Source organism: Canis lupus, chromosome 23, assembly GCF_048164855.1.
Source record: "Canis lupus baileyi chromosome 23, mCanLup2.hap1, whole genome shotgun sequence".
NCBI classification, from domain to species: domain Eukaryota; kingdom Metazoa; phylum Chordata; class Mammalia; order Carnivora; family Canidae; genus Canis; species Canis lupus.
In genome coordinates, this window is record NC_132860.1 from 41,891,826 (window position 1) to 42,036,004 (window position 144,179).

At 36.1% G+C, this 144,179-nt stretch overlaps 2 long non-coding RNA genes and 1 other non-coding gene across 5 annotated transcripts; 2 read left to right on the forward strand and 1 right to left on the reverse strand.

Annotated features, from left to right (window-relative positions):
• Positions 1 to 721: 721 nt before the first annotated feature.
• LOC140615144 (uncharacterized) lies at positions 722 to 47,111 on the forward strand. 2 transcript variants are annotated; one of them, XR_012015824.1, is made up of 4 exons: positions 724 to 785; positions 34,665 to 34,758; positions 35,683 to 35,732; positions 46,852 to 47,111. It is a non-coding gene; the product is annotated as an uncharacterized lncRNA (long non-coding RNA). The 2 variants fall into 2 exon arrangements; XR_012015825.1 differs by lacking the exon at positions 34,665 to 34,758 and having other exon boundaries at positions 722 to 785.
• Positions 21,413 to 21,548, forward strand: LOC140615625 (small nucleolar RNA SNORA72). The gene has a single exon (XR_012016120.1). It is a non-coding gene; the product is annotated as a small nucleolar RNA SNORA72 (small nucleolar RNA).
• Positions 30,880 to 61,148, reverse strand: LOC140615146 (uncharacterized). Of its 2 annotated transcripts, none has more exons than XR_012015832.1 (2): positions 61,069 to 61,148; positions 30,880 to 31,131 (listed from the first exon to the last, which is right to left on the reverse strand). It is a non-coding gene; the product is annotated as an uncharacterized lncRNA (long non-coding RNA). The 2 variants fall into 2 exon arrangements; XR_012015833.1 differs by lacking the exon at positions 30,880 to 31,131 and adding an exon at positions 46,678 to 47,239 and having other exon boundaries at positions 61,069 to 61,124.
• Positions 61,149 to 144,179: the final 83,031 nt, after the last annotated feature.

Consider the following 144,179-nt stretch of genomic DNA (forward strand, 5'->3'; position numbering starts at 1 on the left):
TCATTATGTATCTTTATACTATTATTAAAAATTGAAGGAAGGTACTTTTTTTTATCAACTCAGATATCATTTTCCTCATTTATTTGTATATTTCCATCACCAGTTTAAGAAACATGTCAGACTCTGCCCAATGAGCCTGGAGATAGATAAAACATTATCCTTTCCCTAAGGAGATTTTTTTTGTTGTTTTTTGAAAAGATTATTTGTAAACGGACAAATTAGAGTAAAACATAATAGAATTTTCATATAGTATTTTTGGAATACAGAGGAAGTACAGAACTACAATACTTAGAAGAATCAGTGAATGCCTATTTAGTCATGCTTCATGTTAGTTGATAATATGGAGAGTAGTGGGGCATACTGTTATTCGTTTATCCATTAAGTATGTGTAGTTCCTATGTGTTAGAAACTGTTTAGACTTAAGAGATACAGAAAAAAATTAGAAAAAAAAATCTTGCCCTTAATAAGCTTTTATTGTAGGGGAAAGAGAGAGAGAGAGAGAGAGAGAGAGAGAGAGGGAGAAAGAGAGAGAAATTTCTAAATAGGTAAAATATAAATTATATCAGAGTTAAGTGCTGAACGGAAAATAAGTCAGGGAAGGATGAAAGGCAGTGTTCACCCTAAGGTGAGTTGCTTTCCTGCCCATGATGCCTTATGATTAGTCTGGGGAAGAGGGATGCTCTAGGCTTCCCTTGGTGACCACTGACTGTTCCAGAGATTGATGTCATAATGAAATTTTCCAGGCAGAATTAGCAGTGGTAAGAGGATACATTTTATGAAGGAAGGTAAGGTATAAGTCTTGACAGAATACAGGGTTCTAGGGCTCTCCCTTCATGCTACCAGTGGTAGTAGGAAAGAGAAAACTTTATTTGGGACATGTTGGGGACACTGAGTTTCTGCATGACCACTGTCCATGGAGACAAAGAGGGTAGGAGAGATAATCATATCTACATATTTTAAATTATGCTCCATAGTATACTTGGATTTGCATTGACATTCCACTGATGATCAATTCTGAATTCAATTGAGACCACATAAAATAATGGATTAATCAATAAATTTCTCTCTTGATTCTTTGACTTTAAGTGAAAAATTGCCCTTAGTACATAAAATTTTCTTTGAGTTGCTTTCGAAGCTTATTCCTTACCTGAGCCACTCTACCAATTTGTCATGACCTGACAAAGCTAACTTCTTCCTCCCTCATATTGATCCCATCATTCCTTCTGTTTTCTCAAATCCTGTGACAATTTTGCCATTCTAAAGAATAATTCTAACATCCTATTTGGAGAATCAGAGACCCTTACCAGGATGGCCCATATAACATCAATTCTTGCATTTTTCGGTTTATATCTGCCTTAGGTTTCCTGTGATATAGCTGTTTTTACTAATTATGCCATTTCTTGGCCTGAGATTTATCCAAAAATATATCAATGACACTCTAGGAGATGTAACATGTTTTATGGCCTCATGGAAACATTTAATGCACAACTGCATGTTAATGACCTAGGATAGTTATACTATAAATAAATGTATTTATACCATTGAACTAAAAGTTTTCTTAAATTATTTGACCTAGGGTCCATCACTTCCCATTTCCCAATACTTCTTATTAATAGTTCATAGCAAAAAAAAATAGTTCATAGCAAAAAAATAAGTGTCTACAAAAAGTCCACAGTATATATCTTATTTCATAGTGAAATACCAAAGGCTTTTACTCTGAAACTAGAAATAAGACAGTCTTCATTCACAGGTGATGTGATTGTTTATATAGAAAATCCAAATTAGAATAAGTGAATTCAGCAAGATCACATATATGTAAGATCAATATTCAAAAATAAAATTGTATTTCTATATTTAAAAAATAGTTCATGGTAGTATCACAGGGAACATTTATTAAAGAATTCTAATCTAAATAATTATATTTGCTCCTTAGAGGCCTCTTTCTGGCTTGTATAGTTTCTAGAACTGAAAATTATGATAAACTTGGCACAGCAGTTAAACATTCTATGTACTGTCTAATTAAAAAAAAAAAAAAAAGACCAATAACAGAGTCCAAAGTGTTTGGTCATACTTAAAGTAGCATTTCTCTGTGTAATGTATTAGAAAGGTGGGGTCACCATATACCTTAATATAATAGTTCTCAATCTGTAGTATGCATCAGAATTACCTAAAGGGCTTCTTAAATTATAGAATGTTGGGCCCCACTCTCAGAGTCTTTGATTTAGTAGGTCTGGGATGGAGCCCAAGAAATTACATTTCTAACAAGTTCCCAAGTATTATTGTTGCCATGGATGTAGAGGCCACATATTGATTATCATCATTTTAATACAACAGTGTATCAAATCATTTATTAGGTTTTGGTGAAATTCTTAAAATATGCCCAGGAGTCACTGAGAAGAAAATGAAGTCATAGACCATTCTGTATAACTTTTATCTTTCTAATTCTCAATTTCTCTGTCTTTTCCCTCTGAATATCTTAGGGGAATGTGGTAGAGGCCACATTCAAATAAAGGCCCAAAGAAAACAGAGGGAAGATTCAAAATAAAATAATTAAAGATTTGTTTATTAAAGAAGCAATTACAATGATGTGGGATTAGAACTACAACCTGGAGTTTCGTGATAGTCAAGCTGTTAACCTTTGGCATAAAGGAATGAAGCAATATAAAGGATATTGGAACCTGGAGACACAGAGTTGCTTAGAAGATCAGTAACTTTCAATCAAGGAAACACAACCTGCTCAAGGTGGCTTTACAGTAATCCAGGCATCCAATCCCTCCTTCTGACCTTTCATAGGGATTCCCAATGGCTAAACCCAAAAAGATATCATTCTTTATAGGAACCCCTGGATGTAGTTCATATCCTCTACCTCATCAATCAGTGTCTCAGTGCTACCTGCGAGAGGCTATGCTAAGTTTCTTTAACAAATATACCACACTCAGTACAGCAAATTCAATGGGACTACTTGGGAAAAACCTGTGGTAATCCAGTGTCATCTGCCACGATTCCTCCAGTTTTGGTAGGGGCCAGACTGCTGGATTATACAGTAATATGGAGACCACCACTCTTGTATCTTTCAATTATTTTAGGGTGACATCAATTACTGTTATTCCCATGAGAATGCAATATTATTTGTAATGCGCTATCTTGAAGGAAAGGGAAATTTTCAGAGCTTCTACTGGCCTTCATCCATCAAGGAACCAATATGAGGATTTTGCCAACTATAAAGATATCAATTCAAATTATTTGTTCAGTGACTGGGAAAATGAAGAGCAGGTGATCCACTATGAGCTAGATCTGAGCCAGGACTCCATTTATGACCTGCCCTGCATATATTCCTGTGTAACAGAGGCTGTGATGGTGCTTTGGGTTCTTTTTTTAAAAGATTTTATTTATTTATTAATGAGAGATACAGAGAGAGAGAGAATGCGCGGCAGAGACACAGGCAGAGGGAGAAGCAGGCTCCATGCAGGGAGCCCGACGCAGGACTCAATCCTGGGTCTTTAGGATCAGGCCCTGGGCCAAAGGCTAAACCGCCAAGCTACCTGGGCTGCCCTGGTTCTTGACCCCCTGTGTCTAACAGTCCTGGAATTGTTGGAAGTATTCATCTTTTCACATGGTATGAATACTGACTAACTGGCTAAATATCCCTTTGGGGAAGGTATGAGGGAAACATTACCAGATCTAATGGCACAGTGATCCCTTCTGAATAGCTGGCCTCTTTTCCAGTCCATGGGTTCCAAGTTTATGAACTGACTCAGATCGAGAAACTGGGCAAAACATCATTCTCAGTGTAGCTATCCTCAATCTCCATATTATCCATGCTTGATTTCTTTTTATTATATAAACTACACAGTCTATTTTTTGACTGTCCTTCTCTCCTAGGAACCTTTTGCTATTAACCATCCCACAGCACCCTTTGGGTCAGGAATCTCTGCCTGCCATCCAATCTTGTGCAGGTTTAATTCCTTGCTTGTTAAAGAACATTAAAAACACAAATAATCTGACTGCCACAAACTCATCTCGCGGTTTTGAAAATGAAACTACTCTATGAAAGTAAAAGTGTACTTGAGGGATAGATTTTTACCTCCCAGTAGTTTCAACCAAAATATGCCCAAGTATGCCCTACAAATATTAGAAATTCTCATATGAATTCTCATAGAAACAAACTTTGATATGGCATTCATATAATATACATAAATCTGTCCAAATATTTTCTGAGAATCCATCAGTATGGTTAGATGGGTAATTAAGTAAGTTGACAGAGTCCAACTTTTAAATTTAAATGTAGAAGCAGAACTCAGGTCTGAGAAGAAAATGAGCATTTCCTTCTGTCTCGTGTGTTTTTATTTTTTTCAGGTGATTAAAAAACAATATAGGTGAAAAATTGCTCCTCAGAAAAAAAATTTCTCTTCAAATACAAAATTATAATAATTACCATAAGTAGCACCATATAATTCTAAATTGAATATGTCTCGTAGTAGATGTAACCTAATGAGAAAAGGTCAGAGAGCATACTTTAAGAGAGGAAAGATCAGGGCACCTGGGAGGCACAGTCTTGGTTTCAGCTCAGGTTATAATCTCAGGGTTGTGAGATAGAGCCCCAAATTGGTCTCTGCACTCAGCATGGAGTCTGCTTGAGACTCTCTTATCCTCTCCCTCTGCCCTTTCTCCCACGATCTCTCTCTCTCTGTCTCCAAAATAAATAAATTCTTTAGAGAGAGAGAGAGAGAGAGAGAGAGAGAGAGATCACCTACTTGGATGATCTCTGGGTAAATTGAAAGATTTTGTCACTGCTTTGCAGTAAATAATTGCATGATCTTGAGTAAGTCCCTAATCCTTTTGAGCTTCAGTTTCTATGTGAACAAAGGAGCAAGATGAGGTATTTTCTTTCCTGGCACTTTGTGGTGCTGCTATATAGAGGCAATAGGGCAGAGTACACACACGCTTGGATAGAGACTGCAATGGATAAGCAAACAAATGCCAAACAAACATAGATTTCATCTGGGCTCCACTACTAACCAGCTGTGTCAAATGAATAATTCATTTCATTTCTCTAAGTTTCTGTTTCCTCATCAGGAAAATGAGAATGACCATAAATACAAGGAGAAAGTACAATAATGTGCTTAGCATTGTTCCTGACCCATAGGAAATGCTCTGGGAGAAGCAGCTGCTATTTAGGGCAGTAGGTAAGAGTTCAGACTCTGGATCCCAGCTTGTAGTTCATATCCTGGTTCTTTTCATTCCCATCTGTGTGACTGTAAGGTGAAAACTTAATGTACATACAACTCATTTTCCTTTCCTTCAAAATACTGTTTTCGTATGGTAGTCACATCAAATGTTAAACATGGTTCCTGGCAAATAGTAGCTGTCAGTAGATGTGAGTTACCATTATCATTAACTCTTAGATTTCTTAGTGATCTGGAACCCCTAGGTGACTCAGCGGTTGGGTTCCTGCCTTTGGTTCATGATCCCGGAATCTGGGGTTGAGTCCTGCATCGGGCTCCCTTCAAGGACCCTGTTTCTCCCTCTGCCTATGTCTCTGCCTCTCTCTCTGTGTCTCTCACGAATAAATAAATAAATCTTTAAAAAAAAGATTTCTTAGCGATAACTCACCAGATTTTATGAGGACTTCATGTGCATGTACAGGACAGTGATCTTGGCCGTCTTGCCATATTTTAACCCATTCTAAGAAACTAGAGATAATTACAGGTTGGATGAATGATTTAAAGAGGTAAGATGAAGATCAAATGCCAAGCGAGTTACCTAGGGAATGAGTGGAATGGATTCCTTCCCTCTGGCTCTGCTGCCCCTGTGTACACAGTCATGAGACACCTGAACTCTCAACATGTAGCATCATCATCAGCCTCATGGAGACTCAGCTGCTTGTCATCACCCAGGCACTGTCTTCCTGACCACAACATCTCTTTGAATAGGTTGCTTGCTCATCTTTTTTATTTTTGTTTTTATTTTAGAGACTATTAATCTTCAGCTTGACAAAATGTCCTGGATTCTTGCTTCAAAATAGTTATCAGATGATAGAAGAAATACCTAAAAATGTTTCCCAGATGCTTTTTCACTCCCAGCTTCTAGTTGAGATTCAACTCCATTTTCTTTCTTTAGGATGTCTATCATGAATTTGGAGGGATCTTCACTGGCTCGCATGTCTCACTGGGAAATGTTTTGTGGTGAGGCTATGCCTCACATACAATCACTTCAGGGTTTGCTGCAGCTGTTACTGCTGGGTGTAGAACTCAGCAAAGGCCATGGCCTGCAGAAAACCATGAAGTAAAAACTGATGAAGCACTGGGAAGAGAACTGGAAGGGAACCAGGAACCCTGGGGCTTTAGATTCAGCTCAGCTTAACTCCGTGTGCAGACCTCCTTCTACCACACTATCATCATCCCCTGACTCTGGAAAAGTTTATCTTTTCTCTATTGTATATATATTTTTTATGAAAAATGGGGGCAGAGACAGCTATTCTATCTGGTAAAAACATTTTTTTGGGGAAAATACACATGTGACATTGTTTTGGAAAAGTTAAAAGTACCATACCAGCCTGTTGTAATTTTTCTAAGCAGAAAATTTGTTGTAGGATGAGGGCTAAAATAGAATCCTTATAATGGATTGAAGCAGAGATGTGTGTTGCCTTGTTGCAAGGATGCAAGTCCTTTCAGTGGTACTAAGCAAGAGAAACTGCCACGAAGGGGAAGGATAGTATTCTGGCACATGAGACATGCCATGTATAATGAAGATTTTATTTATTTATTTGAGAAAGAGAGAGAGAGCATGAGAAGGGAGGAAGGAGGAATAAAAGAGGGAGAGGGAAAAGGGTGAGGGAGAAGCAGACTCCCTCTTGAGCAGGGAGCTGGGCGTGAGCCAATCTCAAGACCCTGGGATCATGACCTGAGCCCAAGGCAGACGCTTAACAGAATGAGCCACCCAGGCGTCCCAAGACACCCAAATTTAGATCAGTTTATTACTCAGAACATATGTAACCTTCAACACATTTCTTAATCCCTTTAATGTTCAGCTCCTCATCTGTGAAATGGGGAAGTTAATAGCAATCTCTCAACATTGTACTGAGGATTAATTGGTGCTTAATACAATGCTCAACATATTGTGAATCCTCAGCATGCTAGTTTTATTATAATTAAAATGATAGTATTTAATTCATTGGTTTTGCAGGTAAGAGGATGAAAAATAATTTAATTTTCTTTCATTTCTATGGGAGCATGAACATACTGAATCAGAGAATCATGAATCTCATCAGTGAAAGAACCCCGAGAGAACACCCCTTTCAATTTATATTCAGAGACAGAAGTTATTATTATTTCCAGTTCAATCTAGATGCAAGGACAGAAGTATTCTTGCTTCCAGTATCTGAAGCAACTGAGGCCTGAATGTGATGAGATTTGTTCACATAACTGTAGGTAGTATAAGAAAGACTTGATTTTAAGTCACCTTTTAATGTAATGTTTCATACATTTCTTGATGTCATTCATATTATGCAAACGAGGCACTACTTTGCTGATGGAAAATGTTGGCAGCCTGTATGATTAGATGTTGCAAAGTTACTGAAATGGCTTTTTAAATAGGACACAAGGTTCTAATGTGCCTGTCAAGTATCACTTGCTCTTAGTTCTGTTCTTCAAATGGAATAATTCTGTCTCTGAAGTCGAAATCAGAGAGATGCCATTTGATGATGCCATTCTGGCACTGCCAGTCTTCAGCTGTTGTCTCTTCCCTGCTGAATAGGAATCCTCTGTGTCGTTGCAAATGTTGGACCAGCTTTCCTCTTCTCACTCAGGAAATTTAAAGTATTGCATTAAGGTACAGAAAGTATGGTATCAGGGATCCATGGCTCTTACTCATTTGGATTTAAAAGCAATGTTTTAGCTATCCATGGTCTTAAACATTGGTAATTTTATGTGAAGTAAGGTTACTAATTCTTCTCCAGTGAGGATTCTGGGTTGAACAACATTCTCTGTCTCATTTTGCTGAATGTGCTTGATTGCTTGAGAAAAATGACTTTATGCTGTTGCAGTGAACTGTTAAACTACCTACATGAAGGAATTACTATATGCACATGAAGATTTGTAAAAATTAGTAGAATCTTTACCTGAAAGGAGTTTTCCTCCACAAGGTGATTGTATAACATTTCATCTACTGACAAGGGCCTTTATGTGCTGCTAGCAGACTGTATATTGTAATGCTAAACTCAGACAATAAGAGAACTACTAGTTCAGTAAATAGCAAGCTTTTAAGTATTATTATTGCTATTAAGATTATGTTATTTTGGATTACTAGTTAGCCTTTTTATGGAAAAATCAAGGGCTTGGCATGAGATTGAGTTAAAAAATATTTTCTTATTCATTCCTGAGTGGTCATTTAAAATCCTTTCCTTCTACTTGCCTGAAGAATTAATACATTTAAACATTTGCTTTGTTTTGTATTTGAAACATACCCTTTTCCCTTGTATAATCATCTGATAACTTTCACTTCTTGGAAAGGTTTCAGCATAATTAAACATTTTGTGATGATAATCATACACTGCTGACTTAACTGGACTCTCATGCAATTAGTCTGCCCATATGCTTAGTTGGATGGTCCATGTTTTGTCTGTTCACTTACTTTTTATCAAGATGAAAACATGTGATCCGGTCAGCCGTAGTATTCAGAAATGACATCTGCCCCATTCCCAAGCTTTTTTCATTGATTTACAATGAGTCATCTGAATTCCAGTAAAAAATGAGTATAATATACTGCAGATTTTTACAGAATATGGCTTTCCATGGCTAAAATAAAGATATGACAAAGAGAATAAGGCTTATCATCTACAACTGAATTTCCAGCTAACTCACCATTCACCAGTGGGTTTCCCTGCCTCTGATCCCACATTTGTTATCTCTCAGGTAAATTTTATCCTATTCTACTTCATACAGCCATTTTATTTTTGGAAATCCTTCCATTGTGGGAAGTGCTATTGTAAAGTGGTTACTGACAACAGTACTACAGCAAAATGATATCACTACTCTTTGGGTATTTATTTGCAAATAATCTTTGTCTTAAAAAGCACTCAGAATTTGAAATCAATAAACTAAAGCTTAATACATATTAAAAACAAAAATGTAACATTTTATAAAACAATCAATATTAGGTTAATAAAAGCTATATATTCTAACCAATATCTTTATTAAAAATTGTATTTATGAAAACATACATCAATTGATGAGTTCAAACTCTGAATAATAAAAAATATAAGATGAAATTATCTGATTTGAGCATTTAAAAAAGGTACAATCAAATGGCACAGTGTGTTAGTGTTAGATCATTGTTGAATCTGTGGCATGTCTTTTATAATAGTTTTCAGTTGGTCAGTAAGCTTTCTGATTCTACTCTAGTCAAGAAAATGGTGACAAGATAGGCTTTTACTCTCTTTAACAAGAAAATAAAACATTGTTTGAGAACATTAAGGACATTATTTTTTTTTAAAGATTTTTATTTATTTATTCATGAGAAACACCGAGAGAGAGAGAGAGAAAGAGACACAGGCAGAGGGAGAAGCAGGCTCCTCGCAGGGAGGCGGCTGTGGGACTCATCCCAGATCCCGGGATCACGCCCTGAGACAAAGGCAGATGCTCAACCGCTGAGCCACCCAGGCGTCCCAAGGGCATTGTTTTTGAACAACCATTTTCTTACTGATACTGAGCTTTAGTTTCACTTCAAAGATAACATTTCCAGTTCATCCTTGTCCATTAGTTTAATAATGGAAACACAGAGATTACACTGCAGAGGTACAGGTATAAATTTCAGTACTTCACTTTTATATTCTACATGTTCAAAAAATCTTTAAACTTGGATTACACATCATCATTTCAGAGGAACTACACATTGTGAATAGCAATTTTCTGCTTCTGCTGAGCATTATGTAGGCAATGAAGGATGCCTTCCAAATGAGTATTTTTTATTCAAAATATTAATGCCAAGTATATCTCTCTGGTTATGATTCAAAATGTAAATTATTCAAGGTTCATGTTTTAAAAAATATTGACAAGTCAGTTTTAAAAATTCAATATTTTAGTACATACAAATAGCATAATATTCCAGATTATGAATTACTAAAATTTGGTATCCAGATCACTAGAAGCAATATTCATTCTCTCACTTATGATATCACAGAGCAGGCTTTTCCTTTTCTCACTCCTTCACTTCCCAATTTCTGAGTCCAGACGGCTAGTCCATGACCTAAACTGGCTGTGTGGACACTTCCAGATTATCCCTGCCTAGGATATTGGCTCTGGTGAATGAGGTAAGGATTAAAAGGCATTTACAACTCACATTTTTGTTGTTGTTAATATGGTGACGAGTTAAAGGTAAAGCAGATGCTTCATGACTCCCTCTGGGGAGCCTGATGTGAGACTTGATCCCAGGACCCTGGGATCACAACCTGAGCCAAAGGCAGTTGCTCAACCACTGAGCCACCCAGGCATTCTCCTGGCTAGATTTTTCTTGCTGCCTAGCAAGATTCTTGCCAGTTTTCTAAATTGCTCTTTTTCTCCCCTGTTTTCTGATTTGAGTCCTTTCAGCCTCCTATTGATTCTCTCAGTTCCCAATAACTTTGCAATATATTTACTTCTTTGCCTAAAGCAACATGCTCAGCTAATATGTTTTTAATCATGAATCATGGCTCATATGCTTCTATCTCTCAAATACCTACTTACCCTTTAAGGTTCATAACAAAGGCCATTATCCTCCTCGAGTTCTTTCTTCATTTTCAAATTGAATGTGGATGATTGCTCTGAATTCTTCCTGATTCGGTTCTGCTTCTGTTTTACAATTTCAAATTATGCTTTGTTTTTACAGATGACCTTTTTTTTTTTTAAAACTGTGTTTTATAGCTCTTCTACTATACTGTAGTCTCTATCAAGGAAGGCATTTTTTTCTTTTATTTTTTTTTAAAAGATTTTATTTATTTATTCATGATAGACACAAAGACAGAGAGAGAGGCAAAGACACACGGGCAGAGGGAGAAGCAGGCTCCATGCCGGGAGCCCGACGCGGGACTCGATTCCGGGACTCCAGGATCGCACCCTGGGCCAAAGGCAGGCGCTAAACTGCTGAGCCACCCAGGGATCCTTGGCATTTTTTTCTTTTACCCATATTTTTCCCCAAATAAATATACAAGTTAGTCCTTTCTTTAACAACCTGGTTTTTAAACACAATCATTATTAAATTTTAAATTATATAATTTACAATTAAATACATTATATTAAAAATTAGGGTAATACTTAAAACTCATCACTTCCCAATTATTGCATCTTACTATATTCTATACTCTTGAATTTATTTACATCTATTGTATCTACTGTGGGAAGAATACCTAATGGTGTCTTACTACTGTTCATCTCCTCACAACTCCACATAGTAATTTCACCTCAGTGTTTATAATAGGTCATGGTGACACAATCAATACTGCAGTTACTGGCAAATACTTTAAATCACTAGGAGATGGGGAACAACCCCAACTGGTTGTCACACATTTAACAACACACTACTCTTTGGATTCTATTATGATATATTCTTAAACTCAGTATTTCCAGGGGCTCCTGGGTGGCTCAGTTGGTTAAGTGCCCAACTCTTGATTTTAGCTCAGGTCATGATCTCAGGGTCATGGAATAAGTCCCAAGTAGGGCTCTGTGCTCAGTAAGATGTCAGGTTGAGATTATCTCCTTCTGCTTCGCTACCTACCCACACCTCTGCTCATACACATTTTCTCACTCATTCACTCAATAAATAAACTCTTTAAAAAAGAAAAACTCAATATTTACAATTGTGGTTTTCCTGATTCTCCTTGGTTCTGAGGTAGTAACTTCACTGGAGCACAAGCTCTATGGTGTTCTTGATGTGCTTCCCATAATCTTTAGTTTTGAAGTTTCTCTGCTAGCCCCTCTGAAGCATTTATAAGCACTATTCTTTTGCGTTAAAAATCTGTGCTGCTTAACCCACCTAAAGTGGCACATCTCCTAAACTGAGCCTCTACTAACACTGCTTCCTTAGTTTTCACTTTGTTTTTCCTGTGCCTATTTGCTTTAGAGTCCTGTTAATGTCTTCTCTTCTCACATATGTTCTGACAGAAATGAGGAGTGCTGAAAGGAAAAATGTACATAACTTAGGATCTTCAAGCACAACATTAATTTTGTTGATAGTTCAATTTATCTTGAGATAAGTTTTGTAACAAGATTTTTTTAGAATTCTGTCAGTGACAGTAGGAAGAGGGGTAGATTACGAGACAACTATGGTGGAGGTACTGTAGCATTATTGAATTAAAACTGCCTTACCAAAAAGTTTCTTTTCTTTTTTTTTTTTTTTTAAAGATTTTATTCATTTATTCATGAGAGAGAGAGGCAGAGACAAAGGCAGAAGGAGAAGCAGGCTCCATGCAAGGAGCCCGATGTGGGACTTGATCCCGGGACTCCAGTATCATGCCCTGGGTGGAAGGCAGATGCTCAACTGCTGAGCCACCTAGGCATCCCATCTTTTCTTTTTTTCTTCTATTCTTTCTCCTCTTCTCTTCTCTTCTCTCTCTTCTCTTCTCTTCTCTTCTCTTCTCTTCTCTTCTCTTCTCTTCTCTTCTCTTCTCTTCTCCTCTTCCCTTCCCTCCCCTCCCCTCCCCTCCCCTCCCCTCCCCTCCTCTCCTCTCCTCTCCTCTCCTCTCCTCTCCTCTCCTCTCCTCTCCTCTCCTCTCTTCTCCTCTCCTCTCCTCTTCTTCTGTTTTCTTTTCTGTATGAAGTTTTGATTGGGACAATGTCTGATTGCAATGGGATAGCAAAAGGTTTGTGGTTTCAAAAATCTCCTAAGATTCCCAGGGACACCTGAGTGGTTCAGTTGATTAAGCACTGGACTCTTGGCTTTGGCTCAGGTCAAGATTTTGAGATTATGATCTGGGAATCATGAGATAGAGCCCTTCAAGGGGTTCCAGGCTCAGCGTGGAGTCTGCTGGAGTCTCTCCCTCCCTCTGCCCTCTCCCTACTGCCCCTGCTCTCTCTCTCTCAAATAAATAAATCTTTAAAAAATCTTCCAGGGCACCTTCGAGGCTCATTGGTTGAGCATCTACCTTTGGCTCAAGTCATAGTCCCGGGGTCCTGAGATCAAGTCCCTCATCGGGCTCCCCACAGGGAGCCTACTTCTCCCTCTGCCTGTGTCCCTGCCTCTCTCTTTCTGTGTCTCTCATCAATCAATCAATAAAATTATTTAAAAAAAATCTTCTAAGAATCTTAATGGCAAGTATTCTTTCCAAAGAGCTATAATACTAAACATATTCAGTCTTCTTTAAAAAATTACTAACTCAAAATGAGAATAACACATTCTGATAACAGTGATATTCTGGTTAATGACATTTTCTAGCTGGCAGGGAAGGTATGTTTTAAGACTATATTTCTAACTTCTTAAGTGGACTTCACTAAACATAATCTCTATTTTAAATAATAACTTATTTATGGACATATGGCCATTACAATTGTAATATTCTCAAAATTGCTGTAATTATAGTTATCATAGGAGTCAGAGCTTGAATACATTTTTTTTAAAGATTTTATTTATTTATTCATGAGAGACAAAGAGAGGCAGGCAGAGACCTAAGCAGAGGGAGAAGCAGGCCCCATGCAGGGAGCCTGACATGGGACTCGATTCCGGGATTCCAGGATCACACCCTGGGCCAAAGGCAGACGCTCAACCGCTGAACCACCCAGGCATCCCAGAGCTTGAATAAATATTAATCACAATTAGGATATAGGAAATTAAATTCATGAAATAAAAGTACCAAATTAATCAATTTATGGAAAAATTACTTAAATCTAAAAAATCAATAAATGTTGATTGATTATGTTTAGGCTTTGTTATTATAACTTGCTAATGAGGTCAATTTTTATATGTTAATTAATTGTCATCTGGTAAACATCCCATTATGATTTATAAATGCTTATGATTATTGAAGGAGAAGTTTAACAAATCTTTGTTGAACTCTTCTTATGTGCCACACATCTTTCTAGGCTTATGTCTTACAGCACTGAACAAAGTTTCTTCCTTCATGGAAGTTAACTCTGACATGGAAAATTAATAATGTCCAGACAAACAGAGGAAAACGTGCTTTTTCACAAGATACTATATAATATAAAAAATAGCACATGAAGATGGAATGTGACAAGGTATGCTCTCTTATATAAGAGGATTAGCAAAAGAGCCTTTCATAAAATATTATTTGAGCAGAAAGCCAAGGAATTTGCAATAGTTTGCCACGTAAATGTATGAGTCAAAAACTTTATGCCTTTATCTTCTATAAAGGGAGAGAGATTTGCAAGTGGATTTTGCTGGCATGCTTGGTAAACAGCAAGAGACCATCAAACCTGGAGCAAAAGAACAAGAGAGAGAGTGATGGAAAATCAGATGGTGATTGGGGAACTACATGGAGTCGGGTCTCCAGACAACAATGAATAACAGTTAACAGTTACATAACTCTTTGTGCCAGACATCATCCCAGGAGCTTTACCAGTTTTAAGTCAATTAACCCTCACAGTAATATTAAGAATCTGGTGCATTAATTATTAACATTTTACACGTGGGAAGTATGAGACAAAGAAGAGTTAAATAACTTATCCAAAACTGTAGGGGAAGACAGCAAATGCCACAATTAAGACCTACAAGTCTAGCTCTAGAATATATATATTTTAATCAGTGGATGTTTTATGAGAGACAGCAAATGTTTTACAGGCTTTTGAGCTGAGGAGAAATTGATCAGACTTCTCTTTATGAGGACTATTTCATTATGGTTGCTGAGTGGAGAACAGACTCCAAAAAGGCAAAGAAGCTGACAGTGTAATTTAGGGGCTATTGCAGTATAGCACTCCAGGCTACAAAAGAGGTTTGCATCATCTAGGACAGCACTGATGGAGTGGAGAAGAGTAGTCTAATTATAGATATAATCTAAAGGTTTGGTTGATGGATTAAATGCTGTGGTGAGAAAAAGAGAACAATTTAATATAACTCTAAGGATTCTGGCCTGAACAACTGGAAGGATAAGGATTCTTTTACTCAGATAAAGATGGGAGAAGGAGCAGGTTTGTGGGAGCAAAAAGACTTCAGTTTGGGGCAAGTTCAGTGGAAATTAAGGATTAATAACATTACTTAGAAAATTAATGGCATTAGAGATTAGGGTTAAAGGTATGAATTTGGGAATAATTAGCATATTAGGGAGTGAATGAGGGTCTTCAACATTTAGACTTTAGAAGGACAGGAAGGAACTGGCCTTTTTGAAGTAGGAGAATCAATCAGTAGTGTGGTTTGGAGGCTGTGAGCAAGGTGTTTTAGGAATGGGGTAATCACTGATTGAAAATGCTACTGATATATTGTTTAAGGTGAAGCTTGAAATTGGCATCAGAATTAGAAATGTGGAGGTCATTAGTGACATTGACAAGAGCAGTGTCCTGGGAGTTTTTTTTTTTTTTAATTTGATTTTTTAAAAAGATTTTATTTATTTATGAGAGACAGAGAGAGAGAGAGGCAGAGACACCGGCAGAGGGAGAAGCAGGCTCCATGCAGGGAGCCCGACGTGGGACTTGATCCTGGGTCTCCAGGATCATGCCCTGGGCAGAAGATGGCGCTAAACTGCTGAGCCACCTGGGCTGCCCTATTTGATTTTTTTTTTTTTTTACAAAAATCTGATTGATATAGATGTAAGAGAAAATAGGAGGACATAAAGCAGACATGAAATACAGGCAACCCTTTAAAAAAATTCTATTGTAAAGGAAAGCATAGAATAGGGTGCCAGCTAGAAATGAAGGCAGTGGTAAAGGAAGGATTTAAAATAATTTTGAGATGATATGTATCACAGCATGTTTGCATACTGATGGGGATTAGTTAGTCCTGACAGATCAAGAAAGTACAATACAATGCAATAAATCAAGGGGTTTTGATAGAACATAGAATGCTCTAGAGACACAGAGAAGCATGCAACCTGGTATAATGAGAGGGAAGAAAAAGTGACTAGAGATTTTTAGAAGTAATATCTGAATTCAATTGTGAGGAACAAGTGTGAGTTAATGATGCAAAGAAGAATGTAAAGAGCTTTCTAGGGAGAGGAAATCATTAAAGCATATATTAATTATACCTCTGATTTGCTTTGTAACCATTAATCTTTATTTTTCAGTTAAATAACAAATCCTTGTTCATGACCTTTTATAACTGGCCTTGATTATAGTGAAGAAGATAGCCAAAGCTTGCCTTTGTGGAGATTACATTCCAGGAACAATGAAATATGAACACACAGACTATGATAGCAACAATGGTGTGCAGAAACAACTTGCTGAGATTGGCTAGAGTGCTAAAGGAAACTGCTCTGAAGAGTGGACATTTGTGTTGAAACTTAAAAAATGGGACTAAGCCAAACCATCAAAGGGGTGGATAAGGAGCACTCAAGGCAGAGAAAATAGCAATTGCAAATTCATGAAGAAGGGCTTTTTCAAGGAACAGAAAAAGGATCAGTATGGCTGGAGCTCAGGGTGAGATTTGAGAGCAGCTTGCAGTTACTAGGAGCAAAGAAAAGCCATTCACCATTTTTATTCAGGCCTGTGGGCTTCCAGAAAGGAGAAGCATGCACATCCTCATTCCCCTCCCTCAACCTATGCCTCCACCATTCCAACATATGAAGGCTGTTTCAGGCAAAACCATGTCCCTTGGTTGAATTAAGTTGCCCTTGGCTCCAACCACCTCATTTCCTGAATTATTTATGACCATGAATTTCCTCTATACTTAATGATATAACTGATACTAAAATTACTTTATATAACTTAAATGAAGTTAATTTTCTTAGTACTATAGTATAATCCCTGAAAGAGTTATTCTTTTAACAACATGCCATATTTAGGACTCTTAAGAGTTCTATTTTACTTATTAGAGATACAAGATATATGAAAATATCACATTATTAATTATCTCCCCATGCCAAACATGTTGTTCACCATACTGCCTTTTCTCAGTAAAAAATACCACTATTCATCTGATGGCTAGGAATGATTTTTTGTTCCCATTTTTCCTTCATTTCCCAGCAAATAACCCATCACCCATTTACGCTATTTCTTCTTTCAAAAATATATCACAAATCCCTCCTAGTCTTTTTATTTCTTTTGCAAACATAGTCCAAATCACAATCTTCTTTTACCAGATTACTGCATATAGTCTCCATGTGGTTCTCTGCTTCCAACTTTGATTTGCTTACCAGTTCTCTATAAGCAGCCAAGGGAATTCTTTAGTAACACAAATCAGAAGACTTTGCAAGTCAGGAGTACAGTTAATATATGTTTTATTGGTGTCCTCTGCCTAGAAGGCTGTACTCTGCTGATTAACTCTTACTCATATTTTATAATTAAATTCAGATATTCCTTCCAGAATCCTCATCACTACTTTTTCTCCATTCTCACAGGACTGGGTTGCATATTTCTCTGTGTTCCTAAAGCATTTTATGCTTCCCTCCACCAAGACCACTTTATTTCCTTTACTATGTTATGTTTTGACTTACCTACATATCTGTTTTGCTCACCAGACCATAGGTTGCTTGAGGATAAGGTCTATAACTTTTATTTATAGGTGTATCTTATTACCTGGTAAATAATTAGAGCTTATTAACAATGTTCATTTGGGGCACTCATTAATGACTGAGTACACAAATGCATGTGGATTGAAATGATTAAGAAAGGCTTCATGAGGAAGGTGATACAAGACTTCCCACTACCATTTGTTGAAGAAACAGTCCTTTCCCCATTGTGTGTTCTTTAACTCTTTAGCCTTTGTCAAAAATTGATTGTATATGCACTGGTTTATGTCTGGGCTTTCTATCTGTGCCTCTGGTCTATGTATGATTTATGTCTGGGCTTCCATCTGTGCCTCTGGTCTATGATTCCACATGTGAAAGAATGAAACTGAATCACTATCTTAGACCAATCAGAAAAGAAAAAGAAAACACCTCAAAATGGATCAAAAACTTGAATGTAAGACCTGAAACTCTAAAACTCCTAGATGAAAAATAGGAAAAAAGATCCTTGATATTGGTCTTGGCAATGATTTCTTTGATAAGATATCAAAAGCACAGGCTACAAAAACTAAAATCAACAAATGGGACAACATTAAACTAAAGAACTTCTGCATAGCTAAGAAAACAATCAATAAATTGAAAAGGCAACCTACAGAATGGGAAAAAATATTCACAAACCATATATCTGACAAGAAGTTAATATCCAAAATATTTAAAGAACTCATACAACTCAATAGCAAAAATAAAAACAAAAACAGGGATCCCTGGGTGGTGCAGCGGTTTGGCGCCTGCCTTTGGCCCAGGGCGCGATTCTGGAGACCCAGGATCGAATCCCACATCGGGCTCCCGGTGCATGGAGCCTGCTTCTCCCTCTGCCTATGTCTCTGCCTCTCTCTCTTTCTCTCTCTCTGTGACTATCATAAATAAATAAAAATTAAAAAAAATTAAAAAAACACATATAATCCAAGGAAAATTGGTCAAAGGACCTGAATAGAGATTTTTCCAAATGGCAACAGGTATATGAAAAGATACTCAACATCACTAATCATCAGGGAAATGCAAATCAAAACCACAGTGACAACGTGCTTGGGTAGCTCAGTTGGTTAAGCATCTGCCTTTGGCTGAGATACTGGGGTCCTAGGATGGAGCCCCACATCAGGATCCCTGCTCAGCAGGGGAGCCTGCTTCTCCCTCTCTCTCTGCTCCTTGCCCCTCTCTTTCCTCTGCCTCTCTCTGCTTGTGGGTGTTCTCTCTCTCAAATAAATAAATAAAATCTTAAAAAAGAAAACACAATGAGATACTACCTCACTCCTCTCAGATGGCTAGTGTCAAAAAGACAAGAGAACAAATAACGGTGAGAATGTGGAGAAAAGGGAACTCTTACGCACTGTTAATGAGGATGTAAACTGGTAGAGCTATCATGGAAAACAGTACAGCAGTTCCTCAAAAAATTAAAAATTGAATTACCATATGATCTAGTAATCCCACTCCTGAGTCTATATCCAAAGGAATTAAAATTAGTATCTTGAAGAGATATCTGCATTCCCATGTTCACTGTAGCATTAAACACAATAGCTAAGATATGGAAACAACCTAAGTATCCTTCATTGGATGCCTGGATAAAGAAAATGTTTGTGTGTGTGTGTGATATAATGTATTGATATATTTAAATTTTATATACATATACATATAGAGAAAATGTTTTGTGTATGTGCATATATACATAAAATACTTATACATTTAAAAAATATAATGTATAACATATATATATATATATATATATATTATTTATCCAAGTTACCTTCTGGAAGAGTTTGGATGAGGCAAGGGATTATTCTGATCAAATATTCTAGCGGCACCGTTTTTCTGAACCATGTATGGATCATGATCTGGCCAAATTTCTGTGCTGTGGGATTTCAGCATCTTCAAGTAATTACTCTCAAAATGTGTTCTACAGAGTGAGTAATTAAAATATTCAGCAACTAGTGCACAAGAAAGCCTCTGGATGTGTAACAGTTCAGGTTCTTTCATGAGAAATTGTACATTTGAAGCCCTAATGATCAATAAGAAAATAATAAAGTCCATGGAACTGAATATACCATCCCATCTTTAAAGTACTGAGATTAACTTTGTGTATCTAATAGAGATTACAATTTATTATACCATATATATTTATTATCCCTGGAATTTGCTTCACCTTTAGGGAGAAATACTGGCAGTGGTTATGCAGGACTGCACAAGTAGAAAACATACACCTCTTAATTAAAGTCAGCATTAGGGGGATGCCTGTGTGGCTCAGCGGTCTAGTGCCTGCCTTTGGCCCAGGGCGTGATCCTGGAGTCCCAGGATCAAGTCCCATATCGGGCTCCCTGCATGGAGCCTGTTTCTCCCTCTGCCTGTGTCTCTGCCTCTCTCTCTCTCTCTGTCTCTCATGAACAAAGAAATAAAATCTTAAAAAAAAATTAAAAAAAAATAAATAAATAAAGTCAGCATTAGATGTCTGAAAATAGTACCTGTATGAGTCTTACAAACACTCTAAGAGGGAAAAGACCAGAAAGTATGGATGTGTATATACATATGCACATATATTTATGTGCATGCATGTATCTATGTATAAGCATATGTATGCGTATAGACAGACGTATGTGTGTCTATGGACACATGTTTTTAATCTTTTAATTTTTCTGTTATAGTAATAATATATGTTCCTAATTTATAATCTTAAACAGTAGAAAGGGGTATATACAATATTAAAGTGCTTTCTGATCTTCCCTCCACCCTACTTCATAGAGGGGCACACTACCCCAGTTTCTGATATACATTTTTACAAATTTTTTTTAAATTTTTATTTATTTATGATAGTCACACAGAAAGAGAGAGAGAGAGGCAGAGACACAGGCAGAGGGAGAAGCAGGCTCCATGTACCGGGAGCCCGACGTGGGATTCGATCCCGCGTCTCCAGGATCGTGCCCTGGGCCAAAGGCAGGCGCCAAACCGCTGCGCCACCCAGGGATCCCCTAAATTTTTAAAAATTAATGTTATAGTTACAACTATAAACCTAAATGTCATATACTTTTTTTTTTTTGTCAGTACCATTTCTTCAACTGGAAGAACTGCCTATTTCTAGGCATCTTATCATTATAGCTGAAATTTAGCAGTTACATTACCTACTACCTCTGTTTTCCTCTCCTTTCCAAGTCTTTTTAAATTTTTTTGCCCTTCTTATAGTTATCTTTACTGTAAAATCATACACATCTCTACTTTTAGTCCATAACTGTTAAACAGTATCTACTAATGCCTTGTTATGTAAGAGGAGGAAATTAACTAATATGCAACTTCTCTCTTCTGCTTCTTGTGTTTCTGACTTTTGTCACTTATGACATGAAGTAGATATTTTCAGGATTCCATGATTTATGACATTCATGGTCTATAACTAAACTTAACTCTCCTGAATATTTAGCCTCCTATTCATTCTAAAGATAGGTAACTAATGAAAACAATACTAAGAATAGGTAAAATATATCTCTAAATTAAGAAATACTGTGATTTGACAAAAGAAAAGAAATTCAATTCTATTTCATGAAATCTTGTCATTGAGATAAGAATTTTCTACATGCCTAACTAAAGAGAATTCTCTTCTCTTATACTCAAGTATTCGCTCAAACCTTTCAGCTTATTTCAAATTATGTACACGATTTTATTATTTTTTTAGGTTTTTAAAATTTTTTAAATGTTTCCAGAGTTATATTCTTTTGTTTGTTTCTCGTTGATAAAGGAAACAAATGAAGATCTTTATTTTCCAAATCACACAATCTATTGATTAAACCTACTTTCTGAAATATTCTTGCTGTTCTAATTTTGTAATAATCAGGGCAGGCTAAACATTCACAATATATTAAGACTATGCATACTTCTCCAGATCTACTTTTTTCCCTAGGTCTGTTTTTTTTAAATGCTGGTGATAAACCAAATCTGATTTATATGAGGCAATCTATGTGGGAAATGTCTGTGACTCTAGGTATCTGATCATTCTTGAGAAATGACAGCACAGCTACTGTAATATCTTTTGAAGATAATCATTGCTAATTTAATGATTACCAGTTGCCATTAAATGAATATGGAAAAAAACCCACTTTCTTCATGCAGACAATCTTATGAATTCACTCTTTGGTCTACTTTGGATCTACTGCTTTCTAGGCCTACTGCACATTGTCATCTCTGGTTTTAATTATTTGTCTCTTTAGTTCCTACTGGATTTGTTTTAAATACCTTTTTATATCGTGGATGTATTTACCATTTTGTTCAAATGTATTTTTAAGAAAACTTTTTGAAATATCTATAAGCACATACTGAATCTGTCTGGGTTTGTTTTTTGTTTTTTTTAACTGAAAATTGGATGGATTTTGGAATGATAAGTTAAAGATAATTCAACTTTCTACTTTGAAGGCAAGGCTCCATTATCATCAAACTTGTTGGGAATGGTGGTGAAATGTGATAACAAACTGAGTTCTTACTCCTTTGGAAGCAGCTTGTTTATGTTTTCCATTCTGAAAGCTCACATAATTTCTCTTCAAATCAGAAATTTTGCCATAATACTCTAAATCTTTTTATCCTATTCTATTTGGTGGTCAGCAAATTCTTTCATATAAAAATGTCTTAAGGGCAGCCCTGGTGGTGCAGCGGTTTAGTGCCGCCTGCGGCCCGGGGTGTGATCCTGGAGACCTGGGATCGAGTCCCACATCGGGCTCCCTGCATGGAGCCTGCTTCTTCCTCTGCCTGTGTCTCTGCCTCTCTCTCTCTCTCTCTCTCTAAATAAATAAATAAATAAATAAATAAATAAATAAATAGAATAAAAATGTCTTAAGATTGTTGAGATTATATTCTTTTGTAATTTTATAATTTTTTTCTTAAAATTTGTGTCTTTGTGATCCCAGAATTTCTATTTAATATATGTAGGATTACCTGTCTTAATCCTTTGTATTTCTCAATTTCTCTCTTCTTCTCCATATTCTGAGAAAGTTCATCATCCTGTCATTCAAAATGAACAATTCTTTTTTTTTCAAAAAGAACAATTCTGTTTAAATAAAATCTATTGTGCTATTTAATCATTCTATGGATTTTTATAAATTTTAGGAATCACATTTGAAATTTCTGAGAAAGTTTACTTTTATGTAATTATTTTTTCTTCCATTGAAGTATTTACTTTTTTATTGATCATAATATTTAAAGTTCTCTTTTGGGATCCCTGGGTGGCGCAGCGGTTTGGCGCCTGCCTTTGGCCCAGGGCGCGATCCTGGAGACCCGGGATCGAATCCCACATCGGGCTCCCTGTGCATGGAGCCTGCTTCTCCCTCTGCCTATGTCTCTGCCTCTCTCTATTTCTCTCTCTGTGACTATCATAAAAAAAAAAAAAAATTAAAGTTCTCTTTTGTTCCTTAAAATGTCTCTGGTTCTTTGTGTGTGTGTATGTGTCAGTTGTTCCATTTATTCATTTTCCCTTTTGCTAGCTGTTGTGTTTCCTCAAATGTTTGATGATGTTTGATGATTCTTGATTAGACAAATTCATATTTATTTATGAACTAGGGACTCAGCAGGTAAGTAAAGAGAGATGACATGGGTTTTCCCTGTATGTTTGTTGTTCTGTTTCTATGAAGTCCTGTCCTCTATGGGAAAGATGGGAAAGATGCTTATAGAATTTGTATGGCTCATTGAATGGCAGGCAATGCATCAGGGTGACCCAGGGCAATGGTAAAGTACAAAGGACTCTTGAACCAAACTCTGTTCACATCTCAGCTCTAATACTTTGTGTGTGAATTTAAGCAAATTACTTAATATTTTTGTTCGCCAGGTTCCTTATGTCTTAGATGAGGATAACGAGACCTACCACACAGGGCTATGGTGAGAATGAAATGAACTAATTTAATTTACTTAAATAATTCAGGAAAATATTGACAATATTATGAAGATGCACGGAATGCCAAGAGTAGGCAGGTAAGCTGGGGGCTCTAGCACAGATGAAAATAAGGAGGGCTATATCAGGAATAGAGCAGTTGGCAGCCTTGTCTAGTCTTTGATCCTCCACTGCCCGCACCATGTTAAGTTTACTTTAAGTTACTTTGATCTTTTTTGTTTCTCTCTTAAGCAAAAAGACTCACAGAAGTTTTCCCCCAGGCAAACAATGTAGTTTCTACAGAAAGCAGTTTTATGGGGTTTATCCTGGGACAAAAGCTAGCCACCTTTTCCTCTGTTTGTGGGAGCCTGAAGGAGGAGAGGAGGTGCCACCTGATAAAGCTAAATAGTCGCTAATTATCTTGATTTGGGGCAAATATTTTATTTTTCTGTAGCTGCAGTGTTGGCTTTGAACCTTTTTCAAGCCCAGGAGGGAGAAGAGTCCCTGCTTTTACTGATCATATTCTTTGCTTCAACCCCTTCTGCTTTGGTTTCTCAGTCAATATAATCGCATCCAATTATAGATTGCTCTAAAGAATCAACTTCTCTGATGTGCTAATGGGAGGCAGTTTTTGTTTTCTGGGAAGCTTATGATTATGTACGTCTATGCATCCTTACTATCATTTCATAGTTAAAGAGGAAAAACAACATATGTTCGGAACTCCTACACAGATGTAAACTTAGGCAAAAATACATTGCTTCTTAAGAACAAAAATAAAATTTTGATAATTATAAGACTTTTTTTCCAGTTCATAGTAACACCCCCAAATAAATGTATTTTTCCTTTGTAAGTTCCTTTCTCCCATAAAAGTATGATTTTAAGACTTATCTTTCTGTACTCATTAGAATATAGTATGAGAAATTATGCCCTTATAAAACAACTTATAATTATGAAAATGATGTCTAAAAATATCTTTGAATTTAACTGAAAAAATGTCTGATTGACAAAATCAGATGTTATCTGTAATCCATTTCATTCTCTAGAGAAGATACTATCATTGTGGAAAGGTCATACAGGAAGAATCCAGGAGAAAGATAAAAAACAAAACAAAAAGCCTAAAAAAACAAACAAACAAAAAACAACAGATTTTTTAAAAAGATTTGTTTATTCATGAAAGACAGAGAGAGAGAGAGAGAGGCAGAGACATAGGCAGAGGGAGAAGCAGGCTTCCCACAGGGAGCCCAATGCAGGACTGGGTGGCAGATCCCAGAATCATGACCTGAGCCGAAGGCAGGTGCCCAACCACTGCACCACCCAGGCATCCCCAACCCTGAGATGTCAACCCTGGAAGAGAGGCTCCATGATTCCATACAAGATAAAATAAATCTTTTATTTATTTATTTATTTTATTTATTTTCTTTAACGTAAATAAAGAATTAAGCTGACCACTGAAGATGGTAAAAATACAGAGGGTGGAGTGAAAGTGAGTGCTAGCAAAGTGAACTTTGCATTTCTGTTCTATGTATGTGGTGAGCAAATATTGTTACATCTGAATTTTATTAGTGTGTCAGTGATATCTGGGTAATGTCTCCTTGTCACTCTGCATCATGTTCTTACTTTAGGAATCAAAGGCAAAGATGGCATGCATTTCCAGAATCACTGGAAATTACCAAATGTTATATAAATAACAGTATACACACACACACACACACACCCATTATCACATACTTTTACTATAGTATATAATTATACGGAAGTTAGTTTGACGTATCACAAAGAAAGAGCTCTGCAATAATCAGGAGACATTCTCTTTCATGTACCCCTCCTTAGCACATACACCTTGACGCTTAAGAACAAAATCATTGTTCCCATGAAGAATTCGAATGAGATTAATTTTTTTTAAGATGAGTTAATTGACCATTCCTGGTTGAGAAGGGTTAATGGTGCTGGGCTAGCATAAAATAGATCCAGTCAGCTGTGACAGCTTTTTCAAACAGCCCTGCCAACACAAAGCATCAGCTACTGAAGCTTCTCCCCTCCTCCAGCCCTTTAAACAGACACTGACCTTTCTAGCAAAAACTAAATGGGGGTGGAGGGCTGATGCATTAAAAAAACAAAACAGGATGAATTCAACAAAAACATATACAGTTGTGCCAGAGGTGGAATTTTCATCTCTATTCCCTAATTATGGTCAAGTCATTTAAGTGAGCTTTATGAAAACAAACAAATACCAGTATCCCCACATTATCCAAATTGGGGGTGAAAGATCTCCAGGTGCGAAGAATTACGGTGGCATTTCAAGATATTAAGGCCTATACAGGATTATAGGAAGCAAAATGATCGAGTAAGCAAGTACATAAAATGGACAAAGATTTCCATGTTGTGTATGTACAGAATTAGCTTTACAAAACTTTGTAGTCTGTATGTTTAGTATCTAAAACGAAATACAAATAGTGCTGATTTTGAGACTGTACTTTCCCACCGTGCGAGGCAAATTAGGGATCTCTTAATTGTAGTGGTATTTGCTCTGCTTAAATAAAAGTTTTCATCCACTGATTCATTTGACATAAACACGCTTCAGCAAGCAAAGTGAGATAGAGAAGGAGTAATAATACAAGGAAGAAAGGAGCATTCAACAGAAGCACTTGGCAGTTTATCAAGGTGCAGGTAAAGGTACCTCATCACACACACACACACACACACACACACACTTAGACATCCTACCAAATGACTGTAAAGACTATATTACTTCTTTCTTTTCCTTTCCCTCCATCCTTCCTCCCTGCAAAATGAGATGATTATTCCTGAAAAAAAATTATTTAGGCCAACTAGTTAATCCTTTGTATACTATACTCAAGGAACTGCACAGGGAAGACAAGAAAATTAATTTTCTAAATGAACACTACTATAAAATATGTTATTTTGTGTATATGCACATGATTTTAAGGCCCCCTCTTTGTGAGTGCATAAGGTTTGTACAAAGAGCCAAGCAAGCATGTCATCTTCCTGCTTCTGCTGACAGTAGGAGTAACTCTTAACAAAGCAAATGTTCTGCTGATGTCTGAGAAATCTAAAAGAGATTGACATTCTGCTCTGAAAAAAGGAAGATGTGGATTATTTTTCTTATTTTGTGTCAGCATATCTGTGAGGAACCCACTTATATCGGGCTCATGCCTTTAATTGCTCGGAATAGAACATCTGTGGTTGTCTATCACATTTTATCATACACACTGCTATCAATCACACGGGAGGATTACACCTAGTGAAGGTTTATTTGTGGATAGACTGATAAAATCAATTTCTTGGTAGTCATTAAATCTGCACATACCAGAGGTACATCTTTAGACAGAATTACATTAGAGTTATCATCTGGTTTTGCAAATACTAATTAAAAAAATAGCAATAATAATGGCTGATGTGTAAAGTACTTTAAATGCCTCATGTCACTTTGTTTTCAAATCCACTCTATGGGGCAGATACTATTATATTTCTCATTCCTGATGATGAAACAGAACTAGAGTGGTTAGTCCTTTGCAGAAGTTCAGGCAGGCAGTAACTGGCAGGGCCTGGATGGGAACTTGGACCATTTCTTCCCAGTGCTTGCATTCTAATACACTGCATAATACTACATCCTAGTAAATTTTGGCCAAGTTATTTTATGTGGCTCTCTCAAAAATGTTATAATTTTTATAATTTGTCATAGAGGAGTTCTCTGCGCTGGGGATTTTGCTGTCTCAGTAAGACTTAAGGCTATGTTGAGTCATCACTACAGAGGGCAGCCCCAAGAAGTTCCAAGCATTGAATAATGTATGCAATTGTCAAATGACTATGAAATTAATTAATCACACCTGAAATTAATATATCATTGTATGTCAACTACACTTCAATAACAAATTTTTAAATATGCATTAAATAAAATGAGATTAATTGGTAGGTGGATAGAGAGATGGTTTGATGGAAAGCTGTGACAAAGAAAGTTTAGAAAAACATTAATTGTAGGATCTGGATGATGCATAAATCAGTATTCACCTACAAACTTTTTGATTTGAAAATGTTCTTAGTGAAATTTTGGGAGAAATGAAGTTATTGGGGATGAGAAAATTGAATAAGGAAGTCACCAAAAAGCCTCCCAAAATAATGGATTTTGAAGAACAATCTGAGATAAGGCCGAATGACTTACATGACATCAGTAACAGGAGGCAGAAATGTTTTCTTCAAGGGAAAATTATAGAGATAATACAGAGATCTTGTATGGAGAGTGAGGATAACTAAAAAGAAGCATCAGACAGCCATGTGACAAAGTGCAGTATCTCAAAGTGGTAACAAAACCAAAGTTCATTCTACCAAAGGAGCTTGTCATCTTTTTATGGCATTCCAGTTACATACATAGAGATTAAATATATGTTTGTATAAAGAGTTTTCTACAGGTTTATATAAAGAATCTATATTTTATATGCAGTTAATATGCCCTTGTATGTTATACCTATATTTGTATGTTGCTATACAGAGTGAATGTTGGTGAAACATAGTGTTAGTATATAAAATCCTCTTCACTTATATGTAGAATTTCTGCATTTCTGGGTCAAATTTTATAATTAAATAATTTGGTCTACTTTGTTTTGTTACATCTCTGCATAAACGTATACAGTATTCTTATATTTAAGATGTGTCCTTCTCTTGCTCCAAGACCATGTTGACAATTTAATCCTTTCTTTTGGCTTTAGTCTTTTCACACTGCATGTGTTTGCATGCAGGGTATTTCCACCTCCAACAAAGCTGGTAAATTATAATGCTAACCAGATCTTGGCATTTCTGACATTGTCTGCTTTTGCAGACGAGCTCAGAATAGCAGTAATTTGCTAACTCTCTGTGACTGTCTCACAAACAGTATTTGGCAGGGACCAGTGGAAGTGAGTAGGGGTGGGTGCCACTGCAGAGAAAGCCCAGAGGGAAGAGCTCTTCCTCCCATTACAGAATTCATGACGTGAGAAACTAGTCATTAAACTGTGTGCACACTGCATACCGAGGCACTTCTTTCCAACAGAATTTTCTTTGCTGTTTTAAGAGCAGGAGTTCACAGTGAATCTGCAGTCCTAGAGTAAGAACTGCTGGACAAATGGCTGCATTCTATCATGTGGGCAGAAGAGGTACCAACAGAATCCAAAGAATGGCCAGTGTCATCTGAGGAACTTGTGACTGAAGGGAAATAACCTGAAATAATAAACTCTAACATTCTAGAATGTGAATAGAAAGGCAAACTCAACATGCTGAAGTCACAGAATCACTCTTTGCATATTTGTCATTACAAAACCTAAAGTGATGGGACTCTGTGTTCCTTTTACTATCAATTTGAAATACATGAATCCCTAGTCTACCTTGTGATCACTATGTGCTATTTTATATTTTTCCGATTCCTTAGAATAATCCTGAGGTTTACTGATATTTTCCACATTTTATGTAGAAGTTAACTGATACTTAGGGTGGTGAAATAATTTGTTGAAGGTCATAGAGTTATTAGTGGTGGTGGGATCCTTACCTAAATGTGTCTGAAATAATTTGTTGAAGGTCATAGAGTTATTAGTGGTGGTGGGATCCTTACCTAAATGTGTCTGAAATAATTTGTTGAAGGTCATAGAGTTATTAGTGGTGGTGGGATCCTTACCTAAATGTGTCTGATGCCAAAACCTACAGTCTTTTCATTAAGCCATATTATTTCATTGGTAGAAAGAGAAGATTACTTATTACCTGGGCTAGCTGCTTGAGTTTCCTTTAAAAATCTTCCCTTTTCAAATATTCTGCCTCCACCTCACGAGTGCTCTTTCCATAAAAGCTTTGCATTTTTGAGTAAAACTTAACACAATTTAAAATGAATATTCTGACCTTATTTAAATGGTGCATGTGATGTTAGGAAGCCCAGTTCTCTTAGCCATGTTGAGCTATAGCTAACTTTATTTCCAACATTTCAAGAACTAAAACATTTGGGACAAATCAGTGATTTTTATATGTTAACCCAAAATTTTGAAATAATTGGTATTGCATGGGCATGATTTATGTTTCATTCTATGGACCTTGGCATATTTTAACAGCTTGTGTATTACGTACTTTTCTGCTTGCCAGCCCTAAGAAAGAAAGGACATACTAATTAAAAAAAAATAACAAAAAATAACAACCCTGCAAAATCAATCCTAGAATTATGTGGCCAAAAGAAACATTGAGCATAAATTCACCAATGAAAACATTTTCAAATGTCATCTTGATGGTGAAATTTACTTCTCATGAGATTTCACTGATGCTATTCCTTGTTCTTTAAGTATGATTTTTTTTTTCTTTTTACTAAGACTTGTTTTCAATGGGAGTTAAGGCAGTTGGCTTTGCTATCATTCTCCTAGCTCTTTCTAGGACAGGTCGCCTATTATGCAGATCTCTATGATCTTCAAAAGAAGAAAATGAAAACCAAGAAAAGAATGTGGGAAAGCATTAGGGACTCATCGTTCTCTGAACTAGGCAAATTGTGACTGAAACAAAATCACAGTCAAATGCTCAGGGTTATTCTATTCTTGTAAGATTACTTCTTCAGTTTTTGAAATGTGCATTTCTTATCTTGCAAACTGCGTGAGTACAAAAGAACTAGACACTTGTCTTTCAATGTGACAAGAATTTTGGAGAACATTACCTCTTGAAAATGCTAAGCAAAATTATCAATATTAAAATGCAACTTTTTCCTAATCTAAGTTTGTTGTTGTTGTTGTTTACTGAAATGCCATCTGCAACTCTTTTTGAAATTCATTTTATCTTGCAAAACCCAGCTACTATGCTACAACCTTCCAGGTGATGCTTCTAATTGGCCATCCACACTCCCAGTCAGCTTCCACCAGAAAGTATTAATTACAACTTCCTTTTTCTTTCTCCCAGTATGTAACTGGTCCTTCTATTTAGTACTATTTCACTCTACTTTGTATTATAGTCAGGGGTAGGTCTGTTTCCTGTATCAAGGTGTAGTCCCCAAAAGTCATCTTTTTTGCCCAAGTCCACCCACCCACAAACCTTAAGTGCCTGGCATATGGTGGCAGCACAATTTTTGCTACCTTTAAATTGAATTATAATTTCCAGCTAAATCTCAGGTCATTTTTACAATGCATAAAATGCAAAGCTGAAGTTATTTAGCAAATCTGAAAGTTAAAGTTCTGTGTTCGCACTTGAGCAAAACCATCCTGCAAATTAGTTATGAAACCACTTGAAAAGCTACCTGGGAAGCTTTTTAGCAATACACACTCATGGACCTCAAACTCCATTGTGCCTTCCGATGCCCATATTCTCAATAAGATCCCCTTTTACTATTGATATACATCCAAGTTTGTCAACCACTGGTTGTAGGTAAAGCAAAAAAAAAAAAAAAAATTAAAGTACATAAGATAAATTTATTTATTTAAATATGCACTTTCATCTTTACTTGCACATAGGGCACAAAATAGTTTATCATTGACTCTTCCATTAAGATGTAAGCTGCACAGGGGATCCCTGGGTGGCGCAGCGGTTTGGCGCCTGCCTTTGGCCCGGGGCGCGATCCTGGAGACCGGGGATCGAGTCCCACATCGGGCTCCCGGTGCATGGAGCCTGCTTCTCCCTCTGCCTGTGTCTCTGCCTCTCTTTCTCTCTGTAACTATCATAAATAAATTTAAAAAAAAAATTAAAAAAAAAAAAAAAAAGATGTAAGCTGCACAAAAGCAGGACACTTCTGTTTTGTTTCCCTCTAAAACTCAGTGGTCCGGCACAGGGATAATGGACCACGTCCTAATTTTTCTCTCTCGATTCCAATCAGTGGCAAGAATGATTCTCCCGAATATATCATATAATTTCCCACTTGCAAGCCTAGAACTCCCTTTCTCTTATACAATTGTTTTCAAACTTTAATATGCATCAAAATAACTTATGGAGCTGAAAAGTATTTTGTTTTATGGGTTTACCTACGGTGACTCCTTTCCATTTGATCTTGGTCAGGGACAGCAGGGCTGCTCTGGAAGTAATTCTTTTTTTTTTTTTTTTTCTGGAAGTAATTCTTAATCACAACTAGTGTTGAAAACACTCACTTCAATTAATATAAGATAGTCAAAATATCTTGATATGGCACTCAGGATACATCAAAATTGTACCCCAATTATTGGCTATGCATGAGTCTGATTAGGCTACTTATAATTTCTTAAATAAAGAATATTCTTCATTCTTCCCAGTAATTATATGTAATTCTCCTTGGGAAAGGAGAATTACAAATATTCTTGTATCTCATCACCTGTATTCAATGAAGTTGTAATTATGGCTCAAGATCTGGTGCTAAAGGATACTCAATGCTATAAAGCCATTTCCTTCCATTAGAATTAATTACTCCTTTTATTATGCTCTCAAAGAGAGTTTAAGCTTCTTGTAGCATCCATTTCCTGTTATCATAATGTTTTTGTTGGCCTCTCCCATTTAAAGACTGTGAACTTGTTGAAGCACATATACATACATATTCACACACATGTTTCGTCTTTATATCACTATCTTTTTGAATACTAATGGACACATGATAAATGCTCAATAAATATTGGTTGAATTTCATTAAAGATGTTTTACAATCTAGCACATGCACATATTTAACAAGATAGTTGACATTATAAATGCTAATTATGAGTCTATAATAATTGGCAGTAAGTGTGTACGTATCAAACAAATGAACTTAATTACAATAGTGTGCATATTTAAAAAATAATAGTTTGGTAATTTTTGCATCTACTTTTCCAAATAGCTATAATTCCCTAATTGATTATTTTAATTCCTCTTATCAGCTAAGAGAGAAAGAGCATCCATTTATAACTTAAGTCCTCTATGACATGTATTTCCATAAAAATCAATCAAATTAGAAAGGTGAGTCTAAGTGTTAAATGTTTTAATTGGCACTTTATAAATGTTTGTTAAATGAATGATTGAATAAATTATTATTCTAGAACTATGTCTAAACTGATAAGTTGGGAGGTTACAAAGAGAAAAGATCAGTGATATGGTTTAAGCTTTAAAGAATTTTAATGTAACTTTTTGCTGTTTGTGTTTTGCAAAAATGTGATTTAAGATGCCTCAAAATAATCCAACCTATATTTGGTCATTATTAAAGGATGGAGGAATTCTTATAGCATAGTTAATTAAAAGTAATGGAAATGGATTATGCAAATTACTTTGTAATATTAAAAATCTTTTGAGGTAATGTATCTTTAAATATTTTGGAGCCAATGACAAAGTCTTCGTTTTAGATAGAGACACCATTTATAATGCTAGTGAAATTGAATTTAAAATCTACATGGGGATCCCTGGGTGGCGCAGCGGTTTGGCACCTGCCTTTGGCCCGGGGCATGATCCTGGAGACCCAGGATCGAATCCCACATCAGGCTCCCTGCATGGAGCCTGCTTCTCCCTCTGCCTGTGTCTCTGCCTCTCTGTCTCTCTCTGTGTGACTATCATGAATAAATAAATAAAATCTTTAAAAAATAAAATAAAATAAAATAAAATCTACATGGTGGGGATCCCTGGGTGGCTCAGCAGTTTAGTACCTGCCTTTGGCCCAGGGTGTGATCCTGAAGTCCCAGGATCGAGTCCCACATTGGGCTCCCTGTGTGGAGCCTGCTTCTCCCTCTGCGTTTGTCTCTGCCTCTCTCTCTCTCTCTGTATCTTTCATGAAAAAATGAATAAAATTATAAATAAATAAATAAATAAATAAATAAATAAATAAATAAATAAATTCTACATGGTTGTGGTGTTTATTTCCTATGACTCATCCTTTAGGGCAAATATCATTAAATTGTTTATCATTCTAAGATCACTGCCTTTGAAAGCACTATTTCTAATCATCCTCAAACCTATGAAAGCTATAACCTAATTTATCAACTTGAAGGAATAAAATTTTTTAAATCTATCAATCATTAATGTTGAGTGACCATAATTATCACCTAGCAAATCGCACTCATTTTATAAAAAAGGAAATAGGGACCAAGGAGATCTGTGACTCACTGAAGGTCATACAGAAAATCAATGCAGAGCTGGGACTGGAATTCAGGATCCCAGTGATTTATGCAGTGCTCTTTCGTTAACTTAAGCTGTCTTTGGTTTCTATTCCATTTGCATGGGAAAAACCGTTGACCTGATTGGTACTCAAGTCTCATCCATAATCAGTGTCTTGCTATCCTGTAGCCTCAGAATTTTCCTGAAACTCATGATGCAAGGAACAAATCATGCTGACTTACATTATTTTTACTTCAAAGTTTATGTTTGGGAGGGGAGTTTGGAAACAAATATTAGCTTAAGTTAACTCTAAGAGTATGCCTGGAGGGGGAGGGTTTCCACATTTTACATTATGCATACCACTATTTGTTGCATATTTTGAAGCAGTAACTACTATGCCACTTTGGAATAAAAATATTTAAATTGAGATAAACAACAATAGAAAAAGTTTATACTTGCTTGGAATCCCTATCCCTGGGTTAATTTTTGTTAATATGTTAGATGGTTTGCTTCTTGTAGAAACTCATGGAAGAAATAAGAATTTAGGAAAAATCCCTCTGTTTTTGCACTGCATTTTATTGTATGATATCACAAATACTCCATTAACTATATAAATATTTATCCTAAGTCTTTAATATCTTTTTCTTTATTGGTTCTTTCCACTCATCCTGGAAATATAAGGTAGTCTCATTCTGGAGCAGTTAAAGGAAACCAAGCACCCATTCCATCTCTTATTTACCCCTCCCCCATCTCCTGAATCACTGGCTATTAAGGACCCTGGCACTACCTTATGTATTTATATATCCTTAGAGCATGGAATGATGCCTAGCAAATAGTGAGCAAACAAGAAACACTTCCTAAGTACTCTCCTATTAAACTTTAGAATGTTTGATTTCTCTGTGCTGTTCACTTCTGCTAGTTAATATGAACTTGCAAATAAACCAAGACAATGATGCAATTAAACAGAAGCACCTTATAAAATAAGCAGGGGTTTCGGATCACTTCTCTGAACTTGAAAGAGTTTTATATTTATTAAGATGGAGAAGAGCAATTTCAGATTTCCAATTAGGCACTCTCATAGAATCACTGACTTTCCCTTATCAGAAAGTATCAAACCAAAATTTAAAATGTTTTGTAAAATTCTTTGGTTAATATCAATCTCTCCAGTAGCATGAAAGCTTTATGAGGACTAGAAAACCACCCAACTTGTTTCATGTTGGACTGAAGTTTCCTTGGAGACAAGGACTCTGCCTGGCACAGCGTAAGAGCTCAACAATTAATCTATTGAATGAATGAATGAACTTAGAAGATTTCAGGAGCTCACAATTCTAAAATTAAAAATTAAATTTAGAAGGGGATATTCAGTATATCTGGCAATTAGACTAAATGTTGTACAGGGAATTTAGAGAACTTTCTGATGACTCTTGTGAATTGAATAGTATCTTACCCTTGAAATCGATTCATTTATAAATAAATTCATTAGCAAATAATTTCAAATATACAAAAGCTTTCATATGGATAGCTTTTCAAAGAGATTGTGTAAGCTTTCCCTTCTTTCCCTTTTTTCATTCTTTTAAGCTAAAAGCTGAGAGTGACAGAACCATTATTTCCTTATGTCTTAAAACCAAGTAAGTTATATCAAACTGTACTCTGTTCAGGGTAGAAAATAAATACTTTTGCTCTGTGCTGTGGATTTACATTAAAGCTATAAAACACCAAGATTTACTCTGAATCTATAAATTAGACCAAAAGCTCTTCCATCCTGTTTTTGGAACTAGTGTTTGCATTTGTCATGTTCTAGTCTATTTCATCTCCAACAGATCTGTGAGCCATGTAACAGTGAAAATACACACACACTCTTTTTGTTTTAAGACACTATTATTTTGCTGCAGTTCTGTCAGGATTTCTATAATATTCCTTTAAATACAAAAAAAATGCATACACATATTATTTCATGTTTCAAAAACTGAATTCCTCTCTTAATGCATAGGAATAGGAATTGTCTTAATATCTTTACCTTTGGTGTCTTAGTGCTTTATTTTCATCTTTAAAATACTTTTTTTCCGTTTTATTAACTTATTTTGAAGGGTATATACATTTACGTGGGTGTGGCTGAGAACTGTTCTTAATATTCAAATATGATTATTTGTAGTTGTGATACTAACTAGTCTTTTTGGTATCCTAGAATCTGACTAAGAAAATCCAGTACACAAACTGCATTGGTTTCCACCATCTGTAAGTGAGAAGAATATTCTTTTATTGGTACTTGTATCTATGATCTTCTGAGCCTTGAAATGTTTGCAAAAATCTTCAGAGTAATTATCTATGTCTTACATTCAGTTTTCATTCAAGTTCTCTTCTCGTAATGCCATAATACTGAACACTAGTCTATCTTTTCATGTAAAAGGCCCACATTTTATTAATTATGGCAAAGTTCTTTCATTGAGGGTTTTTCATCTGGGTAGTTGGTGGCATTCTGGGATTATTGAAGAAGATGGTTAACTTCACGAACATGGAGAAAAGATTTTAAAAATTCTTCTTGGAGCTAAATAACTGAAATAAATCTACACTAATTGGAGACAAAATTTATACTAGGCTGTCAAGAATATTTTCATGAGTTATAATTTCATTGATGATATTAACCCAGTTAAAGGACATACATGTCAAGGAGGGGTTACAGTCAGCCTAGGAAAACATGTTACAGAGAAGGCAATTTCTTTTAATGTATGTGCATCAGGGTTTAAGGATAGAGAAATATAGAATAAAGGCAATCCTCTACTTACCATCTTTTATAACAAGTCAATGAGTTGTATCCTGTCTGATATATCAGGCTTATGTGAATTAAAATATTATAAGCAGAACAAAAACTAATTGATCACTTTTAAATATACTAATAAATTTTAGATCCTAAATCTTTAAGACTTAAGCTACTCATTGTACTACTGAATGGTCATGTGGCTCTATTTAAAATAAAGTATAATTACAGGTCATTCAAGTCCCATTGGGTCTTTCATGTTTAAATATATCCAACTGCAGAATTTAGCATATGAATCATAGGATACCTGTTCTGCTTCCCCTGCAAGAAAAGTTTTTTTTTTTAAAGGTAAATCATAATGAGTTCTATCCCATTACAGCACTCTATATTAAATCTATAATTTGAATGTAATAAAGCTGATAAGGCTCTAAAAATAATCAATTGAAGTAAAGTAGACTTAAAATATTTTATCTCTCTTCTTATTTTACAAACTTTTAAATTTAGCAAGACCATTTGGCCTAGATTATTCAAATATGTATATAAATTATTGGTTATATTATACACAAAGTGTATAATACACAAGATGAATAGGGCCCTGCATTACACACAGGAAGTGTGAATAGAATAAAATAAACCTTGAAAACAAGGATGAGTGGTCACATTGCAAAGTGAAGATAGAAAACCCATGAGAAATATGGCTGAGGATCACCATAAGCTATACACCATAAGATATTGTTGATGCCAGGTTAGAGACACTTTTTATTGAAAGTAGCAAGTTGGGGGGGAGGGGTGCCTGGGTGACTCAGTCCATTAAGTGTCCATCTCTTGATTTCAGCTCAGGTCAGGATCTCAGGGTTGTGAGACTGAGCTCCTTGTCGGGGCTCCACACTTGGTGGGTAGTTTGCCTGAGATTCTCTCTCTGCTCCTCTCCCTGCTCATGCTCTCTCTCTCAAATAAATAAACAAATCTTTTTTTAAAAAGTAGAAAAATGGACAAAATAATTTTATAACTTCACTTTCTTACATCTTTTGATCTTAATGGTAGCTTTCTCTGAAGGATTCCACTTAAATATATACTAATTGTGTAATTTTTAGGAGCTCTTTAGTTATTTCTTGAAAAGTTTAGGTTCTTAAGAAAAAGTAGGGTAGTTTTAGCCATGGCAGAGTAACAGGTATTGATTTATTCCAGATTTAAACAAGTATAAAATTAAGTAAAATTCATAAGAATTTTCCATTCACTAGACAACAAATAGCAGAAAGTTATAATTTTTGATAGAAGGGAAACACAAAGTGAGTTTCAACCTGACCTTCTGCCTGAGGACACTTTCTAAACTACAGCACAAAACTGTGAACCAAAACAGGTGTCAGTAAGACTACTGATTTCAGTGAAGAGAAGTAGCTCAGGGCTACTGAGGTAGGTAGTATTCGTGGGGCAGGGTTTTAGAAAAGAAGAAGAGGCTCAGAGAAGCAGTACAGAGTCTGCATGGAGATTTTGTCAGAATATTAAATGCATATACTTAAATGAAAATGTTTAAGGCTCAGCAAACAACAGCTACCACGAATCTTTGAGAAAAGCATATATTCTGAAGGTTACACCATCCTTGGAGACAGTAGACTTCTCAGAAGCAGAAGGAAGGGATTTCACTAAAGACAGTTGATAGCTCAAAAAGTCCATATTAGCAATAGTACTATTCAACATATGCTTTAACAAAGCCTGAAAACAATCCTTGGGAGATCAAGCTGATCTATTACTAAATGTCCTGCCAGATCAAACATCAAACTAATTGCTATCAGAAAGAAACACAGATCTATGTGCATGGATAACTTGTGATGACTGGAATGTATATGTGAAAATATAAAATTATTTTTCCTGTCTCTTATTTGTTTTTATAAAAGACAAATGACCAAAGGAAAAAAAAATAAATGAAAATGTGCTGTGGCATTTTTTATGTATATTGAAGTAAAGTGCTTTTACTATAGAAGTAAAATACTATAGAAGTAAAGTGCCTTTACTTTACATCTACATACATAAAGAATATAGCATAAAGAATGGACAGAGTAAATGGAAGACCTCTGTTTTGAATTTCTAGTTTCTACATAGTGATATAATATTCATTCGAGATATATTTTAGTAAGTTAGATGCATATAGCAAATCTTAGAAAAACACTAAAAAATAAGAAAGTAAAATGAAAAAGCAAATAAATGACATAAAATAGAATGCTAAAAATGAAATAGGGCAGTTGAAAATGTTCTGTATGATATTTTAATGATGGGTACATCTCATTATACATTTGTCTAAACCTATGGAGTTTACAACTCCAATAATAAGCCCTAATGTAAACTATGGACTTTAGGTAATTATGATGAGTCAATAGATTTTATCAGTTGTTACAGATGTACTACTCTGATGGATGTTGATAATGGGGGAAGCTATAGAGACATGTGGGCATGGAGTATATGGGAAATCTCTGTACCTTCCCCTCAATTTTTCTGTGAACCTAAAAATTGATCTAGAAAAAAACAGTCTTAAAAATGAATAATCAAAAAGAAGGTAGAAAAAAACAAAATAATTAAGAGTTGGAATAAAGAATAAGTAAAAACAATAAAACAAACTTACACTCAACAATATCAAAGTAATCCCATTAAAAGCATAAAATAAACTAAGCACACAAGTTAAAAGGCAGATTTTAATATTAGTTAATAAGAAGCAAGATCTAACTACTTCTTAAAACTGACAAATTTTACTCGTCAAGATATAGATAGGTGAAAAGAAAAATGATAAAAATAATATATCATAAAAACTCTTATTCTGAGATACCTGGAGTGGCTACATTATGTTCAAAAAGGGATTTTAAAACATAAATTATTACCAGAGAAAAAGAGGGCATTATAATGAAGGGTTAATTACTCAAAAATACATAACAATCCTTTAAAAGTATGCACTTAATAAAAGAACATCTATATGAATAAAAATAAAACTAACCAAACTAAGGAGAAATTATTGGATCCTGAATTGCAAATTTTAATAGTCCTCCCTCAATAAATTAAAAGATAAAACAAGTAAGTAAAAAAGTAGTAAGAATACAGAAGATTTAAACAAAACACAATCTAATCAAGATAAACTTTTAACTTACAAGATAAAAACTGAAAAATACACATTACTTTTGAGCACAAATGGATAACTCACCAAAACAAACTATACTGGGCTATAAAATAAATCAGTATACTTTAAAGGATTGAATTCATACTAGCATATTTTCTGACCATAACAGTAGACAATGACAAAAACATGATGTAGAAAAATCACCACATATTTGAAATTAAGCAACATATTTTTGAACAATCCATGAGCCAATGAAGGAATGACAGATGTAGTTAGAAAATATTTTAAATAGAGTGATACTTTAAAGACAACATATCATAAAATTAAAATACACTTAAACAGTGCTCACAGGTCAATCCAAAGTCTTAAATGCTTATATTAGAAAAGAGGGAAGTTTGAAAATTGCAGTTACACTTCCATCTGTAAAAGTTAGAAATGAACACATTAACCCAAAGCACCTAGAATGAGTAAGCAAAGTAAAACATTAAAAAAAAAAAGCTGTTTTTTAAAGATCAACAATACTGATAAATTTTCTGATTGATAAAAAGGAGAGAAACAGAGGGGAAGGGAATGAACATTCTAAGTTACAAATCAGGAAAAAATGAAAGGATAACTCTCAGCAAATATTAAAAAAGGGTACATCACTAGAAATCATACAGGTATCAACTGAATAATGAAGAAATAATATGAACAAATTTCTGCCAAAAGTTTTTGACAATTTAATTAAATGGATATATTCCTTAAAAGACATATATTAGCAAAACAGACTCAAGAGGAGTCAATAGAACTAAATAACCAAAAATCTACTAAGGAAAGTAAATTCATTATAAAAAGCCTTTCCACATTCATTAAAAAAAAAAAAAAATCAAAGCTAGATTGCTTCACTGGTAAATTCAATAAAACCCCTAAGGAATAAATACTATCAGTCTTACAAAATACTTAAATAATAGTATAGAAGCTGATTTTACGATACCAGTGATACCCTAATACTAAAATCTGACAAAAATATTATAAGAGGAGAAAAATAGAGGCCATTATATATAACACATTGAATATAAACACAAAAATCATTTTAAAATATTAACTTTTTGAGTATAACAAGTGGGACATATCCCAGAACTGCAAATTTTATTCAACATTCAAATATTAATTTAACTAATCTTTTCAACAGAATAAAGGAGAGAAACACATTAAGAAAATTTAAGTTAATGCAGAAAACATATTTCACAAAATCTAACATTATCTAGATTAAGTAAAAGAAGAGAAATAAGAGAAATAAGACCAGGAAAACAAAACAAAACAAAACAGGAAAATAGAGTAAATAAATGAAATGATAAGGTATTCTTTAAGATGATCAATAAAACTAATAAATCTCTTAGAACGATGATCATAAGAGAAAAAGAAAAGTTATAAGTTACTAATATCAGGAATTACTGGGGTAGCATCATAACACCAAGCATATATTAAAATATATATGTATTATATATGTTATACATATATCATAAGGAATAGTATGGCAAGTTTTTGCCAATAATTTTAGCAATCTAGATAAAATAGACAAATCCCTTGAGAGATATAAATAAAATCCCTGGAGAAAAAATAGATAATCTTAACAACCCTATAATTACTAAAGCAATTAAAGTTCTAGAAGGCTTCACTATTAATTTCCACCAAATATTTAAAACTTCTCTGAAAATTCTACTAGAAAATTAAAGATAAGGTAATATTTCCTGTTGATTCTATACAGCCAGCATTTCAATATTGAAAACTAAGAAAAGAAACTAAATCATGAATATAGATACAAAAATTCTTAACATATTTAGTAAATCAAATTCAATATGTAAACAATAACTACACCATGATGAAATGATATTTTCCATAAGAATGTAAGAACATATGAAAACCAATCAATATAATTCACATATTCTTGAGTGAAAAAATGATTATCTCCTACGTAAGAAAAAAACATTCGAAAAAATTCCAACATCTAATTCTGATAAAAATACAACAAACTAGAAAGGTTAAGAAATGTACTGAACTTAGTAAAGGAAATCCATGAAAAATTTACAGCTGACAGCTTGTTTCCTCCAAAGATCAAGAAGATTACAAAGATATCCACTTTCAGTGTCTTAGAAGTTTTTATCAGTGTAATAAGGCAAGCAAGTGGAATAAAAGCACGTAGGTTGAAAAGGAAAAAAAAAACTATTTTTATTAGAATATGCCATTTTTATCTATGCAGAAAACCATTCGGAAATGAAATAGATAAGTGAATTTAGTTAGATTTCTTAATGCAAGCTTATTATATAAATTCAAAGATTTTTTTACATGTTGTAGCACTTAACAATTAGTAATTGAAATAAAAAAATCAGTACTATTTACAATAACATGAAAAATAGGAGATTCTTAGGTACATACCTGTCAAGAGACACATGACCTGTAGGCTGAGTGAAATAAGTCATTTTTAAGTGATATTAAAGAAAACCTAAGTAAATGTAGAGATACACCAAGTTTAGGGGTCAGAAGACTCAATATTTAGAGATGTCAATTCTTTCCAAACTGATCAATAGATGCAAAGTAATGCCAATGAAAATCCAAGTATAGGTGTTTTTATTTTTATTTACTTATTTATTGTTTGTTTGTTTTATTTAGTATAGGTGTTTTTAATATGAAAATGCAAAGGACTATAATTACCAAGAAAACACTGAAAATGAAGAATAATTCAATAATTTCAAACTTCTCACACAGTGCTAGTAAGAATGTAAAATGGTATTAAAACTTTCAAAAACTGTTTAGAAGTTTCTTTAAAAATTAAACATACATCTACTATATGACCCAGCCCAGCAATCCAACTCATTTCACAAGAAAAATGAAAGCATATGTCTAAGCAATGACTTGTATAATAGTGTACATTGCAGGTTTACTTATTACAGTCAAACATTATAAACACTGCAAATGTCTATCAGTTGGTGAGTTGATAAACTATGGCACATTCATACAATGGAATTGTCAGCAAGAAAGGTAAACTACTGGGCAGCCCTTGTGGCTCAGCGGTTTAGCCCTGCCTTCAGCCCAGGGTGTGATCGTGGAGACCAAGGATCAAGTCCCACGTCAGGCTCCCTGGGTGGAGCTTGCTTCTCCCTGTGTCTGTGCCTCTCTCTCTCTCTCTCTCTCACGAATAAATAAATAAGATATTTTTTAAAAATCCATAAAAAAAGAAAAGAAAACTGCTGATATGAATAACAAAATACATGAATCTCAAAATAATTGTGCTGAGTGGAATACACATTGATGAATACGTGTATAACAATTTCTAAAAATTATCAAATTAATCTATAGTGAAAGATCAACAGTTATCAGGAGGCACTGTGGTGGCATTAAGTGGGCAAAAAGAAAAGGACTCCAAATATGTGAGGAAAGTGAGTCTTAAAGACACATTAATTAACTTGATTGTGGTAATATTTTCAAAGGTGAGTATATGTATCAAAACTTATCAGATTTTACATATTAAATATATAGTTTTTATATCTCAATATATTTCTATAAAGCAATACAAATTATACAGTTAAAATAGGAGCAAAAGACAGAATTCTTAGAGATGAATTTAAATAATTTTTCACAATGATTTTATAAAATGCTCTAGAATGACATATATTTAATAACCTCAACTGCTATCACACATGTTTTATAAATATTAATATGAGGTGGGTCATAGACATAAGCCTAGAAGGCTAAAATTATGAAGTGTCTAGAAGAAATCATAGGATATTATCTTTTGGGTTTTGCAGTAGGCAAATATTTATTAAACAGAACAAAGAAAGCACTAACCATAAAAAATAATATATTAGACATCATAGAAATAAACACTGTCATAAAAGACATGTTTAAAAGATGAATAGGCAAACCACAGATTGAAAGAAATGTTCTCAATATATATGACACTGGACTAGGGCTGAGAAAAAAGAAAAACCCTCTTACATGTCAAAAATAAAAACTATTTTAAAAAATGGGTAAATGTTTGACCAGATACCTCACAATGTACTTTATATGAATGGCAATAAAGCCATGAAAAAGTGTTCAATAGTAATTGAAGAGATACAAATTAAATCAATGAGATACCATACATTTATTGCTAAGATAAAATAAAACTAAACCCTGACATCACCAAATATTACAAGGACATATTTGATACAACTGAGTTTTTTTTTTTTTTTTTTTTTTTAAGATTTACTTATTTTGGGGAGAGAGAGAGAGAGAGAGAGAGAGAGAGAAGGAACCAAAGGAGAGGGATAAAGAGAATCTTAAGCAGACTCCACACTGAGCACAGAGTCCATGGTAGGGCTTGATCTCACAACACCAAGATCATGACCTGAGCTGAAATCAAGAATTAGTTGCTGAACCAACCAAGCCACCCAGGTACCCCTAAAACTGAGATTCTTATATACTGGTGGGTAGGAGTAAACCAAAAGTAAACCAATTTGGAAAAACATTGGAAGTTTCTTATAAAGTCATACATATATCTATCTCTCAATCCAGGAATTCTTTTCATGTGTATTTTCTTTTTTTTCCTTAAAATTTTTATTTATTTATTTGAGGGAGAGAATAAGCCACAGAGAGAGGCAGAGTGAAAGAGAGAGAGAGAGAGAGAGAGAGAATGAAGCAGATTCCCTGCTCAGCAGGAAGCCTGATGCAGGGCTCAATCCCAGGACCCAGAGATAGTGACCTGAGCTGAATGCCGACACTTAACCAACTGAGCCACCCAGGCACCCCTCCATGTGTATTTTCTTTTAACAAATGAAAATGTATGTCTTAAAAAAAAATGGACACAAATTTTCATAGAAATTTTATTCCAGAAGTCAGAAACTGGAAATATTCCAAATGCCAACAGAGAATGGATAAGATTGAGGTGTCATACAAAAAAGTAGAATTCATCAACAAAAAGATATGAACTACCATTATGTATAATAATATAGGTGACTATGTCAAATTATAATGAGCAAAATAATTCATATACAAAAGAGTACATAAATTATGATTTCATCCTTCTAAAATTCTAGAACAGATAAAATTAAACCATGGTGAAGATATCTTAATGGTGTTTGTCCCTGAAAGGGTGTATGATTGACTTGGCAGGGACACAAAGGATGTTTCTCTTGTGATTTAAATGTTCTATAACTTGATATGAATGTATGTATTTTTAAAACTTATCAAATGTCAATTATGGTCTGTGCATTTGGCTAAGTATAATTTATACTCCAGGAAAACAGATTTTTGAAATATTACATATTTTTCCTCATATTTAAAAAATTCTAAAAATTCTAAATGGAGTTTTAAAGCTTTTAATTATGAATAAGGAACTAACATATTGGTCCCTAGCTTCAATTTATATACAACAATAAGCCTTATTTTTACATAACTTCGTACTTCCTGATTAGAGAGTACAAGTTATTGGAAGTATAAAAAAATCATTAGAAAATTGACTTAAAAGTCTGTAATCCTGGCATGTGCCATCACAAGAAACATCTTTTTCTTCAAATTTATTTGAAATGTAATTGACCAAAATTCTTCAATTATTTCCTTCATTGTTTTTGTCTTTTTATTAATAATATATATACATATTTAAATAAATCAAATAATTTAAAAAGCTTCTAAGAAAAAAACAATGGTCTCTTGCCTACTCTTTTCATCTCCCAAAATATGTGTATTGCTACTTCTTGAATTACTTACTATAGATAGATTCTATTGTCTATTATCTTTTTAAAATGCTGAGAGGCTCTCTTTCTTGCTTACATAAGCCATCTATACTTCTGCTACTCATACCTTCCTACTATTCTTTTTAAAGTTTTATTTAATAAAGTGATAGTTAGGACTTAGGGTATTATAATTGTTCATCTATTTATAACTATTGAATGATTTCTTTCTTGAATTATTTAGTTTATTCTGCAATTATTTATTTCGTTTAATTTTTGTACATATCAGCTAAAACTCCCCTCAATATACTTCAAAATATTTTTCAACAGTTAACAATGCTTTCTTTTCAATATCTAAACCCACAGTTTTTAAAAGTTTCATTCTCCAACCAACTTTTGCCCCCCTCTCCTTCCTGTAGTTAGCTGTCCTCTAGCAGCAAGTTTGAAAAGATGGCTCTAAATGTCCAGAGGACACATGATATCCTGGAAAGTTGCTGTTACTCTCCTATGCTGGCTCCCATTTCATGATTCCAGATCTTACTCTTTCATTCTCTAGCATCATCTTTCCATTCTCTTTGTTTTTGTAAGTTAACAATTTCTTTATTGCCTCCTGTAATTTCAAATCTGCTTGGGGGAGGATAAAAAGGTAAGCACATATGGTCACTAAACAATGTTTTGACAAACTTCCTGAATATGTGTTTTGTATCATTCGCTATCATCGTTCTCTTAATGAGTAAAATACCATCTCTAAGAACAAATGCATAAATTATTTTGATAGGTTTTGATGCATGAAAAATAGCAGTCAATCAAGGTTATGGAGTCAAAGGACACAGAACTACTCATTATCTCCCAAGCCAACCTAAAAAGTGTCCTGAATCCATTTTTACGCATGCTCATTGTTACACTATTTGTACTTTATTTTAAAGGCAATTAATCCTTAGTAGAAATATCTGGAAACAGTGATCTATCATGATATTTTTATAGAGAAATACATATGATTAAAAGTAATTAGGCAATTACAGGCGACGTGAATGTTGTGCCCAAGATTACATATCCGAGAAACCACAGAGGAGCCGACACCGATGCAAACACATGAGGGTTTATTTACAAGCTGGAGCTTGGGTCCAAGTGTACCCGACACACTTGGACCCCGAGGTGGGTTCCAGCTTAGTATTAAGGGCTGGTCTAGGGGACCTCCAGAAGGGGTGGAGCAATTCCTCAAGTTCTGTTTACATTTTGATATGGGGCCTTCAAGGGCATTGAGCTCTGTTCTCATTCTGATATGGGGCTTCCTAGGGTGTTAAGCTGTAAACTTTTTTTTTCCCCCTGTAACTGAAGTAATGTAAATTTCAGCTCTTATTCACAGGGGCCTGAGACTGTACTTGTGCTAACGCTGAACCTAAGGTGGAATGGCCTTAATTTTCTTGGCCTCCACAGTGAACATAAGCACTTTCTGTTTGTTATATCCAAAATTGAATTAAAAGTTTCTATATTGTTGTTTAGAAAGGAGGCAAAGTTTTGTAGGTAAAATGATTTTGAATTACAAAGTATCACTCAAAAATGGAAGCTTGTCTATGTTCAACACTGAACAAAAATATTAATGTCATTAGCTGGAGTGATCTGTCTACGCAAATGGAAAATAACATGCTAAAACTTTATTTTTTCCTTTTTTGGCAAAGAGATGGGTATAACAGATAAGGCTTGAAAGGCAGATAAAACTGAGTCACTGCATGAAAAAGTAGTAGAACATCTCAACTACCTCCATTTTGACTTCAGTCTGTACTGTGTATGCGATTATATTCTTTTCAGCAGGTAAAAGACCTGGTGGGCCAACCATCCCATAAGAGAACCCAAACTAAACCTTCAAGCTACAGGTACTATGCTGGCACCAGCAAGAACCCCTGTGATTGACCTCAAGACAACGATGGACCTGACCTGCATGTACCCACCTATCTTGGCCCCACATTCCCCTTATCTAAATCCAGAAGTAGTCTCATCATTTTGGAGACAGTCTTTGAGATGTTAGTCCCAGTGTTGACCTCATTGCAAATAAATTCCTTTTTGCTTCATCACCAGTATTTTCTTTCTCTTTGGATGATATATATCGCAGAGAGTGGCCAAACTTGGCCAGATGCTCTTGTTCCCTTGGGCCCCGGTTACAAAAGGGGTAGGCAGAGATAAATAGGAGCTTGATAACCTAGAAAGAAATAAGAGGGTACCAGTACCAAGACCTCAGGAAGTTCTGGAGGGAGGAGTGGCTGCAACTTGACAGAAAATAGACTATTGATAACAACTATAATTTCAAACGAATTTCAAATGCATTTCCATTTTATTATAAATACAATTAATTGATTTACCGACCAAAGGTGGTTTTGAGATATGTGACTTTATCTGAAATACATGAATTTGTAATCATTAGTCCTTTCACGATTGCGTGCAAAGCCTTGTGCTATTTAGAAGTTAAAGAGCTAAATAATAAAAATCCATATATGGAAATGTTATAATATCCATGTAATTTAATTTTTTAGAAGAATTAATTCTCAACTCAGACCATTGAAAAAGGAGTGTAGGTGTTGTGCCCAAGATACATATCCGAGAAACCACCAAGGAGCCGACACCGATGCAAACACAGGAGGGTTTATTTACAAGCTCGAGCTTGGGTCCAAGTGTACCCGACACAGTGGAGCAGGGACTTGAAGTGGGTTTCAGCTTAGTTTTATGGGCTGGTCTAGGGGAAGGGCTGGAGGAATTTCTCAAGCTCTGTTTACATTCTGATATGAGGCTTTCAAGGGCATTGAGCTCTGTTCTCATTCTAATATGGGGCTTTCTAGGGCGTTAAGCTGTAAACTTTTTTCTTTTTCCTGTAACTGAAGTAATGTAAACTTCAGCTCTTTTTTTTTTTTTTTTTTAAGATTTTATTTATTTATTCATGATAGTCACACAGAGAGAGACAGAGAGGCAGAGACACAGGCACAGGGAGAAGCAGGCTCCATGCACCGGGAGCCCGACGTGGGATTCGATCCCAGGTCTCCAGGATAGCGCCCCGGGCCAAAGGCAGGCGCCAAACCGCTGCGCCACCCAGGGATCCCTGTAAATTTCAGCTCTTATTACAGGGGCCTGAGATGGCTGTACTTATGCAAACGCTGAACTTAAAGCGGAATGGCTTTAATTTTCTCGGCCTCCACATAGGGACCAAGAACAGGTTGCCTCAAGACCCCTTGGCCACTTGGGCTTGCAGATTATGCTTGAGCTGAAAACAATCCAGGCCTGAAAGACTCTGGAAGAAATTTTGACCACTCCTCTCTCTCACTGACAGGCCTAAAAGAATTTAGGTAGAGAACCCACTCCGGAAGAGAGCTATTTCCATAGGTAACTATATTTTAATATGAACTAGGGGACATCGGGAGGAATTTAGCAGAGTCTGTTTGTCAAAATTGCCCTCCCTACACCATTGTTTCCGTATGGCCCAGAAAACATTTGCTTACCAAACACTGACTCTTTTTCATTTTCCTGTGAATTGCATTTTTCCCCTTAAGTCCTCAGACCCATACTGTAAGCAGAGTTGAGTCAGGGGAAGTATTTTAACCCCCAGCTATTTTTCCTGATCTTAGCCTTACAGGCTATACTTATTGCAGAACTTCCTAAGAGATGTGGGATTATAAAGAAATGCAAAAAACTCAGTAGTTAAGGATTTTAAGGGAACAAAGGGAATGCAAAAACTAACAGTCTCTCCCAAGTCAGGAAATAGTCTCACTGTGTCAAAGACAATAAATCAATGGTAAAAACTCCCAGTGCTGGTGCAAAAGTGCTCTTTCCTTACCTGAGATAACCAGCCAAGACCCCATTCCAATTTATATCGGCCCTTGGAGCATGCTCTTAGTCTCTTCTTGCAGAGAGTTACCTCTGCTTCATTAGAATGTTAAAGGCTCCGCCCTAGGAGGAACACAGGCTTCATCAACATAACACAGGATGCATGTTTTTAAAGTATTCCTGTGCAAACTGATGCCCGCCTTTATGGCCTTTATGTGCAGTGACAAGGTTGTCCTTTCTGAATATTTATCCTAATCCTAAATAATAGAAACTCACTTGGGCTGCCTGGGTAGCTCAGTGGTTGAGCATCTGCCTTTGGCTCAGGGCATGATCCCAGGATCTGGGATCAAGTCCTACATCAAGCTCCTCTCACAGAGCCTGCTTCTCCCTCTGCCTGTGTCTGCCTCTGTGTTGCTCATGAATAAATAAATAAAATCTTAAAAAAGAAAAAAAAAAAAAAAAGAAAGAAAGAAACCACTCACCCTTGTCCAGGAGCCACAGCTTTGGCAGTTATTTCCCGTGATCTCTTTATTTGCTGTAAATAAAGTTTCTTTTATGTGACAACTCCACCTGATGTAGTCAGTCTCTCTAACTCATGGAGGAACAGTCATGTTAGTTGGATTATACTACCCTCCTCTTAGTTCGGTATGACATATATATACCTTGTTTTGCCTGTCTTTGGAATTTTATGTCTCTGTGGATTCTCTTTACTTGTGAAATTTGATTTTTCTCCTGGTAATCTGTTTGATGTCCATTTAATTTTTAGTCCAGCTAGAGCTTGGAAGGGCAGAGAGTGTTCTTCCTGCCACATAAAAATATTGCTCCCTGTTCTGCAAATTTAAAGCAGAGATAGAAGAGAGAAGCAGCTGCCCAGAGTACTCAACAGGAAGACAAGCTGACCAACTTTCAATGGGCAGTAAGGCCATTTCCAGGAACATATAACAAGTAACTAGTGACAGCATTTTGTGCAGTATATTGGCAGGATCAAATATATCTGATAAAAGCTCTAAATTAAAAATAGAAAAATTAAGCAACTGCAAATAGTGAATTAAAAAAAATAGCGTAGGCACCATTATGAGAGGCATATCTAACACAGAATTTTGGTAGAACAGATATACCAAAAACTCATGAAACACAAAGAATATAGTCAATAACAGTGGGTAATATAAAGAGAAGGTAAAACTGGACCAAATAAAATGCAAACATTCTTTTATTCTAACAGTTTCATAGATTTATTGGAGGAAGAAGAGAAATTCCTTTTATACATATATTATTGCCTTGTATAATTTTGTATAAGTTAATTATATAGAAAACTAGATATAATCATCAATTTGCAGAGAACAGACATCTTCAATTAGTCCTTAAGTCCATGTTCATATATTTCTGAGATCCTGTTATAGTCAGATATCTGTACTAGATAGATGGAATATGTCTATTGGCATATGTAGATTCATGCGCCAAAAGTGTGCAAAACTAGATGAACAATCTAATATATGAGAAATTGCTCCGATGAGATGTACTTCTGACGAGATGTTCTATGTTGCACATAACAAAAGCTGTATTTATTTTTAGAGTCACAATCATCCTACAAGTCAGAAAGCAAGGGTGATAGGCAAAAATCTCAGGCTTGGTGACATCCCATAGGTGGTGGTTATTGTCTATGTCTTTCTTTTATAGGCAGGGTTACTGAACTACACAAGAGTAGTGAATTCACAGTTGAGCCACAAAAATTGCTGGAGTCAGAGAGACAGACAAAGTCAGATTATAGGAAAGAATGCTAAGGGTAGGTTCCCAAATTGAAAAACTGCACACTGAAATTGAATACAATCTATATCTGGAGGATTTAGATGTGAGTCTAAAAGTCACGGAGTCAAGAAATTGGATAGGTAGAGGGAAACTATGCAAAACTGGGGCAAGCACAAAAGGCATATTTTCTTAAACAGATGTCTCAAATCTTGGCTGGCAAATCACAGTTTTCTTACATGCCTGGCAAATACATGTTAAAGGATGTTTTGTAAAAAAATAAAAATAAAAAAATAAAGGAGGTTTTGTTTTATTTTTATTATTTTGAAAAAGATTTTATTTATTTATTCACGAGAGACACAGGCAGAGGGAGGAGAAGCAGGCTCCATGCAGGGATCCCAATACAGGACACCATCCCAGGACTCAATCCCAGGACTCAATCTTGGGACTTCAGGATCTCACCCTGAGGCCAAGGCAGATGCTGAATCCTTGAGCCACTCAGGAGTCCCTTAAGCTAGCTTTAAGAGATGTCACTTAGCACCTATTAGGGTGGGTATTTTTACAAAAAAAAAAAAAAAAAAAAAGATGCAGAAAATAATAAATGTTGGTGAAAATGTGGGCAAATTAGAACCTTTATGCATTGCTGATGGTAATGGAAAATGGTGCCATTGCTATAAAAATAGTATGATGTTTTCTCAAAAAAATTAAAAATGGAATTACCATAGAACCTAGCGATTACACTTCTGGGTAGTATACATACAAAAGAAATGAAAACCGGGATCAAAAGATATTTGTACAGCCAGTCACAAAAGGACAAATATTTTATGAGTCCACTTACATGAGGTACCTAGAGCAGTCAAATTCATGGATATATAGAGTAGAATGGTGGTTGCTGGGGATGGTGGGCGGGGAGAAATGGAAAATTAGTGTTTAATGGATACAGTTTCAGTGTGAGAAGAGGAAAGTTATAGATATGAATGGTGGTGGTGACTGTACAACAATGTGAATGTTCTTGATGCTATAGAACTCTACACTTAAAAATGGTTAGAAATAGTAAATTTTATGTTTGTATATATAAAATTACAATATGAAAAAAGAAATAAAATATCACTAACATTAAAAAACCCACCTAGCAAACATTAGGTAGATCTAAGTTTATGGACATGAGGATTTAAAATATATAGTTTAATATTTTAAATTGTAATACATCATGCTATGATCTTATTTATGAAGGCCCGTGCTATATATGCTTGTATGATGTTGCTTACCACTTGTTCTATTCAGTGCATTTGAGATCTGTTGATGTCTTGGTTCAGAAAGAACTACCTTGTTTTGCTTTTAAGGGGTCAGTGTCTGTTACTGCCTGACCAATTAGGTGTCCCTAAGCAAAATATAAAGCATGTCCATTTTAGCACACAATCTGATGCCATCCAAATGACTATCCCAGTCTTTTTTCCTTACAAAAGTCTTTGTTCTAAGCAGTCATTACCCACAAAGTAAAAGCAGTATGCAGAATACAGTAGAGGATTTTGAACAATTTTTTAGAACAAAAAAAAGACCTAGTCCATATTTAGAATTCTGGAACCTCTTGGGGGTCGTGTGTGTGTATGTCTGTGCATCTGTGTGGTGAAGAGAAGGGAAAGAGATGTATATAGTTACTATTCGGGATTCTTGCCAGCCTTTCTCAAGAGCTCTGCTCCAGGTGGATGTGGTACTTCTACATCCTTCTGTAACTTCTATCTAGTCAATTCTCTTTATTATTTGATGCATAAAAAGCAACGAAATTATACTGGTGGAACTACTTAGAAAGCGGACATGGTAGGTACAGTGCTCAAAGCCATATTGAAATTCATTTTATCATGGATGCATTTAAATAGCATTTTACTTTGTGCAGGAGAGGCTTAAGTTATCAATGTTTCATTCATTTTTAAAAATAAATAGGTCAGGTTTTATTTATTTAAAAAATATTTACAATATCGAGTGGCATTTTAAGAATTTTCAATGATAATAGTCAATAAAGAATAATTATATCAATTGGCTTGCACATATACCCTCCTAGATATATTGGATAGAGTCCTTTTCCATATGCTACGAAATTAATAAGTAGTTATTGAGTACTTAATAGTCAGCAAAAGTTCTCCTGGTCAATTCTGTTCGTCAGTTAAAATACAAAAGTAGACACAAGACAAAGAAGTTGTGTTATGCACAGCAAGGAACAAAGATTTAAGGTCCTGACTACCTAAAGTATATAGTCTACTGGAAAGCATGATATTGAATAATAATTTACAGAAGTAATTTAATCTCATGAAAGATAAAGAATAGCACTTGAGAAGACTATCTGATGAAACCACCTATTTAATACAGGGAGTGAGAAGTGAGTATACATGAGAAAAATTATATCTTCCACTCTCAAAAATGGAGCAAACATAGGAGGAGTTAGCCAAGTACACATATCATGGTGGGAGACAGGGAATGTCACAGACTGACAGATTGGCAAGAACATGCATAGAAGCACATTGGAAATGTTTTTCACATGGATCAAATATAATTAACAATATTACCTATTGAGATAGAAAGTAATAATATGCCATAGAAAACTTCACAGGAGTCTAAGTGCCAGGTATACCTCTTTACTCCTTCTGATGAAAGAAAGCATCCTGAGGGTTTCTTCCTTGTTTCACTTAGTGTCTTATACCACTGCAGTTTGAGTGACTAGTACTGTGATCAGTGCTAAGAAGCACCCTAAGGGACAAGAGAGAGACCAGGCAGCTGAATAGTGGTCTAGCATCCTTCCCAATAGAAAGATGACATTTTTAGAAGCAATCTGAAGGCACTACTTGAAATGGTTCTTGGCTGGAAGGCTCAGAAATGCCTAAAACTCTTTTCAAGTAACAGTGACTACCCCAAAAGATTTCTCAGAGCAATATAAGAAAACAATGCATGCTTTCATTCACTGATATAAAATATGTATGGAATTTTCACTGTATACTAGGCACTATTCCAGATACTGGGGATAGAGGGCTGAATGCATTAGATAATCACAAAGAATAAGTAAGGTGTCTCATTATTGTTGGGCACACTTACATTTATAACCCAAAAAGTGGAGCTCTCTGATAGTCTGATGAAAAATTTGATAATTAAGGTTATTTGGTTGCATGTAGCAGAACATTATTCTGATTAACCTAAGGAGGTGCTGAAGGGGACTCATCTGCATAGCTTTCAAAAATAAAGAGATGGACCATCACACTTTGGGAAAATGACAAATTGGAGACACCCCAAGGATCATATTAGCACAAGCTTCTGAATTATGTCTCTAAGAGACTACTACCAAATAACTCAGTTCAAACTATGTTCTGCCTCTTTATACCTATATTTAAAATTAAATTTTCCAGAAAAAAATATAATTGGTTCAGATTGAGTGAACTCAGTTCAGAAAGACACATCTCTGGGCTTGACAATTGCTTTAGAACCACATAGAATTGCTAAAGAGCTCTTACCCACATAAAGGGGTATGTAGAAGGAAGGGGAAGAAAAGAGGACAGCTAAACACATCAAACAACTGATGTTCACTGCAAAACAGCTTAGCCTAGAGGCCTACAGAGTGCTACACAGTGTGGCTTTCCTACTTCACCTCCTTTTGCTGCCAAGACACAAATATGTAGTGGAATCCAGCATATGGATGAAATATTAAGAAGAGTCAAAGCAGATATCATGCTGAACAGACCTGCTCAGAGAAAGTACTCAGGGCTGCACTGCATATCTAGCTGTGTGGAGAGAAGCATAAGTCATGAGCATTAAGTCATACATTCATTTACTCTTTCAGTGAATTTATGGAGTGATTAGTCATTGGCATTGGGGTTGTTATCTGTAAACAGAATGAACAAGATGCTTAATGTCAGGGAGCTTCACAGGGAGCAAAGAGAAGATTCTTGGGCCATCTGCAAAGCTTACCAAGCCATATGCTCTTATCCTTTCTTATGGTAAAAGGGTAGAGAAAACAGAAGAGGATGATTAAGAATGATGACATGTTCTAACCTTTGCCTTGGCATCAGAGTGAGATGGAAGACTCTAAGAAGGAAATAAAAACAGTGTTCAAATATATGTGCCTTTAGTAGTTACCTCACCTAGTAGTAAATATGACCAAACCAGCAGAGGGGGAGAAGTGGATATGGATAATGATGGATATTGATATGCTTAAATAAGCTTTGTGAAGGGTGAGGGATAGGATTATGAGTATAAACTATACACAGAAGAGTGGGTCATTATCACATGTAGGTTGTATCCTGAAAGCTAAATTCATTTCTGTTCTCCAAGAGTCTAACTGTACACAGATCCAGTGTCTGTAAGGCTCTAGAACTATCTCTAAGGTAATTTTGCTTCTTTACTTATTCACATGTAACTCAAATTGTCACCAGCTTCTCCAGTCTAACCCTGCCAAATACCTCCCAAGCAATTTCTGAGTTTTTGAAATATTGCCTGAAGACAATCCTAATCAAATCCCAAAGCATCCTCTGGTCAGAAACTCATCTTGCCCCTGCATGGCTATCTCTGCCATAACCACAAGTGATTCCGGATAGACTACTTTTTATTTGGACAGCAGTGACTTTCACTGGTCTCCTCGGCTCCTAGCCCACTGCAGCTCTGGGAAACAATCATGCCTGTGTTTTCCCACAGAACTGAAAAGACAACATTTTACCTTGTGAAAAGACTTACTTGTGGTTTAGAAATAATAGAAATATAGACAAAGGACTACTCAAAGTCACCACAGTTGAAGGCCATGAGCTCAAACTGATCTCAGAGTCCTACATCAGGTTGGCTGCTTTTCTAGCTTCTGAAATATCTTCAGATGAAATATGGCAGAAATCAAGTCACTACCATGAATACTCTGCCACCTTTACTCCTCAGATCCCAAGCTCAACTGGACCAGAAGAAAGAGGGGATCTTTATACCCTTCAGTCTAAGATCCAACGCTTCTATGGATTGAGAATTCACTACTTTCTAGAATGATGATGGTTGTAGCCAATAGAAGGCATTATCCCTCATAAATGTGAAATCAGGCTTCACAAACTCCAGAAATGATAGTCTGATACCACATTTATCATCCTTGAACTTATTAATTGCAAATAATACCAAATATGAGATCTCATGGTATTTAAAAAAAAAGACCTCACAGTATAAATTTCATAATGCTATAGCCAGTTTTGGGAAGCAATATTAGATAAGGTTAAAAGACTATGAAGTCAAGTTCCTTAGTTTTGAGTCCTGGCTCTATGGCTTACTAGATATGTGACAACACACACCTCACTTCTCAGTTTTCTCATTGTAAATTAGGGATACGATACCTGTTTTATAGAGTTATTGAGGGAATTAAAAAGATTAATGTATGAACTTAGTCAAATTGTACTTAGTACTATAGTGTGGCTGTATAATAAGCATTATGGGAGTGATAAGTATTATTATTATTGTTATAACTGTTTTCTTCTCTTGCATGAATTGATAAGAAGTTTAGGATTTACACATTTCCTATTCCTTCTGTAGTCTAGTTTTTTTTTTTTTTTTTAAGATTTATTTATTTATTTGGGGGGGGGGGGTAAGGACAGAGGGAAAGAGAGAGAATCCTGAAGTGGATTCCCCACTGAGCCCAAACCTGACATGGGGCTCAATCCCAGGACCCAGAAATCATGATGAGCCCAAATCAAGAGTTGGCCGATTAATGGACACACTCCTGCTGTAGTCTAGTTTTGGCTCTGACAGCTCCTGTGCAAAAGTTTGGACATAAATCCATATGTATAACCCAGAAACAAATAATAATTTTCAGGCATGACAAATTTTAAGTCCATGGGGCACCTGTATGGCTCAGTGGTTGGTTGAGCGTCTGGCTTTGGCTTTGGGCAAGGCATGCTTCTTGGGGTCAGGGCATGATCCTGGGGTCCTGGGATTGAGTCCCACATCAGGCTCCTGGTGGGGAGCCTGCTGTTCCCTCTGCCAATGTCTTTGCCTCTCTCTCTGCATCTCTCATGAATAAAATAAATAAAATTGTCAAAAATTAATACATTTTATGTCCACATTTTGGAAAAGAAAAATGATTATTATACAGAAATATAGTCTGGCTAATATACCCAAGTTACTTTATCAAACTACATTTAAACCTAAGTTATAGCATCAATATTGGGTGGCTGCACAGCCTACAAATTTTTCTTATAGAAAATTTTGCAAGAAGTATTTGTCTCACATCTTCATAAATAAGGAAGCTCAACAATTCAATACTTTTAAGAATCAAAGAAAGCTCTCTCCCAAAATAAATCCCATTCTACGGAAACTGCTTTACAAACATCCACATCAATAGAATTATCCTCATCCCAAAGCCTTAGCAGTCTCCTCAGATCTGAGAAAACTTTAATGTGAGTCCCTCTCTGGGCACCCAGTGCAAATTATACAATTTCCTCATTCCATCACCTTCTGTGTATGTTCCTTCCTTGTAACAGAGAAGGCCCTCAAACTTTTAAAGCCTTTATTTGCACATAAGGAAACTAAGGCACAGAGTGGCTAAAGTGAGTTGCTCAAGATCTCACAGGTAGTAAATGATAGCATCATTATTTGATTCTTTGGATTCCAAATTCAGTGATCTTTGTCCAGGTGACTCTCCTTAGGAAGGTTTGTATTATTTTAAATTGTAACGCAGATTTTTTTAAATTAATTTATTTGGGGGGGGTAGAGGCAGAGGGAGAGTGAGAAAGAATCTCCTGAGTGTAGAGCCTGCTGCAGCACTCAACATGGGGCTAGATCCCACAATACCAAGATCTTGACCTGAGCGGAAATCAAGAGTCAGTCACTTAACTGACTGGGCCACCCAGGTGCCCCCAAAACTAGTTGTTTTTTATCTCAGTTCTACACATAAGAAAAGTGAACCTCATGGAAGTAAAGTAACCTGCCTAAATTCACATGGTTGTTAAGCCTTCAAATGAAGTATATTCACAAATATTCCCTTTCAATGTCCCTAAATATACGTGAAAGTTCGCCTTGTTAGGAGAAAATTATTTGATCTTGGAATAGATTTACTCTTCCATGTTATATGGGTAAGACACATGGTTTTGACCCCATGAGTGCAGCCCTTTAATTGAATGACATACTCAGTGAAATTCTTCATTGATCATTACTGGTGTGAATCTGGTATCATTTTATATTGAGCCCAAACCACTCACAGAGACTGCTTATTAGTTGGGTGACCATATAATTTATCATCTAAATCGATGCTTTCACGAGTAAAAGTGATGCCATTAATAAAGATATCGGGACTGCAGAATTAACTGGGACTATCCCAAGCAAACAAGAATGCATGGCTAACTTTTAAGTAGCCTATGAACAAACCATTGGCTTGCAATAATGACATTGTTTCTGGTAAGGAAAAGGCATGGTCATTCCAGGACCAAAAAATGAAAAGAATCTTATATTATGGAGGCAGATACCCCCTGGCAAGTTTCATCAAACATGCTTTGTTTACCAAAAGAGCAGGCTTCATAATTTAATCATAAGTACTTCCATTCATCACTAATCCCCTGAAGAACAGAAAGCTCCTGAAATGTGTTTTAATAATAAATATTTTCATGTAGCTTCAATCTCCTCACTTCTCCATTTATCTGGTCAGTGGAATCATAATGCTTGCCTTGTTAGACTGTGAATAGATTCTTCTAGCCTGTCTCCAGCCATGTGTTTACTAATTTCTTCTTGCTAGATGGCCTGCAGAGCAGAGTCCTGATTTCAAACACTATCTCCAAACAGAATGGCAGTGGGGGGCCAAAGGAATCTACCAAGGAAAGCATATCTGCAGGATGTTTAAAAAAAATTATAATGGTCTGTCTTGATTTTGATGCTAATCTCATGTTAAACCCTACAGTGTTTCTTGAAAATAATGGCATGGAGATGAATTAAAGGAATTTTACTCTCCCTAGGACCTTCTCTTCCTTGTTAATGTATTTATTAGTACTACACATTTAGGATTTATTAAACTGTTTTTAAATATTAAGCTGAAAAGATTGGTCTGTCAATTAACTGAAAACTTGAACAGCAGGCAACTTTTATTCCAGTTTGTATCACTATTTCTTTCATACGAGTTTAGCTGAAGGCAAAATTGTGGATTCAGCAAGACTTTTTTTTTTATATTCATCTAGCCTCTTTCAGTGCCTGTTTCTTCCACTTTATGTCTTCTAGGGCTCTTACTGTTACCTATGGTTGCAAGATCTTGGTCCCTCTGCACTGTCACGTGATAATTTCATTAGTTCTAACTAATATAAGTCGAAGGTACTCCTCCTTCTTCACATTTTTAGAGTAGGCTCTTCAAGTGTCCAACTTCCACCAGTGAAACAAATCCCTGAGAGTGAAATTTCAGACACTTGTAGTAAGTACTGCCAGTAACCTCTGGAAAGCTCTGTTACAAACCATCATTTTTATACAACGGAGGTGATACTTGCTCGTTAAACAGATTTGTGTAATTGGCAAGCACTGATGATTTGCAGATCAGAGGAGGAGTCATACAGGGGACTGAGACGGCTTTCCACCCAGAGACAGATATTAATCAAGAGCAGTTATGAGAGACACAAACCAGAGATAAACCACTATACTGTGAGGCTTCTTGAGAGCAGAGGGTATGTTTTACATGTGCTTTCTATCTGTCTTTGCAACTGGCTCAATGGTGAGCACACCTAATTCACTCAGGATTTATTTGTACGCGTGGTTTTGTTGTGTTTTTGTGGGAAAAGGAAAAAAGGAAAAGTAAATGGCAGAGCTGGGATTTGAACCAAAGCCTGTGATTTTTGCCATGAAATCTCCATATAAATTGACTATCGTGAATGGATTGCTTTTGTTGTTTCCCTCCTTTTGTCACCTCCTTATGTACTTATGAAAGAAACCAAGATCAAAACTCATCACTCTAAAAAGGTGATCTGTAAAAACATTGTTTCCTTTTTACAAAGAAATTTTCAAGTAGATGGCCTAAGGAGTTTCTATATTGAATATCAGCTTGAATCTTGAGCTTTTGAGCTTTTGAGCATCACTTGTCCAGTGAGAGAGGTCTGTAGCATATAAAGAATTGGTGAATGAGTTTCTGATACACAAACTTTCCAGTTTCATCAAGAATAACTGTAGTTGGTTCTTCACTGTTGGCTGATGGTTGAATGAATAAATATATAACAGAGGCTGTTATAAAAAATGTGATAGTCATTCATTCTGTTCACTGGTATTTGCACTTTTACTATCTGCAGGTATATTTTAGGATTATCTTTCCCCACTTCCTTACAGATATGGCACTTAGCCAATGAAATGTGACCTAAAATATGTTCCCTGGTGACACAGTCACCTTTAAGATTCACTTTCTGGAGCACCTGAGTGGCTCAGTATTTAAGCATCTGACTCTTAATTTTGGCTTAGGTCATGATTTCAAGGTGGTAAGATTGAGTCCTGTGTCAGGCTCCATCCTTGGTGTGGAGCCGCTTAACATTCTCCTTCTCCCTCTGCCACCCCCTTCCCCACCATTCTCTCTCTCTCTCTCTCAAAAAAAAAAAAAAAAAAAAAAGAGAGAGAGAGAGAGAGAGAGAGATAGATTCACTGTTTCTTCATATTATCACAGTATTAGAGAAAGATGCCAGTTGGTGGGGAACCTGTCATTTCATGTTCCTGAGTGAGGATGATGTGAAACAGTCAAACTGTAATGAAAATGTATTGTGAATCTGAAAGAAGCTTTTGCCAGTTGAAGCTATTTGTTGTCTAGTCAATTCTGATATCCAGTATAGATTCATCAGAAACCAAAGTTAACACTACCTTTAATTGAACTACCAAGTCATTTCTATCTAAACATAATAGGAAGAGAAGTTCTTGCTATGAAGAGAAGACCCAGCAATTTAATTCCAATTTCCTTCCAAGTGCTATCTACTCGAGCCCCTTGAACTACAAAGTCATTTCTAGCTAAACATAAGAGGAAGAGAAGTTCTTGCTATGATGAGATGACCCAGCAATTTAATTCCAATTTCCTTCCAAGTGCTACCTACTCTATCTCCTTGTACGGCAATTAAAAAAAAAAAAAAAAGAAAAAAAGAAAAAATGCCAAATTGGATTTAAATATATATATATATATATTTATTTATTTAAATATATATATTTATTTATTTAAATATATATATAAAATATATTTATTTATATTTTATTTATTTAAAATATTTATTTATTTATTTATTTATTTATTTATTTATTTATTTATCTCACTTGAATTTTACAGCAATCCTATAGATTATACCTGATAGGTATTTTTTAAATTAACATCTTATAGAAGAGTTTTAGATTTATAGAAAGCATATGGAACATAGAATTTATAGAAAACGTATAGAACATATGGTTTATAGAAACTCCTTTCATAGCCCAGTACATTTTTTAGAATTAATGAAGCAATACTAATACATTATTATTATATTTTATTCAGATTACCTTAGTTTTTCCCTAGGGCTATTTTTCTTTTCTAGGATCCCATCCAGGATATTCTATTTCAATTAGTTGTGATGTCTCCTAGGTTCCTTTCAGATGTCATAGTTGCTCAGAATTCCCTTGTTTTCGATACTCTTGGCAGTTTAGGGGAGTTAGATATCTTGTGGGATATTCCCTGGTTTTCTGTCCCTGATGACCTGAAGTTTTTCTCATGACTAGACTGGAGTTACACATTTTGGGGAGGAAGGTTATAGAAGTAAAGTGACACAATCGTCACATTGTAACAAGGGCACATTCTACAACACAGCTTATCAGTGTTGACATTGATTTTGATTAACTAGCTGGGGTGATGCTTGTCAGATTTCTTTCCTTTCTATATTGGGAATAATTCGAATGTATAGTCCATAGTTAAGAGGTTAAACATACCTCACATTCTTAAAAACAGTTTCTACATAAATTTGAAACTATTTTGCATGGGAAATCTATTCTCTATCCATTTTTTATTTATTAAATGCTTTATTTATACCAGTACAATACACTTGAGTAATAATCCAATAATACATGGTTCTGTTAGTGAAATCATTCCAGCTTTGGCCATTAGTAGCTCTTTCAGTTGGCTCCTGTGTCCTTTTACACACATATATCATTGTGCGTTGTGGATTTTATTTATTTTTTTAAGCATTTTATGGCATCTGTAGAATAATCTACACTTATCTTGAACATTTTTTGTTCTAGGTCCTATAATAAGTTATTTCTCCAAGAAATCTTGGTTACTTTTATTGGAGAACGGTATTAGACATTAGAAACTATGTCCGAGGTGTGTTTATTGCTACTGGGTGCCATTGATTTTAAGTCATCTCAAGGAAATATATACTTGTATACAAGCTCATATATTCGTACATATCTATAAATATTTCCGTTACTGGTTCTATAAATATTAAGCTAAAATGAGTTCGTATTAATGTTCCCAACTTTCATCCATTACTAAATGGATACTTCTAGTCCTTTTTACTTGCCTGTAACATCTCACTCCAAAAGTGAGAAACCTGATTTTCAACCTAATGGTGTTATTAATCTCATATTATAGATATGGACACTGAAGATTAGAGAAATATTATGACTCACATAAGATCTATAACCAATTGGCATTAGCACCCAAACCCAAATGCAGTCAAATTTTTTATTCTAAATCCAGTGCCCTGAATCTCTTCATCCTACATCATGCTTTATAGGATTTGTGGATATCATGTGTGAATTGAGAGGTGTCTTTGATATCACCTCTAAATACTTAAAGTGAAAAAAAATTAAATACTTTAAGAAATATGTAAAAGATCACATAAATGTTTATAATGAAGGTATTCAATCATACAAAAAGTATGAATTGTGGGATACAATATTCCAGCTGCTCTTTTAGACACTTGGGTGCAACTGACAAAATATGAAAAACCCATGCCTTCACAGTCAGTTATATATGTCCTGAGTTGAAATGTGAAAAAGAACAAACAAATCAGAATGGATTAGCATGAATTTTCTTAGTCTGCCTTCTGTTTTTTAAAGCTAGCTAAAAAATAATGCTACCTGGTTAGCTTTATTTTTCTCTTTTAGTTGCCAGTTACTAATAATATTCATGAGATCATACCTTCACTTAATTTTCTATACATTGGCAATTTTTCGAAACCACATGTTTTCAAAGTCTGACATATGCTATTTACACCTTTCTATCTGTATGATAAACAGTTATTTTAGCTTTATTTTCTCTAGAAAACTACAGTTAAGATTTCCTACGATTATAATCTCCTTCTCATTCTAGTGGCATCTTTGCATCAATTTCAGGGCATCTTTAGACTATTATTAACACAGTCATCTATCTGGCATGACTTGAAAGCAATTCTGCCAAGAGGCAGGGAGACTAACCTTTGGAAATCCCTTCAAACTTCAGGTTAATGCTCAGAAAAAAAAAATGTCCTGGTAGATTATATGTAAGGGGTAGTAAATCTCCTTTCTTAAAGTTTATCAAGACCAGTCTATGGATTTAAGCATCAGCTCTGATTGAATGATACCTGAAGATGAAGAAATGTTCCACTAATCTCTGATTGCTCTACTTTCAGTTAGCCTGCAAGCATGCTCAAGTGCAAATATCCTTTGAGTCCTGACTTGTTCTCACACTGCCATTGTCAGGTTATTCCTGTAGTCACCTTGCTGGTCTCCTAGTCTCTCATTTTGTTACATCCACACGCCAGATTAGTCTTTAAAAAAATGACTTTCATTATATTGCATTGAAAACCCCTCTTGTTCTTCATTTCCAGAATCTTGACCTTTTTCAGAGTAGGATTTCTTTTTTCTATAATTTTCATCTGACTTTTTGAAGGCATTTAAGTAGTTCCCAAACTTCCCATCTTCTTATATTTGAATCTTCCTATGCTCTTCCCAACCATATTGTATATTTGCTGCAAGCCATATGCCTTCTGATTCTTGATCTTTACACACTGCCTTGTGAAGAGCTGAGAACAGGGCAAGTACTCAACCCAGAGAAGCCCCTATTTAAAATCCTTGACATTTGTCTTTACTTGCAATAGCCTATCCATTTGCTTCTATGCTTGAGAAAGCTATTGTGGAAAAATTAATTCAGAGTTTCAGAGAATATGTGGATCACAAATTTAGGAAATAAAGAAATGCTTCCAAGTTATGGCATCATTTATAAATGGCTGGACTACTTACGCAGTGTGTCACATTTCTTCTTTTTTTTCATTGTACTTCATGTAAAGTATATGAGTTTCAGAATCTAAAAGACTTAGGGATAAATTGCAAGCCCAATTTACAGTTGTATGGTTTTACACTACACAAGGGAAAATACTGTGAGTACCAAAACACAGGCTATTAATGTGTAAGTACTGTTTCTAGTTATCATATATAATATCTTTCATTCCTACTTTTAGTCTTTATGTCAATATGGAAACTAAAACATTCTGAAAAATATTGAAAAATCAATGATTATTTAATTTATCCTCTGTATTTTACAAGTGAGAGTCTGAAACAAGAGAGGTCAATTGACCTGTTCACATTCATAAAAGGAGTTAGCCATTCAGAATGCAAGCCAGGTCTCTTGAGCCCTGGATCACACTTTTCCTGCTGCTGTTTCTTTCCCAATTTACCACTTATTATTGTTCTCTCAGTTACTGTCCACGCTGCTTCCTCTATTCAACCCTCACATAGTGTTGCTGATCAATCTTTTCCCTTGCTTTGGTAGTGTTGAGGGAAAGAATCCTCATCACTATTGCTTTTCTCTGCTATATACTGGCTTTGATGGTTTTTTAAGAGCAACTTCTAAAACTAAAAGCAGGAATTTCACTTATATAACAGAATTAATAATGGACTGCACTGACAACAAGATAAAAGCATTTGAGCAATAAAAGGGCCATTGATACAATTACACCCCAGGACCCCATTTTACAGATAATGTTTAGAAAAAGAACACATAGTTACAAAAGACACTTCCATGATTTTGTTTTCTCTAGTTGATAATATCCAGGATTAAATTGTGTTTGAAACAAATCTAAGTCATAAGAACTGTTTTCAATCCGATCTTTTCTGCAAATGTATTTAAGGAAAAATTTTCAGTTTCTTGATAGAAAAGTAAATAATTTCAAAGGAGTAGCAGAAATATAAACTAAATCATAGAGAGGAAATTGAGGGGAAAAAAGGCACACCTAGGATTAGTATAATAGAAGCCATCGAACCACCAGCACCAGGTTTTCCTTAGATGATACTTAGATCCCTTGGCTTTGGAGACCTTCTCTATATGATGGGTATGATGATAAAAGTGGAGTCCATGCTTTCATAGTCATAGTCATAGTTCATAGTCATTGGTATTCTAACTTTTCTCATTAGTGCCTCCTCAGCTCCTATAGCACCTTTCTTGGTGAATTTCTTGCTCTTTGCAGTCCTATCTTGTTGCATACTTCACCATGCCAAAAATTTTTCTCTTCTTCTGTTCTGATATTTGAGATTTCTCATATTTGCTAATACATTCATGAATAAGACTAAGAAAATGCAACATAGATTTATAGCTTATCTTTGCTTTTACAGCGGTCATTTTCATGCTAAAGAATAGGCCACTCACAGGTCACAGCAAACCAATGTATAATGTCTTTTTTTTCCTCTTAGATGTGAATGAAGTTAGTATACATGTGTTAGTGTAATCCTCAGGTTTCCATTTATTTCATAGGAAGCATATGACATCCAAGACTTTAGAGAGGTAAAGGCCAAATAAAATGACTTCTCATTATCAAACTATAATTTAAGACTCCCTTTTATGTTGCTATTAGCCCTTTTCTTACACCATAGTGTTCTCAAAAATGTTCAAGCAATAAAAATCTTTAAGGGAAGAAATGCAATGGGAAGGGAAGTAAAGAACAGACGACACTAAGGAGGTATCATGGAAAGCATGGTAGATATAGGCTAACAGCATCTGACTATGAATCCTAGCTCATCATTTACTACCTGTGGGAATTTACACAAACCACTTCACATTTCTGAACTCCCATTTTTCTGCCCTCTGGTAAAATGGAAGTGCTAATACCTCCTTTGATGACTGAATGAGGTCAAGCACAGGACTCACTAGTGCAGGCCTACAATTTATTATAGTTCACTGCCTTTATGCCCCAATTATTAGGCCACTGATTAAATAAATACAAAGTCACAGTGCTCATGTAGCCCTTGTGTTCCCTTTCACCAAATGTCTAGGCCCATTTTACTTACTCCTATTTTCCAAAACATATTTTTAACTCTTAATATATTGAATTAAAACTCATATATGAGGGATGTCTGGGTGGCTTAGCGGTTAAGCACCTGCCTTTGGCCCAGGGAGTGATCCTGGAGTCCTGGGATCGAGTCCCACATCAGGCTCCCTGCATGGAACCTGCTTCTCTCTCTGCCTATATCTCTACCTCTCTCTCTGAGTTTCTCATGAATAAACAAATAAAAAAATTAAAAAAAAAAACATGTATATGGAAATGTAATAAAAACAAATATGTACAGTTTAATGAATTGTAAAGTGGACAGTAGGTTTGTCCCTCAGTTCAAAAAAGAATAGAACTAGCATCTCAAGTGTTCCTGCATCTCTGCTAAATCCCAGCCCCTCCTTCCCCATCAGTAACCACCATCTTGACTCAACGATATTCAATTTCTTACCTTCCTTTATAGTTCCATTGTCCACTTATGCATGCACACATGTGCACATACATGATAAATATTATTTTGGAATGATACAGACTGTACTCTACTGATTGTATTGAGCTTTGCTTTTTCTCCTTGAGTCTTCTTAAGATTTGACTATATTGTTAGTGTAGATTGTTTTCATTACTATACATAACATTTCCTCAAATATGTAGAATACATACATTTTATGTCTATACAGTTGCATTTGGGTTACTTAGTTTGGGATTATTATAATGTTTTTATGAACATTTATATATACATATACATATTTATACCATATATTTCTGTGCAAAGTCATACTTTTCATAGGTTACAACCTAAGAATGGATAAATATACATAGTGTATGCAAATATTTGTGTCTATTCAATACTGCCAAGTGTTTTTTCTAAAGTCTTAGTACGAATCTATACTCTTACCAGCAGTAGATACTTATTCCCACTGTTCAAAATTCTTCTCAATATTTAGAATTGACATGCTTCTTAGTTTTATCATGATAATTTTTTTGTTTTGGCATTGTAATATCTTTAAATCTCTTTTCTAATCTCTTTATGGTTTTAATATATTTATATTTCTTTGGTTATAAATGTGCTTGAACATTTTTTCACATCTTTTTGGATATTTGGATTTTCTCTTCTGTGACCTGCTAATTCTTTTCCTACTGATCTGTAGGGGATACTTATATATTCTGGAGAGGAGTCTTCCATATATTTTTTATGTTGCAAATAACTATCCCATTCTGGGGCTTCCATATTTACTAGTTAAATGGTATATTTTGATGGAAAAAAGTCTTAATTACAGTGTAATCCATTTATAAATTTATTTTCTTTAGAGTTATTGCTTTTTGTGTCTGGTTTAATAATCATGTTCTACCTCAAAGTTAGAGAGTTTTTCTTCTTTGCACTTTTCTAAAATATTTGTTATTTTCTTTGCATAATTAAGGCTAATGTCAATCTAGTTTTTATTTTTACATGAAGAAAGGTCCAAAAGTATTTTTACCATTTGGCTTCTAGTTGTCCAAGGTTCTTTCTCACCTTCTATAGTGACAATTTTGTCATAAAGTAAATGTCCATACATGTGTGTCCCATTTCTGGGGTTGCTACTCAGTTTCTTTGGTATGTCTGTCTACTTTTCTTCAGTACTATTGTGTCTTACTATAATTTTCTAATAAATTATTATGTTTTATAAAGCTAGTACTTCCCTTTTGTTTTTCTTTAAACCTTTGCTGGTTTTGACTTTGCATAAAAGTATGACTTTTAACTTTATATGCACATTTAAGAGTAATTTTTCATTTCCACTGTAAAATCTCTGCTGGGATTTGCATTGAGTTCATATTGAATCTCCAGATAAAGTTAGAGACAATTGTTATTTTATAGTATTGAGTCCTCTACTATTCATAAGTATATCATTTAATTTTTCTCATTTAATTTTTATACATTAAAAAAATAATTTTTATACATTAGTCCACAGAAGACTTTACATATTTTTTGTTAGATTTAGTTCTCAGAAGGTGATATCATTGATGTATTATATATAACGTCTATTTAAAACTACATTTTAAACATTTTTTATATATAGAAATAAAATGGGTTTATGTATTTAATCTACCAAATTAATAAACTTTAATTTAGTTGATTTTTGGACTTTAGAATGCATAATCATATTATCTATGAATATTGTCTGTTTTAATTATTTCCCTTTTTTTTAGGATTTTATTTATTTATTCATGAGAGACAAAGAGAGAGGCAGAGACACAGGCAGAGGGAGAAGCAGGCTCCATGCAGGGAGCCTGATGTGAGACTCAATCCCAAATCCCTGGGATCATGCCCTGAGCCAAAGGCAGACACTCAACTCCTGAGCCACCCAGGTGTCCTGTGTTATACTTATTCCCAATTCTTAATAATATTGTCCTTACTGTGCTGGTTAGGATTGTGACAATGTTGAGAAGAGCTATGGTGTTAGCTAGTTTTATTTCTCATCTCTGAGAGAAAGCTTTTGTTATTTCAACATTGTGTGATATTTCTGTATATGTGTGTTTACATACACAGTTGGTCCTCATTATTTGCAGATTTTTGTATTTGCAAATCTGCTTAAGCACTGCAATTTATTTATAACCCCTAGATCTATACTCACTGCACTCTGACAGTCATTCCCAGAGATGTACAGAGTAGTGAAAAACTTGTCACCCAGCATGCCTGTTCCCAGCTGAGGCTGAACAAGGTGATTTTTACCTACCTTTAGCCTTCCTATTATAAATAGTGTCCTTTCCACAGTCAATTTGGTATCATGGGTTTTTTTTTGCATTTCTGTGATTTTTGTTGGTAATTTTACTATTTAATATGGCCCCCCAAAACAGTGCTCAAGTGCTGTTTAGTGTTCTTTAAAAATGTATTACAGAGAAAATACATAGGTTAGGTAAACATTCAGGCATGAGTTGATGATTCAACAATATATATTTATAAGGTTGTATTTAAGCTGAAACACACAATGGGCTGATGAAAATGTTATGAACAGAAGCTTACAGAACTAAATCTTGCATTTCCCTCAGGAGCAATGATTCAGTATTCACTAGCACAGTGTTTGCAATAACTTTATAAAACATGACTACTACAGATAATGAAAATTAACTGCATGTCTGTGTGTGTATACTCGTCCATGTGTGTTTGTGTGTGTGTTTAGTAAAAACCAATAAACAGAATAAAAAGGTCTCTTTCTATTCCTAGTTGGTTAAGAATTTTTTTTCATCTTGCTTGTCTTTGTTTTATTTATTTTTATAAAGATTTTATTTTTATTTATTCATGAGAGACACAGAGAGAGAGAGAGAGAGAGAGAGAGACAGACAGACAGAGAGACAGAGACATAGGCAGAGGGAGAAGGAGACTCCATGCAAGGAGCCTGATGTGGGACTCAATCCAGGACTCCTGGATTAGCCCTGGGCTGAAGGCAGACACTTAACTGCTGAGCCACTCAGGAGTCCCTTGTCTTTGTTTTAGTAATGAATGGTTGTCACTTTTGTCAAACCTTCTCCATATATTAAAATAATAATTTAATTTTTCCCTTTGCTATTAATATGGCCAATTATACCAGCTTTTTAATGTTAAACCAATTTTATATTCCTGATATAGACTCATTGTGGTTATAATATACCCTATTTATATTGTGCTAATGCTGAGCACAGATTGTACATAGTCAGGTATTGGTTCGTTATGTGTTTTTCTAATTTTATTAATTTCTGTTCTTATTTTTAATATTTACTTCCTTGTATTCTCTTTGAGATTATGGTGTTTATTTTTCTAATATCTTACACTGGAAGCTTGGTTTATTCATTTTTAACTTATCTTCTTTCTTACTATATGACTTGACATTATTAAGTTTTCCTTAAATAAAAGTTCTAGTTACTTTTCATATTATTTGATAATGCAGTGTTTGAGTATTTACTCAAATGTTCTCTAAATCCCACTATCTTTCTTTTTTGCTCATTTATTACTTAGAAATAGGCTTACTAATTTCTGAGTATATGTGGATCTCCTCTTTCTATTTTTGTTATTGATTTACAGTATAATTACACTATTATCTTAGAATATAGTCTTATGAGTTCTATCTAAGAAATTTTCCTGAGGGTTTCACTTTTTCTTAATCAATACATTATCTTTAAAATAAAAGCTGGGAGAAGCTGTGAATTTAAACTAGTAATCTAGGAACACTTGGAGAATCAAACTCTGAATCTAATTGTTAGTTCTCTCAGACTTTAGCTACAAGGGGTGCAAGATTTACTTTGTCAGTCATAAAGAAAATGACCATTCCCTGGTGAAAACCCTGAGGTTTCATGGCATTTGGAACTGTTTTGCCTACACTGCAGAATTTAAGGATGACTTCAAGGGGCTATCAGTTATCCATAGCCTCACTCCAAATAGCCCTCAGTGCCTCCAGATCCATAAATGGAGTTAGATTCCAACAGGCTCAGGGGAAAGCATATTGAAAAGTCAGTACAGGATGAGTGTGCTTTTTATTTGTCCGAAGATATGCTAATTATATGAAGACAAAACATGCTAGTGTGCCAGTATTCCTATTCTCTCTCACTTTTTATCCTTATAAACATATAGAAATGCAATTATTTATCTCATCCTTATATTCTACTCCTCTCCCACCTCACTTTGACTACTGCTTATTGCAAAACCCTTGGAAGAGTTGTGTATACTCAGAATTTCTAATTCTTTTCTTCTCTATTCTCTTTTAAGCGCACCTAGTCAGGTGTATGCTCCAGCTCCTGCTCACCATACGAAATCACCCTGTTGGGGATGCAAAAACCCCTATGTGGCTATTTTTAGTGACAAAATCTAAATCTCAGTCCTCATCAATTTTGAACTATCGGTATCATTTGGCAAGATTTGTCATTCCCACCTTCTTAAACACTTTTTTACTTGGTGTCTGTGTTGGATAGTGTCATTCAAAAGTTTCTGACCCCCTGGAACCTCAGAATGTGGCCTTGTTTGGAAAGAAAGTATTTGCAGATATAATTAGTTAAAAGGACGCCATACTAGACTGGAGGGGGCCTTAAAATAATAACTGGTGTCCTTATTCAAAGAGAAAACAGACACAGAGATGCACACAAAGGTAAGATGGCCATATGAATATTGAAGTTATTGGAGGAACTGTGGAGTAATACAAGCTAAAGAAGCCAAGGATTGCTGGCAACCACCAGAAGCTGAAAGATGCATGTTAGGATCCTCCCCCAGAGCTTCCAAAGCAAACATCTTCCTGCAATACCACCTTGATTTCAGACTTGTGGTCTCCAGAACTGTGAGAATAGATTTCTATTGTTTGAAGCCACTCAGTTTGTGACACTTTGTTAGATAAGTCTAAGACCCTCATACATTTGGGCCTCTAGAACCTCATACACCCCTGGGTTTCTTGGCATCCCATTGGCCTTTATTTCATTTCCTTGTCTGGTCTTTCCTCTCAACCCTGGTCTCTTACGACTGCTGTGCTCCAGGCCTGCTCCATGACTTCTATTACTGTCTATCTACACTCACTTCCTTAGTGATTTTATCTCGACCCATGACTTTCTGTGTTCACTGAAAACTGCTGAGTGCACATTTCCAGCACAGATCACACTCTGGACCTCAAAGCTACCTATTTGACATCTCTACTTGTATTCCCAGATAATGGAATACATTCTAGCTAATTTAAGGAAGTATATATTTAATATGGATACTCCACACTGCACCTCTCACCCATTTGCTTCAGGTCTAAATCAAAGTCCTCTATAAGTATATCTGACTGGTAAAATCTGAACTTATTGAATTATTTCTTCATTAATTCATCTGTCATATATTTATTATATGCCAATTATATGTTAAGGTTTTTTGTTTTGTTTTGTTTTGTTTTTAGCAACTTCTGAACTTTATTTTCTGGTATTTCAATCTATTGATCCTATGTATTTCCTTATATCTTCCTATTGAATTATTATTTTACTTAAATTAGTCAAACCCTTACACATTTGGAAATGAGAATCCATGTACAAAATTCCTTGAAAGTTATCCAGATCTTACATAGATTTCCTACAAATGAACTTGTGGCAGCAATACTTAGGATAAAAATTATATCCATAAAACAGAAAATAATTTTTCTAAAACTGCTACAGACATGAATGATTTTGTTGATTTTTCGTTCTCAGTTTCCATAAGCTACCACTAAGAATATAAGATAATTTTCTTTAGGTAAGAGTGGACAATGATTTAAGGCCTGTGACATTAAATATTAATAGTTCACAAATTTATTCTACTTCTGAGCAAGCTTCTTTATTGATCATAAGCATTACAATAAGAGTTAGCATATAAAAAATGCATGTAGTCAGAGAAATGGTGTGCTTAGGGACACTTAAATTATTGTAGACTTTTTCAGCAGTCATATGGCTTTGTATTAAATGGAAATGCAGTGATAAAATATTGTGATGAAAAGTTTAACCCAGCAGTGCTATGGAAGTATACAAATAAAGAAGTAAACAAAATTGGCTGTAAAATCTTTTAAGAATAAAAGTGCAGATTGGAAACAGCTATTTAACCAGAGAACTCTGATTTTTAAAAGAACATAGCATGCTGAATGAGAAGGATTTAACTATTATTTCTATGGACTAGAAGCCTATCCTGAGTTTTTGTTCTCATTCATATTCTAAGGGCATACATTCTTTGTGGTTTTGTTCTTTTTTTTTTTTTTTTTTTTTTTTTTTGAAACCTATAAACATTGCTGCATCTCTGGTTAGCATGCTGACTCAGGTCTACTTTTGTGGTAAGACCAAATAACCTTGATGTTTGCAGAGCAGATATTAAAAAAAATAATTTTTATGGTTCATATCAACCCAAATAACCTAATTTTACTGACCTGTGATACTCAGTTCTAATTTTTCTTTCTGCTGGTAAGGGAGTTAGCAATGTGTTTATTGTTCTGCTGTACTGTCAACAACCTAATGTAATTTAAAAAGAAAATTCAATAATTAATGTTTGTATGCACATATAGATTGGTTATTGGATAGACTATACAAGAAGGACAAAATCAAGAAACTAATTCTTTTTGTGTTCCATTCTGTGTCTCAGATGTATGAACAACATCAGCTGCTATACATTGTATTCCAGTTTAAATATTTTTTTATTTATTCATTTGAGGCAGACCAAGTAGGAGAGAGAGCAGTAGTGGGAGGATGTGGGGAAGGGCAGAGGCAGAGGGAGAAGCAGACTCCCTGCTGAGCATGGAGCCCAACATAGGACTTGATCTCAGGACCCTGGGATCCTGACCTGAGCCAAAGGGAGACGCTTAACTGGTTGATCCACCCAGGGCCCCCAGTGGACTCCAGTTTAAGCCAAAATTTTAAACTTTTTTTCTTTCTCTCTAATTTCTGATCTGAAGTTCAGGGGCAACAAATACATTGATTTGTTATTTTATTTCCATTTCCACTTCCTCTTAGGTCTTTCCCTTTGGTCTCAAGTCCAATATGGATTTGTGACAGAAAGATGAGAGAAAAACAAGAAAAAGTAGCCCACTTCCTCAGCTGTGGCTGATTTTGGCTGTTGAATGGCTCTGTCATTATATCAAAATAGGCATCAAGATGGAGGCTTGGTGATTTGTTTGGAAATCCTCCTTGTGAGGACTATCTCAGGGTTTGGCTCCCTGATGAGTTTCATGAATATTTCTCTAGCTGCACTCATGTTCCTTGTTAAATCCTCTTCCTCTAGCCACGCCCTATGGCTTCTTTCTGTTGGGCAAGAGGCCAGAACTTTGGTGCAGCTTGGAGCCCTGCTACAGTCCCATTTTGCCTGCAGAAACCACCTACACCTGAGGTGCAGCTGACCCATGAATTGTCAGGGAAGTCTTTTCCACTGAAAAGGCCTTAGGGGGATCCCTGGGTGGCGCAGCGGTTTGGCGCCTGCCTTTGGCCCAGGGCGCAATCCTGGAGACCCGGGATCAAATCCCACATCAGGCTCCCGGTGCATGGAGCCTGTTCCTCCCTCTGCCTGTGTCTCTGCCACGCTCTCTCTCTCTCTCTGTGACTATCATAAATAAATTAAAAAAAAAAAACCTTAGGGACACATGTCAGATTCTCCCAAAAGATTTCTCATGCTTCATCAGATGAGATGCATACAGCTGGTATGCACATTTCTGCATCTCAGCAAGTAACTAGCAGAAGGTGAAATGCCCATTTTCCTTCCTGCAAGCTTTAATATTTATAATTTGATCCCTAAGAACCTTTATTATTTGGCTAGACTTAGGAGGAAACACTACCCTTTTCCTTATAGGAACTGCTTACTATTTTCTAAGAATAGTTTTAAGTGTATTTTATATATGTTTCAATCTCAATGATACCAAATAAGAATTATTTCTTTACTGAGTGAGCTATGAATCAATTGAGAAATATGTCAGAGAACCAGGAAAATCAAGGTCTCAATTAAACCTTTATTAATGACAGACAAAGGTCAAAGGATATGACTTAATGTGAGGGCCCAATGGTTCCTCCTAATACCTAACACAAACTTAGAACCAAACAGATGTACTAGGTTAATCATAGACCTCAGGATTGGTCCTCTCCACATGTGATGATGTTTCCCAGAGGAAGCAGAGGGCATTTATATCTCCAGGAGGAACAAACTAGGAACTGAGATGAGTATCTTGAGTTCAGTAAAATGGTAGAGAGAGGCCAGAATTGAGGTGGCAACTGAATGTCCTCTCGGAAAGGATTATCAGAGGAAGGAAGAAACATTCTCCTTAATGATGACTTAATTCCTTTGTGCCAGATAATGACAAGGAAAGCTGAACCATTTATACACAGCATAGTAAATAGTATTATAGGAGTAGATACAAGATATCAGGAAAGTGCAGGGCATCTATTCTAAATATTCTAAAGTTCAGACAAGATAACTTTCCCAAGTCTCAAACATGTAGTAAGTGCTAGAATCAAGACTCAACTTCACATTGGTCTGGTTCTAAAACCAATGCCTTTAGGTTTTCTGAAATGATGCTTCTATTAGATTCTAAAGATCAAGTAAAAGCAGTTAACTATACTGAGAAGATGGGAAAGAAGATCATAATAAAATCAGTGTATATTTTAGCTTTTGCTAGTAACAATCCACCCTAAAACTTACTGGCTTGAAAAAGGGGTCAGGAAACTATGGCAATAATACTTTTACTAGAATTGTAAATGAAGTTTAAATAAAATTTTATTGTCACACAGTCCTATCCATTTATATATCTAGTGTCTATTGTTGTTCTCTTGCTATAGCTATAGAGCTGAATACTGGAAACAGAGATTGAACACTCATAAAATCAAAAATATTTTCTATATGGCCCTTTACAGAAAAAGTTCCTTGAAAGTAACACACAACTTTAACACAAGTTAAAGTAACACATCTTTATTAATTATCACAATTCCTTGGGTTGGTTGGGTGGTTCTTCTAGTCTGGTTTAGCTCATCTAGGGCTACATGGAAAAAGCTTGTCTCACACATAGAGTTCAACAGTTGAAAAGACTTCGACTGGGCAGGCTGGCCTCTGTTCAGTGTGGTCTGATCTCTAGTAGGTGTGTGAATTTTTCCATATGGCAATCTCAGGGCTGCAATGAGTAGCAAAAGAGGGTAAGTCCCAGAGCACAAGAACATTTCAAGCCTTATCTCACATTCTGTCTGCTAATGCCCATTAACTGAAGCAAGGCACATGATTTTATATTGGCTCCATCTGGCTTGCTCTCTGTTAAGCCTAAAGGGTTCTGAAAGAGACTTAATCTCTTGGTGGAAGTTGGCACAGATGTATATTGCATAGAGACATTCATAGAGGGATGGAACGAATTTATGGACATGTTTGCTATTTACCACAGTGGCATTTGGGAAAACAGTAAGAGGTATTCAGAAATGGAGCTTGCTGTGCCTGGGTTATATGTGTTTGATGGGACAAAAATGTTAGGCGATATGTCTAAAAACCATGAAAAGTTTCTAAAGTAAGATATTTATGAAGAAGAAATAAGAAATGAAATACTTCTTTGTAGAATGGGAAATTGACAAAATGCTTTACAGTTACCCACTGGCCTTTGTAAAACAGCATGCCAAGGACTATTACACACCTGACAGGATGATTTATGAGGAAGCAGCCTCCCATCGGAGCAGAGGAGCTCCACCATGTTCCTGTGGTCACAGTGGGCACTGAGCAACGCTGTAGAGAAAGTGGCTTCTATGCTGCACTGGCTTGCTGGGTGGGGAAGTACACAGTTTTCCAGGTGGGAGGACAGGAATAAACTCATGTTTGCTATCCAGGGAGGTAAGGTATGGGAGTTCTGACGAGGGCCCCCAAGACTGCACAGGAACAGTCAGTATGGCCCACCAGGGTCCAACCTCAGCTCTTGTGGTCTGAGAGCAGTTCTGGTGCCTCAAGAACAGTGATTAACAAGAGGTGCCTTAGGATAAGGACCGGTTATTCCCTTCTCAAGAAAATATGTTATGTTCTTAACTTTGCTCTTTTCGGGTTCTTTTCTACTTAGTTGTGTTCCTATTCAGCTTTTGATATATTTTTCCTTTTTCTTTCTCATGGCTCTCTTTACCATGTTTTCTGATCCCTCATAAATTGTACTGATTTTCCTCTTATAGACCCTTCAGGTTTTAAAAATTTCCTTTTAATAACATTCTCTAGAAGTCTCGCTGCAAACTCCTTAAGAGGAGGTGTGGTTTAGTTAGCCAGACACAGTGTAGTGTAACATTATCTCTTTTTGTTCAGGGCTCACACCCCTTTGTAGCTGTGATTCTGCCTCTCGATTGCTGCCTCCTGGTCCTATGATGTAATCCCACATTAAAAAACAACAAACAAACAAACAAAAAAACACCAAAAAGCAGTGATGTCTTTGAAAAAAATGCCTCAGAAAGGTCTTGTTTTATATATCAGCAGTTTCCAACATATATGTCGCAAATAGGTTTAATTGTGCCTAGACTGAAACCTTCTGGCTGGGGTGCACCCTGGCAGGGCCTGGGAAAATGCGATGCCTTGGTTGGTTACCTCTGGCCCTTGAACACTTACTCAGTTTGCACCAGGAAGTTTCCAGATATCCCATGTCTGCTGAATCAGGAAGAAGAGTGGAACACTGTGTATGCTAACTTGATGGTTTGTTTCCCTGCTATACCTGCTGGTGAGAGTGTTTGCCAGCACCCCAGATTCTAGACCCGGTTCTTCAGTGGATGATTTTCACAACATTTTTAATATTTAGTATTTTATCTAAAACTTTTTTTAGTGTGTTCCTTAATTGTCTCACTTAGTTATATATTTCACTGCTGTATTTCCACCAAAATATGTTTTCTTTCCTCAAGGAAAATGCAGGGATTGAGAAAACAAGAACATTTCTTCCTACTTTCTCTGTATCCCCAGAGCTCTTAGTGTGGTATTAGATTTAGGCCAACCATTTATGAATTGCTTTTTGAATAGAATTAAAAGCTTGAAAATAGGATGGGGAAGGACTCTAAATTTTGCAGACTATATGGGAGTATCAGTAAAGAAAACAGTATAGACCTGCTTTAGGAATTTGAGTAAATAATTTGTCAACAATTGTGTTATTATGTAAATAAAACATGTATCAGTATTAAAACAAACTTTTGCAAGTCCTCATTTTAGGACACAGTGGCTATCCAAACCTCCTGAGACTTCTCAGATTTCAATATAAGTAGATGATGCTCAAAGAGAAAATTCTTCAAGCAGAAAATTTCTTCACATGGTCAGTCTGACTTCCAGCTCATTTTGGAAAGGCTCCTTATTCAGAGGTGACATGATGACATAGGAGATATTGCATCTAGTCACACTCAGATTAACATCAGCTCATTTGCTGCTGATAATCTTATTTTTTCTACCACTATCAATCAAGCTTCTCCAGGGTCTTCTCATGTTTTAAGAATTCATATTTCACAGTTATGATGTTATGGCTATGAAATACAATCCACAGATTCCTGGACAATGTGATCTTGAAATTAGACGAGATGCAAAATTGCTCAGATCTGTGGTCAGGGCTACCTTATTTCGCTTAAAAAATATCATGCATGCACATAGTTTTTAAAGAATGAAGAAGACAAAGAAAATCTTTATCCTCAGAAATCCCATTTTAAATTAGGTAGATACTATCATTACAAAGAACATTCTTCTAATCTGAACAAATACTGAGGAGGAAAAAAATTCTGAAAAAGCCAAGAAAAGATTAATTTGGAAAATATTGGCATGTTGAAATCCCTTGCTTCTCTGTCCCTATTTCTGTCTTGGCCCAGAAGCCTGCTGAAAATCTCAGGGCAAAAGTTCTCTATTTTTCATACTCCCAAATAGCATGGCTATCGTGATGATGATTAGCATTCTGTGATAACACATTCTTAACTTGGGCCCATAAATAGTTTCAATATGGCAGGGAAAAATTTAGAGCTATATTTATACTTTGTGGGTGCAGCTTTGTCACCTTATTGAGAAAGAATCCATACTTCACACCAGAGTTTTTGAAAGAAGCATATGAAGAATAATACTCTAGGGATGCCCAGGTGGCTCAGGGGGTTAAGCATCTGCCTTTAGCTTCAGATCATGATCCCAGAGTCCTGGGATTAAGCACCACATTGGGGCTGCTCCCACAGTGGGGAGACTGCTTCTCCCTCTCCCATTCCCCCTCCTTGCTATCTCTGTGTCAAATAAATAGAATCTTAAAAAAAAGAATAACATTCTATAAAAGTGCTAACCAATACAAAATATAATGTGAGCCAGAGTCACGAGTGACATGCATGATTTTATGTTTTATAGTAGCTGCACTATAGAAGTAATAAAAGCTGATAAAATTAATTTCCATAATCATTTTACTTTGTCCAAGTATGGACAAAATATCATTTCTATATCTAATCAATACATAATTATTAACAGATATTTTTTCACATACTAGGCCACAAAACAAATCTCAAGAAATTAAAAAAAAAATAGTCATAGCATGTATTTTCTCTGACCACAATGCTATGAAACTAGAAGTCAATCACAAGAAAAAAATCTGGAAAGAGCACAAATACATGGAGGTTAAGTAATATGGTACTAAATAATGAATGGATAACCAAGGAATCAAAGAAGAAATAAATTACATGGAAACAAAGGAAAATGAAAACAGAACAATCCAAACTTATGGGGATGTAGCAAAAGTGGTTCTAGGTGGGGGAGTTTATAGCTAACCAGGCCTATCTCAAGAAGAAGAAAAAACTCCCGCAAACAACCTACCTAGCCCTTCACCTAAAAGAGCTAGAAAAAGAACAATAAAATCTAAACCTAGCAAATGGAAGAAAATAATAAAGATTAGAGCAGAAATAAATGATATAGAAACCAACGAACAAAAAAACAGTACAATGAAACAGTCAATGAAACCAGTAGCTGGTTTTTGAAAAGGTCAATATTGATAAACCTGTAGTCAGACTCATCAAAACAAAACAAACATCCCCACCAGAGAAATAAAGATTGTAAGAGAATGTTATGAAAAATTATATGCAAACCAATTGGATGACCTAGAAGAAATGTATGCATTCTTAGAAACCTAACAAAGCTAAAGCAAGGGGCACCTGAGTGGCTCAGTCAGTTAAGTGGCTGCCTTAGGCTCAGGTCATGATCCCATGGTCCTGGAATTGAGCCCCACATTAGACTCTCTGTTTATTGGGGAGCCTATTTCTCCCTCTCTCTCTGCTGCTGCTCCCCTGCATATGCTCTGTCTGTCTCTCTGCCAAATAAATTTGAGTTTCATTAGATTATTTTATTCTGAGTTGTAATTTCCCCCCCCCAAAATCTGATACTTTGTCTCAAAACTAAAAATCTAATGTCTAAACCATGACTTTGTTTCTGGCCTCAAAATTTCTTGCAGGTTGTCTCAGGCATCCATTTTTTGGAGACTAGTTCTTTTTTAATAATTCAGATAGGACATTTTAAAGTAAGTCACTTGGTAGACTATATTTCTCTTAGTTTTCTCAATTACTATGTACATTTGAGGAGTTTCTTTTGAGTTTTTTAAAAAAACAAACATAAAAAAACACAGTGACAAAATGCAGACCTATGAGGATAATTGGGTTAATTGAAAGTGTATGAAAATTTTGATGGCTTAGAAGACTATGTCTGTGAGATGGGCTTATTTTTCAAACACTACCATTTGTTAACTTTTATAAAGAGGCAAATGCTCACCTTTCTGATTGATCCCTGGTCCTCAGACACTACAAACAACTTTAATCATTTTTGGAAAACATTTATTTCAAAAAATCTTAAACATTTCTGTCTAAAAGTCATAAACTCTATACATTTCTCCAAAGAGAAATATTATTGTAAACACCTATAAAATATGGTTTTCTGACAAAATATTTTATAAATGAAGTTTAAATTTTGATAATTCTTATTTTCAGTCATTCCCAGATTCTAAGTATTAAAATCAGACAAGTACACATATTTTATGATTGTGCATAACATTTGACTAGCAATTTACAATTTACAAATCACTTTCTTTGGTTTGTTGGCCATAGAGCTTCTATGACATGAATGAAAATATAATTAGAAATCTTAAATTACTTTAGCAAACAATTTAGTCAATAGCAACACTCTAATTTAGAGTGGATTAAATAGATGTTTCATCTAAAGAGGTTAAGTGAAATGGTGACCTTGCTACAGAACAAAAAAATAATCAACAAAATACCTACTATTTATAATGTTGCTAATTAACTTCCTTTGATGCCTAAAGAAAACCAAATATCAAGAGGAAACTTTACTTTCACTGCAGTAAATGAGATTGTTCAAACTCAAAACAATTATTCAACAGAAAATTACTGCACAGCATCAAAGATTTGTATGATATAATAAAATGATAGTAAGAAACATAAAAACATACAAAAGTAATAAAATATCTGAAACAAGATCAGAGAAAAAATAAAATATAATTAAAATAGATAACATATTTTAAAATATGTATTTCATTGGAGATACAGTTGAATCTAATAGAGATTCTCAGAATCTTGTATAGATTTAAAGGTCATTAAATACAACAGTATGATGTAATTAGAACCAAAGATTTTTCATAAAATTATAAGGGCTTCATATATGAAGTGTAAACTGTATCTTGTCTCTCACTAGGATTACCTGATTTGTAAGACAACTCTGACCATTGCCTTAATTTTTTAAGTAAAGAATAAAACTGTTTTTGTGGTATACAGAATAATGGGCCCCCACAGGTCTATACCAATCTCTAGTACATGTAAATAGGTTAGGTTAAAAGGCAAAGGGGGAATTAAGCTCCTAATCAGATAGCCTAGAAAAGGAGAGATTCTCCTGGATTATCTGAGTGGTCCCAGTAGAATCATAAACATCCTTATCACTAATAAGGAGACAAAAAAGAACTCCAGAGATGCCAACATGAGAAGGGCTTGGCTGGCTTTGTTAGCTTAAAGAGGAAGGAACAGGGCCACAATCCAAGGAGTGTGGGCACCCCTACAAACTAGAAAAGTCAAGGAAATTGATTATTTTCCAGAACCAGAAAAAGGCTGCAGCCCTGTCTACTGTCATCTTAAACCCAGTGAGATTATTTCTGACCTTCAAATCTATAAGATAATAAATCTATTTTTTTCCAAATCACTTAGTTTGTTGTAATTTGTTATGCAGTCATAGGAAATTATTAACTGAATTTAAACTATATCTTGTCTTTGATGAGGGTAAGCTGAATTGTAAGCAGATCCCAAATGATGCCCCAAATTTTTAAACAAATGAAAAAATGATGCAGTAACTATGAATTTAGCTCTAATTTAGTAATTAATTCAGCAATTAAGTTTCAATGCTTCCATAAGCCTATTAAAATTTCAAAATATCAAGAAGATGAATATAAGCAATAAATTACCAATTTCTCTGATCAATTGTTTCTAAAATGGTGTTTTGTCCTTTCTACAACCTAGGAACTCAGACACAGATGGAAAGAAATGACAGTGCTTCAGTATTTAAAAAGATAATACGTTTGCTTTACTTATTTATTTATTTAGTATACATGAGTGCAGGGGTAGGGGCAGAAGTAAAGAGTGAGAAAGAGAATCTTAAGCAGGGTCCACTCAGCACAGAGCCCCATGCAAAGCTCAAACCAAGAGTCAAATGCTTAACTGGGCCACCCAGGCACCCCTGTTTTGCTTTATTTTAAAGGAAATTTATATTTATATTTTTAGTGGCATTTCAGCATTTTATATATGCATTCTTGCTTTAATTCATGTTTTTAATAAATTATTCTATAAGAATATGCTTTTTTCTTGACAGTCTTTTCAACAAATGGTGTGGGGAAAACTGGACAGTTACATGCAAAAGAAGGAAACAAGACCACTTTTCTTATGCTGTAAACAAAAATAAGTTCAAAATGAACTAAAGACTTAAACGGGAGACTTGAAACCATAAAACTTGAGGAAAAAATAAGCAGTGATTTCTTAGATATCAGCTTTAGCAACATTTTTCTAGATATGTCTCTCAGGCAGAGGAAACAAAAGCAAAACTAAACTATTGGCCTGGTATTAAAATAAAAAGCTTTTGCCCAGTGAAGGAAACCATCAATAAAAGAGGAAGGCAACCTACCGAATGGGAGAAGAGCAAATGATACATCTGATAAAGGGGTTAATACTCAAAATATATAAAGAACCTATATAATTTGACACCAAAAAATAAATAATCCAATTAAAATGGGCAGAATACCTGAATAGACATTTTTTCAAAGAAGACATACAGATGTCCAACAGACACATGAAAAGATACTCAACATTACTCATCATCAGGGAAATGCAAACCAAAGTCACAATGAAGTATCACGTTAAACCTATAGGAGTGGCTAGTATCAAAAAGACAAAAAATAGTAAGTGTTGGCAAGGATATGGAGAAAAAGGAATTCTAGTGCTCTGCTGTTGGGAATGCAAATTGGTATAGCCACCTGTGAAAGAGAGCTATGGAGGTTCCTCAAAAAATTAAAAATGGAAATACCATATGATCCAATAATTCTATTACTGGGTTAAATACTGAAGAAAATGAAACCACTGATCTAAAAAGATATTTGCACTCTCATATTATTAGAACATTATTTACAATAGCCAAGATAGGGAAGCAATTCAAGAGTCCACTGATAAATAAATGGACAAAGAAGATGTGGTATACATACACAATAGAATATTACTCAGCCATAAAAAACAATGAGATCTTGCCATCTGTGACAAAATGGATGAACAGAGAGAATATTATGCTAAATAAAATTAGTCAGACAAATACCAAATGACTTCACTTATATATGGACTCTAAAAAACATAAAAAATGAATAAACAAAAAGCACAAACAAACCCATAAATTCAGAGAACAAACAGATGGTTGCCAGAGGGGTGGGCACAGGGCAAAATGGAAAGGGAGAGGAAGAGAATTTCTGCAATGCTAACTTCCTCTTTCTTCCTCACCTAGAACAGAGCTCTCCAAACAGACATTGGGCAGGGATAGAAATGTCCCATATTCTTCATTTCCCAATACAGTAGACAATATACACACAGGCAACTCTTGAGCACTTGAAAAGTGTCTAATGTGACTGAGGAAATTATTCTAAATTTAAATTGATTTTAATTCAGCCATTAATTTTAATTAATTCATATTTAAAAAGGCACATGTGCCTAATGGCTACAATATTGGACAGCAGAAACTTGAAATTCAATTTCTTCCCAGCAGAGCACTCCAGGAAGCTACTGTAAATCACTCGTGTTTGTCCATGAGATAAAATCTAGCTGCTATGCTTAAGCTACACTGCATCTCTCTTAAGAATGAAAATATTATCTTATTTTTTGGTGCTCTTTTATCTGTATGTGCTGCTTATGTGCATTCCATCTTGCAAGAACTTCAGAGATAGTTTTTAGATGAATGAATCCACATGTCATAGGCAACAGAAATTTTAATACAGAAGCTCATAAAAAGCCTTTTCAAAAAAACTGCCTTTTATCACAAAGGAGCATACTTCAACCTGGATTGCTTGTCAGTTTTCAAAATTGTTGGATTCTATCTTTTTCTTTTCTCTCCTCTTCCTCAGATTTCTTCCTCCACCTGACTCCATGGACGGAGAGGATACAGGGGACTTATTGAAGACATAAGCCAATAGTTCTCTAAGTGTCCTCTCAGACCAGCAGCATCAGTGAGACTTAGTTGTCACTTCAAGTTCTCAAGCCAGACACCTCAGACTGCTGACTCATAAGGGGCTAGAGGCCAGCAATCTTTCCTTTAACGAGTCTTCCTAGTGATTCACAGATACATACATAATACTAACCCGACTACTGCTCTGAACAACAGTAGCAAAAGTATATGAAAAACTGAAGCAAATGCAAGCAAGCTAGGGCAAGGTGTTTTATGAAAAATAGCCTCTTGTTTTTTTATTACTTTAGCAAATAGGTACTAAAGGCTAATTATGTCCTAGGAGGCCCTGGGCTCAGTGGTTACCTAGCTCCTCTTAAGTGGCTAATGGAAACCTGTTTTGCTTCAGAGCACATGCTCTCAGTCTGGTAGCATGGTGCAAGTAGTAATACATTGCTTAATTAATCTTATATTATTCTCCTTATTAAAAGGGTGGAAATGTATAATATGTCCAAGTTTCTCTTCTTTACATAATAATAATGTGATCATACTTTGCATCCCAATTTTAACTGGTGGTCAAATTCCTATGCTTCTCAAACTGCTTTCCTTAGTAACATAAACATTATACATTCAGCTGTCATGGTGCTCACCTACTGGTTTGCCTTGAGGCCAAAATAAATTTTGCTTCAAACCCCTCACATAATCATATCTTTGCTCCTACATTTTATTTTCTTTCATCCTTAATCTTCTCACTTTCTCTTTGTCTCTCTCCCCATCTAAAACAAGAAAATACTGCATGAGTTCTCTTATATCTGCTTTTCTTAAACTAGGGTCTATTAGACTCAAATATATGTATATATTTACATATATAAAATGTTCTTCAGTTCCTAGAAATCCATTCCTCGTTTTCCCTTATTATTTCACTGAGACCTACATGGTTGATTTTCTCTGTCCTTTCTAATCACTTCAGTCCTAAAACACCATTCTGCAAATCAAATGGTTTCAAGCAATGGAAGAAAGTGGTAAGAAAGAAAAAAAAAAAGATTCCTATATTGAGATAAATATGTAAGGCATTGCATATAGTCCTTGGCACACAGTCAATATTCAATAAATGTTCTTCCTTTCCTTGACCTTAAACAGAAAGCATTTTGTAGAGTGCATCAGTGGAATGCATTTATATTCATGGAGAGCCATGCCTCCTCAATTTCCTGCATTAGTAAAGATTTGTTCAATAGCAATTAGCCTCAGAAATTGGTCAGGCAATATAAATACAGTTGATGAGCTGCTGTGGTTAAGTGAGAATATTTAGTACTTTATGCAGTAAAGTGTGTGTAGTTGTAGACAGTAAGACTCGGACCTTGCCATAAAAGAGATGAAAGTGAGACATATTTTGTATAGTGGCAAAGGATTCCAAAGAAGGAAAGAGAACTGAAAGAGATAAAGGAATCTCCCTGTGAGCAGGCAATGGTCCATATTACCCATCTAAAATGAAGCAGTGGGATGCCTGGGTAGCTCAGCAGTTGAACATCTGCCTTCAGCTCAGGATGTGATCCCAAGGTCGTGGGATCAAGTTCCACATTGTGCTCCCTGCATGGAGCCTGCTTCTCCCTCTGCCTCTGCCTCTCTCTCTGTGTATTTCATAAATAAATAAATAAATAAATAAATAAATAAATAAATAAAATCTTTATAAAAAATAAAATGAAGCACCATATTCAAAGGAACCAAATTAAGAACAAAGGTACACAATAGCAGGATTTTTACATGGCAGTGTTTCTCAACAGTATTTGGGTAGTATAGTTGTAGGTCAAGAAGATGCATAGCAGTGAATTCCAGGGACTCTAAACATGAGAAGGTTTCAGGGGAGGGATCTGACATGAGCTACTCTTGGTTTAACTGCAAACTAGTCTAGAAGTCAGGAATCAGAAACAGAGGCAAAATATCAAGAGGTCAGACTTGTCCCTTACACCAGGAATCACAAGTAGAAAACCTAAAACCCAGTGGAGCCTATATCTAGCATGACAAGTCATTTCAGATTCCTTTTCATTCCAGATTTCTTTTCTAATGTAAGAATTGCATTAATTTTTACCACCAGGTATGTTTCTCATTAATGCAGGTGCTTGACAAGAATGAGCCTACTGGTAGTTTGTGAAAGATGGGCCAGATTAGGAGTAGCACTAAGATTTCTGGCTAAGAGATTCATAATAGTCTGGAGCAATGGTTTTCAAACTTCAGCACACATAGAGATACAGAGCTTTCTAAAACAGAAACTTCTGAAATCCAGTCCTAGAATATGTGATTCCGTAGGGTTGGGAAATGACCTAGATCTACATGTCTAACAAGTTTTCAAGCAATGTTACCAGAATTAGTGAATAAAAATGAAGTTAAGTTGAATTTTAGATGAATAAAAAAAATAACTTTTTTTATGGTTCTTGCAGTATTTAGGACACAATCACACTAAAATTTTTTAATAATTGTTTATCTGAATGCATATTTAATTGGGTACCCCTCATTTTATTTGGCAACCCTATTCCCATGTCAAATTATTGCCTTTGCTCTTGGATCACACTTTGAGAAACACTTATCTACTGTAAGAGCTTGCTGTTTAGTCTAGAATCCACTACAGATATGTTCTTGTAACTTATTTATAGGGTAATACATACATATGCATAACAGGATCTTAAAATGGAAGTTTTCGTTGGCACATCAAAAGAAAATTAGTATCACATTTTCAAAGAGGCATTGGACCATATGTAGTAACTACAAAGAAAATTCTAGAAATGTATTTCTTTACTATTTACTACTCTTTCATACCCAAGTGCATAGAGTCTACAAAAAGACTCAGTATTGAAAAGCCCAGTGACAATTTTTATTAAAGTTTTTTTTTTTTATTAAAGTTTTCTTCAGAGACAGCTTTTCATGAATCCAACTAACCACTCTAAAAGGGAATGTTGAAGTATTATACCTCAAATCCAAAGGCATAAGAGGACTTTTAAGAAAAAGGATTCAAGAGCACATAGGGTAGAGCTTTGGATGTGCCCAAGTAAATTTGGATTATTACATGCAAAATATAGGTAATGAATTGAAACTATGACTTGAAATGACCATACGTGTTTTATTTCATAAGATGAACTAGACAAGTCATAGGGTTGCCAAAATTTGTATCTGGAGTCTATAAAAGAAATAGTTATCTGAAGTAATTAAACTTAAGTAAGAGTGGATAAAAAAATTAAGTTGATTTTAGTATTAAGTTTCAAGTATTATTATTGTTCAAAGCAATGGTTCTATATATTACTGGATCAGTTTTGTTTATTCTTTAACACACACACACACACACACAGAGGCCTACCCAACCTATGTACCCATTTGATATAGTTTATTCTATAATGTATACCTGGGTATTCTCAAATAATTATTTTCTTTTGGCAATATAAAATCTGGAGCTGAATTTTCTTAGTTAAGCATTGGGAGGAAGATAAAACTTTCTAGCCCTACCTGTGCTCTAGAACTCATCAGATTCATCTTCCACACATGCCATTTGTGTTTAGTCAGCATCTTCCTCCTGTTTATATTTGAGGGCACTGTCTGATATTTTAAAAAAAGTGACTGTAGTGTTTAGAAGAGTTTTAGATTTACAGAAAATTTGCAAAAATACTAGAGTTCTCATAGATCCAGCATCCAGTTTCCTCTATCATTGATATCACATATTAGTATGGTATATTTGTCACAATTAATGTACTAATTTTAAGTATTATTATTATTAACAAAAGTCCATGAGTTATTCAAAGTTTCTTAGCTTTTATCTAATGTCCTTTTTATCTGTTCCAGAATCCCACCAGGATCCCACATTATATTTAGTTGCTATGTCTTCTTAGTTTGCTCTTAGATGTCATGGTGCCTTAGACTTACCTTGTTTTTGATGATTTTGACAATTTTGAGGATTATTAGGTAGGTATTTTTTTTAAATGTCTTGGTTAGGACTTATGCTGTCATGATTATACTGAGGTTATGTGTTTTGGGGAGGAAGACCACAGAAGCAAAGTGCCATTATGATCACATTACGTCAAGGATACCTACTATAAATGTGAGCTATGACTGTTAGCATTGATCTTCATCACCTGTCTGAGAAAGTGTTTGTCAGTTTCTCTACTGTGAAGTTACTTCCCCCCCCCACCTTCCATGATATATATTCTTGTCTTCTCCAGTCATTTTGCATAAGGTTTCTGTTGAATACAGATTAAAGTGTGTGGTGGCTGAATACTTTTTTACAAACCCAGTTGCGTGTGAAAGTGACTGAGCCTGGCACAATTTTTCAATGATTCATTAACTTAAATCCACCATGGCTTCAAAGCATCCTTTTAAAACTCTGGTGTACTCAGGGTGGGATCTTACAAAGTAAAAGAATCCTTCTCTACAGTGTGAGAGCAGCATTTTCATATTCTGTGAAAATATGCTCTAGACTACATCCTATGACACAATCCATAATACTCAAACTGAGAACTTTCACAGTGATTTTACTTATATAGTAGTTTGCCAACAGTTTTCTGTATTTAATAGTAAAATTGATCTTCTGATATTGCTACCCTAGAGAGTGTTTAATAATTAGCCTTGCTTTCAGCAACTCATGCTTCTGGCCTATTTTCACATGTTCCTAATTCTTACTTCTAAATCATTTAAACACCAACCTGAATGTTGAGCCTATTCGCTGCTATTATTGATAATGAGCAACCGTAATGTCTTTTGTACTACCAAAAATGCTTCCTTACACTTCTTTAGTTACCAGTACATTTGCTTTATTTCATTTTGTTAAAGGTTCCAATATTTTTCATATGCTATCTCACCCTGAAAACAGACAGCAACCTTATAACTTATTAGAGTTGTCAATAGGCTTCATGGATAAAACACTAGCAGCAGGTAATGAAAAAAAATCAAAGTTTAATTGTTAAAAATGAATGAGTATTTAAAGCCTGAACACAAATCCAAAAGATAGCAACCCACAAAATTAAAGCAGATCGATTTTTGAGTGGACTGAATCACATTCCAAGACTGTTAATTGTCTAGAAATTTATTAGTGATTATTACACTTAACAGCACTTGTATCAAATAATCTTATGAATTTAAGAATTAGACTGTCTAGATTCTTTATTAAGGTAATTTAACATTGAGAAAGTTATTCTATTGATTGCCTACAAAGCAAGTGCTTATTGAGTTTGTCTGCCAATTTTCTTAAAATTTGAGATTTGGGGGTTATCTTCCAGATAGAAAAACAAGCCATTTAACAATATTAGATTTATCCATATCTGCCTAAGGCCAAACTGTTTTATAATCACCTCTAATTAGGAGTGAGAAGGATGCTATAATAGATTAGAATTTAAAGATGTGAAATGGAGTTCCTCTCTTTTTTCTCACACCACTCTAAATCCTGTAATTTCTTTTTCTTTAGAAAAAAAAGAAAGGAAAGGAGAATGGGGGAGAGGTGCAAAATGTGGTATAAGTAATGACTGTAATATATGAGTCAAATTACAACAGGATAAAGTGTGGATCTTCACTAAATGGTTTTCTCTAATAAGTAATTCATAGAAATTACAATTTATTGCTCATCTCCTTTTAGTTGCCTTCTAGATGATGCCAATTGCACATCTGCACATTACTGAGGGTTGCAATGATGATCTATCCTCAAATATATACTCTTAGTACTTTTCTCTGTGTAATATGTATATGGGTGTTCATGGGTGTGTTTGTGTGGGAGAGAGTGAGAGAGAGAGACAGAAAGAGAGACAGTGAGAGAGAGAAAAACACTTCTCTTGGTCAAAAATATCCTGAGAATGTGTATTTAATCTCTGAGTACTTAACTTGGAATAAATTATGATTCTAATTGTACTTAGATTATTTTACATAGACCCTTTAACTATTATCAGACACTAGATAACTATCAGTGTTAAATACCCTAAAATAACCTGATGATCCTAGGATTCTGTTTTATATGTTTGAAATATTCAACATCCATAAACACTCAATAAATATTTATTGAAATCTCTTATGTAGCAAGCACTATATTAGATGTTGAGGTATAATAAGGGGAGTATTCTAAATAGCCTTTCCAGGAGTATTCAATGACTGGGAGGTGACATTAACCAAGAAATTACAAGCATAATCATAGTAAATGCCCAGTACATATGGATGAATGAGTGAAGAAACTATAAATAGAGAAGATAAAATACAGGTTATTATCAGACTTGTGGCTGAGAAATTAAATTTATCTAGATAGTGAGGTGTGCCAATGGGAAAAGAATCCTTGAAGAGGTAACCTTTACATTGAGAAAGCAAAAATAAAAACAATTAGCCAAGAGAGGAGATAAATGGAACAGGGTGGTGGTTAGATCCTGATAGAAGCAATAGTTCCCTGGAGCAAGAAACACAGATGGTCCAAACAAAAGTAATGGTTTGGAAATTAGGAATATAGTCAGAGGGGTGATTCTAAAAGTTGGAGTTTCTTCTAAAATGATTGCAATCTCTATAACAAAAATGGGCTGAACAAAACAAAGATAACTGGTTTGGTTTATATGAGTACTCTAACATGGTTGTGCTGTTCAAGTTTTAGTCCTCAAGAACATCCTTAATAGGTTGATGTCAGGTACATTTTTTGGAGGGGGAATCAGAAGCTTGAAATTTGTTTCCAGGATTATCCAGCTAGCAGGTGGCAGGATGGGCATTTATATGCCCTGATCCCACTATTTTCTCCCCACTCTTTCACACTTCAATTCTGTAAACTATTTTCTGCTTTTTCTCTCATGAATTCAACAGTCTGGACCCTCTGTGTTGGTGAGTCAGTATCTCTCTCCTTCCTGTTTGCAACTCACCTTCCCCTCATAATGAAGAAAGGATGTTAGCAGAAGTCTCCTATCTGATTCATTTTAACTGAAATGCTTTACAACTGATTAATGACATATGATTATGGAGAAGCAGAATGAGTATTAAAATAGTTTAGTAAATGAAGGTAGAAGACTTTTTCCAGAGTTCCACCTGCTGCAATCATTTGATTTGTTCTAACCTGGAGGAGAGCTTTGTACTAGATGACCTTAAGGGTCAAGGATTTATCTCATTCTTTGGATTTGCTCCATATTCACCCTAGTTTTTTTAGGAGAAAAAAATATATAATCAAAATTTTCAGATAAGGTAATACATAATTGCTTGTGTGTGTTTCTAGTTTACTGGAGTGCTGAAGGATAAGTTGTTTGGTTGAGGAAAGACAGGAATCGCATTTATCTCCATGAGACTTCACCAAAACATGGTGTTATTGATGTAATTGCTACCTGTTCATTAAATGAGTTTTATTGTCACATTTGTCAATCAAAATGAGCTCTACTAAGAATGACTGGATAATTATGTCTTTTTATGGGAAAAAATGTAAAAAAAAATCGTGTCTTATACTTGATTTAGAAGCAATGGATGTTCTATAGACTCCAAGTTGACCAGCATATGAGTAAAAATACTAACTAACTAACATTTATTTAGATTCCCTGTGAGGTTACCCAGATTGCTTGCAAGAATATAGGAATATTTTATACCTGCTCTAAAAAGGAAAACCTGCCATTCACAACAACATGGACAAACTGTGAGAACATTACATTAAGAGAAATAAGCCAGTCACAGAAGAACACTGCATGATTGCATTTACATGAGATATCTAAAAATAGTCAAAGTCATGGAATAGAATGGTCTTTGCCAGGGGGTGTAGGAGGGGGAAGTGGAGAGTAGTTCTATTGAGTATAAAGTTTCAGTATACAATAGTGGATGAATGAATGGAGAATCAACTCTAGAGATCTGCTGTACAACACAGTGCCTATAGTTAGCAATACTGTACTGTACACTTATAAATTTGTTGTAGGGGTATATCTCATTTTAAGTGTATTTACCACAAGGAAATATATTTTATATGCTCAATTTGTTTTGAGTTTTTTTTATTCAAAACTGTAAAAAATCAAATTATGTAGGGTTTAGAAACTAAAATAATGAAGATGAGTTCTTGTTAAAATATTTTTCAACCTATACATATAACAAAAGCTCTGGGTTCAGGCTGGGTTGGGCAGTACATGGCATTCTAGAGTTGTGATTTAATGCTTTTAAGAAAATTTCCATACTGAAGTGGAAATAGAAAAACGTTTCTGTACAGCTTAATTTCAGTTTCTACATTTGAGACATGAAGCTAATTCTGAGTTGGTTTAATAGTCTATGACAATTAACCAATAAACGACTTTACCAAACACAAATGTAAATTATAAAGGCAAGTGCATGTAAGTTTCCAAGCAGTATAAACGACATATATTTTGAATGCTTCTCACTGGACTTATCATACAGGACTAATTATAAACATTATTTCCTTTCTGTTTGTTTAACCAAAATCAAAATCAAAATCAAATAACTATGTATGGAAACGTTATTTCATGGTACTAGTTTTCTGTATGTGTTGACAATATTATAATCTTAAAATCGGGAAAGGTGATCCAATAATTTTTAATTTATAAACTAATTTGTCTATAGAGCCTTTAAAAGTATGTATAAATTAAACCTCTTTAGTCATGCATTTACCAGACAGGTTTAATTGAAAAGAATGAAATTCTAGGAAACAAGACTATCCCATAAAGCCCAGTTCCTATGACTACCATCACTTTTATAGAATGATTTGAAGAGTAAGTTGCAGCCCTTTCTTTGCTAAATCTTATTTTAATTTTGTTAAGCAATGGGCCTTATGCCCCTTCCCTTGGAGGACACCGTTTAAATAGATTCTTATGATTAAAAGGTTTTCTTTAATGTGATTCCTGCTGGCAAGTGGGCTCCCACTGTATTCTGAATCTGGGTCTCACTGATACCTAGTAGTTGGAGGTGTGATTTTTAGAAGAAATAATTCAGTTGTGGTTAGAGGGCAAGAGAAAAAAAAAACCTGCCAAATAGCACATTCAAGAGTAGTTCTCATGAAATTTTTAGAACAGGTAATTCCAGCCACCACACACTTCAATGGAGGTGAGACCCTAATGCATTGAGTAATGTTTTGAAATATGCACGATGGAAATACTTAAAACCTTTTCTTCAGCTACGATATTAGGTCCAGTTACATTGTTATTTATGTAATACAGCTGACTGACATTCTATATTTTTTCTCTATGTAAGTCTTGCCTTTTTTAATAGCTATTAATGGGTACCATTTCTCTTAGACTAATCTCTGCCTATGAAACTAGCCAGCCCGTCTGTCTGAAGCCTTCAGATTCTTCCTGGAAGCTTTTTATTATTTTTCAGGGATGTCCCATAAGTTAGAGCCATCCTTAGAACAAAAGCACAGATAAATAAACTGCTTAAAAATTGAAACTAGCTTCCATTTACTGAGCACTTACTATTGGATAGGCACATTTTAGAAGCGATCTTGAATTTTTATTGCAATGATATGAGAAATATAGCAATCTTTCCAATTTTCTTGTTAAGGAAACTTAGTTTCAACAAGATTAGCCAACCCACCCAGGAGTATGCAGCCTGGGCATGGGGAAGCTAAGATACTCTTTTGCAATCTCTATTCTCCCTATTAGTCACAGGATCTCTTTTTAATAATATATTGTAATTTGGAAGCAGCAGGAAACACATAGGTGGCAATCAGTTCTTTAATTATAGTTCTTTATCAGAAACAAAACATCATGAAATAACACTCTTGTTTCTTTAATAATGCAATAGAAAGAAAATAAGCCACTGAAATTCTGTTAAGTCACTGCAAATTTGGGCTTTTTGGTCAAAGCCTCAGTTTTTCTCTTACAGAGATAAACACCTTCCAGATATGTGTTCCTGTTTACCTCAGTGCTTGACACACACAAAATAACCCGTACTTTTGAGATGTGTTATAGTCTAGTGGTTAACAGTATAGTACTATTTGGATATCAATTCAGCTATTACTTATTAGCTGAATATCTATATGGAGTTTACTGACCTCTGTAGCTCGGTGTTCTTACCTGTAAGATGGATGTAATAATAGCCCCCATCTGATGGGGTTGTGACAAGGAGAAAATGAGTTTGGAAATGTAACATTCATAAAAGAGTTTATAGCCCATTTAAGGGCTCAAAATGTTAGCTATTAACAAATCTCCATTATTAAATCTAGATGTATTTGTTCTGCTCTCTCTCAGTGCTGAGCATTTCTTCTTCCTCTTCTTCTCCTTCTTTCTCCTCCTCTCCTTTTTATAATATAGCTTATGTACTATGTATTTGTTTATCTGTTTTCTTTCACGTATCAGCATCCCCCTCCATTCCCTTTCAGATACTATTTGTCCCCCTGCCCCCAGGGTATTCTGTTATGTTTCCCACGTGTGTGGATAGGTTTTGAAGAGAGGCCCAATAGATTAAGGTAAAGGGTCAGCTTTGCTGGGTTGGCAGTCTTGCTCCACAGATAGTGTAAATCCTTAAGACCTGTTTATGGAATCTGGAATCAGTCTCATTTACTCCTTTTCTTCTCAGTTAATTTGAAATAAGCTTTTCCTCTCAAAAAATAGATTCTCAGCATTTGAAACATTTACAGAAAGAAAACCCCACTGCTATGTAAATCTTCATATGGATTTGCTACTGTTCAATTTTTTTAAAAAAAAGAGAGACAAGGAGAGACTTTCTTTTAATTTCCCCTAGACTTTAAAAATAGTATTATTTTAAATTGGGATGCTTTTGCTTGATATGCTTATGCTTTCCCTTTCATTCCTTTGTATTGGCAGCTTCATCCATTATACTTTGGTGAATTTTTGCAGAACAAACCATATTTTGCTATCTCTATGGGGTATTGACAAACAGAAAGTTTAATGCTTGCTGCCACACAGGAAAAATGGTTTTATTCCATTTTTTCCCCTCAGTATGGGGGAAATAACAGAAATAATTAGAAAATGTTTTAATGTATTACATAAACCTGTCAGCAATGTCTGATTTTCTACACAAAAGTGTTGAGATCATAACAGAAGCCAGTGGCACAGGTGTAGGAATCCCCTTCAAACTTTACTTTCTCTATTTGGAGAAAAGGCAACTTGGACTTAAATTCTTTCACTAATCAAAAGGAATAACTGTAGTTATGCAAAATCAAAACCAAGTAAACTGCTCAGATGGTGGGCGTTTTATATGGCTCAAATTCTAGTTCTAGTTGAAAAAAAAATAGCCTTGCTATATTTATGCTATGGAATAAAATTCTCAGATTGGCTTTAAATACTTGCCAATAGTCAGGAAATGCTTTTTCTACTTAAAATTATCCTACATTTAAATTTGTGTTTTCCATTTCATCATATTTCTCTAAAGTAGATATCAAACTTGTTTATTTCCAAGCCATGAGAGTGAAATAAATTACATTTTAGAAGCAGCTAGTTAACTATGCTAGCAGAGAGGCAGCTTTTATTTTTTTAAGATGCACCAAGTTAAAACTAATCTGCAATGCATATAGATTCAATCATACAACAGCATCTGTTATAAAAATGCATCTTAAAATCAAAGTCATTTGTGGCACTCTTACATGAACACTTAAAACGAGTTGTAGTTTGAGAGGCAGAAATCAAATGTGATTTGTTTTGGTTACTTTATGAAAGTCATTTATTTGAGGGGGTATTTGATAAACAATAATTGTACTTGTCACCTTGAATAAAGGCTGGCAGCTCTGAATTAATTACATTTTGGTGGGCTTAGAAGAGTCTTATGTGAGATATATCCTATTGACTATGTTTGCTGCTAGATGTCACTATTGTTTCAGTGTTGTTCAACTGTGGGCTACTTTCTTGGACTGTGAGAAGGGAGGCATTTGGTTGATCATCCTTGTTGGTCAAAACATGATTCACCAAAAGAAAAACATTTAATACCATCTATATTAGGTAAAAAAAAAAAAAAGGTAAAGGTAAAAGCCTACTCAGAGTGCACATGAGATTTAACTGCACTGGAGATTTCTTAATGATATTTTTATTATCAACTTGACAGAAAATGGTGGGGGTAGTAGCTGGTGGAAAATCTACAGTTTTGACGGTATTCAGGACTCCAAGCTAGTTAAGACTTATCTTGAAATATCAAGAACAAATGTATTTTACCACTGTACCTGCTTGGATGGTTTTAAAAAGACCCCAAAGTGTTTATGTTTCTTTTATGGATTTGATTTACATATATGTATGTAAAAGGTGTGTGTGAGTGTGTGTGTGTGCACGCGCATGTGTGTATACCTACATATTTTTTCTCCTACACTATGCAGTTCCCTGGGAAATTTTCATAGATTATTAAATATATTGTTCTGACATAATTTACTGAATGTTCCTTTAGCCCCCTCCATTTGGAAACCATCTATAATATTTGCACTCCTTAACAGAGTAAAATGTGATTATCACTTTTAGGGATAAAAATCTAAACATTAGTATAGTTTCTAGTTTTTTTGAGAAGAAACTGGTCCTACAAAATAGGAGTTGCACATATTTGAACACTGCTCCTGAATTTAACCTAAAATCATTTGATATCATTGCCTTGTTAAACAGCTTACCACTTACAGAGTTATGAGAAGAGTCATTTTGAGTTCACAGCATTATCTTATAAACAATGGAGCACATCATTAAACCAAATACTAATTTTTTAGAAAAACAATTATGAACATTCATCGAAGCCTCCTTGCATTTACAAAGGGAAGCACTACACTTATCGTTCAAGAAAATATTGTAATTTAAGATAAAATGGGAATGATAACTCATAATTTTCTCTATGAGATCAAGAGCCCTCAATTCTTTTAATCTGTAGTGTGGAACCTGTCAGACAAAACTTGCCACACAAAACACATTATTAAGTAGTTCATTTATGTGAAATAATACAGAAATGGCATTTTCAAAATTGGATGAGGTAATTTGGTACAGGAATGATCTAAAACGACAGTTCGACATAATTAATTTGATGTGTGGGCTAGAGTTTCAGAGTATGAACAGCTCCACAGGAAACAGTTTATGAGTACAAAGGGTTATACCTTTTTTCTAAATTAAGCAATTGTGAACTTGTAGGAAATGATTAGATTTTTCATGAGTTTGTTAGCTGAGAGGAATTGAATGATACAAGTAGAATTACTTTTGTGTTTTAATATTAAGATGTAAACCTGCAAAATATATTTTCTAAGCCATTGTGTTGTTATTAACAACACAAATATACAAATCAAAAAAGCAAATTTATATCTAGCTCTGTTTTAATTAAAATTTAAAAAATAAAATTAAATAAGTAAAATTAAATAAAAAATGTATAAAAAAAGGATTGCCTTTTTTGCTAAGACCTAGTATGATGTGTTTATGGCACTGTATAAGATATATAGAAATTAGTGCCTCTGTCTCAGCTTTTTTGATCCTGCTCTGAAAAAGCTGGCCAGAGAGAAAGGCCTAATTTTCAGATCTGGTTGTTTGCTACAGAAGGGCAGAAATCAAAAGAGCAAGCAGTAGGTCAATGTAGATCTTCACAGGATTCCAGCCACCTGTAAATCCAACCCATAAATAACCTGAAGTCTAACAGAGTAGTATTTTCATCTTTGGTTTTGAGGAAAAGATAGCAAAGTTTTGCATTTATGATAGCTTAAGTGCAAAATCAGACTATTGATCTATTCTTATCACAACTTCTACTTTGATAGTGATTCCCAAAATTACTTTATAGAAGAAAAAGGCTGTTTTTCTCAATATACCCCCAATTTTCTTACCACATCCTTAAAAATGGCTTCTTATATTTATATATGATTTTCTCCCCAAAATAAAAGACTTTTGCCTTGGCTGCATTTATTGCAAAAATAATTAAACAGTAGATATTAAAAATTGTTCCAGAAGCTGCACTAAAATGCATTATTACCTTGACTTTTAAGCTATAATAAAATAAATCTATGTTCACTGAATTTGAGATAACAAGTTCCTCAAAAAATGTTTTTGGAGTTAAAAAAAAGAAAATGAAAGTAGTGAATAAAAAAAGCATTCAATATTTTCAAACAGTCTTAAGAATTATTATCAGACATAAAATTTCTCCTAACTGGCTTTTCTCTAACAATTGCTTTTCCTCTCCATTTTGGCTTTTCCTCCCATCCTGTTTTACATCTAAATCATAAGGTTATTTTTAATAAAAATTCATGTAGATTCATGTAATTATATTCATGAAATTATTGAGTCTAATGGTCAAATACACCTTATTTTAGGAATAATAAACCCTTAAAATTAGAGAGAAAGATAAACCATGAAAGACTCCTAACTCTGGCATACAAAGGATTTCAGAAGAGGAAAAAGGTAAGGGGATGGGGTGACTGGGTGACGGGCACTAAGGAAGGCATTTGATGGGATGAGCACTGGGTGTTATGCTATACATTGGCAAATTGGATTTAAACAAAAAAGGGACAAAAAAAGGAATAATATATCCTTAGCTGAACACATGTTTATGGAGGAAGAACTCGTTTGATTCAGATTAGCTTCTAATATATTTACTCCAAAGATACAGATGCAGTATATAAATGCTGCTTCTCTCTAGGGATCTTCAACTATCATCAGATGATTTCATCCTGGGTGTTAATGTGACAATGTAACTTAGTAGTTAAGGTAAGAATCACTCTGGTCCGATTCTTTGTGAACTGGGCAAATTATTCAACCCTTTGAGTATGTTTTCCACAAACAAAAAATGGCATGACTATCAGGAGATTTTATTAGGTGGTTTTATGACACAGAGGCTAGGGAAGGTAACTGGGTAGATAAGTAAGCTGTTAAACTCTGACAATGAAATTTGGTAGTGTGTCATGGTTCAAAGAGAGAGAACAGAATTGAACTTGAATGCAGGTCTAAACATATTGACAAAAGAAAAGGTCATCTATTTGAGCCAACCATTAATGCTATTGGTAATCCACATAGAGTATAATGGGAATTTGTGGCAGGAAAACACTAAAAAGAAGCATTTTGATTTGAAACTGCATTCATTTAGAGATGCTTCTCTTGTTGAATGTTGTTGCCAGCCCAACTGAGATATTTTGCATATCTCTTCAGGAGGAATTCAGTACCTAAAATAAACGTCAAGGTAGTCCTGTATCAACAGTGAATATTCCAGTACTTTGTGGTCTATGGAATGTGACATCTTCTGATGCATCTGAACTGTTTACACACTGGTACCACACAGATGGCTACTTTTCTTGGATTCACCCTTCAAGGATAACCACCAAAGTGGTTACCAAGAAGTAACTTTCCCAGAGTCTCTTCTTTATCCTTATTTCCTCACCATCAAGCTGGATTGAGTGCTTAGTATTAGTCAAAATCTTATATACAGACACTAGAAACATTGTAGATAGCTTAAGAAGAAAAGAATTTAAGTGTTATCAACAGCTCACAGTATTATTTGGAAGAGTTTACAATAATTCTCAGAAAAAAATGAAGGAAAGGATTGTCAGCTAAATTTTCAGGAAAACTTACAAAACTATGGATCAGAACAAGGTCAAGGGAGCTGCTGCCTCTACCATGATTTGCAGATCCAATAAACTGCTCCTGTGACCACTAGCTCTATTACAAGCCACCTTTGCCATAACTGGGTGGCTGTCAAATTAGAAAGCCAAGTGCTTTATTGAGAAACTGTCAGCACCAAAATGATGCAACTTCTGCTGAAACAGAAATTTTCTGCTTCTTGCCATGCTCCTCAAATAATACAATTCTTTTTCAGGTTTGTACAAGCACATATGATTGGTGGAACCTAAATCATGTACAGAATCCAAATTGCATGGTAGGATGGAAAATTCAGGTTTTTAACTCTCCTAATGTCCCTGCTTTGTCCATAGAGAATAGCATGTCTGAAGAGTTGTGAACACAGGATCTGCCACATGCCCCTTCATTTTGCTCAATAATATTTTTTATATAGGACTTACTACAGATGATAAGGATTGTAATACACTGTAGAGAGTTCTATAATTTCAAATCAGTATAGATAAGCAGGGCCTACATCATAGTAATTGCTATGATCTCATATAAAATAAGTACATAAAATACCTCCACACAGTATAATCCACATATTATGAATGCCAAAATAACTATTATTATGATTGTTATACTCTTACTTCATATCTATCTACTCTGGACTATAGATTCCTTAAGAATAGTGTCTATATCCTTAGTTTTATCCCCCTGTGCCTATTAGAGTATCTAGCATATCTACTAGGTGACAAATAAATCCTAGTAGAAGGAAGACTGCAAAAGTGTAACCAAGTGCAATCTGTGGGATAGCTTAAAGATTAATGCCATGAGAATACTAAGTGTTGCCTTGGAGTTTATTGAATGGTCTTGAATTTTAAGAAATTAGAACCATTTACATGGATAATGAAGTCAAATTATTCATTTTTGTTTATTTGCAAGTAAAAAAATGAAGTGGTTAATGAGTATGCTTTTTAAAATATTAGTTATGTATTAAAAATTAGGCAGACTCTTCTGTTAACTCACATATTACTTAATTAGCAATGTTAAAGAAGGCTTTAAGCTAATCAGCAATACATTTATCTGCATATTATGTAAGCTATTTTCTTAAAATGAATTTAGCCTGCAAGGTGCCCTACTTTTTGTTATTCATAAACCCAATGGAACTTTGTTTGGTTTGTAAGAAATAATACTATCTGTATTTTATTTAAAGGATTAGGTGGGGGAATGCTTGGGGGGTTCAGTGGTTGAGTGTCTGCCTTTGGCTCAGGTCATAATCCCTGGGTCCTGGGATGGAGTCCCACATTGGTCTCCCCAGGGGGAGCCTGCTTCTCCCTCTGCCTATGTCTCTGCCTCTCTATGTCTCTTGTGAATAAATGAATAAAATCTTTTAAAAAAATAAAGGATTAGGTAGGGAAATTTTTCACTCACCATTATGAAACTAAAGTTTGAAAATCTCAAAAACAATAAAAAAATTATTAACCAACATTTTACACTTTTCTGAGTCATTACTTTTGTTCTGGATTTTATCTTGTTTGTAAATGATTTTGTTTGGGTAGGTTAAATTGTACGAGACTCTTAAAGTAAAAAGTGATATTTGACCATTTGTTGATGTCTTATGTTCAGAGTGTTTACATAGTTGTAGGCGGTTGTCCAGTCTCTACTAGACTATCTTCCTGAAATATCCAAGATAGGGAAATTACCATTTCACAACACAGGGTGATTTCCCACAAAATTTCAAATTTGCTTAAGACTTTTTTCTTTACTTTTTAGAAAGATTTTATTTATTTATTTATTTATTTATTTATTTATTTATTTATTTATGAGAGACACAGAGAGAGAGAGAGGCAGAGACCTAGACAGAGGGAGAATCAGGTTCCTCACAGGGAGCCCAATCCAGGACTCAATCCCTGGACCCCATGATCACACCCTGAGCGGAAGGCAGATGTTCAACTACTGAGCCACCTGGGCACCCCAAGATTCTTGAAAAACACTGGAAATCTGTTTTTCTGTGTTTCACATTTTTTTTGCTTCATTTTGCTAAGAAATAAAGACTCTAAAATATTTTAGTTAATCTAGGTATTTATCACCATTAAATGTTTGCAATAGCTCCCATTATATCCAGAATTTTCCTCTTTATGCTTGTGAATTCTGCATTAAATATTCTTTGAAAATTTATTGTTCACCTGATCCTCTTTCCTAGCCTGCATCCTCACATTCCAGGGGAGAGTATTCTTTTCCTCAGTAAGAAGACCCCCCTCTTAAAAGACTATCTAAGAAGTTTCCTTTAGGATTTTACCACAAATCTATAGCTTAGTTCTCAACTGCACTACTTTTATATACATAGGAATCAGATATCCTCCTTTCAGCCTACCTTGTGAAAATAACATATTTAATTTTTAAAGATTGGGCATCACCCCTTCCTCACTGGCACAATGGAAGCTGCCGTAGCAGGGCAAAGTCTTTTGATTCTTCTCCACCCTCTAGGAAGAGCCATTGAGAAGAGGCTTCTTTTTTTTTTTTTTTTTTTTTTTTTTTTTTTTTTTATTTTTTTTATTGGTGTTCAATTTACTAACATACAGAATAACACCCAGTGCCCGTCACCCATTCACTCCCACCCCCCGCCCTCCTCCCCTTCTACCACCCCTAGTTCGTTTCCCAGAGTTAGCAGTCTTTATGTTCTGTCTCCCTTTCTGATATTTCCCACACATTTCTTCTCCCTTCCCTTATTTTCCCTTTCACTATTATTTATATTCCCCAAATGAATGAGAACATATAATGTTTGTCCTTCTCCGACTGACTTACTTCACTCAGCATAATACCCTCCAGTTCCATCCACGTTGAAGCAAATGGTGGGTATTTGTCATTTCTAATAGCTGAGTAATATTCCATTGTATACATAAACCACATCTTCTTTATCCATTCATCTTTCGTTGGACACCGAGGCTCCTTCCACAGTTTGGCTATCGTGGCCATTGCTGCTAGAAACATCGGGGTGCAGGTGTCCCGGCGTTTCATTGCATTTGTATCTTTGGGGTAAATCCCCAACAGTGCAATTGCTGGGTCGTAGGGCAGGTATATTTTTAACTGTTTGAGGAACCTCCACACAGTTTTCCAGAGGGGCTGCACCAGTTCACATTCCCACCAACAGTGTAAGAGGGTTCCCTTTTCTCCACATCCTCTCCAACATTTGTTGTTTCCTGCCTTGTTAATTTTTCCCATTCTCACTGGTGTGAGGTGGTATCTCATTGTGGTTTTGATTTGTATTTCCCTGATGGCAAGTGATGCAGAGCATTTTCTCATATGCATGTTGGCCATGTCTATGTCTTCTTCTGTGAGATTTCTGTTCATGTCTTTTGCCCATTTCATGATTGGATTGTTTGTTTCTTTGGTGTTGAGTTTAATAAGTTCTTTATAGATCTTGGAAACTAGCCCTTTATCTGATATGTCATTTGCAAATATCTTCTCCCATTCTGTAGGTTGTCTTTGAGTTTTGTTGACTGTATCCTTTGCTGTGCAAAAGCTTCTTATCTTGATGAAGTCCCAATAGTTCATTTTTGCTTTTGTTTCTTTTGCCTTCGTGGATGTATCTTGCAAGAAGTTACTATGGCCGAGTTCAAAAAGGGTGTTGCCTGTGTTCTTCTCTAGGATTTTGATGGAATCTTGTCTCACATTTAGATCTTTCATCCATTTTGAGTTTATCTTTGTGTATGGTGAAAGAGAGTGGTCTAGTTTCATTCTTCTGCATGTGGATGTCCAATTTTCCCAGCACCATTTATTGAAGAGACTGTCTTTCTTCCAATGGATAGTCTTTCCTCCTTTATCGAATATTAGTTGCCCATAAAGTTCAGGGTCCACTTCTGGATTCTCTATTCTGTTCCACTGATCTATGTGTCTGTTTTTGTGCCAGTACCACACTGTCTTGATGACCACAGCTTTGTAGTACAACCTGAAATCTGGCATTGTGATGCCCCCAGATATGGTTTTCTTTTTTAAAATTCCCCTGGCTATTCGGGGTCTTTTCTGATTCCACACAAATCTTAAAATAATTTGTTCTAACTCTCTGAAGAAAGTCCATGGTATTTTGATAGGGATTGCATTAAACGTGTATATTGCCCTGGGTAACATTGACATTTTCACAATATTAATTCTGCCAATCCATGAGCATGGAATATTTTTCCATCTCTTTGTGTCTTCCTCAATTTCTTTCAGAAGTGTTCTATAGTTTTGAGGGTATAGATCCTTTACATCTTTGGTGAGGTTTATTCCTAGGTATCTTATGCTTTTGGGTGCAATTGTAAATGGGATTGACTCCTTAATTTCTCTTTCTTCAGTCTCATTGTTAGTGTATAGAAATGCCACTGACTTCTGGGCATTGATTTTGTATCCTGCCACGCTACCGAATTGCTGTATGAGTTCTAGCAATCTTGGGGTGGAGACTTTTGGGTTTTCTATGTAGAGTATCATGTCATCGGCGAAGAGGGAGAGTTTGACTTCTTCTTTGCCAATTTGAATGCCTTTAATGTCTTTTTGTTGTCTGATTGCTGAGGCTAGGACTTCCAGTACTATGTTGAATAGCAGTGGTGAGAGTGGACATCCCTGTCTTGTTCCTGATCTTAGGGGAAAGGCTCCCAGTGCTTCCCCATTGAGAATGATATTTGCTGTGGGCTTTTCATAGATGGCTTTTAAGATGTCGAGGAATGTTCCCTCTATCCCTACACTCTGAAGAGTTTTGATCAGGAATGGATGCTGTATTTTGTCAAATGCTTTCTCTGCATCCAATGAGAGGATCATATGGTTCTTGGTTTTTCTCTTGCTGATATGATGAATCACATTGATTGTTTTACGGGTGTTGAACCAGCCTTGTGTCCCAGGGATAAATCCTACTTGGTCATGGTGAATAATTGTCTTAATGTACTGTTGGATCCTATTGGCCAGTATCTTGTTGAGAATTTTTGCATCCATGTTCATCAGGGATATTGGTCTGTAATTCTCCTTTTTGGCGGGGTCTTTGTCTGGCTTTGGAATTAAGGTGATGCTGGCTTCATAGAACGAATTTGGAAGTACTCCATCTCTTTCTATCTTTCCAAACAGCTTTAGGAGAATAGGTATGATTTCTTCTTTAAACGTTTGATAAAATTCTCCTGGGAAGCCATCTGGCCCTGGACTCTTGTGTCTTGGGAGGTTTTTGATGACTGCTTCAATTTCCTCCCTGGTTATTGGCCTGTTCAGGTTTTCTATTTCTTCCTGTTCCAGTTTTGGTAGTTTGTGGCTTTCCAGGAATGCGTCCATTTCTTCTAGATTGCCTAATTTATTGGCGTATAGCTGTTCATAATAGGTTTTTAAAATCGTTTGTATTTCCTTGGTGTTGGTAGTGATCTCTCCTTTCTCATTCATGATTTTATTAATTTGAGTCTTCTCTCTCTTCTTTTTAATAAGGCTGGCTAATGGTTTATCTATCTTATTAATTCTTTCAAAGAACCAACTCCTGGTTCTGTTGATCTGTTCCACAGTTCTTCTGGTCTCGATTTCGTTGAGTTCTGCTCGAATCTTTATTAGCTCCCTTCTTCTCTTGGGTGTAGGATCTATTTGCTGTTTTTTCTCTAGCTCCTTTATGTGTAAGGTTAGCTTTTGTATTTGAGTTCTTTCCAGTTTTTGAATGGATGCTTGTATTGCGATGTATTTCCCCCTTAGGACTGCTTTTGCTGCATCCCAAAGATTTTGAACGGTTGTATCTTCATTCTCATTAGTTTCCATGAATCTTTTTAATTCTTCCTTAATTTCCTGGTTGACCCTTTTATCTTTTAGCAGGATGGTCCTTAACCTCCATGTGTTTGAGGTCCTTCCAAACTTCTTGTTGTGATTTAGTTCTAATTTCAAGGCATTATGGTCCGAGAATATGCAGGGGACAATCCCAATCTTTTGGTATCGGTTCAGACCCGATTTGTGACCCAATATGTGGTCTATTCTGGAGAAAGTTCCATGTGCGCTTGAGAAGAATGTGTATTCAGTTGAGTTTGGATGTAAAGTTCTGTAGATATCTGTGAAATCCATCTGGTCCAGTGTATCATTTAAAGCTCTCGTTTCTTTGGAGATGTTTTGCTTAGAAGACCTATCGAGTATAGAAAGAGCTAGGTTGAAGTCACCAAGTATAAGTGTATTATTATCTAAGTATTTCTTCACTTTGGTTAATAATTGATTTATATATTTGGCAGCTCCCACATTTGGAGCATATATATTGAGGATTGTTAAGTCCTCTTGTTGAATAGATCCTTTAAGTATGATATAGTGTCCCTCTTCATCTCTCACTACAGTCTTTGGGGTAAATTTTAGTTTATCTGATATAAGGATGGCTACCCCTGCTTTCTTTTGAGGACCATTCGAATGGTAAATGGTTCTCCAACCTTTTATTTTCAGGCTGTAGGTGTCCTTCTGTCTAAAATGAGTCTCTTGTAGACAGCAAATAGATGGGTCCTGCTTTTTTATCCAGTCTGAAACCCTGCGCCTTTTGATGGGGTCATTAAGCCCGTTCACATTCAGAGTTACTATTGAGAGATATGAGTTTAGTGTCATCATGATATCTATTCAGTCTTTGTTTTTGTGGACTGTTCCACTGAACTTCTTCTTAAAGGGGAATTTTAAGAGGCCCCCTTAAAATTTCTTGCAGAGCTGGTTTGGAGGTCACATATTCTTTTAGTTGCTGCCTGTCTTGGAAGCTCTTTATCTCTCCTTCCATTTTGAATGAGAGCCTTGCTGGATAAAGTATTCTTGGTTGCATGTTCTTTTCATTTAGGACCCTGAATATATCCTGCCAGCCCTTTCTGGCCTGCCAGGTCTCTGTGGAGAGGTCTGCTGTTACCCTAATACTCCTCCCCATAAAAGTCAGGGATTTCTTGTCTCTTGCTGCTTTAAGGATCTTCTCTTTATCTTTGGAATTTGCAAGCTTCACAATTAAATGTCGAGGTGTTGAACGGTTTTTATTGATTTTAGGGGGGGATCTCTCTATTTCCTGGATCTGAATGCCTGTTTCCCTTCCCAGATTAGGAAAGTTTTCAGCTAGAATTTGTTCAAATACATATTCTGGCCCTCTGTCCCTTTCGGCGCCCTCGGGAACCCCAATTAAACGTAGGTTTTTCTTCCTCAGGCTGTCGTTTATTTCCCTTAATCTATCTTCATGGTCTTTTAATTGTTTGTCTCTTTTTTCCTCAGTTTCCCTCTTTGCTATCAACTTGTCTTCTAGGTCACTCACTCGTTCTTCCACCTCGTTAACCCTCGTCGTTAGGACTTCTAGTTTGGATTGCATCTCATTCAATTGGTTTTTAATTTCTGCCTGATTAGCTCTAAATTCTGCAGTCATGAAGTCTCTTGAGTCCTTTATACTTTTTTCTAGAGCCACCAGTAGGTGTATAATAGTGCTTCTGAATTGGCTTTCTGACATTGAATTGTAATCCAGATTTTGTAACTCTGTGGGAGAGAGGACTGTTTCTGATTCTTTCTTTTGAGGTGAGGTTTTCCTTCTAGTCATTTTGCTCAGTGCAGAGTGGCCAAAAGCAAGTTGTATTGGGAAAAAGAGAAAAAGAGAGGAGAGAAAGAAGGAAAGAAAAGAGAAAGAAAAAAAAAAGGGAAGAAAAAGAAAAAAAAAACGAAAAAAAAAAGAAGAAAAAGAGAAAGAAAAAGAAAGGAGAAAAAAAGGGGGTGGGGGAAGGAAACAAATCAAAAAGCAAAACAAAACAAAAACAAAAACAAAAACAAACAAACAAAAAAAGAACCACCGGGGAGTATCTTCTGATTCTGTGTTCTTTAAGTCCCTTGGCTTCTCCTGGAAGTTGTCCGTCTAGCTGGTGTTCTGGGGGAGGGGCCTGCTGTGCTGATTTTCAGGTGTTAGCAGTTGGGGGAGCTGCTGTGCCCCTGCCTGGTGCAGGGCTCAGTAGGGGTTGTTTACCCCGTGAGGCCGCAGGAGGAACAGCCCCAGTGGCGGGGCAGCTCTGGAAACCTGGATTCAGTCCCCGCAGTAACTCCAGAGCTCTCCGTCTGCAGGGCCTGGAGGCTCCGGGCGGGGCCGCTGATCTGCTCAGCTCGGGGCAGGAGCGTCCTTGCTGTCCTGGGCCCTCCCGGCCTCTGCCTGTCCCGGGGGAGGCCGGATCCTGGGCTGTGTCCCGGCGCCCTGTGCTCCGGAGCCTGCGCTGTTGGATTCGCGCTCCCGGGCCGCGCAGCCCCCTCCGCGGAGCTGCCGCCCAAGCCCCTCCGAGCTGCTCCCGGGGCCGCGCAGCCCCCTCCGCGGAGCCGCCGCCCGAGCCCCTTCAGCTGCTCCGGGTCCCGCCGGGTCCGCCGTGCGCGCTGCAGCCCTTAGGGAGCTCGGCGCACTCTCCTGGGCGCGCAGTTGCTGTTACTGTCCCCGGGAGCCGGAGGGCATCCTCGCCCTCCTGGGTCCTGCTCCACCTCCCCGCGAGCCCCTTTCCGCCGGGAAGGTCGGTGCAGCTCCTGCTCCTCCGGGACAGGGCTCTCCTGTCCTGGGGACACTCGCCCCGGCCTCAGCCCGGCTCCTCGCGGGGCCCCTCCCCCTTGGAGGACTTTGTTTCTTTACTTCTTTTTCCCCGTCTTCCTACCTTGATAGATGCGCGAACTCTTCTCACTGTAGCATTCCAGCTGGTCTCTCTTTAAATCTCAGGCCGAATTCATAGATTTTCAGGATAATTTGAAGGTTTTCTAGGTAGTTTGGTGGAGACAGGTGATTTGGAGACCCTACTCTTCCGCCATCTTGCTCCTCCCGAGAAGAGGCTTCTTGAGAAAGGGATTCTTTAAGTCATTATAAAGTCTAGGGACCACACCAAAGCTGCACATGCTTGATATGAATAAGAAGAAGGCCAAAAAAGACTTTGAGATTTGAGCTACAGTGAAAAGCATTGACCATATTCCAGAATGACATCTAGGAGGTGCATAAGCAGTGAAAAACAGAAGAACACCACAAAAACTTTATAAACTAAAGTGATATTTGATTCCTTGCTCACAGAGTCCAGGTAAGGAATTATGATCTGAATCCAACAGGGTTGACTACTTGCTGTAACAAAAACAAAATAGCCCAGCAAATCTTAACATTTTTTTTCATTGAAAAAGTCTCAAAACATAGTATTCAAAATGAGCAGGATGGAATACAAAATTACTCAACATACAAAGAACCAGGACAATTTTTTTAAGAACCAGGAAAATTAAAGCAATTTTTAGGGGTGAAAAATTGAACACATACCAATAATGATATGACTAAAATGTTAGAATTTCTGGACAAAGATTTTTTTAAATAACTATTATAACTATACTCTGAGAAGAGAAAGAAAGTATTCTTGAAAGAGAAAGACAGAACTCCTCTGAAAAGCAATAGGAGATGTAAAAAGAACCAAGTGGAAATTCCATAACTGGAATTACAACAATAGTAATAAGCAAATTCATTGGAGATTCAATATCAGAGGGTAGATGACAGAGGAAAGAGTCAGTGAACATGAAGATAGATTAATAGAAATTATCAACCTGAATAACAGAGAGACTAAAACTGAAAGAAATGAGCACAGTGTCAGGTAATCTCAAAAGGGCTAACCTTAGTTTCACTGGCATTCCAGAAAGAGAGAAATACTGGTACACAAAAATATTTCTGGAGTGCCTGGATGGCACAGTTGGTTAAGCATCCACTCTTGGTTTTGGCTCAAGTCATGATCTCGGGGTCATGAGACTGAGTGCTGTGCCAGGCTCCATGTTTAGTGTGGAGTCTGCTTAAGTACTTTCCATCTTCCTCTTCCCCTTCCTCTGTGCTCTCTTTCTCTCTAAAATAAATAAAATCTTTAGGAAAATGTTTCATGAAGTAATGACATAAAACTCCCCAAATTTGGTGAAACATCTAAGTTTAATAATTCAATAAACTCAGTGAACTCAACAGGACAAATTCAAAGAAATCCACACCTAGACACACCAAAATCAGACTACTGGAAGCCAAATATAAAATAGAACATGCACATATTATATATACATATAAAGTAAACTATATAGTATATATAATATAATATAATATAATATAATATAATATAATATAATAAATATATCATATATACATACATTTTTGTATGCATAGAGAAGACATTTAGGAAAAAAGTAGCACATATCCTATAAAGAAACAGAAGATTCAAATTACTTCAGATTTTCCACCATAAAGGACAAAATTAGCTGAACAACTATATTTTAAATACTGATAACAATGATAGAAAGAAAAATGTTACCTTAATCCTACATCTAGCAAAATGATCTTTCAGAAATGAAGCCTGAAAACAAATATTTTGCCAGATGAAATAATAACAGAAAGAAACCTGAACTCTCATAAATGAAGAGAAAAAGGAAATGTGCATATATGGTTAAATAAAATAGACTTTTTTTTTGCCCGTTAAGTTTATTAAATTGTGTGTGGCTCTTGAAAGCTAAAATTATAACATTTTCTAGTGTAAATTTCAACATAAGCAGACATAATATATATGACAACAACAAAAATGCAAGAGGGTAAAGGCCTGTATTTAGTAAGATTTCTTTATTTTACAAGGTTAAATAATAACTCTATGCAGTTTGGGTAAGTTTTTATATGCATGTTGTAATCACTAGAGAAGCATTTTTTTCCTTAAAAGACAATGTACATATTAAAATGGAATTCTAAAAATAACTCAAATAACTTTTTTAAAAAAAAAGAAAGAAAAGGGCAGCCCGGGTGGCTCAGCGGTTTAGCGCCACCTTCAGCCCAGGGCATGATCCTGGAGACCCGGGATTTAGTCCGACGTTGGGCTCCCTGCATGGAGCCTGCTTCTCTCTTTGCCTGTGTCTCTGCCCCCCGAACCCCCCCCCCCCGCCCCTCGTCTCTCATGGATAAATAAATAAAATCTTTTTTTAAGACATATATATTTTTTAAACACATATATTTTTACCATCCTTTCATTTATATATATATATATGTGTGTGTGTGTGTGTGTGTGTGTGTGTGTATATATATATATATATATTAGCATCTGCACCTATTTTTTTGCACCTATTTTTAATAATACAAACACAGTAATTGTGGTAATGCATGGAAAAGACACTTCTGTTCCTTTCCTAATAGCTGAGCTGACTGTTCACACATTTTGGCAGGGCTAGAATTACCCAGAATGATGAGTCCAGGTGGATACAGATGTATTCAGCTCAGCAATTGGCAGGAATCCAGAAGTACAGGCTTTGCCCCTTGACATTTAATACAGGGCAAAGGATATCTCTAGGTTAGGTACCTATCAAATGGTGTTGCACAGCTTTGTGCCAATCACAGTCTTCAAATTGGTTACTTTGTCCAGGTGGGATGCAGTAAGATATGCCAGATACTCCCTGAATCTTCATTCCTTATTCTGAATTCACAAATGTGAAACATAATCAGGGCAAGGCTTGCTATGTCTGTATTGCATGACATACACTGTTGACTGGTGCCACCAATATAACATCACTACTGCAAGGATATGCCATATTTGGTGGCTTGATCCGAGGTAGTTTAGTTGTCCTGGAAAGTGCCATTCAGGAACTTTGGAAATGTAGAATAGGAAAGCAAGAAGAGCAATTATATATATATATATATATATATATATATATATATATATATATATATATATCATGCCAACAGTATACTTTTTTAAGATTTATTTATTTATTTATTTATTTATTTATTTATTTTAGAGAGAGAGAGAAAACACAGGTGGAAGGGGTAGAAGGAGAGAGAGAGAGGGAGAATCTCAAGCAGACTCTGCACTGACCACAGAGCCCAACATGGGGCTTGATCTCATGACCCTGAGATCATGACCCCAGTCAAAACCATGAGTCATATGCTCAACCAACTGCACCATGTAGGTGCTCCTCATGCCAACAGCATTTAAAAAAAACCTCAAGTATCTTTATAATATCAAACAAAGCAAACTTCAGAATAAAAAGAATTATTAGGGACAAAAAAACATTAAAAAATAATAAAAGTCAACTCATCAATCATAGTTGTATAATAACTCCAAATGCATATGCCTCTAAGTATAGAGCTCTAAAAGTCATGAAGGAAAAGTTAATAGCAAAAACATTAATAGATAAGTCTATAATTACACTGACTCACTTCAATACTCCATTGTCAGTAATCAATGAAATGAGCCAAAGAAAAATCAGCAAGGATAACATAATTGAAATTTGTGGAATATTCCACCCACCAAATAAACTATACATTATTTTCTAGCATTCATGAAACATTCACCAAGATAGACCACATTCTGAGTCATAAAACACACATCAATAAATACAAAATAAGTGGGCTTGTTGAAAGTATAGTCTTTGAACACAAGGAAATTAAACTAGAAATCAATAACAAAATATCTGGGTAATGCCCATCTATTTGGAAATAAACAAGACAAAACTAAATAATCCATGGGTCATGGCTCAAAGAAGATACCAAAGGGAAATTAGAAATATTTTGAAAATAGAACACAGAAAAATTTAGGGGGAAAGTGGGATAATATCCAAAATATATAAAAAATTGTACAACTCAATACCAAAAATCCCCTAATAATCCAATTAAAGATGTGTGTAAAATGTGAATAGATATTTTTTCCAAAGAAGACATACAGATGACCAATAGGCACATGGAAAGATGTTCAACATCACTAACCATCAGGGAAATGCAAATTAAAACCACAATGAGATGTCACCTCACACCTGTAAGAATGGCTAGAATAAAAAAGACAAGAAATGATACGTGTTGGTGAGGATATGGAGAGAAGGTAACCCTTGTACACTGTGGGGATGCAAACTATTGCAACCATTGTGCAAAACAGTATGGACATATGTCAAAAATTAAAAATAGAAACACCATGTGATCCAGTAATCCCACTACTGGATTACCCAAAGAAAACAAAAACATGGATTCAAAGAAATATGCACCCCCATTTTTACTGCAGCATTATTTACAAAAGCCAGGATATGGAATAACCTAAGTGTCGATCAAGAATATGGATAAAGAAGATGTGGAGTGTGTGGTGTGTGCATGTGTCACACAATGGAATATTACTAAGCGATAAAAGACAATGAAAACTTCTATCATATCACCTACATATGTGTTAGGTAGTACCTCCCTTAAAGGTAACAGCATAGAACAAGGCAAGTCTGTGCTCTAAACTCCAGTAGAAAAGTAGTAGAATTGACTCTTCTAAGACAGTGTTGGTTAATTTGAGATATAGTATTATTGAATATTTTTTATTTTTATTTATTTATTTTTAAAGATTTTATTTATTTATTCATGAGAGAGAGAGAGAGAGAGAGAGAGAGAGAGGCAGAGACACAGGAGAGGGAGAAGCAGGCTCCATGCAAGGAGCCCAACATGGGACTTAATCCCGGGACTCCAGGATCACAACCTGAGCCAAAGGCAGATGCTTAACCACTGAGCCACCCAGGTGTCCCTGAATATTTTTTAAAACACTGAATATTCATCCATCTAGCTATCATTATATAGCATGCATTTCTCCATGCAGACATCAGGAACATAAAGAAAAAAAATTAAATGCCTTCTGGTGCATTATACTCTCAGCATTCTTCTGATATACTGGTAGAGCTATCCCATTTTTAGAACAAGTTAGAATTAGTGTACACATCTTACCTGACTGCATGGGCAATGGTGTCACTAAGACTGATAACATAGGATAAAAATAATTGTGAGGGAAGATGATGAGTTCAATTTTATGTGAAAAGCTTGGATATGGGAATATATCTACACTTATAAGAGGCCTAGAAGAAACTTACATGTGTGTCACAATCTTTACTAGGCCATGGGTTGGTATCCTATGAGCCTAATCAAGCAGTAATAGAAGGCAGGTGTAAGGGTCTAGATGAGTAAGAGTTTTCTTATATATGTGTTAACATGACTGCTACTGTAGCCTAATGACCAGTGACAGTAGGCTCTGATCTACTAAATGGCTAAGACCATTGAAAATTATCAACACTCTGGTGAGATCAGAGGGAATTGTGAAGTGAGTAACTTGATCCACTTTCTTGATTCCTTGGTCTTATATACATGATTTACACTTTTCTTTTGCTGATCAAACAGTAAAAAGAAGTGAAAATAAATTTAAACCTAGTCTGATTGGTCATTCTTACTGAACCTGTAACCCAGACCTGACCTGCTTCTATGGTCTGGCCTACCTTCTTGTATTTAAATTCCTAACTATGGGCAAAATCATGTAGAATATGGAGAACAGTAAGTTGAAGACAAAACTCCTTATTAAGTGCCATTATTATTTTTAGAACTTATGTATTAGTATATTTATGGGGACCCATGGTGGTCCTAGAGGTATGTCACTCAGATTCCCTTAAGGAGGGCTTGCTACAAAGGAGCATAACTGGCTGACAATCTCTAGCTACTGCTCCTTTGTACCTGACGGTGTTACACTGAGGCCTCCATGTGACTGCCCCCCTCAAACCCCATCATGCTTCCTCACTGCTCTGGAACAACTACATATGGTGAGGGTATCAGTGCAAGTCCATCTCTGCCTGAAGCAAGACAGCTGTGATAGGTACTCTTTGCTCAAGAACTTTCCATGGGCCTAGCTTTTTCAGGGCTGCCCTGCTAATGGAGGCTCTTCTTACTCAATGAATCCACCTTCCTTTTCTTGCTCCTTTCATAAATTTCAGACCTGCACTGCTTTACGTAAATTTACCACCTAATCCTGCTCCAGGCTCGCTTTATCCTTCACAGGCATGTCTCCTCATCAATCACTTGCAGCTCAAGTAATTTTGTCTCAGCCCCCACTTTCAGGAGGAATCAAGGTGTGTCAAAATGTGATCTTCATAATGAAGACAAAAGCAATGGTGTTTCTTCAAACCTTATGATTTTGTAATATAAAAGTTCATCGGCAAACACATATTATCTATGATGAACAAGACAGTAGAGATTTTGGAGAATGAATGAAAATTCTACTTGTGTGATGAAATTATCCATTTCCCAGTGTTTCTTACATATAGAGTAGGGCTGAGCAAGACTATTCACAAGCATTATTGTGGGGATTAAATGCCATGAAACATGTCAAAGCATATAATAATTACTAATTAAATATCAATTATTCCTCCTCTTCTCCAACTCTATGCTCTGCCCCATTCTCAGGCTTTTTTAGTCCTTTGGATTTTACCTTTATTTAATTGTATTTTCATAATACTCTATACTAAGTAGACTCTGGAACACCATGCTTCTTTCACAGTGTGAAAAGATCGATGTAGGGTCAGAACTCAGGACTCTGAATTTCTGTCTTCCTCTCACAGATCTTACAAGATCCAAGATGCACACATATGAGCCTTGGCTTTATCCTCACAGTAAGTTAATGCTAGAAGAGGTAGGCCAATTTTCCACAGAGAATGATTTCTAATAATATCAGATTAGTACAAAATAGTGGCATCTTAGTGAGCCATACCTTTTTTCCTCTTTGCTGCTGTTGTTGCTGAAAAACATAATCTGAGGGTAGCTATTCTTTTCTCATTATTGATTTTTCTGCACTTTCATTATTTTGGATCAGGTAAATGCTGGTTTTTTTGTTGGTTTACAGAAAAGACATATCAAACAGAGATTTACAGCTCCCAAAGAGACCAGCCTTAAAGATAATATTTCAATGGTGGTGAATAAACAGACAAATATCTAATGGGGTAAAGCCAGACCTTCTTGCTCCATTTGATCAGAAAGCTCAGTGTCAGTATTTGTAATAACTGAGGTTTGAAATATTTATTTCAGAAAGCCTGCACCTAGCTTATATACTTTTATGTAATAGAATGATATAGTAAAAAGAGCAAATGCTCTGGAATTACTCAGACCTAGTTTTAAATGTATGCTACGCTTTTTTTTTTTTTTTTTACTGTGTGATTGTGCATGTTTTTAAACCCCATTGGTCTCAGTATTTTTATTAGAAAAAGTAGATGAAGTAGTGTCAAAAAGACACTATAATCATGTACATAGGAATATGTAGTTTCTAAGTACATTAAATAAGATGATATATATAAAATATCAAATACTCTGCAAGATATAAAATAAGGACTTAAGCAAGTTCTTATCAATGGGCTACTGACCATTTGAAAAAGTCCCTTCATTCATTTATTCAACAAATATTTGCTGAATATTCCCTTTGGGTCAGATGATAATCTAGACACTAGCATCCAGGGATAAACAAAAATCTTGCTCCCAGATAAATATTTAACAACAATATATGATACAGAAGGGTAAACACATCAAGTAGTTATATGTTGCAAGGTAGTCTTCTAGATTGGGTGTCAGTGGTCGTTGAGGATGTGACATTTGAACTGAGAACTGAATGACACAAGGAAGAGGCAAATCATGCATAGAGTGAGAAGTGGAGTGTTCCAAAGACAAGAGCAAATGCAAAGCCTAGAGACTGCAGTTTGCTGCAGATGTTTCAGAATCAGACAGTTTTCATAGTAAAGAGAGTGGTAGGAAATGAGATGGAGATGATCCATGAGAGAGTCACTGAAGGTCGTGTTAAAGAACCTAACATTCTAAATGTGATCAAACTCCATTGGAGAATTTTGAGCAGAAGGCTACCCAAGCCAAAAAGACTTCCTTTTTTAAGTTCTTGGTTTGAGAACAATTATCGAGTGGTAGGAGTAAAGGCAGGGAGGCTGGTGAAGGTCATGGAAGCAGCCTCAGCAAGACATGATGGATGTTTGGTCTCATAGCATTGATAAAGGCTAGTAGAAATGGAGATATTCTGGATAAGAATATCTCCCTCTCCCTCTGCGCCTCTCCACAACTCAAGCACTCACTCTCTCTCTCTCTCTCTCTTTCCCATATGCTCTCTCTCTCTCAAATAAATAAAATCTTTTTTAAAAAAAGAAAAAGAATGAATGAAATGAAACTTTGTTCAATGAAACTGAAATTTTGTTTGTTTTCTGAACTTTGAAATACATGCAAATGTTGAAAAACACTATAGTGAATCTGATTCACTCAGCACCCATCTTCTACTACTTAAACATACAGCCAAGCTTGACACCCACTCCCTATGAATTACTTTGATGTGAACTCCAGATATCTTATTATCTGGAGTTATATAAAATATATATAATATAAATATATTTATATTTATATAAAGTATAAATAATATATTTCTAAAAAGGAAGAACCCCTTAAATACTTTAACCATAGTACCATAAAACTAACAATACTACTAAATTAGCACACCACCACCAAATTAACAATAAAATCATTGAAATCTGGTTAGTGCTTATATTTGTCTGAATAGCTTATGATTTGTTTTTCTAGTTTATTTAAATGAGGATCTACTACAGTATATACATTGCAATTTATTGATGTACCTGTTAAATCTCTTTTGATCTAAGCTTACAATTTTCTTTTTCTTTGTCTCTCTCCTCTCTTTCCCTTTTCTTTTTCTGATTACAGCTCATTTTCAAATTATTCTGTAGATTGATAGGTACAGATTGAAATTTTTCCTTTTTTTTTTTGGCTAGGCTATTTCACAGATGGTTTGATTTATCACCATTAGGTGATAACCAATGTCTTGTTCTCCCTTTTTATAATAGTAATAGTCATTAATTATGTCTGTCAGATCCATTAATCTGAAAATTCAAATTTCTTCTTCATTTTTGGCTAGAACACTTCTATAAAAAGATCCTGCCCCTCAGCAACTTTTGGTTACAGTGAGGTATAGATAAATATTTAAATCTTTCATTTTACTGACTTATAAGTGTCCTCTAAAGGTGACCAACGAGGTTTATGTTTATTGTTTAAATAATTATGAACTTATGGATTTAAATACATTTGATGATCAAATTATCTTTTACCTTCGAGGCTCTCTTCAGTTTGGCTCTGGAGTCATTTTCACACAAAATTTGGACTGCTTCCAATCTTCCTGGCATGACAAAATGAATCAAGGTTTATCAGGTGCACTTCCTGCTGCAGATTGGGTGCTTGCCATTTCTCTAGAGAGTTCTAATTCCTTTCAGTTGGAAAGAAGATTGGAAAGACATAATCCAGAATCTGAAGATATCATTGCCCCTGGATTGCTCATTATTTCTATGACTTTTTAGTAGGCAGAGAAAACATATGTAATTTTTTAAAAGATAAAAACACAACATAAGATGCTACTGATGTTTTTATTTCAAAGTCAAGCTTACAAGTTTTTGCTTGATGTCATTGGTTTTTTACCTTATCTCTTTCTAACCACTTCAAAAATTTGATTTTTAATGATAACAAAGCAATTACCTGATATCTCCTGCAGTGTGTGTGTATGTACATGTGTGCATACAATAGTCTTAAACAATAGTCTTAAAATAAAATTATGAATACAATCTTCAAAGGTAAAAATACAGAAAGCAGTTTAAGGTATTTTTGCTTCCTTATCCTTAAGGAATATACAATCAAATAACTGAGCTTAAAAGTCACATGGAATATTTCTCCAGGAATAGTATGCTACCAAATAGACACAAGTTAGGTTCATTGGTTTAATTTCTATTTTGAGTTTTAGTTATGGCTTTTTAAAAAGATTATTTAATTTTTATAACTGTCAAGGTTCTCATTACTCATCGTAGTTATATTCCACAAAGTCTTCAGGAACACTGAATTAGAGAATGCAAATTATTTCTCCTAAGGGAAGTACAAGGGGAGGTTCCTGTGAACCTCTGATTTACTTTTTGTAAACTGATCAATACATAATCTTGTTTTATGTGCACTTCTGTTTAAAGACACCTTATTTAACATATATTGTTGGTTCATTAACATTGATCTCATAGCCAACACCAGTGTAACTCATGCCTGAACAGTTTATCTAACACATATCATCTTCAGAAGGCACATCACAGCCTCCTTGCACTTATGGACATGGGACAGCATGCTGCACTAGGCTTGGGCCATTTTAAACCATGAAATCACCATCATAAAACACAAGAAACAGAAAATACGGCACTAAATAGATCACAAAAAGGACACTTGTTTCCAGTATGAGAAATGAAATACGAAGGCAGAATGCAGCTTTGTTCTACATCAGCTGGGACGTTGATGGCAAGTCCACATTTTTGCTGCTCTGAGAAATTTTTCCCGCGGTACACTGTTAAAGCCTGTGAGATTTACTGAGAAAAGGAACACTGGGGAGAGACAAAGATTTTGAATGAGACGACAAAACTTCAGTTCCCTCCAAGTTAAGCTTCACATGCTTAATTCATTTCCAGTTGGAATTGTGAGGTAGAATACTGAATTGATGGCAGAATTACTGTTGGAGGTAAAATACCAGGCGTCGTCAGATAGATGATGTTATTTAAAGGTGTGAGACTGGATTTAAACTACTGGTAGAATGATTAAGAGGTCTGAGAACTTAAATCTGAGACATTTTATCAGTAAGGAGCTGAGAAAAGAAGAAAACTGAGAGTAAATATTTTGAAAGGTGTGACCCATTAAATAAGAGAAACCAACAGAGTGTGATGTCTCCGGTGCCAAATGAAGTAAATGTCAAAATACACAACAGTCCCAAATGTTGTAGAAAACTTGGATTAAGGGCACCTGGATGGCTCAGTTGGTAAAGCATCTGCCTTCGGCTCAAGTCATGATCCCGAGTTCCTGGGATTGAGCCTTGTGTCAGGCTCCTTGTTCAGCAGGGAGCCTGCTTCTCCCACTCCCTCTCTGCCTGCTTCTCTGCTTGTGCTCTCTGTCAAACAAATTAATAAAATCTCTTTTTTTAAAAGAAAACTTGAATTAGGTAAGACCTGTTAGTTCCTATTAGATTTGGCACTACAGAGATTATTGAGATCCTTGAGAAAAGATTCTGAAGTGTGAGGGCATAAGAGTGATTCCTTTCATTGAAGTATTTTTTTTTTTTTAAACAAAATGATGGCAGGGAGCTAGCATTGGCTAAATAAATGTCTTTATAGGGATGGGGAATAGATCATGAAAGCCAATTCCTTATGTAGACTAGAGATGCTGGAATTCAGTTCATTAGCAGAGGGCAGATCTTAGAAAGGAGAATAAACTTTCATCCATGGAAAGAAGAAAGATATATGGAAACAGATGCAAGTATATTTGTATATGTTGTCGTTCTGAAATTTGAAATCATGTTTTTGTTGCATCTACTTCCTAATAAAATATGAAATTCTCTTGTCTCCATGAAATAAGAAAACTTGCATATAAGAAAGCATTAGGAGAGGCTGGAAAAAAAGCAAGAGAAAATACATACCCAAGTGAGTGAGAGCCCTATAATACCTCAGCTTATATTCACATTTCAGCTTCAGTATCCTGCCTTGTTGCTGTCTCTGCATGGAGCTTCAGAATATCTAGCCTGTACACACATAAGTTTTAACTGTCTTGCCACAGTGCCCATTGTGTGGTGAGCCCCAGAACCCCTTGGTTTGCATCCACTTCAGGAATTAGAAAAAGAACAAACAAAGCCCAAGGTGAGCAGGAGGATGGAAATAATAATATCAGAACAGAGCTAAAAGAGACTTAAAATCAATAGAAAAGATCATGGAAAACAAAAACTAGTTCTTTCAAATAATAAGCAAAATGGATAAGCCCTTAGCCAGACTCATCAGGAAAAAGAAAGGACTCAAATCAATAAAATCAGAAATGAAAGAGAAGTTAACAACTAACACCACAGAAATACAAATATTATAAGAGCATATTATGAAAAATTATATGTCAATTGGACAACCTAGAAAAAAATCAATAAATTCCTAGACATATATAATTTTCTAAAAATGAGTCAGGAACAATTAATAAATTTGAACAGATCAATCACTAAAAATGAAATAGAAGTGATAATCAAAAAACTACCAAAAAATGAAAGCCAGAAACTTATGGATTCATAGGTGAATTCTACTGAAAAAGAATTTATACTTAGTCTCCTCAAACTATTCCAAAAAATAGTGAGGAAGTAAAACTTCCAAATACATTCTACTAAGACAGATTTCCCTGATATCAAGACCAAAGACACCATAAAAAAAAAGAAAACTAGGGTATCCCTGGGTGGCTCAGCAGTTCAGCACCTGCCTTTGGCCCAGGGTGTGATTCTGGGGTCCCAGGATCGAGTCCCGCGTCGGGTTCCCTGCATCAAGCCTGCTTCTCTCTCTGCCTGTGTCTCTCATGAATAAATAAATAAAATATTAAAAAAAAGAAAGTCTTCAGCCCTAGTGTTCTGATAGGGCAGGGTGGGCTGCAGAGAGAAGGTGGTATTTCCTTTCCCTTTCCTTTTCCCTTTCCCTTTCCCTTTCCCTTTCCCTTTCCCTTTTCCTTTCCCGTTCCCTTTCCCCTTTCCTTTCCTTTCCTTTCCTTTCCTTTCCTTTCCTTTCCTTTCCTTTCCTTTCCTTTCCTTTCCTTTCCTTTGTTTTGTCTCTCTTTAGCCTTTGTTTGTTTGCTTTGTTTCTTAAATTCCACCTGTGAGTGAAATCATATAGTATCTGTATTTCTCTAATTTGGCTTAGCATTATACTCTCTAGCTCTACCCAGGTCATGGCAAATGGCAAGGTCTCATTCTTTTTCATGGATAAATAATATTCCAGTGTGTGTGTATGTGTGTATCACATCTTATATTTTTATCATATATATCACATCTTCTTTATTCATTAATCTATCAATGGACATTTTGGCTGTTTCCATAATTTGGCTATTGTAAATAATATTGCTATAAACATAGGGGTGCATGTATCTCTTTGAATTAGTGTTTTCATATTCTTGGGGTAAATATCCAGTAGTGTAGTTAGTAGATTGTATTCAATTCCAGTTTTCAAGATATTGATTATGATATGCCTAATTGATCTTGTGACTCACCAAAGGTCATACATACATTTTAAAACAATGGTCTAGGGTGTGACTATGGAGGCTAGTGAGCAAGATAAGGTATATAGAGAGTGGTGGGCTCATAGATTTTTTTAAAGACCATGGAATGATTAATTAAGGGGGAGGGAAAGAATGAATGACAGGAACATGGAAGATCACTGAAGCCAGCAGGATAAATGCATCACTGAGGGATGGCCATTCATCTCACAATGGTGTATTATCAGGTTCCTGGTGAAGAAAAGATTCTTCTAGTAATGTATATTTATTTATCTTTATAAATTCTATACTTACTGAGTGAACAAATGATTGCCCTCTAAAGATACAAATATACTCTTATAGTGAAGGCACATAGAAATACTGAAAGCAAAATTCCACTGCAGGAGATAATCACATAAGGAAAGGAGTGCCTCTCTAGGATTGCATTCTGGAAGTGATGGGTATTTTCTATTTAGATAAGAGTGTATGAATTTCTTGGTCTGCGTTATAAAAAGATGTGGTTTCTTTTTTTTTTTTTTTTTTTTTTTAAAGATGTGGTTTCTAGAAGGATTCTAGAGGGTGTTAAAATGTCCCTGTTCTTGAAAGAAATATACTAGAAAGTGAAATGGTATCTCAAATAAAAGAAATAATGTTACATTTTAAACAAATTCCACAGTCTCTAACTGCAATTGTGTCTGTTACTAACATGTTTTAGATTTATTTTTCTTTGGTTATTCCTTAGTATTCAACTGAAATAAAAAAAAATAATATAGAGGTGCCTGGGTTTCTTAGTTGGTTAAGTGTCTGCCTTCAGCTCAGGTCATCATCTCAGGGTCCTGGGATCAAGCCTCCATCAGGCTCCATGCTCAGTGGGGAGTTTGCTTCTCCCTCTCCCTTGCCCCTACCCTTGCTCATTCTCTTTCTCTCATTCTTGCTCACTCTCTCAAATAAATAAAATCTTTTTTTTAAAAAATTTAAAAAATAGTAATTTACAATCTGTCTCAGTTGTGCTAAGTGAGATAAACTAAAAGGTATTTAATTTTTCACAGATTAGGTTGAAAATAGAAAAAAAAGTGTTGGCAATGCCTTTGAGGTCATATAGGTGATGGTAATGATACTAAAATCAAGGAAACCCAAAAGAAAGATGATGAAACAAAGGGGCAGAGCTGGAGTCATTTGATCACCTGGCTCCAGGACTAATTTAGTTATCTGTGTTTTACATTTATTAAGGAATACACCTTTCCCTTACATTGATGAGTCTAAGATCTATAAAAGGTAAAATATTTGAAATTCTACAGATAAATGGAAGAAATAGCCTACTTAAAAATTAGTAAAGTCACTTAATTAACATGTTTTTATCGAGGCCCTTTTACATGGCAGGTAATATGCAAGGAGCTCATTTAAGAAAATAAAACAAAATGAAAAATTTCTTACAATTAAAAACCTTTAAAGACTCTTTAAGATAAATTACCATTTTTGTAAGAACAATACAACACTTATTTTTATACTTCTATTGGTGTCCTCTTCTTTAAAGTAGATTTATAAAATGAGTATTGTAGTGACTTCAGAGCTAAAATTACTTAGGGAGGCTGCCGTATTAATCAACTACTTCTCTATTTCAACGCTATTTCAAACAAATGCTTTTCTCCCCTCACATTGGTGCCATTTCTAAAGTAGGAAAACTTTAATTTGGAAGACTAATATAAAACAATTTCTTATATATTATATAATTTATATATAATGAAAGATATATGAAAATATGTAGATATATTTACATATATGTAGATATGATATATGTATCACATAACATTGCCAAGTTAAAAGGAGCAAGATCATGAGATTTAAAGAAAAGTAGAAAGAAAAGTCCTGGGATTGTTAGTCACTGGAGGTCTATATCTCTCATTGACACTTGGCATCTTCCCTCTGATGTGGATGAATGCAGCTGCAGCTCTCTGCCAACTATAATTTAGTTGGCAGTAATTCTACCCTAGCAGAGGGCACATGATTGCTACTTATCCAGCAGAAACAAAGGGAATGTGATGTATAATTCCATGTTCATGCTACTTCTTCATTACTATATTTTATAAATCATTTATTCTTTCTGCTTTATTTTAAACTTAGGTATTTGCGCCTGGCATGATATGTTGTATTCTAAACTACCAACAAAGTACTCAGAGAAATCAACCAAAAATAAGAGTCATAATAGAAATAATAAATTAAGAAGCTGATACTTAATGGGTCATTATTACCATTTGACAGGTAGTGTGTAAAGCACTTTGTATGTATCACTCATGTAAATGCAGTAACCTATAAAATATGCATTACTCTTGCCATTTTGTGGATGAAGAAACTGAGAACTGGATAAAATAACTAGCCTGCTGAAAACTACATACTAGTATATTGCAGTTTATTTTATTTATTTTATTTTATTATTTTATTTTATTTTATTTTATTTTATTTTATTTTATTATTTTTAAAAGATTTTATTTATCTATTCATGAGAGACACAGAGAAGGAGAGAGAGAGGCAGAGACACAGGCAGAGGGAGAAGCAGGCTCCATGCAGGGAGCCCAATGTGGGACTCGATCCCGGGTCTCCAGGATCAGGCCCTGGGCTGAAGGCGGCACTAAACCGCTGAGCCACCGGGGTGCCCTATATTGCAGTTTAAAGATTGGCTTTCTCTCTCTGTGTTAGGATGTAAAGTGTGTTCCAGTGTTATATTTTATGTCTCTCCAAAAGGATTAGTAAAAGACTGATCGGGAGAATAAAAAAATGCAGCACCTATTTACTCAACTATTTAAATCTCAGTAAGGAAGAATTATGGCATTAATGTGTTTTTAAAAAACGTGATAGATCACTGATAAAAATTCAATGCTGATTTTTTTTTTTAAAGCCAGGCAATAGCACCTCAAAATATTAAGGAATTTGTATCAGAGCTTTAGTTTACTACAGAAGTCAGCATAAAAAGAATATTGATTAGCAAATCAATACATTTTTTGAAAGGTCTTAAACTGTAAGAGAAGATTTCTAAAACTCTTTAAATGATAAAATACCAATTGGAAACATCGATCAAACTGTTTTCGAAGACTGACATCATGTGTGTATTTTCTACTCAGTACTCAAAATGAACATCAAAAATTAAAATTACTGTATTTCCATAGGGAAATGAAAACATGAATTTAAGCTCAGCAGCAGGATTAAATCAAATTTTATAATGTTGTTGCAGAATTGCAGTTTGCTCTGCATAATTTTACATTAGCTTAGATTCTCTAATTTTTTTCTTTTTTTTCTTTCCCTCAGCCAGGCAGACATATTTTCCTTTTATTCTCAGCTGCAAATTCTGAGATTGCAACTTCTTTCTTATATATTTATGTGTTCTTCACAGAAAATAACACAGTCTTCTAACTAAAAATAGAATTTTCCTTGGACATATCCTAGATGAAATGTTATGAAATAGATTTTGGAGGTTGCTTGATAGTATAAGAAGGCAAGAAAAATACTGTGTGAGAGAGGTAAGAATGATTTTTCATTAAGTCCATTGAATAATGTTATATTAGCTTTTTTAAAATTGTTTCACCTCTTTTGTTAAGTAATATAGTCAGGAAGTTGGTATACATTTATGAGAGATTAAAAGTCAGGATCCATGCTCTAGCTTACAAATCCCTTTATTAATATCCATGACCACTCATAATGTATATCCTCATGTACTCATAATAATGTGCCCATAATGTATTTTAATCTATTTGTCAGATTTCCATACACTGAGCCCCTATGGGTATCTATAGCATTCAGAGGATCCTAAACACATACTCCATGACTGCATACAATAGATGATAAATATAAATTTGTTTTTGAATGGATGACTGCACATGTATAATAATAAATTTGGTCCATACTTTGATACTTTTTAGGATACAGTTATTCAGTATAGAATCAAATTATTGCTGTTCTTGGTGATGATAGTCTTTTCATGCAAAACACAATATTGGGGCTGTCCATTTTAACTTGCATTATTTTAGAAATAGAATTTATATTTTTTATTATCATGAGGATAAAATATTTTCAACATTATTATTTGAAAATAATGAAAGTGAGAGGAGGGGCAAGATGGCTGAAGAGTAGGGTCCACAAGTCACCTGTCTCCACCAAATTAGCTAGATAACCTTCAAATCATCCTGAAAATCTACGAATTCGGCCTGAGATTTAAAGAGAGACCAGGGATCCCTGCGTGGCGCAGCGGTTTGGCGCCTGCCTTTGGCCCAGGGCGCGATCCTGGAGACCCGGGATCGAATCCCACATCAGGCTCCCGGTGCATGGAGCCTGCTTCTCCCTCTGCCTGTGTCTCTGCCTCTCTCTCTCTCTCTCTCTCTGTGACTATCATAAATAAATTTAAAAAATAAAAAAAAATAAAATAAATAAAGAGAGACCAGCTGGAACGCTACAGTGAGAAGAGTTCGCGCTTCTATCAAGGTAGGAAGACGGGGAAAAAGAAATAAAGAAACAAGAGGCCTCCAAGGGGGAGGGGCCCCGCGAGGAGCCGGGCTGAGGCCGGGGCGAGTGTCCCCAGGACAGGAGAGCCCCGTCCCGGAGGAGCAGGAGCTGCACCGACCTTCCCGGGGGAAAGGGGCCCGCAGGGAGGTGGAGCAGGACCCAGGGGACAGGGATGCCCTCGGGCTCCCGGGGACACTGACAGACACCTGCGCCCCGGGAGAGCGCCCCGAGCTCCCTAAGGGCTGCAGCGCGCACGGCGGGACCCGGAGCAGCTCGGGGGGCTCGGGCGGCGGCTCCGCGGAGGGGGCTGCGGGGCGGGAGCAGCTGGGGGGGCTCGGGGGCGGCACCGCGGAGGGGGGCTGCGGGGCGGGAGCAGCTCGGGGGCTCGGGGGCGGCACCGCGGAGGGGGCTGCGGGGCGGGAGCAGCTCTGGGGGGCTCGGGGGCGGCTCCGAGGAGGGGGCTGCGGGGCGGGAGCGCGAATCCACCAGCGCAGGCTCCGGAGCACAGGGCGCCGGGACACAGCCCAGGATCCCGCCTCCCCCGGGACAGGCAGAGGCCGGGAGGCCCCAGGACAGCGAGGACGCTCCTGCCCCAGCTGAGCACATCAGCGGCCCCGCCCCGGAGCCTCCAGGCCCTGCAGACGGAGAGCTCCGGAGTTCCTGCGGGGGCTGAATCCAGGTTTCCAAAGCTGCCCCGCCACTGGGGCTGTTCCTCCTGGGGCCTCACGGGGTAAACAACCCCCACTGAGCCCTGCACCAGGCAGAGGGAGGAGCAGCTCCCCCAAGTGCTAACACCTGAATATCAGCACAACAGGCCCCTCCCCCAGAAGACCAGCGAGACGGACAATTTCCAGGGGAAGTCAAGGGACTTAAAGTACACAGAATCAGAAGATACTCCCCTGTGTGTGTTTTTGTTTTTTTTTTTTTTTTTGCTTTTTGATTTCTGTTTGCTTCCGCCACCCTTTTTTCCCTTTCATTCTTTTTCTTTCTCTTTATCTTCTCTGTTTTCCTTTTTTTCTTCCTTTTTTCTTTTTTCTTTTTTTCTTTTCTTTCCTTCTCTCTCTCTCTTTTTCTCCTTTTCCCAATACAACTTGTTTTTGGCCACTCAGCACTGAGCAAAATGGCTAGAAGGAAAACCTCACCTCAAAAGAAAGAATCAGAAACAGTCCTCTCTCCCACACAGTTACAAAATGTGGATTACAATTCAATGTCAGAAAGCCAATTCAGAAGCACTATTATACAGCTACTGGTGGCTCTAGAAAAAAGCATAAAGGACTCAAGAGACTTCATGACTGCAGAATTTAGATCCAATCAGGCAGAAATTAAAAATCAATTGAATGAGATGCAATCCAAACTAGAAGTCCTAACTTTGAGGGTTAATGAGGTGGAAGAACGAGTGAGTGACATGGAAGACAAGTTGATGGCAAGAGGGAAACTGAGGAAAAAAGAGACAATTAAAAGACCATGAGGTTAGATTAAGGGAAATAAATGACAGCCTGAGGAAGAAAAACCTACGTTTAATTGGGGTTCCCGAGGGCGCCGAAAGGGACAGAGGGCCAGAATATGAGAATATGTATTTGAACAAATTCTAGCTGAAAACTTTCCTAATCTGGGAAGGGAAACAGGCATTCAGATCCAGGAAATAGAGAGATCCCCCCCTAAAATCAATAAAAACCATTCAACACCTCGACATTTAATAGTGAAGCTTGCAAATTCCAAAGATAAAGAGAAGATCCTTAAAGCAGCAAGAGACAAGAAATCCCTGACTTTTATGGGGAGGAGTATTAGGGGAAAAGCAGACCTCTCCACAGAGACCTGGCAGGCCAGAAAGGGCTGGCAGGATATATTCAGGGTCCTAAATGAGAAGAACATGCAACCAAGAATACTTTATCCAGCAAGGCTCTCATTCAAAATGGAAGGAGAGATAAAGACCTTCCAAGACAGGCAGCAACTGAAAGAATATGTGACCTCCAAACCAGCTCTGCAAGAAATTTTAAGGGGGACTCTTAAAATTCCCCTTTAAGAAGAAGTTCAATGGAACAATCCACAAAAACAAGGACTGAATAGATATCACGATGACACTAAACTCATATCTCTCAATAGTAACTCTGAATGTGAACGGGCTTAATGACCCCATCAAAAGGCGCAGGGTTTCAGACTGGATAAAAAAGCAGGACCCATCTATTTGCTGTCTACAAGAGACTCATTTTAGACAGAAGGACACCTACAGCCTGAAAATAAAAGGTTGGAGAACCATTTACCATTCGAATGGTCCTCAAAAGAAAGCAGGGGTAGCCATCCTTATATCAGATAAACTAAAATTTACCCCGAAGACTGTAGTGAGAGATGAAGAGGGACACTATATCATACTTAAAGGATCTATTCAACAAGAGGACTTAACAATCCTCAATATATATGCCCCGAATGTGGGAGCTGCCAAATATATCAATCAATTATTAACCAAAGTGATGAAATACTTAGATAATAATACACTTATACTTGGTGACTTCAATCTAGCTCTTTCTATACTCGATAGGTCTTCTAAGCACAACATCTCCAAAGAAACGAGAGCTTTAAATGATACACTGGACCAGATGGATTTCACAGATATCTACAGAACTTTACATCCAAACTCAACTGAATACACGTTCTTCTCAAGCGCACATGGAACTTTCTCCAGAATAGACCACATACTGGGTCACAAATCGGGTCTGAACCGATACCAAAAGATTGGGATTGTCCCCTGCATATTCTCGGACCATAATGCCTTGAAATTAGAACTAAATCACAACAAGAAGTTTGGAAGGACCTCAAACACGTGGAGGCTAAGGACCATCTTGCTAAAAGATGAAAGGGTCAACCAGGAAATTGAGGAAGAATTAAAAAGTTTCATGGAAACTAATGAGAATGAAGGTACAACCATTCAAAATCTTTGGGATGCAGCAAAAGCAGTCCTAAGGGGGAAATACATCGCAATACAAGCATCCATTCAAAAACTGGAAAGAACTCAAATACAAAAGCTAACCTTACACATAAGGGAGCTAGAGAAAAAACAGCAAATAGATTCTACACCCAGGAGAAGAAGAGAGTTACTAAATATTCGAGCAGAACTCAATGAAATCGAGACCAGAAGAAGTGTGGAACAGATCAACGGAACCAGGAGTTGGTTCTTTGAAAGAATTAATAAGATAGATAAACCAAAAGCCAGCCTTATTAAAAAGAAGAGAGAGAAGACTCAAATTAATAAAATCATGAATGAGAAAGGAGAGATCACTACCAACACCAAGGAAATACAAACGATTTTAAAAACATTTTATGAACAGCTATACGCCAATAAATTAGGCAATCTAGAAGAAATGGACGCATTCCTGGAAAGCCACAAACTACCAAAACTGGAACAGGAAGAAATAGAAAACCTGAACAGGCCAATAACCGGGGAGGAAATTGAAGCAGTCATCAAAAACCTCCCAAGACACAAGAGTCCAGGGCCAGATGGCTTCCCAGGGGAATTCTATCAAACGTTTAAAGAAGAAACCATACCTATTCTCCTAAAGCTGTTTGGAAAGATAGAAAGAGATGGAGTACTTCCAAATTCATTCTATGAGGCCAGCATCACCTTAATTCCAAAACCAGACAAAGACCCCACCAAAAAGGAGAATTACAGACCAATATCCCTGATGAACATGGATGCAAAAATTCTCAACAAGATACTAGCCAATAGGATCCAACAGTACATTAAGAAAATTATTCACCAAGACCAAGTAGGATTTATCCCCGGGACACAAGGCTGGTTCAACACTTGTAAAACAATGTGATTCATCATATCAGCAAGAGAAAAACCAAGAACCATATGATCCTCTCATTAGATGCAGAGAAAGCTTTTGACAAAATACAGCATCCATTCCTGATCAAAACTCTTCAGGGTGTAGGGATAGAGGGAACTTTCCTCGACATCTTAAAAGCCATCTACGAAAAGCCCACAGCAAATATCATTCTCAGTGGGGAAGCACTGGGAGCCTTTCCCCTAAGATCAGGAACAAGACAGGGATGTCCACTCTCACCACTGCTATTCAACATAGTACTGGAAGTCCTAGCCTCAGCAATCAGGTAACAAAAAGACATTAAAGGCATTCAAATTGGCAAAGAAGAAGTCAAACTCTCCCTCTTCGCCGATGACATGATACTCTACCTAGAAAACCCAAAAGCCTCCACCCCAAGATTGCTAGAACTCATACAGCAATTTGGCAGTGTGGCAGGATACAAAATCAATGCCCAGAAATCAATGGCATTTCTATACACTAACAATGAGACTGAAGAAAGAGAAATTAAGGAGTCAGTCCCATTTACAATTGCACCCAAAAGCATAAGATACCTAGGAATAAACCTCACCAAAGAGGTAAAGGATCTATACCCTAAAAACTATAGAACACTTCTGAAAAAAATTGAGGAAGACACAAAGAAATGGAAAAATATTCCATGCTCATGGATTGTTAGAGTTAATATTGTGAAAATGCCAATGTTACCCAGGGCAATATACACGTTTAATGCAATCCCTATGAAAATACCATGGACTTTCTTCAGAGAGTTAGAACAAATTATTTTAAGATTTGTGTGGAAGCAGAAAAGACCCCGAATAGCCAGGGGAATTTTAAAAAAGAAAACCATATCTGGGGGCATCACAATGCCAGATTTCAGGTTGTACTACAAAGCTGTGGTCATCAAGACAGTGTGGTACTGGCACAAAAACAGACACAGAGATCAATGGAACAGAATAGAGAACCCAGAAGTGGACCCTGAACTTTATGGTCAACTAATATTCGATAAAGGAGGAAAGACTATCCATTGGAAGAAAGACAGTCTCTTCAATAAATGGTGCTGGGAAAATTGGACATCCACATGCAGAAGAATGAAACTAGACCACTCTCTTTCACCATACACAAAGATAAACTCAAAATGGATGAAAGATCTAAATGTGAGACAAGATTCCATCAAAATCCTAGAGGAGGACACAGGCAACACCCGTTTTGAACTCGGCCACAGTAACTTCTTGCAAGATACATCCACGAAGGCAAAAGAAACAAAAGCAAAAATGAACTATTGGGACTTCATCAAGATAAGAAGCTTTTGCACAGCAAAGGATACAGTCAACAAAACTAAAAGACAACCTACAGAATGGGAGAAGATATTTGCAAATGACCTATCAGATAAAGGGCTAGTTTCCAAGATCTATAAAGAACTTCTTAAACTCAACACCAAAGAAACAAACAATCCAATCATGAAATGGGCAAAAGACATGAACAGAAATCTCACCGAGGAAGACATAGACATGGCCAACACGCACGTGAGAAAATGCTCTGCATCACTTGCCATCAGGGAAATACAAATCAAAACCACAATGAGATACCACCTCACACCAGTCAGAATGGGGCAAATTAACAAGGCAGGAAACCACAAATGTTGGAGAGGATGCGGAGAAAAGGGAACCCTCTTACACTGTTGGTGGGAATGTGACCTGGTACAGCCACTCTGGAAAACTGTGTGGAGGTTCCTCAAAGAGTTAAAAATAGACCTGCCCTACGACCCAGCAATTGCACTGCTGGGGATTTACCCCAAAGATTCAGATGCAATGAAACGCCGGGATACCTGCACCCCGATGTTTATAGCAGCAATGTCCACAATAGCCAAACTGTGGAAGGAGCCTCGGTGTCCATCAAAAGATGAATGGATAAAGAAGATGTGGTCTATGTATACAATGGAATATTACTCAGCCATTAGAAACGACAAATACCCACCATTTGCTTCAACTTGGATGGAACTAGAGGGTATTATGCTGAGTGAAATAAGTCAATTGGAGAAGGACAAACATTATATGGTCTCATTCATTTGGGGAATATAAAAAACAGTGAAAGGGAATAAAGGGGAAAGGAGAAAAATGAGTGGGAAATATCAGAAAGGGAGACAGAACATGAAAGGCTCCTAACTCTGGGAAATGAACTAGGGGTGGTGGAAGGTGAGGAGGGTGGGGGGTGGGGGTGAGTGGGTGACAGGCACTGAGGGGGACACTTGATGGGGGTGTTATTCTGTATGTTGGTAAATTGAACACCAATAAAAAATTAATATATTAAAAAATGAAAATAATGAAAGCATAAGATAATTAAAATATTGATAATCACTCCCAATATTTGGGGGAATATGTTTTTAAATATAATGAAAATATATAATATATATAAAGTGTGCATATATGTGTGTGTGTGTGTATATATATATATATATATATATATAAAATTAGAATCTTTCATCCTGCTCTTCTCATCTTCTTCTCACCAATATTCACTGCATTGCAGTCTACTATATAATCTTCCTTGCACTCAGGGCAGCCAACATCCCTAGTCAAATAGTATCCACAGCAATTGAAATTTTATTCTAAATATATATGCATTTGTATTTATATCTTATACACATCTTATGTATTTATAGTTTAAGTATGTATATTCACTTATGTTATAAATATGTATTTCTGTATTTAGAATAAAATTAACTATATAGGATATCTATCTTATCTATCTATCTATCTAATCTAGAGCAAAATCTAAATTTTAGTGAATACTGTTTGGTTAAGTGAATGACCAGTGCCCTAAGTGAAAGAGAGATCAAACTTGGCTAGTAGATTAGTATAAGCTAGTAGGATAGTAGATTTTGTGATTCTGGAAGGCCTTGGGTTTCTTGTGGTTCTAAGGAGGATGAATGAATCAACAAGAAAAGAAACAGATATTTCAAAAATAAGGTGTTGACTGAGTACAAATTTAGGGTGTGTTATTACAAAAGGAAATTTGTTATCAAGAATGTTGGGTGATTATCATGAGGTTAATCTAAATATTTTTTAAATTTTGTTTTAGAATGTAAGGAGCTCTCAAACCTCTAGCAAAGACCTTCTAACTAACCTCTATGATTCAGTTTCTTCCAGAAATAAGAAAACATGTAACTCTTTTTTTAAAGTGATTTTATTTATTTATTTGGCAGGGAGAGAGTGAGCATGACCAGGGGAAGTGGCAGGCAAAGGGAGAGGGAGAAACAGGCTCCCCACTGAGCCCAAAGCCAGACATGGGGCTGGATCCCAGGACCCTGAAATCATGGCCTGGTCAAAGGCAGACACGTAACCAAGTAAGCCACCCAGTGCCCTGAAAATACTTAACTCTTTTGACACGTGTAGTTAAAATTATTTTATGCCTATAGGAATGGCATGGATTAAAACAATGGATTAAGTGATAAGTATTTCATTTTTGTTGGCTAACTGACATTATTCTTGTATATAAGCTGGGTTCTGGACACTTTGTGATCAAAAGATAAAGTCAAACTCATTAGAAATTCAGAGAAGATTTTTAAAAAATTGTGATTAATGGACTGGATGAAATGGTTTATGGAGAAATAGTGAAAAACAAATGACCAAAAGCATGGTTCAGAATTTATGAAAAATGTGTGAATCTCAAGTTTCTCACGTAAAGAGAGTTTTTTGATGTTTTTTTTTTTTAATTTAATTGCTTCCACATGCATAAGAGAAAAGTTGTTATCTGAGCCAGAGGTCTCAGTGTATTGCAAACACATGCATTGCTTTAAAAATGCAAAACCAAGTAAAAGCAGAAGAAATTTCCAGGCCTGGGGAGAAGAATTATCCTAGAAACATTGCTGAATGTGAAAAAAATTTTAGAAATTTATTTACAAATCAATTAGGCAAGTTGTCGTTCTTTAAAAAACATCAGCAATGCCATACCTGAAGAAATTATTTACCAAGGACCTTAAAAGACACACAACTGACAAGGAAGACAATTGCTACAACTTTCCTTAAAGTTAACATGAACATCAGCTCACATAATCAGAGAACAGTTCTCTGATCTCATTTCCTTAGTCTGTAAAATGTGAACAATATTAGAATCTCCTCCCTAAGGTACTATTTGCAAAACCCCACTCTACATACTGTGAAACATCATAAAGAGTGGGTTAACCATGAAGAGTCTCCAAGAAAGGTGGTAGGGCCACTATGAACAAACTCTGATTAATACTATGTACTTTTCAGAGTTAGGAACATTTGAATGAAATGGGGTAGATAATTATTTTGTGATTTGAGAAGGAAAATGCTGAAGAAGGTAAAAATTCATTGAGTACCTACCATATGCAAACCATAGTGTTGGTGCCTCATATAAGATTTTATTTAAGTTTCATAATAACCTTGTACTTACAGTCTATCACCTATGTGAATCAAACAGAAAACTGAGGCTTAGATTATATAAATTGATACATATACATCTACATATAGAATTCCTATGAGTTAGTAAGAAATTGAGGTGAGAAATTAAACGTATCCCAGTTTGACCAGAGAGTGAGTGCAGTAGGTATGTCTGGTTTTAAACACTGCAATCTTCTCAAAAAACATTGCAAAATCAGTTTATGTCCAAATATCTCTTTTGTCAGCATTATACCAAATTGGAATGATGTCAACTAATTACCTTTGAAGTTAAGCAATGAAAAGTTTTTCTTTTTTTTCTTTTCAAAATTTAATCTTCTTAAGATATGTCAAACTACTAATGCATTTAATGATAAAAAATAATATTTAAGCATTTCATAGATGGATTGCCATGAGGTAGGTGCTCTTTTCCTTCTCCATGTTTAAATCTTCAATAAGGAAAAAGTTATAAGAAAGTCCTTTCTTTTAAAGTCTTAACATTTTACTTTTCTCAGAAATATTTTATTTTCAAAAGACATGAAAAGGCTGGAAGCAAAGTAAATCAGTTTCTTATTATAGAATATAAGGCACCCTGATTCAGATATGCAGGATCTGGTGCCAAAATCAGGTATGCAGGACTGCCTCTGTTTCTTTCTTTTCAGTTGTAGTCTGTTTCCTTTGAGTTCAATTCTTTCTCTCTCAGGCCCTAATGGAAGAATTTTCTAGAGATAGAATCTTTGTGTTTCTCCCCAAATTCATATACCAAAACCCTAATCCCCATATGATAATACTAGGAAGTAGGGCATTTGGGAGGTATAGGTTTAGAGAAGGTTATGAAGGTGAGATCCTCATGACGAGAGACCTCTCTCTCTCTCTCTCTCTCTCTCTCTCCACCTAGAGAATGCAGGAAGAAGGCAGCCATCTGTGACAGTGGGCACTAGGAACTGAATCAACTATCATCTTGACCTTGGTCTTTCTATCCTCCAGAACTAGGGGAAATAAATGTCTGCTGTTTAAGCCACTCAGTCTATGGTATCCTGTCATAATAGCTCAAAGTGACAAAGACCCCACCATAGGTCCTGGCTTATCTGGTCCCTAAATTTCAATCTCAGAGGGAGAGAGACTCTCTCCCAGTGATCATGTAAATTCATGCAAAGACACTCCCACTTGCCTTCATGGGGTCATGAGCCTGCCCATTTCTGTGGTGGTAGAGGCAGAGGCGCCTAAAGAGGTTATGATCAATAGTGAAATAACATGCTCAAAAGACCATCTTACAAGCGATGTGTTCAGGAAATGTTAATTCTCAGTATTAATTGTTACATTTTAGATAAGACCCTCTCTGCAGAGCTAACTTGTATTAGGAGAGGCATTTGAGGCAAAGGTCCTTTTTATCACTTTTTATGTCACTTAAAGATAATCATAAGATTTTATAAGAAGCAGAATCCATATCAGAACAGAACAGAAATTATTCCATTTTATTTTATTTTTTATTAAGTAATCTCTACACCAAATATGGGGCTTGAACTCATGATCCCGAGACTAAGTTATTCCAGAATACCTAGTGATTACTTATTTCTACTTCTTTTTAAGCAATGAAGAACTCTTTTATGTAAAAATATTTCACCATGTTGATTTACTGGAAATGTATTAAATGAAAAAATACTAAAAATTAGTATTTACAATTTCTTAGTCAAAATATAATTTTAAAATAGCATAAAATATACAACATGAGGCAGACAATTTACTTAGCAGTAAATATTTTAAGGTTGACAGGCCATATGGTCTCTGTTTAAACTATTTAACTGTCATTGCAGTGTGAAGCAGGCATAGAAAATACAGAAATTAATGGATATGGTTATGTTCCAAAGAAACATTATTATAAATTGAGGCTGCAGGCTAGATTTTGCCCATGGGCCATAGCATGTTGACCCCTGCTACCGATAGTAATGCTTCTCACACACATACAGTTCCAAATTGTTGGAAGTACCTCCATGGAATCACAGTATGGTGTTCTTTTTGCTGTTCAAAAATTATTCTCTTTCTTTTAGGCCCGTGGTAGGTAGGTTGTATTTCTCAACTCCTCTTGAAATTAAGCATGGCCAATGTGTCTTGTTTTTGGAAAAAAAAAAAAAAGTGGCAAGTAAAATGGCCATGTGTTCCTTCTGGGAAGAAACATGAGAAGCCAATGCATAGCTTGCCATGTTCTATTCCCACTGCCCTAATGACTTTAAAAACATGTACTGAGATTCTTTTTCTAAATGTTAGGATGAGCAGAATCTTCCTGGTGCCTTTCTTTGGACATATAAGGTGTATGAGGAATACAATTTAATTTTTTAATTTTTTTAAAGACTTCATTTATTTGACAAAAAGAGAGAGAGAAAGAGAGAGAGAGAAAGAGCCTATGCAGGAGAACAGGGGGAGTGGCAGAGGGAGAGGGAGAAGCAGGCTTTCTGTGGGGCTCAATCCCAGGACCCCAGGATCACGACCTGAATCAAAGACAGATGCTTAACCAACTGAGCCATCCAGGTGCCCCAATTAGTTTTTTTTAAATGACTAGGATTATAGGGTTGCTTTCTTTTTGTAGCATAACCTAATCCATCCTGAATGATATCTCTAGTTCTATTGACCCACAGGTTGAGAATCCCTAATTTTACCTCAATAAATGGAGTTGTTTTAGAAGAAATGAATATATATCCATATAATGTCAGACACATTTTAGGCACTGGGTATACATTGTTGAACAAAATATTTCATAGAATGTTAGACAGTAAGAGATGCTATGCAGAAAATAAAGATGGATAATGGAAGAGAAGCTTATGGAAAGATGATAATTGAAAGATTAACCACCTAACTATGGGGAAAACTGGAGTGTGGATGAATCTCACTATGAGAGCAATCAGCAAGTAAGTGCCTGCAGAAGCAAATGCGCTCTCTCCCTCTATCCCAATCTCTCCTCTATCTCTATCTCCTTCTCATTTCTGTTTCTCTTTATATATTGGCTTTATAGTCTTTCACTATACAGCAGCTGCTCCACAGGGCAGGAATCATGGCTCCTAAGAGTTGCCAAATCTCACCTCACAGAGCTTGTACCACCAGATAGGGAGAGAATTTTAATTCTCAATTTCAGTTTCAGAAATCCTTGGGAGTGTATTGAGTGTGTGTATTGAGGGATCAGTTTCCCATAGATGAAGGACAATATCATAAGTATCCACTAACATACATTAACATTTTTTCTTTTATACTAATATATATTACACTGAATATATCTCTCATTCCACTTGAAGCACTTCGTATGTCTTGGCTAATACTTTCATTTTCCTTGGCATCACAAAAATTCCTCAAAGGACTGTTTTTTTTTACCATAGTTATGCCTTTGGTGGAGACTACTTGAAAGTAAGAGTTAAGATTCTGTTGCTTAGACTAGAAAAAACAGGCAAGTATCCTCTTTACAGAATCTAATACCCTTTACTTTAACAAAGGGTATCTCTATATGGCTATGACAATATTAGATTATTTGAAAGAGAACACTTTCCAATTTCTTAAATCACACCTGGATATGTAGTATCCACCTTCAAGGTTGTCCTGCCTCAGCCTTAGAGTATCTTCTAGACATGGGAATTCTGTGCCTCATACCTCTAACATATGCACAATGTTCTATCTACTTGTATTGATGAAGCTTACTATTCAAGAAAAAATAGATCTCACAGATTATTAAATGTTGTTTTTTCTAAAAAGTTATTGAGAAGAAAAATTCTGAAAGCATTAATGTTTTTGTTGAGTGTTGAGCTGTTAGTGAAATGAAAGAAGTTAAGAGTAAAAACAACTCCTGAAGCAATCTCAGATTTCTTCTTGGAAATGTGAATGGAAGAAAAAGCTGCTGAGCAAACATCATGTCTATGTGGCACTGCCTGTAGTAATACTCTGTATGCAAACCCTGTCAAATGGTATTTGGGGACTGTAGGCCAAAGCCGTGGGAAATATTCATTGGGCAGTAATATCAAGCCCAAGAGCAGACATCCCTCTGGTTTTTAAATCAGCAAAGAAAGAAGGGCAATTAGCACTCTATATGGAAATGGAATTCTCGATAGAGATGGGTGAGTACAATCAATACTCATAATTGGGGAGAGCACTTCAGACAGCTGCATGTAGTGTGACACAGTTCCTAGTGATCACAGCACTGAGGCAGCTGCCAGAGCTTCCTATGGACAGTCAAACTCAGAAGCAGGCTATTATTGAACGTGAGATTGAGTTATGTTTCTCAAATTCTTAAAAGCTTGCAGACCCTTTTTAAAGGAAGAGACTATCCTTTAGAGAAATTTCATATAGTTGGGTAAAATAAATAGACATTTTCTACTTGCTCAAGTGTACCTTGCTTCAGTTATTAAACTGTAAACATCTTGGGAACATTAAGTAGCTGTATTAAGAAAGATAGAATGGGATTTTGGAAAGTCAGAAGGCTGGCAGACATAACAAGCAGCCAGGTAATGGAAGTCCTACAGGTGAAGTGGACCTGGGCTTTAAAATATATACTTCTCAGATGTCAGTTAAAGAAACACATTAAATAACAGAAAATTATAATTTAGTGACATTTTTTGTATATTTTTAAATTGGAGTTCGATTTGCCAACATGTAGCATAACACCCAGTGCTATTCCCATCAAGTGTCCCCCTCAGTGCCTGTCACCCAGTCACCCCATCCCCCCGCCCACCTCCCTTTCCACTACCCCTTGTTCGTTTCCCAGAGTTAGGAGTCTCTCATGTTCTGTCACCCTCACTGATATTTCCCACTCATTTTCTCTCCTTTCCCCTTTAATCCCTTTCACTATTTTTTATATTCCCCAAATGAATGAGACCATATAATGTTATTCTTCTCTGATTGACTTACTTCACTTAGCATAATACCTTCCAGTTCTATCCACATTGAAGCAAATGGTAGGTATTTGTCGTTTCTAATGGCTGAGTAATATTCCATTGTATACATAGACTACATATTCTTTATCCATTCATCTTTTGATGGACACCGAGGCTCCTTCCACAGTTTGGCTAATGTGGATATTGCTGCTATGAACATTGGGGTGCAGGTGTCCTGCCGTTTCCCTGCATCTATATCTTTGGAGTAAATCTTTTTTTTTTCCTTTTAATAAGACAAGAATAATAAGGCTGTCTAATTTAATAAGGCTGTCTAATGGTTTATCTATCTTATTAATTCTTTTAAAGAACCAACTTCTGGTTTTGTTGATCTCTTCTACAGTTCTTCTGGTCTCTATTTCATTGAGTTCTGCTAGAATCTTTATTAACTCTCTTCTTCTGCTGGGTGTAGGTTTTATTTGCTTTTCTTTCTCCAGTTCCTTTAGGTGAGAGGTTAGCTTGTGTATTGGAGTTTTCCCAATTTTTTGAGGGATGCTTGTGTTGCAATGCATTTCCCTCTCAGAACTGCTTTTGCTGTATCCCAAAGATATTGAACGGTTGTATCTTCATTTTCATTAGTTTCCATGAATCTTTTTAATTCTTCTCTAATTTCTTGGTTGACCCTTTCATCTTTTAGCAGGATGGTCTTTAACCTCAACGTGTTTGAGTTTCTTCCAAATTTCTTCTTGTGATTGAGCTCAAGTTTCAAAGCATTATGGTCTGAAAATATGCAGGGAACAAACCCAATCTTCTGATATCGGTTGAGACCTGATTTGTGACCCAGTATGTAGTCTATTCGGGAGAAAGTTCCATGTGCACTTGAGAAGAATGTGTGTTCAGTTGCGTTTGGATGCAAAGTTCTGTATATATCTGTGAAATCTATCTGGTCCAGTATATCATTTAAAGCTCTTGTTTCTTTGGAGATGTTGTGCTTAGAATATCTGTCATTTGCAGAGTGTGCCCTGTTGAAGTCTCCTATTATTAGTGTATTATTAATTATGTCTTTACTTTGGTTGTTGATTGATATACTTGGCAGCTCCCACCTTAGAGGCATAAATATTCACGACTGTTAGATCTTCTTGTTGGATAGACCCTTTAAGTATGATACAGTGTCCCACTTCATCTCTTACTACAGTCTTTGGGATAAACTTTAATTTATCTGATATGAGGATTGCTACCCCAGCTTTCTTTCGAGGACCATTTGAATGATAAATTGTTCTCCAGCTTTGCATTTTCAGGCTATAGGTGTCCTGTAGGTCTAAAATGAGTGTTTTGTAGACAGCAAATAGATGGGTCTTCCTTTTTCATCCAGTCTGAAACCCTGCGTCTTTTGACAGGATCATTTAGCCCATTCACGTTCAGAGTTACTATTGAATGATATGAATTTAGTGTTATCGTAATACCTATTCAGTCCCTGTTTTTATGGGTTATTTCTTAGGGCTTCCTATTTCTTTTACAGGGTTCCCCTTAATATTTCTTGCAGAGCTGGTTTGGTGGTCACATATTCTTTCAGTTTCTGCTCATCTTAAAGCTCTTTATCTCTCCTTCTATTCTGAATGAGAGCCTTGCTGGATAAAGTATTCTTGGCTGCATGTTCTTCTCATTTAGGACCCTGAATATATCCTGCCAGCCCTTTCTGGCCTGCCAGGTCTCTGTGGAGAGGTCTGCTGTTAATCTCATATTTCTCCCCATATATGTTAGGGATCTCTTGTCTTTTGCTGCTTTAAGGATTTTCTCTTTATCTTTGGAGTTTGCAGGTTTCACTATTGAATGTCGAGGTGTTGAATGATTTTTATTGATTTTGAGGGGGGGGACCTCTTATCTCCTGGATCTGAATGCAATGCCTATTTCCCTCCCTAAATTAGGGAAGTTCTCAGCTATGGTTTGTTCAAATATGCTTTCTGGCCCTCTGGCCCTCCTGGCACTCTCTGGAACCTCAATTATACATAGATTTTTCCTTCTGAGGCTGTCATTTATTTCCCTTAACATTTCCTCATGGTCTCTTATTTTTTTTCTCTTTTTTCCTCAGCTTCCTTTGTTGCCATCAACTTGTCTTCTTTGTCACTCACTCTTTCTTCTACCTCATTAATCCTCATCATTAGGACCTCCAGTTTGGATTGCATATCATTTAATTGTTTTTTTAATTTCAGCCTGATTAGATCTAACTTTTGCAGTCATGAAGTCTATTGAGTCCTTTATGCTTTTTTTTTTTTTTTCCAGAGCCACCAGTAGCTTTATAATTGTGCTTCTGAATTGGCTTTCTGACATCAAATTGTAATCCAAATTCTGCAAATCTGTGGCAGAGAGTACTGTCTGATTCTTTCTTTTGTGGGGTGAGTTCTTCTTTCTAGTTATTTTGCTCAGTGCAGAGTGCCTGTATGAGCGGCTGAGTCAAGAATATCAACCACATCCTAAGTAAATTTCACCCTAGATGATTCTGCCAAGATCAGAGACCAGAAATTGAAAACAAAGATAGAAGGAAATAAAACAAAAGGACACTAAAGTGAAAAACAAATTTTAAAACAACGTAGTAAAAAATAAAAGGCGAGGAAACCTGAAGAAGATGAGAAAGAAAAAAAAAAAGAAAAAGAAAAAAAGAGAAGAAATAGGGAGCAGGGACTGGGAGATGATGGTGAAGAAGTTGTAGTGGGGGGGGAGAATGTAGTCTACCCGAGGAATCCTAGAGGGTGATCCTCTTGTTTCTGAGTATATTATGTTCTGTATATTAGAAGATGCTTAATCCCAAAATTATATAAACCAGAAATACTTGTAAAGGGCCCCAACTTTGGCCACCAAAACATAAATGAGATAAAAGAGGGGGGCAGAATGGAATGAGGAATCTCACAGAATGAACCAGCATGTTATACCACTTGGTTCTGGGTGCATACTGGTCATGTTTTAGAAGGCATTAACTTCTGCCATTGTAGAACAAAATGAGGCAGAGAAAACAAAAAACACGAAACAAAACAAAACATATCTTGTATATCTCCCCAAATTAAGTTGAGTATGTTGAAGGGAATCTAGAAGTGGAAAGTATATCTAGGACCTATAATTGTAGAAATATGAAAGTCAAAAAGGAACAATCATAAAAATGAAGACGTGGTAAAACATTGTACTTAAGGTGGAAAAGAGAAAAAAATTGGAAATTTACAGTCTGATATAAAATTGAGTTGTCCTGGGAAAAGGAAGAAAAAAAAAAAAAAGGAGGGCTATCCTCTGGTTCTGTATACTGTAGATCCCTTGACTTCCCCTGGAGCTTTCCAGTGCTGCTCAGTCAAGAACTTGCTCATCCCCTGTCCTCCCAGCTGGTCTTCTGGGGGAGGGGCCTGCTGTGCTGATTCTCAGGTGTGTGCACCTGGGGGAACTGCCCTGCCCCCTGCCAGGTGCACAGCTCAGTGGGAGCTGTTTACCCCAGAGGCCTCTGTTCCCTGGCGGCCCCCCTGCATTCCAGGCACAGGGGGACACCAGGAGGAACAACCAACAGTGGCAGCGGCCAGTTCTCCAGCCCTGGAGTCAGCTCCCGCAGTAACTCCCGCGGTCTCCCAGTCCGCACTGGCCTGGATGCTCCGGGGCGGAGGGCGCTGATCTGCACAGCTTGGGGGCGCCCAGTGGCAGGAGCGTCCTCGCTGTCCTGGGCCCTCTGGCCTCCGCCTGTCCCAGGGGAGTGCAGGATCCTGGGCTGTGTCCCCCGGCGCCCTGGGTTCCAGGGCCTGTGCTGCTGGAATCGGGCTCCCAGGGCCCCGGCTCCCGAAGGCAACAGGGCGCAGCCCCCTCCCCGCGGAGCCCCCACTGGACCCACCGGCTTCTCCTGAGGCCCCGCCAGTGCGCTCCAGCCCTTTACCGAGCTCAGCCCGTGGTGTGTGGTGCGCTCTCCCCCGGGGCGCCCCTCCTCTGTTAGTGACCCCAGGACACTGGAGGCTCCACTCCCCCCCTGTAATCCTGCCCGATTTCCCTGCTGAGCGCCTTTCCATCTGGGAAGAATACCGTGGGGATTTTTTTAAGTTTAAGTTCCCGCTTCTCCGGGGCTGGGCTTTCCTCTCCCCTAGGCTCTCCCCTAGGCTCTCCCCGCCCCCCTTAGCCCTCCCCCACTAGATTCTTTTTTATCCCCCCCCCCCCCCACCTTGTTAGAAGCGAAAACCCTTCTCTCTGTAGCGTTCCAGCTGTTCACTCTTTAAATCTCAGGTCGAATTTATAGGTTTTCAGGATGGTTTGAAAGTTATCTGGGTAAGTTGGTGGGGCCACGTGACTTGGGGACCCTATTCCTCCACTATCTTGCCCTGCCCCCCCAATTTAGTGACATTTCTATAAAATTGGGTGTTGGAGCCCATGATTTGAGAAATTACGCAAAAATATCTCCCTGAGCCTTCTGACCTGCTACAATTCCTCCTCTTTCTCTGGAGGCCAACATGGCATGCAAACTTGTCAACTAATAAGGGACCTAATTTATTTGAAATGTGTCCTACATAGTAGCAGTTCCTAAAATACACTTTCCAAAAGATGGTAAGGTATGGTCATTACAAGAATGTTTAAAAAAAAAAAAAAAGATTTCGTTTATTTATTTGAGAGACAGGAGAGAGAGAGAGAGTGAGAGAGAGAGAGAGAGAATGAACAGGGGAGAGGAACAGAGGAAGAGGGAGAAGCCAACTCCCACTCAGCAGGGACCCAATGTGGGGCTCCATCCCAGGACCCCAAAATCATGACCTGAGCGGACCTTAACTGACAGAGCCACAAAATGGATCATCACAAAAATGCTTTATAACTAAGATTCGATTCTCTACTGATTTAAAATATGTTCATGTTCCTTTTCAAAGCGCTGCTCTTTCTCTGTTTATTTTTATTTCTTACCTTTTTTTTTTTTCTTAATGGATCATTCAATGGGAAGAGAAAAAGGTTAGAGACTTTGATTTACCTTCACCATACACTCTTGTGTTTCAGTTGTTTACATGAATGTGGCAAATTCAGTTTGCTTTTTAAAATGTATTTTCCTGGGTGCCACTGGAGCATAGGCTTTTTTTGCATTTATAATAGCAAAGTACATTTGATCAATTATCAGAAAAACACAAGGGTCATTGGTGTGGTGAATGTATGTATTTTTTATTATTTGAAGTTTCCACATAATCTATCTCCATTGAGTAAAAAGAATATGAGAGATTGTTGTATTTAGTAAAACACAGTTTAAAATAATTTTCATTTCTAGAACCATTCACAACCATAGATATTTAGCACTTTTTTCAACTATCTTAGTTATTTTTCAGCCAGAGCTTATTTTTCCCCAAATTTTTATTTAAATTCTAGTTAGTAAAAAAACAAAAACTCTAGTTAGTTAACATATAGTGTAATATTGGATTCAGAAGTAGTATTTAGTGATTTGCCACTCACATATAACACCCAATGCTCATTATAGCAAATGGCCTCCT